The sequence below is a fragment of the Sorex fumeus genome, unplaced genomic scaffold (assembly GCF_029834395.1).
Source record: "Sorex fumeus unplaced genomic scaffold, SorFum_2.1 ptg000019l, whole genome shotgun sequence".
NCBI classification, from domain to species: Eukaryota; Metazoa; Chordata; class Mammalia; order Eulipotyphla; family Soricidae; genus Sorex; species Sorex fumeus.
In genome coordinates this window covers 14,054,589-14,182,906 of record NW_026606076.1, presented here as the reverse complement: position 1 = coordinate 14,182,906, position 128,318 = coordinate 14,054,589, and the positions used below count along the sequence as shown (strand labels likewise).

General features: G+C 39.7%; 11 protein-coding genes across 11 annotated transcripts; 1 reads left to right on the top strand and 10 right to left on the bottom strand.

Moving 5' to 3' along the window:
• Positions 1-2,678: 2,678 nt before the first annotated feature.
• Positions 2,679-3,626, bottom strand: LOC130021970 (olfactory receptor 7A5-like). The gene has a single exon (XM_056112703.1). The coding sequence runs from the start codon at positions 3,624-3,626 to the stop codon at positions 2,679-2,681; it is 948 nt and encodes a 315-aa protein (XP_055968678.1).
• A 15,961-nt stretch (positions 3,627-19,587) lies between these two features.
• Positions 19,588-20,535, bottom strand: LOC130021969 (olfactory receptor 7A5-like). Its single transcript, XM_056112702.1, has one exon. It carries the CDS (start codon positions 20,533-20,535, stop codon positions 19,588-19,590), a length of 948 nt encoding a protein of 315 aa, XP_055968677.1.
• Positions 20,536-31,229: 10,694 nt separating this feature from the next.
• On the bottom strand, positions 31,230-32,177 carry LOC130021968 (olfactory receptor 7A5-like). Its single transcript, XM_056112701.1, has one exon. The coding sequence runs from the start codon at positions 32,175-32,177 to the stop codon at positions 31,230-31,232; it is 948 nt and encodes a 315-aa protein (XP_055968676.1).
• Positions 32,178-45,895: 13,718 nt separating this feature from the next.
• Positions 45,896-46,831, bottom strand: LOC130021967 (olfactory receptor 7A17-like). The gene has a single exon (XM_056112700.1). It carries the CDS (start codon positions 46,829-46,831, stop codon positions 45,896-45,898), a length of 936 nt encoding a protein of 311 aa, XP_055968675.1.
• A 10,062-nt stretch (positions 46,832-56,893) lies between these two features.
• On the bottom strand, positions 56,894-57,838 carry LOC130021966 (olfactory receptor 7A10-like). Its single transcript, XM_056112699.1, has one exon. It carries the CDS (start codon positions 57,740-57,742, stop codon positions 56,894-56,896), a length of 849 nt encoding a protein of 282 aa, XP_055968674.1. The 5' UTR covers positions 57,743-57,838.
• A 15,157-nt stretch (positions 57,839-72,995) lies between these two features.
• LOC130021965 (olfactory receptor 7A17-like) lies at positions 72,996-73,943 on the bottom strand. The gene has a single exon (XM_056112698.1). The coding sequence runs from the start codon at positions 73,941-73,943 to the stop codon at positions 72,996-72,998; it is 948 nt and encodes a 315-aa protein (XP_055968673.1).
• Positions 73,944-81,062: 7,119 nt separating this feature from the next.
• On the bottom strand, positions 81,063-82,001 carry LOC130021964 (olfactory receptor 7A10-like). The gene has a single exon (XM_056112697.1). The coding sequence runs from the start codon at positions 81,999-82,001 to the stop codon at positions 81,063-81,065; it is 939 nt and encodes a 312-aa protein (XP_055968672.1).
• Positions 82,002-89,502: 7,501 nt separating this feature from the next.
• Positions 89,503-90,441, bottom strand: LOC130021963 (olfactory receptor-like protein OLF4). Its single transcript, XM_056112696.1, has one exon. It carries the CDS (start codon positions 90,439-90,441, stop codon positions 89,503-89,505), a length of 939 nt encoding a protein of 312 aa, XP_055968671.1.
• A 7,785-nt stretch (positions 90,442-98,226) lies between these two features.
• On the bottom strand, positions 98,227-99,159 carry LOC130021962 (olfactory receptor 7A10-like). The gene has a single exon (XM_056112695.1). The coding sequence runs from the start codon at positions 99,064-99,066 to the stop codon at positions 98,227-98,229; it is 840 nt and encodes a 279-aa protein (XP_055968670.1). The 5' UTR covers positions 99,067-99,159.
• A 10,342-nt stretch (positions 99,160-109,501) lies between these two features.
• Positions 109,502-110,479, bottom strand: LOC130021959 (olfactory receptor 7A17-like). The gene has a single exon (XM_056112694.1). The coding sequence runs from the start codon at positions 110,477-110,479 to the stop codon at positions 109,502-109,504; it is 978 nt and encodes a 325-aa protein (XP_055968669.1).
• Positions 110,480-119,385: 8,906 nt separating this feature from the next.
• Positions 119,386-123,268, top strand: LOC130021958 (olfactory receptor 7A10-like). Its single transcript, XM_056112693.1, has 2 exons — positions 119,386-119,437; positions 122,376-123,268. Exons 1-2 carry the CDS (start codon positions 119,386-119,388, stop codon positions 123,266-123,268), a joined length of 945 nt encoding a protein of 314 aa, XP_055968668.1.
• The last annotated feature ends 5,050 nt before the right edge of the window (positions 123,269-128,318 follow it).

The following is a 128,318-nucleotide window of genomic DNA, read 5'->3' as shown; positions in this document are numbered from 1 at the left end:
AGAAGGGCATCAGGTGTCTTGAATCAATAGCATTAAGATAAGAAATTTTCCATGGCTGTCCAGAATTCACCTTGGTGTCTAATTGTCCAAGAGGGAAGCAAAAGCTTCCAGGTCAGTGGCAAATGTGGAATATTCTCCTGTGAGCGTGGAGATGAAGAATTTTGAGTTATGGGATGGAGGTGTCTGATACACAGTCCAGAAACAGAAAGGAAAGAATTTTTTCTCTGAACGTCCAAAGGACAAGCTCTGCAGTCTCTGCATGAAGCCAAGCCCGGGCACTTAAGACTAGAAGACCACCCGTGTGTGAGCTGAGCATTGTCTGTGAGAACCTCCTGCAGCAACTATAGGAATCAAATGTGCTACTTCTTTCACTGTCATGTGTTCAAGAGAAGCGAACTTCAGTCTCTCAAATCACTTCTTACCTTTCCTTGAGAAAAATCTGTTTTAGTTAAAATGAGTATGCATGGACTATAATGATAGTAGTTCAAGTGCTTCCCTTGTATGATGGTGATTTACTTTCAGGCTTTATTTTCAGCACCAGATACAGACCCCTGGTATCCTGGCTCCAGTGATCTCTGAGCACAGAGCCAGGAGGAAGTCTTGAGCAAGTCAGGGGTAAGTGAAAGGGAAGAAATCTTGGGGGAAATGGTGGGAGATTACTTGACCCTCTGGTGTTTGGGTGGTGTTGGTACTTTTTTTTGAAATTACATTGTCTTTACTTGAAGGTTTTGAAGGGAAGGAGGGAGAGAAAGTGGGAGAGAGTGGAGAGTAATGGGCTCAAGAGAGAACTTGGGCTTCTCCAAGGGCAGTGAGAGCCCCGACACACATCCCAGCATTAGACATGAAAGCATGAAAGTGCACATCTCAAGAGGGGAGATGAGGTAACACATGTGCTTGGGTGACACATGTGCTTGGCCACATGGGCTCAAGCAGCATATGAGCCGGTGTTGTTGCATTTCAAGTATAAATGATAACACAGATGCTGTTTTAAGATTACAATTTTAACCGAAATAACTGGAATAAAAGAAAAAACAATGTTCAACATTTATCCTTCTCATTTCTGTCACTTCCAGAATGGTATTATGTTTTCTTGTTGCATAAGATATGAAATTAAAATGATTCATTGGTCATTATTATGTCGTTAATTTTATTTGAAATGAAAATATATGACCAAAACATTTTGACACATACCAACTTTTACAGCAGAAGGTACATAATATTCACATACATGATATTTTTTTCTCACAATATTTTTCTGTTGATAGTTTTACTAGCTCATGTTATCCAAGAATCAAGTGGAAGTAAGAGATTAAAATTTTAATAATTACATTCAAAAATATGAACGTTTATTATGCTTTTTATGAATGATACTGAGATGGAAATAGAAGTAGCTACCATAAAAAGTGATAGGAGAAGATGATGGTTTTAAATACAGAAACAACAATAGAGACAGCAATGGGAGTTTCCAACATGAAATAATAGCACAGTGGTAGGGCGTTTGCCTTGCACGCAGCCAACATGGCCGACCCAAGTTCAATTCCTCTGCCCCTCTCGGAGAGCCGGGCAAGCTACTGAGAGTATCTCGCCCACACGGCAGAGCCTGGCAAGCCACCCGTGACGTATTCGATATGCCAGACAAAGTAACAACAAAATCTCCAATGGAGACGTTACTGGGCCTGCTCGAGCAAATAGATGAACAACAGGAGGGCCTTTACCTTTACCAATTAAAAAAATTGTTAGTATTTACCACATATGTCAAACACACAGACATTAGCACCTGCAAAGCACCACTGAGGACTTGTAGTAGTTGACCAAGAGGTGGTTTTCATAGTCAGAGGGTGGAGGGCATGAAATGGTACTTTGTCATATCACTTAGGCTATGGATGTATGTATGTGATAATTGCTTTGCACATGACTGAGTGGCACCATGGACAAACTGCTGAAAGAGAACAAATCCTACTGATGATAACAGAATCAAGAGACCATCATAAACACACTAACATGAAAATTGTATTTTAGGTAAATCCTACATGTATTATATAGTTTGTTCCCATTCAAGTAAGTAATACAGCTTATAATGATTATTGGTTGGGGGGACACATCAGATTTTGCTCAAGGCTGATTCCTAGCTATGCACTCAGGGACCATTTATTGCAGATTCAAGGACCATTTGGGTACCAGAAATCATACATATTTCTGCGTGCAAGGTAATTGCTTTGTCCTTCGTAATAACCCTCTAGCTACTATGATTATTATACAGTAAATTTTTTAAAATATGGAGCATATCTATGTTACATATCCCTTAACAAATATACTTATAAAAGTAGCAACATGTTAATAAAATGAAAGGGAGCTTGAAAATGCATCTGATTCATGGTTGTCAGTGAATTTGGAAATGCTAATCAAAAAAGTGGGGAAAAATTGTAGAGAATCACAAAAAGTAGAAAGCTTACGAGTATACTATAAAATGAGTTGAGCTGAGGGGTCCAAGAAACAGAAATCCAAGAAAGAGAAAGAGGAGGTTCCAAAGGTTAAAATGTAATCACAATTTTAATAACTAATATTAAAATGATTAAATAATAAGGCAAAATAGAAAGAGCATGTTCCAAAGGATAAAGCATAATCACAATTTTTCAACTAACTTTGACTTCAGGGAGGATTTAGACAATTTTTTCATGCTAGAACAAGTGCCCTTTTGTAGTTCCCTTCAACAAGAATGCTTTCAGGGCCCTCTTTATGTCTCTATTTCTCAGACTGTAGATGAAGGGGTTCAGCATGGGGGCGACCACAGTGTACATGGCAGAGGCTGTTGAACTGGACTGTGAGCTGTGGGTAGTAGCAGGGCTAAGGAACACTACAAGACACGAGCAGTAGAATAAAGAGACCACTGAGAGGTGAGATGCACAAGTAGAAAAGGCTTTCAACTTCCCCTGAACAGATGCAATTCTACCTACTGAGGAAACTATCTTAGAGTAAGAATAAAGGATCCCAGCCAGGGGCCCCCCAACCAGCAGAAGAACTGAAAAATACATCACCACATTATTAACAAAAGCGTCTGAACAGGCAACCTGGACTATCAGTTTGAGTTCACAAAAAAAGTTGGGTATTTCCAAATCTGTGCAGAAGGACAAGCGTAACACCAGCAAGTTTTGTAACAAACATGCCAGGCTACTCAGGAACCAAGATCCCAGAACCAGCAGTCCACAGAGGCCGGGGTTCATGATGACCGTGTAGTGCAGGGGGTGGCAGATGGCCACAAAGCGGTCATAGGCCATCACGGTCAGGAGAAAATTATCTAACACTGTAAAGACACTGACAAAATACATCTGAGTAATGCAGCCTTCGTAGCTTGTGGCTTTATTCTCTCTTTGTAGGTTCACCAGCATGTGGGGAATGGTGGTGGAGATGAAGCAGATGTCCACAAAGGACAGGTTGGACAGGAAGAAGTACATGGGCGTGTGGAGGTGGGGGTCTGAAATGACGGCCAGGATAATAAGCAGGTTCCCAAAGATAGTGATCATGTATATGGAGAGGAAAAGCCCAAATATGAGAGGCTGCAGTTCTGGTTCCTCTGAAAATCCCAGAAGAATAAATGTTGAAATATTTGCATCATTTTCTGCTTTCATGTGATATGCTTGCTTATGCTAAGAAAGAACAAGATGATAAATTAATATCTACATAAAATGACGTGATCCGTACATTTTATTGGCAATGATTTATTTTTGCATGAACATCTAAGTTTTATATGTTCTGGGAGTTCAAAAAATATCTAAAAATAAGAACTATCTTGATATATCCAGTATGTAAATTTTTCTCAGTAGCTTTTTTCTCTAGGAGAAATTGATTAGCAATCTTAATAGAAAAAGTTTATAATAAATTATTATAAATTGAGGGCTGTTCTCATTTTAGGAAAATTCTAGGCAGTGAGTCAAATAGGCTGGATGAACAAAATACCCAGGAGTTAATTTTGGAACACAACCAAACAGATCATTAAATGCTATCATTAAATATGTAGAGAGCGATTGTGTTATTAAGTAAAGGAATATATAAAAATGGTGAAGAGTCTATTTGGTATTTTGACAAAACCTTCAAATATCCAACACTCAGACAAAAATGATGAGGAAAAGAAAAAAGAGAAGGACGAAGAGTGTGTATTAAATGTTAGTGCATGTCTTAAGATAGGAAGAGTCAGTTCAAATGCCCTGGGCAAATTGTCTGCTTAATACATTCGAGGCAAAACAGGTGAAGCTGGTGATGGAAGTTGGCTGAGGAAGGAAGTTGGCTATGGAAGATGATGGGAGGTGTGAGGTGGATGAATGATGTGGTGTCTCTGCTACACAAAAACCTCATGACCCTTAGACCTCCATCCTAAGGCACTCCTGTACCCTATTAATCTTGAGCATAAGGGTAGAAACACAGTGCTACTTATTCCCTTCTCCTGCTGACTTCTGGACCCTGAATACAAGCTCAGGTACCCATAGCATGAGAACTTCTCTCATATATATATATATATATTTTGTAAAGTTGTTAACAGCATTTTATTACAGATAATATTCAAACACCAATTCCACTACCACGCACCTTCCCATCACCATAAGAGAAAAGTGCGTGAAGATTGTTGTATTTCATCCTGGAGCCATTTAAGCCCTTGTATGAGAGAATACAAGCATGCATGTTAAACCCCAACAAATGTGTGCTACTTTTGGTACATCAGTGAGTTAGGTTTTCTCTTTTTCATATCACACACAGAGAATAGAAGCATGGACATACATATAGGTGAATGCCGTAGGTGGCATAAGGTTTTTTATTTTTATTCATTTACCACAACCCCTGATCTATTTCCTTCAAATAAAAGATCCACAGTTTTAGAAAGTCTAAGAACTACTTTCATTGTTTACACCAGTATATATATATATATTTATTCAAATTCCACATCTGCATGAAACCACCCTCTATAAAATGTCATTTCTTTAGTCTTGTTGTGCCCAAGTTTCAGATCCCCAATTGCGGAGAGACCCAGTTCCACACATAATAATGCAAAAGCAAACAAACAAACAAAACAAACTCTGTCCTCCCGTTGTTCATCGAATTGCTCGAGCAGGCCCAGTAACATCTCCATTTTGAGACTTGTTACTGTGTTTGGCATATTGAATACGTCACAGTTAGCTTGCCAGGCTTTGCCGTGCAGGAGAGATACTCTCGATAGCTTGCCGGGCTCTTGAGAGAGGCGAAGGAATTGAACCCGGCTCAGCCGGGCTGGCTGCAGGTAAAGCAAAAGCCCTACCGCTGTGCTATTGCTCCAGGGAACTTTATTATTAGCCTGATCCAGTGCTAGTGCAAGCTAGGGTCCAAATTTCATCCAACACAGTGGAGTCTTGACAAGGACCCCGACTCCGACTCACAAGCAGTTTATATAGGGTACAGTCAAGAAGTGGTTTATATACTGGTCTATTTTTAGCATTGTCCTATTACAACAGTGGTCAGCAGTTAGACAGCATGTACCAGTAACAGTTTGGGGTTTTTTCCAAAGAAGGGTGCGGCGACCCTTCAGATCCAACTGCCCAGTTTCTTATCTAGGTGAATTACTCAATTGGGTGGTTACCAGAAACTGCAGTCTAGCTCTGGGGAAACAGAAACTGAGGCCTAGTTTGAGACTTAAAGTTAGCTGTAGCTTGTCATGGCTTCTGAGGATCTTGCTTTTGGGCCTCACAGTCTCTCCAGGAAAGATAGAATTTATACTCCATACAGAAAAAGACCATAGTCAGCCATGTCACTCAACAAATAATTAATTGTTTGTTGAGTAATAATTGATTACTGTTAATCAATAATAATTAATTAATGCACTGTAGAACTGTCCTGGCTCATGCACTCAGGAAATACTCCTGGCGGTGCTTGGGGACCATATGGGATACTGGGAATTGAACCCGGATCGGCCATGTTGGCTGCGTGCAAGGCAAATGCCCTACCCGCTGTGCTATCGCTCTAGCCCACAGCAGTGATATTTTTATGTCCATTGCTTTGTACATCCTAAAGAAAATATGTAGACGTAAACAGATCCAATCTACACTTCACAAAAGATAACACAGTTCTGCTGAGCTGGTGTTTTCTATGTCAAGTAGAAGGCGTATATTATGGGGCCTGGAGTGACCATACAGGAGTATGGCCCTTGCCTTGCAAGCAACAGACCCAGGTCCCTGGAGCACCACCAGGAGTGATCTGAGCACAGATCCAGAAGTAAGCACAGCACCACTGGGTGTAGCCCCCAAACAAAGACAGAAAGTAAAAGAAAAGGTAAAGGTAAAGGTAAAGGCCCTCCCGTTGATCGTCGATTTGCTCGAGCGGGCCCAGTAACGTCTCCATTGGAGACTTTGTTGTTACTGTGTCTGGCATATCGAATACTCTCGGTAGCTTGCCGGGCTCTCCGAGAGGGGCGGAGGAATCGAACTCGGGTCGGCCATGTTGGCCGCTTGTAAGGCGAACGCCCTACCCGCTGTGCTATCGCTCTCATTTTATTCCCTGACTGTAGGCCATAAATAATTGACCATAACATTGTAATATTGCTCCATTAGGGAACAGGCAAGCTTCTTCCTTTTTTTTTTTCATTACACCCGTCGATGCTCAGGGTGTAATGCAAAAATTCCTAGCTCTGCACTCAGGAATTACCCCTGGCGGTGCTCAAGGGACCATATGGGATGCTGAAGATCAAACCTGGGTCAGCTGCGTGCAAGGCAAATGCCCTGCCCTCTGTGCTATTGCTCCAGCCCCTTCCTTACTAATTTTTATGTAGCATCATTTAAAAAATATTTTTGGATATTGTAGATTGCTGTAAATATATTTTTAATTCCTTGGGAACACTCTAGTACTGACTTTGGCCTTTCCTCAACAGCAAAATTCTTCAGGCACCTATGCATGGTCAATACTGCCCACACCATAGCAATTGAACCTTTTAATACAAAATAATTTATTTCTGGTGATTAGACGTGAGGGCAGCACAGCATACTTACATCGATCTCACTGTCGTCTGTCTCTGCCATTCCAATGCATGATCCACACAGCAGGGACTTTCGGTTCTGTTTCTACTTTTGCATACTTTACAACAACCTGTCGTCCCAAATAGAAATAGGATGTGACAGAAAATGACATGAATGCAGAATAAGGAAGACAGCTGAAAGGATATAGTATCAAGGGAATGGATTTAAGGAAATTGAGCACTCTTTTGGGAAAGATGAAATAAATCTGTGCAATTCACTTCAGCCTGGTTGGCGATGTCAAGTTGCCCTCTGTCAGCCCAAAGAGCAAGGACAAATCCAGGACGATCTCACTGATCTGTAGTATACATAATAACTGGAAAAGATGCAACAAGATGGGGGTGACTATGTAAGCCTTGACCCTAAAGTACAAGGAGGAGAATGACAGAGAAGGAAATAAATCAAGGGGGTGGAAGGGAAAAAGATGAAAAAGGGAAGTCCTGTGAGAACTGGAGTCAAGGGCCGCGGTTACACAAGTAATATGGGAGAGTGATTTATATCCAAATAAAGCTCACTGTCAACAGTACTGAAAATGAGATCTAAGCTACAACCCCAAACTGAGATGTACTTGGCCAGGTGGCAGGGTTGGGGGGGGGGGCTGGGGAGGAAGCATGGGAACGCTGGGGGAGAGAAGTTGACATTGGTGCGGCAATGGGTGTTAAAGTTTTAACATGGGCTGGAGTGACAGTACAGCGGGTCAGCGGGTGACACATTTGCCCTGCACACAACCAATCTGGGTTCAAACCCCAGCATCCCACATGGTCCTCCGAGCAGCGCCAGGAGTAATTCCTGAGTGGAGAGACAAGAGTAACCCCTGAGCATCGCCGGGTATGACTGCCCCACCCCTCAAAAAAAAAAGTCTTTTAGCATGCTTGAAACTCAAATGTAGATCATTGTTTTTAACTAATTAAAAAATCTAGCTTCACTAAAATAAAGAAACTTTAACACTCATGGAAACAAGATAAAAAATAACAGTGATTTACTGATATCAGCCTGGGCTGGTATTTTGATTTTTCACAACTCAGATATTTTAAAGCAATTTTCTAAAATATTCATGCACAGGGATGATGCCAAGCATATAAAGTCATAAAAATTAGTCTCTCTCCACAAACCATAATGCCCTAAAGTAGAAAGAGAGTATAGGGGAAATTGTCTGCCAATGAGGAAGAGGGAAGATTGGGCTGGGAGGGGGATGCTGGGGACATTGGTAGTGGAAATGTGCACTGGTGGAGGAATGGGTGTTCAATCATTGTATTACTGAAACTCAGACATGAAAGCTTTGTAACTATCTAATGGTTATTCAATAAAAAAATAAATAAAAATAAATTTTAAAAAAAGAAGCAGATGGATATGTTAAAAAAATAGTCTGCTCCATATAAATGAACTTTACCATATGGCAAGGTTGCTGTTAAACTTAACTGGGAAAAGCCAACATTTTTAAACAGAATCTGGAAATGATGACTTCTGTCTGGGAAAACATCACATTGACCCCTGACCCTTGGAGACAATACACAAAATAAAGGTAATTATATTTTGTTATAATTGGAACACACCCAATTCACATCTTAGAAAACTACCTCCCCAGAAAGCTGGTATATAAAGACTGTCAAATAAATAAAGCAATAAACTCAGAAGCCAGAAGAGACACATATTTAAATAGAAACTTTAAACTTAATTTTGAATATTTTCCTCCAGAGATAGTTCAGGGATTCTTGCACTCCATCAAGTCTGGTTCAGTTCCTAGTTCTATACACAACCCCCTGAAAACCACCAAGAGTGATCACTAAGCACAGAATCAGAAATAACCCCTTAGCACTGATAAATGTGGCCCCAAACTCTCTCCAAAATAAAATATTTTCCTCCAAAATCAATTGAGAAATGAGTCTACAGAAATTACTGAAAAATCTTAACAATAGAAAAGAGAAAGATATATAGGGGAATAAAACAACTGAAAAGGTCAGAATTGTGAAAAATATTTAATTTTATGAAGAAATATTATTTAAGAAAAGAAAAGAATTTTTTTATTGAATCACCATGAGATACAGTTACAAAGCTTTCATGTTTGAGTTTCAGTCATACAATGATCAAACACCCATCCCTCCACCAGGGCACATTCTCCACCACCCCACATTTCCAGCCATCCCCCTGCCTCTATGGCAGACAATTTCCCCCATACTCTCTCTCCCTCTCTCTCTACTTTTGGCCATTATGGTTTGCAATACAGACACTGAGAGGCTATCACTCTTGGCCCTTTATTTTCAGTACACAGCTTCCATCCTGAACTATCCCTCCAACCATCACTGACTTAGTGATCCCTTCTCTATTCCAGATGGGAAAATGTCTTTTGACTCATCAGCCTGGAAACAGGAACATAGAGGACATAGGGACAGTTGGGGAGCATCATGAGCAAGAGGATGTGCTTTGTGGAGATCATAAACTTTAACACAATGGTTCCCTAAAGAGTGGAAATAAATAAATAAAATAAAAACAAGAAAATAAGAAATGAACTGTCAGTGGAATGAAGTTGAAAGTTTAAACTGATAGTCAAACAATACTCATTGATTAGGTTGATGGGGGAAAGAAATGTCACAAAATTGTAATAATGCACTCTTATAGACAGCTGTCACTACTTCAAAAATGTTTTTTTCTTATTTTGGTGTTGTTATTTAGTGCCAGTGACACTTGAACTTCTGTGATGGGGTCTGCCCCGTGCATGGGAGCAATTTTAGCACCCTGGCTACCATCCACCCCTCCCCACCCTGACATGGAGTATCTTTGGACATTAATTTTGACCCCTCCTTACAATTGGAAGCATTTTACTTTCACCTGTTTCTTTATTTGTTTGGGGGCCACAACCAGCCATAGTTCTAAGGACTTACTCCTGTCTCTGTTCTCGAAGATAACTCCTGGTTAGGGCGTTGGGAGACCGTATGGGGTTCTGGGGACCTAACGCGGGTCACCCATGTACATGGCAAGCACCTTTCCTGCAGTACTATCTCTCTGGCCCTTGTTTAATTTTGATTTTTAAAGGTTTTTTCCAGCATTGCATCATAGCATGTAATGGTTTATAATATCATTTGAAGTGGACCAGCAAAGTCACCAAAATATTACGCAGATGCTGAAATCAATACATGTATTCATTATCCAAGCAAATCTGCCTCTGAACTAAGGACAGTGAATGCTGTGACCACAGGTCATTGTTCTAGACTTCCGTTCTCTCTAACTCTCCATGCAGAGACCTGCTGGTGTTTGAACTCACCTGCATGCCTCCAGGCGCAGGTGTGAATTCCTCCTTAGGAGGTTGTTGATGGACAAGGAATGTGAGTCCTTCAGACAAGACAGCAGGAGGAATGGAGTCTCAAACCCCAGTCAGACCTGAGAATCAAAAGACACATAAAAAATACCAAAACTATCTATTCCATCCCAAGAGCACAAATGCAGAGACACAGAGATGAATTATATTTACAGCTCCCCCTGTCTGCTCATTAGGCACTTCTGTCTCTTGCTCCTCCAATCACTAAGCACAGTATTCCCCTCAGGAACACATCGATGGCCAGAAAAGACATTTTTTCCTAATGATTCACCTTTCCAAAATATTAGATAAAATTAATCTACTTTTTTTTAACTCTTTGACGACAACTTCCAAATCCCTTCCCAGTTGAAACCAAAGAGCACCTATTTTCTTGTGAGTTTACATTTTCCCATGATCATATTCCCAAACCCGTGCAATAAAATAGAGACACAACCGAAAGATGAGATGCACTAGTAGGAAATGCTTTCAACTTCCCCTGTGAGGATGCAATTCTACTTTCAGAGGAAATGATCATAAAGTAAGATAGTAAGGGATCCCAGCTAAGGGACCACCACTCAGAAGAAGAACTAAAAAGTACATCACCACACTATTATTAATAAGGTAAAGGTAAAGGCCCTCCCGTTGATCGTCGATTTGCTCGAGCGGGCCCAGTAATGTCTCCATTGGAGACTTTGTTGTTACTGTGTCTGGCATATCAAATACTCTCGGTAGCTTGCCAGGCTCTCCGAGAGGGGCGGAGGAATCGAACTCGGGTCGGCCATGTTGGCCGCTTGTAAGGCGAACGCCCTACCCGCTGTGCTATCGCGGGCAACCTATATAATCAATTTGAATTCAAAGAAAAAGTTTCCAAATCTATCCAGATGGACAATTGCAACACCAATAAGTTGTTAACCAACATGCCCAGCTACTCATGATCCAATATCTAAGGACCACCAGTCGACAGAGCCAGTGGTGCAGAGGGTGGCAGATGGGCACAGTGGTCATAGGGCATCACAGTCAGACGAAAGTCATCAACATTGGAAGAAATCGAACAAAATATATTTGTGTAGTGCAGCCATCAGGCTGCTGATGCACTCGTCTCACAAGTACAGATTGACCTGCTGGCGGCACCATACCCCCTATACAGGTGACTTTAATATGTCATCTTTAACTTGAGATCTTTCAAATTTCAGATTTCTAACATGTATTTTTCAAGTAAGGAACTTTTTCCTGATTTAGTGAAAGAGTTTTTCTTGAGAATGTCAAGATCTAATATTTCTTCTGTATATCTTATAATTGAATAACTTCCTTGTCTAATTCATTAAGAATGAATTTACTGGGGCTGAAGCAATAGCACAGAGGGTAGGGCATTTGCCTTGCACACGGCCGACCCAGGTTCAATTCCCATTATCCCATATGGTTCGCGAGCACCGCCAGGAGTGATTCCTGAGTACATGAACTAGGAGTAACTCGTGTGCATCACCGGGTGTGACCCCTCCCCCCCAAAAAAGAGAATGAATTTACTGATTGTCATTAGTGTTACCTGGGCTGGAGCAATAGAACAGCGGGTAGGGTGTTTGCCTTGCACATGACCAACCCGGGTTCAATTCCTCCATCCCTCTCGGAGAACCTGGCAAGCTACCGAGAGTATCCCATCCACATGGCAGAGCCTGGAAAACTCCCCATGGCGTATTTGATATGACAAAAACAGTAACAACAAGTCTCACAATGGAGACGTTACTGGTGCCTGCTCGAGCAAAATCCTTGAACAACAGGAGGACAGTGCTACAGTGCTACAGTGCAGACTTCATAAGAAAGCCTTCATTATCATAGGTTGAGTCTTTATTTTTCTCTCTCTGTATATTCACCAGCATATTGGTGACAGCGGTGGAGATGAAACCAATATCCAAACAGACAGGTAAGAGTTGCAGAGGTACATAGGGGTGTGGAAGTAGGATTTTGAGCTAATAATCAGGATCAAAAACAGGGCTGGAGTGATAGTACAGCAGGTAGGGTATTTGCCTTGCACGTGGACTACCTAGGTTCAATGCCCAGCATCCCATATGGTCCCCCAAGTACTGCCAGGAGTAATTTCAGAGTACAGAGCAAGGAGTAACCCCTGAGAATTACTGGGTTTAACCCAAAAAGAAAAAAAATTAGAATCAAAAAACCTAACACTGAGAAGTACACCTAGAGGAAATTCCCAAATATGAGGGTTTTTTTTTTTTGTTCTGGTTTCTCTGAAAATCCCAGGGGGAAAAATCCACAATAACTGTATTGTTTGGGGGTTTCATTTTTTATGACTAAGAAAAAAGGAAATGACAAATTAACAGGCTCACACCATGGCGTGTGACCTTCTGCTTGCTGTTCAGTCATTCGCCTCTAACTCACATTACTGCACCTATTCCTGAAGAGAGGGCAGAGCCCCTCTCTTCTGGCTAGGTCCTAGCAGCCTCCAGTACTGATCTGAACCATATTAGAGGAGCCACACCACAGGTCCTGCAGTTATTCAGCAAATTAACACAAAGCTCACAGAAAATTCTTTCTGTCATTTCGTGGAATAGAAAAAGGAAAGCAATTAAAAGAAGCATTAAAAAGTTTCTTTAAAACACAGGATATGATTGCCACTCAATGCCTCTCTGGCAAAACACAGTACCCAAAAGAAGAGAGAGAGAACAGGGAGGAATGCCCTGCCACAGCGGCAGGGTGGGACGGGGGGGGGGGGGATGGGGGGGTGGGAGGGATGCTAGGACCCGTGGTGGGGGAGGATGGGCACTGGTGGAGGGATGGGTACTTGATCATTGTATAACTGAAACCCAAGCACAAAAATTTATAAGTCTATAAGTGTACTTCATGGTGTTTCACTAATAAAAAAAATGATAAAAAAAAAAACAGGATAAAACTTCCCAACATGTTACATTGAGTCACTTTCACTAATGATGTATATGGCATATGGCTGTCCTTCTGACTGAGAAAGCCATGTTTACCCTTGTATTACTAAAGAATTTTATATATTTTCAATGATAAATTCAGGTCACATTTCTATAGATTGTTTTATGTCTAGTCATTTTGTTATTTATATCCAGAGATATTTATTGTAATTTTTTTCCTTATTAATGTATACATTTTGATATTGTATTATTTTTTGATACAAAACAATATTTCTTTCGTTAGGATACAGAATTTTGTAACTTTTTTAGGTCTATTCATATTTTCCCATTTAAATTTTCTTAGTTATCTTCACTCTTAATTATCTTCTAAATTTTGCATCTATTGGTCTTGCCTATGTGATGGAAACTCTAAAGTATATTAGCACAGAATTTTTAAAAAAGATTTTATCTGGGGCTGGAGAGATAGCACAGAGGGTAGTGCATATGCCTTGCAAGTGGCCTACCCGGGTTCAATTCCCAGCATCCCATATGGTCCCCTGAGCACCACCAGGAATAATTCCTGAGTGCAGAGCCAGGAGTGACCCCTGTTCATCACTGGGTGTGACCCAAAAAGCAATAAATAAACAAATAAATAAATAAATAAATAATATTTATCTATGCACTGCTCCTTCAGGGTCAGGGGAATGAGACCCATTGGAATCGAAAGCTATGCTTGGAGTATCACATTTCACTCAAATGAGAGAAAGAATCCAGAGTTCCGATCTCCATCAACGGTCAAGAATCAGGGACGCTGTCTCGTTTGCCAAGGCGTCGAAAATCAGATGGACTGGACCCGTAGTGAGATTTGGAGACGACCACTGGACTAGGGCCATTACCAACTGGATTCCACGGGACGTCAAAAGACCGCCTGGCCGCCCACCTATGAGATAGTCAGACTTCTTCGTCAAGACCCTGAACGATCAGTTTGAGGCTCTTCGTGTTGCTAGAACGAGCAGACACCATTGGGCTACACTAGCACAAGACAAGGATGGATGGAGATGTTACTGGCGCCCGCTTGAGCAAATCGATTAGTAACGGGATGTCAAGTGATCAAATGTTGCACTGCACTGTAGCACTGTCCTCCCACTCATCGATTTGCTCGAGTGGGCCCAGTAACGTCTCCATTGTGAGACTTCTTGTTACTGTGTTTGGCATATCAAATATGTCACGGGTAGCTGCCAGGCTTTGCCATATGGGTGAGATACTCTCTGTAGCTTGCCATGCTTTCTGAGAGGGGTGGAGGAATCGAACTCAGGTCAGCCTGGTCTGCTGCGTGCAAGGCAAATGCCCTACCCACTGTGTTCTGATTAATACCACAATAAAATGCAAGAACAAAATAAAATTTAGTGTACATAGTTTAGAAGGCAGAGTTAAAAAATTTAGTTATGTAAAATGAGAATGGGCAGTGTACTCTATTGTATTAAGTGATTTAAATTTTTTATTTACATCGGTTAAAATATAAGCAATTGCACATCAATTTATTTTCTGAGTTGCATTTTCCATGCCTTTAAGTTTGTTTGAGTGAGTAATATGAAATAATTTTTTTTTATATTTCTTCCAAGGAGTCAGGCTAGGGAGTATGAGGGCACCTGAAAACATTAGGGAAGGGAAAGGGACATTGGTGGTGAGAACGGTGTTTGAAGAATTGTATGCTTGAAATAACTGTCTGTAAATCACAGTGTCTTTTTTTGTAAATTATTTATTGAATCAACCTGGGTCAGCTGAGTGCAAGGCAAGTAGTTACAAAGCTTTCATGTTTGAGTCTCAGCTGTACAATAATCAAACACCCATCCCTTCACCAGTGCATGCTTTCCACCACCAAAAACCTCAGTATACCCCCCATCCCACCCCTGTGTGGCAGATAATTTCCACATTACTCTCCTTCTACTTCGATCACATTCAATATTTTGACACCAGTTCCACCATTATTATTTGGAATTTTCCCCCAACACTTAGGCCTGCCAAAAAGGCAGCATTAGGTAAATTGTTTTCTATTGCTGGTTATGAATAGCATGTAATAGCTGTTTGGTTCCAAGATTTGTTCGTGTGTCTCTGGGATAATGGTTGTTAAGGAGCTTAATACGTAGCGGGGCAGGGGGGAAGGGCCGTTCATGGGAGGCATCTCCAAATCACAGTGTCTTAATAAAAATTAAAAGAAAAATGAAATCACAAGATAATATTCATATAAAACTATTAATATATTTTATTTTAACTATTTATATACACGTACCTTTCACATGTAAATTTTTCTCAGTACCTTTTTCCTAAGGAATCAAGTACCAACTATTTTTATGGGAATGTTTACGTTTACAGATTGGCAGCTGTCCTCATTTTAAAGGCGATGAGTTTAGGGTACTGCAGGAACAAAGACTCACCTCTCTATCATGGAACACAAATCAACAAGCAGAGACTAAAATATTGCAAGATTTTAGAGAGCAGTTTCATTGTGAAATAGAGAAGAACATGTAAATGGAGAGAAGCCTGTTCTATTCTTCGGCAAGATCTTTCTATCCATGACAGTGAGTAAAAGATCAGATAGAGAGGAAGGAATGGAAAGATGTAGTTGGTCAGATGCTCTCAGAGACCTCGAGGATGAATACTCTTTGTTTCCGGTGTCTTTCCAACCATTTCAAGTGACCCTTGTCAAAAGACAAAAGTAAAATCCTTGTGCTCAAGACCTTGTACTCAAGGAAATAGATATAAACAAATTACACTTTACAAACAAAAATACAGAGTCCACCTAAATTGGCAATTTCTTTTTCTTTCTTTCTTTCTTTCTTTCTTTCTTTCTTTCTTTCTTTCTTTCTTTCTTTTTTTTTCGTTTTATTAATTGAATCACCCTGAGATACAGTTACAAAGTTGTTCGTGATTGGGTTTTCGGTCATACAATGTTCTATCGCCCATCCCTTCAACAGTGCACATTTCCCACCACCATAGTCTCCAGTTTCCATCCTGATCCCTAGCCTGCCTCTTGGCAGGCACTTTTCTTCTTTCTCTTTTGCTCTCTCTCCCCCTTTTTCCTTTTGGGCATTATGGTTCTATGTCATGTAGATGACTTATTTTTTCCAAGTCTGTACCATGACTAAGTGACCATTCTATCGCCCATCCCTTCAACAGTGCACATTTCCCACCACCATAGTCTCCAGTTTCCATCTGATCCCTAGCCTGCCTCTTGGCAGGCACTTTTCTTCTTTCTCTTTTGCTCTCTCTCCCCCTTTTTCCTTTTGGGCATTATGGTTCTATGTCATGTAGATGACTTATTTTTTCCAAGTCTGTACCATGACTAAGTGACCATTACACTCTTATTTGGCTCTATCTGGGATTGGGCAAGCTCCCTCCTCTCTATTCTTATGTGGCATCCTTTCTCTGATACTTTTGGATGTTGTGGTTTTGTCTCAAATTCTTTCAGTTCCTTGGGGACACTCTAGTCCAGGCTCTGAACTTTCTCCAACAGAAAATTTCTTAGTCTTCCAAGCTCTGTCGATCCTCCCCACATCATAACAATTGTACCTTTTAATATAAAATGATTTCTTTTAGTATGCCCGAGGGAATCACATCATACTTACATTGATCGTAAGGCCTTGTCTCTACCTTTACAATGCATGATCCACACAGCATGGAGTTCAACTCTGTGCTCATTTTAGCATCCTTCACTTGATATTAGCCAAAAGGCTAAGAAAAGATCACTATACCATTCTTTATGGAAACTAATATCTATGCATATCTCTCAAGTCCAATCTTAGCATGCCATAGAACTAAAAATAAAATAAATGCAGGATAAGAAAAATAGATAAAAAAATGTGTGTGGTGTTAAGACAATTTAAGTGCTAAGAAAATTCAACACAAAACAAAACAGATAAGTTTACTGAATTGAGATTTTGACTGCTAAGAACTCAGATCTAATATAGTTTTCTAGAATCAATACAACCAGGATTTACAGTTCTGATTTTCATAAAAAATGAAACCATATACATGAACTTTACCATATATCATTTAAATTTTTTTCAAGTTTAATTTTAATATGAAAAATGTTGCATTTTAAGGTAGAATCTGGAAACAGAGACTCTCTAACCAGGAAGATAAAACATATTTCCTGTCCCTTGGACATTATGTTTAAAAAATGAAGCTATTTCTTTTTTATTCTAGTAGTAACCCATGCATTTTGGAGAAACCTGCAGATAATTACACCCCCCAGTTGGCAGCTTGGCAAGAAGCATCAAATGTATAACATAATGAACTCAGAAGTGAGAAGAGACTTGCATTTAAATAAAATTTTTAATTTCATGCTAAGGATTATACTCCAAGTGCTGGAAAAGAAAGTGCAAGAACAAAAACACTTGACTGAACACAGTCAACTCTGGTTTGATACCTGATTCCATGGAGTCCCTGAGCACCACCAGAAGAGTAATTATGTCACGTCAACAAAACAATAATATGGATGCCATTGAAAATTATCTCAACAAATATAATAAAAAAGTCTAAAATTTATCCTTCTCATTTCTGTCACCTCTAAAGTAGAATTGTGTTTATTATCACAAAAGAAAGGAAATAAAAAATTATTCTGCACTTGTGTGCATATGTGTTTAAGAAATTTACTTGAAATAAAGATATATGCACAACACACTTTGACATATACCCATTTTTACATTAAAAGGTACATAATATTCCCATGCATTATGTATTTTCTAGTAATATTTTTCTGGTACTTTGTTTACTAGATCATGAATGAAAAGTAGATGAGGGAGATTAAAATTTTAACAATCACATAAAAATGACATAAAAGTTTGGGCCAGAGTGATAATATAGCAGGTAGGGTACTCGCCTGGCACATAGCCATCTCAGGGTTTGATTCTCAGAACCAAATTATCCACCATGAATGATCTCTGAGTGCAGAGCCAGGAGTAAGCCCTGAACACTTCTGGGTGTGGCTCCCCAAACTTTTTAAAAAGTTTGTCATGCTTTTCAAGAATTATTCACAAATGAAATTGAGAGCAGGCACCTTTTAATGTAATAGGAGATAATAATAGATTTGAATAAAGAAAGAACAACAGGGAATGAAATGGGATTTTCCAACAAAAGATTATTCAACAGGGGCTGAAACAATAGTACAGCAGGTTGTGCATTTGCCTTGCATGCTGCAGACCCGGGATCGATTCCTAGCATCCCATATGGTCCCCCAAGCACTGCCAGGGGTAATTCCTGAGTGTAGAGCCAGGAGTAACCCTTGTGCATCATCCAAAAAGTCAAAAAAATTATTCAACAAAAAAAAACCAAATATCAGTTTTCACCCACTATGTGAAAACCTTTGACACATAAACACTAACCCCTCAAGAGGTGTTTCGCATAGTCAGGCAGTGGAGGACATGAAAAGGTAAGGCATCAGATTATTGGCGTTTGGGGCTCACATTCAATCAGGCAATGAAGGCTTCTCTTGAAGACAATGACTTTGTATATATCTGAGATAGTCATCAGACAATCTGCTGAAAGAAAACATCCTACTGTGGATAATAATAAAATAGAGATCATCACACAGTGCAGTAAATTCCGCTTTAGTTCTGAGATCAGTGGGCATAAGAAATATGCCAAAGTGGAAGTGATCCCATATTTTTCTTTGCTTCCGGATCACATTCAGTGGCACTAAGGACTTACTCTTGGTTCACACTCACGAATAACCCTGAGGGGGCTCAGGGGACCATTTGAGATTTCAGAGATTGAAAACACATTGGCTACATGCAAAGCAATCCCCACATCTGTTGTACTGTTACTCTGGATCAATCCCATATATTATTTTCTTATATTAATAAGCATAGTCATGCATATAGATTGATAATAATGAAAGTCATGTAGCTTATGGTGATTATATTATTTACATCAAATTTTGCTCAAGACTTACTCCTGGCTCTGCACTCAGGGATCACTCCAAGGGACCATATTTAGTGCCAGAAATAGAACACAGGTTGACTATGTGCAGGATAAGTTCTTTATCCTTTATAATATCTCTCTAGCTACTGTGATTATTTAGTAAAATTTTAGATGTTTGTGGTATAAGTCCTTTAACAAAAATGTTTTATAAGTAGTAATATGCTCTTCTCAGAGAAGAGGTTATTAAAGATGTATCAGAACCATGGTAGGCACTAAATTTTGAAATGTTTGCGAAATAAAGTTGTGAAAACTGGAATGCAGAGACAGTAACTGGATATCAAATAAATTGAGCTATGTTCAGAAAAGTGGTAATCCAGGAAAGAGAAAGAGGAAGTGCTACTTCCAACACATGAAAAATAATCACAATTTTTCTTCTAAGAGCTTGTTGTCAACATGGATAGCCATTACTTTATGCTTAGGATAACTGTCCTTTTGTAGTTCCCTTCAATAAGAATGCACTCAGCGCCCTCTTTATGTCTCTATTTCTCAGACTGTAGATGAAAGGGTTCAACATAGGGGTGACCACACTATACATGGCAGAGGCTGTTGAACTAGACTTTGAGCTGAGGGTAGCAGCAGAACTTAGATACACTCCAAGACAAGAGAAGTAGAATAAAGAGACCACTGAGAGGTGAGATGCGCAAGTAGAAAAGGCTTTCAACTTCCCCTGAGCAGATGCGATTCTACCTACGGAGGAAACTATCTTAGAGTAAGAGTAAAGGATCCCAGCCAGGGGCCCCCCACCCAGCAGAACGGCTGAAAAATACATCACTAGATTATTAACAAAAGCATCTGAACATGCAAGCTGCACCATCATTTTGAGTTCACAGAAAAAGTTAGGAATTTCCACATCCATGCAGAAGGACAATCGCAACAATAATGTATTTTGTAACAAACATGCCAGGCTACCCAGGATCCAGGATCCCAGAGCCAGCAGTCCACAGACCCAGGGGTTCATAATGACTGTATAGTGAAGAGGGTGGCAGATGGCCACAAAGCGGTCATAGGCCATCACGGTCAGGAGAAAGTCATCTAATGTTGCAAAGACACAGACAAAAAACATCTGAGTGACGCAGCCTTCATAGCTGATGGCTCTATTCTCTCTTTGTATACTCACCAGCATGTGGGGGACGGTGGTGGAGGAGAAGCAGATGTCCACAAAGGACAGGTTGCACAAGAAGAAGTACATGGGTGTGTGGAGCCGTGGATCTGAGCTGATGGCCAGGATGATGAGGAGGTTCCCCAGCACGGTGATCAGGTACATGGAGAGAAAAAGTCCAAATAGGAGGGGCTGCAGTTTTGGATCCTCTGAAAATCCCAGAAGAATAAATTCTGAAACATTTCCATCATTGTCTGGCTTCATATGTTTGTGTTGATGATGCTAAAATAAATAAGATGAACATAATATTTATAGAAAGCTGTGTAAATATTTTATGGGCAATAATTCACTTTTGCATACATTACCACTGATTAAATATTTTGTATAAAAAGGTAAAAGGTAAAAGGCCCTCCCGTTGATCGTCGATTTGCTCAAGCGGGCCCAGTAACGTCTCCATTGGAGACTTTGTTGTTACTGTGTTTGGCATATCAAATACTCTCGGTAGCTTGCCAGGCTCTCCGAGAGGGGCGGAGGAATCGAACTCGGGTCGGCCATGTTGGCCGCTTGTAAGGCGAATGCACTACCCGCTGTGCTATCGCTCCAGCCATATTTTGTATAGATTTTTTAAAAAATATCCTTTTTAAGACATGCTCCCTTCCAATTGGAAATTTTCCTCAGAAACTTTTTCCCCAAAGAGTCAGGGAATTTTTTTCATATGCTGAATGAAATTAATTGGGGACCATCTCCATTTGAAGAGATTGCTGGGCTATGAGACTAAGGTGCTTGAATAAAATGATCTCTATCATTCCAGGATAGAGCACAAATAAACAAGCAGAAAATGAAACGTTGTAACATTTCCTACAGTGATTATTGGTATAAAATAGGAAGGCATGGAAATGGTGCATAGTCTGTTCTATGTTTTGGAAGAGCTTCAGACAGATAACATTCAGACAAAGATGAAGTAGAGAAGGAGGGAGAGTGGATTTGCGTTGGCATGTGTATCTTCAGAGATGGGAACAGACAATGAGAATTCCCCAGGGTAGGTACCTATTTCAGATATTAAAATCAAAACAAAGCTGGTGATGGGAATTGTGAGGTAGCTGGAAGATGGTGTCAGAAGCTTTGCTGAGAAAAGTTGTTTCTCAGTTACACAGAAACCTTATGGCCCATCAACCCATCCTCCATCCCTGGCGCTTTAGCAGTCTATTAATCTTGTTGCAAAGGTGATCCATGAATAGAAACACACTGTTCCTTTTTTTTCTATTTTGGGTCACACCTGATGCACAGGGGTTACTCCTGGCTCTACATTTAGGAATCACCCTGGCGGTACTCAGGGGACCATATGGGATGCTAGAAATCAAACCCGGTTTGACTACGTGCAAGGCAAATGCCCTACCCACTGTGCTATTGCTCCAACCCCAAAACGCAATGTTCCTTAGTCCCTTCTCCTGCTGATTTCTGGCCCCTGAAATTTGAGATTTACCTTGCACCATACAAACTCAGATATTCATTATCTAAGAAACTTTCTCTTCATAGAAAACACACATACACACACACACACGCACACAGACACTATACACATACATGAGTCTGCAGGATGCTATAAGTGTTGTAAGTTTTATTTGTATTCCTTTGCAGCAGGAAAATCTATATTTGTTGGTTTTACCAGCTCAGGTATTTATTCAAATTTTTTATGAGTGAAACCACCCTCTAAAATTTCATTTCTTAATTTTTTTACTTTATAATTAAAGAACTGTGATTTACAATGTTTTTGATAGTTGAGTTTTAGGAATAGAATATTTCAACACCAATCCAACCACCAGTGTCAACTTTCCCCCTTGTATTCCCAAACTCCCTCCCTACCTTAGCCCTGCACCATTCCTGCCTGTCAACTTGACAGGCACATTAGAACGTTCTCTTGGTTGCAGCTTAGATCTCATGTTTTCAGTTTTGTTGAATTTGTATTTTCTTGTATTTTCTTTGTATATTGTTGAATATGTATTTCAGATATATGTCTATCACTCACCCACATCACCAATATAACTGAAGGACCTGATGTCCATTCACCCATTACTCTCTGTTCTCTTCTTTCCCCTTGAATTCTTTTCTTTTTCTGTCCTTCTCTAAACTCTTATTTAAACACTAGGATCAAGGGTGATCTAAACATCCCCTTTTACTACAATGCCTTTCCTCAACTAGTATTTTATATCCCAGATAAGTGAGACCATCCTGTGTCTTTCTTCTGGCTTAATTCACTCAACATATCTTTTAGTTCCAAAAACGTTGCAGAAAATTTCATTATTGCACCGACCATTTTTTAAGCCGCTCCAAAAAAAAAAAAAAAAGATTTTGGACTCTATACTGGAGAAAAGTCATAGTCAGCCATGTCTCTTAACAAATACTTAGGACTGACTGTTTGATAAACAGACGGAATAAAGAAAATAAGAAAAATGATTGAGGAGGAAATGAGACATAGTAAGCTCTGAGGCTCTCTGAGAGATCTTGAGGAGGAAAATTCTTCTTTGGTTCTGGTTACATTACAACCTGCTAACATTGCCTTGTCAACCAACAAATAAAATTTATAAAAGGAACTTTTACAAAAGACAAAAATAAAATTTGTGTCCAAAACATTGCATTGTACCCCCCAAAAAGTAAGTAGACATAACCAAATCTGTGCTTTGCAAATGGAAATAAAAACAGTTCTTAGAAAACTAAGCACTTTCTATTTCAAGTAGAAGACTCATTTTTCCCGAGTAGTCTATTTCACAATTAATTGACCAATGCATTGCAATATGGTTCCGTCAGGGACCAGGGCAAGTTCCTTTCACACTATTCATATATGGCATCATTTGTGATTTTTTGAACATTGTTATGAAATTGACATTTTTCATTTCCTTGGGGGACATTTTCATCCTGGTTTTGGGCTTCATCTAATAGAAAAATTATTCATTTTTTCAAGTGCTGTGAATCCTGCCCACCTCGCATCAATTTTACCTTTTAATAGCACTGTAGCACTGTCCTTCCGTTGTTCATTGATTTGCTCGAGCAGGCACCAGTAACGTGTCCATTGTGAGACTTATTGTTACTGTTTTTGGCATATAGAATATGTCATGAGGAGCTTTCCAGGCTCTGCATGTGGGCAGGATACTGTCTGTAGCTTACTGGGTTTTCTGAGAGGAATGGAGGAATCAAACCCGGGTCGGCTGCATGCAAGGCAAATGCCCGACCTGCTGTGCTATTGCTCCAGCCTTTTAATAATTACCTTTTAATGATGAAAATAATTTTTTCATGTGCTTATGCCTAAAGGCAGCACACAATACATGTAACCCACTGTCCTCTGTCTCTGCCATCACAGTGCATGACCCATGCTGCCTCTGGGTTTCCTTCAGCATTCTTCACAGCCACTGAACAACATGTGCATGTCTGTCAAGTCAAATCGTAGCATGTGATGGAAATAAAATGAAATGAAAGCAGGATGAGGAAAACAGCTGAAAATGTGTAGTGTTAAGACAATTTCTTTACAAACATTAACACTCAATGAAACAAGATGACACACAAGAATGATTGACTAATACTTACCTACATTGGTACTTTGATTATTAAGGATTCAAATCTAAAATAATTTTCTAGAATCCTGCTTGGGAGATTCTAGAAAATCCACAGGGGAGACACACAGTTATTATTTCTATAGAACAATGAAACATTCTGTATAAATCCATATGAGCTTTAGCAAGTTTTAAACTTCACTGGAACAAAGGTTGTATTGTAAAGGGGAATCTAGAAACATTGACTTTATTCTGGAAAATAGAACGTTTCTTTCAAAAGCAATTGAGAAACATGGCAACAGAAATATAACAAAATATAACAAAAGCATACATACAAAAAATATATATTATATTGGTAATATATATGTGTGCCTAAAATCACTGAAGGAAATCAGTTATAAAGAAAACTTAGTTAATTGAAACTAAATGTATTACTATAAAAGGAGAAATGTCTTTCATACTTTGGACCAGAGGTTACATATGGACAATGTGGGGAGCATCACATACAGTGAAATGGCTTTGCACACAGCAAAAACATTAACACTATTGTAACCTTATCATTTAAATTAAAGTTTAATATATATAAATAAATGAAACAAAAAAGAATGGAAAATGTCAAATGAAATGGGGTTGGGAGTATTAACTGATACCCAAGGATACTCTATGTTTGGGCGGGGGTAGGGCCGAAAGATAAGGAGGTATATGTTGTAAGAATGTAAAATCAAACCATATATAGACAGTGGTCAATAGTATAAGTAATTATTTATTTTTATGTTGGGGATTGTCAACTAATACTATTGGCACTTGAACCAAACCCTTCTGTGACAGAGTTTGTCCCACACATGGGATTTCAGAGCATCCTGGCTGTCACCCACCCCTCTTCACTGGAACATCCATTGTAAAATGTCTCTAGACTACTCATATCTTGTGGTTGAAAATATTATTCTAGCTTGACAGCACTTTAAACTTAACTCTTTCAAAACATTTTTCCAGTACTGATAATAGAGTGTGTAATGAATTAGGAGAGAAAAGTTATCAAAAGTGAAGTATCAAAGTCATTCCAAAATCCCAGCAGGCTCTGATATCAGTGCAATTATTAATTGTCTAGGCAAACCAATGAGACACTGCCCTGCCTCTAGACTAAGGACATTGGATGCTAATGACAACTGGTCTAGACTTCTAATCATCTTGTTAAGCCCGGAATTCTGGGTTCCCAAGTGGCAAGACGAACAGAAAGTCGATAATACAAAAACATTAGTTTTATTCCAGTATACTGGGGTTAACTATCTCACCCATAGAGTGGTCTTAATAGTGACGCCAACTTCAGGCAGCAAGCAGTTTATGTAGGGTTTGATTACATAAGCAGTACATGCCTTATTATTTCAGAAAGAACTCTTAACTACCAAACTTGTTTTGGCAAGTGTCTAGGGTAACAGTAGTCAGGCAAAAGTTAAACAATAGTTTCCATTAGCAATTTATGGTTACATATGGTATTCATTCTTTTAAGGGTTAACAAAAGGCAATTTCTGGGACATTGTGAGAATTGATTAATTGAGCCCACTTGCTGAGCTCAGGAACTTTCCCAGGTGGGTTCAGGTTAGATAGTTACGGATTGTTTTATTGCTGGGAAACTGAATCTGTTTCAGTTCCAGGAACTAAACCTGAGGCCTACTTGATTTTTCTCATTTCTGCTGCCTGTCAAGGCATCAGTTTCACCCTTACAATCACTTACTCTGAGTGCAGAGATCTGTCACTGTTTGAACTCACCTGCATGCCTCCTGGGGCAGGTGTGAATCCCTCCTTAGGTGGTTGATGATAAAGGAAGGTCCATCCTTCAGACAAGACAGCAGGAAGAGTGAAGTCTCATACCCCAGTCAGACCTATGAATGGAAAGACAAAAATTCCCAAACTTCTTTCCCATCCCAGGATCACAACTGCAAAGACACAAGAGATGAGCAATATTTACAGCCCCGGCTGACTGCCCATTAGGCATGTTTACTTCTTGTTCCTCTGGCCCCCAAGCACATCACTCCCCTGAGGACAGAAAACAATTCTTCCTAATGATTTGTTTTTCCAAAGGCATTAGACTAAATGAATCTAGTTTTGTCAAAGACTTGAACCCTTTGAATTTCTTCCAGTTTTAGCTAGAATTACTGCCAAGTAGCATCACACCTGAGTTTGCATTTTCCCCATGATGACCACTTTGTAATCTCACCAGTTTAAGTCCCTTCTCAATTCAGAGCACTAAACTGGGGTAGAGGCACGATCCCCTAATGTGTAAACACACAAAAAATGACGGGCAAAGGGGATGGCAGTGGCCTATCTCTCCCGCCGCCCCCGTTCCGTAGTCTCAGGCCGTTTTCCTACTCCAGGGAGGTTGATGGCGATGGTCAGGCGAAGGAAGAAAACGAGGGCCAAGCTGGCTGGTCTTAGTAGCAGTTCATTACATGGAAGAAATGTATGTCATGGAGGCCTCAGGAGTTCTCAAGCACGTGCTCCCCCAGAGAGCCCTGAAAATCTCCTTATGTAGATCATGGTACCTCTAAAGGGGGCAATATAGTGATGTCATCAAAAGGAGTTACAGAAAGAACATTGAGGCAGCAAACCATACATTGTTTCTTTATATCCACATTGTTTCTTTACATCTGCAGGCCAGTAATCTTGGCCTCACCTTTCACAAATTACAGGCACTTGGATTAGCAGATCAAAGACCAGTCTGCTAGAGTTTGGAATCTACATCTCAAAGATCAGGCCTGGCTAGCACCTGAGATCTGCATATCTAAGACCAGCTAGATCTCTGTAAGATAAGGGAAGCTGCCTCTTATAGCAAGGGTTCTGTGAGGTAAGGGAAGCTGCCTCTTGCAGTATACTGAAATTATTTACTGAAGGCAGATGAAGGGGAGAAATGTTGAGTCTCATTCAAGCTAGTCAGGACACATGGGAAGGCTGCTTCTAGGACAGATTCTCATTTAGCAGATCAATCCACCCTAGAACAGATTTCCCTGGATGTGTTTCTCCTCTCCTTGTCCGACCAACATATAAGTATACATAATATAAATAGTTTTGTATGGACACAGTAAGAAATGCTTTAAGCTTATAGAATTGCTCTCCTAGAGCCACCTCCATCTCAGACTGCAGTACTCAGGCCAGATATCTTTCCCATTCTTAGCAGGGTCCTAGTCTCGTCGTTACTTTTGGATCATGACAGCAGTTGCCTATGATCAAACTCTTAACTTATAGTTACGAATCGTGGCACCTTGGCCTGGCCCATCGCGATGCCAGGGTAGCACATAACTTACCGGCATGTCCTGGTTCCATCCAGTCCCACGTCAGGACCCTGCTTTTGGGGTGCTAGGAAGTGAGGGCAACTGAGGCTTAAGTTGAGAAAGCAGATGCCCAGGAGTGAATAATATTTAAGGCCAATTAAACCCTAAATTATAAAGCATAATATTAATTGTCTTCCTGTATCTATACAAAAAGGACATTGTATTAAAGTAAACTATTCAAAAAAGGAGAGGAGAAAGGCAATATTAACTTGCAGTACAAGTTCAGTGTCCTAGAAGGATGAGACCTTACAAACTGGTTGGGGAAGAGAGAATAGAAGTGGTTACAGACAAATAACTTGGGGGCACTGTGATGGGTGCAACCTGATAAACCTAAGCTCCTTGTACTCCAACACCCTGATATCTGGAAAACCACTATTCTCCACCAGAGTTGAACTGAGTGGTTGGGAGGGTAATCCTGAGCTTTGTAAAGTCTTTTCCTGAGTGCTTAAAATTGTCTTTCAGTATGATCAAGTTAAATACGCTATTTGGTTAATAATATAAAACACTTTATATTAATAAAAATGTTTGGACACCTGAGTTTCTCCTTATTGGAGTTGCCTGAATAATTCCTATGATTATTCATTCCATGAGGAATTCTATGTATAACTCCTTTGCTGAATTTGAGCATTAGGGTGTTTTGTCATCTGGTGGAGGGATAGGTACTTAAATATTGTTAGACTGAAACGCAATCATGAAAGTCTGTAAGTCTGTTAAAAAAAGAAAAAGAAAATATTAAATACATATAAATGGTGAAAAAATTACATTTTAAGGCAGAATCTGGAAACAGAGACTCTAACCAGGAAGATACAACATTTTCCCTGTCCCTTGGACATTATGCTTAAAAAATGAAGCTATTCTTTTTTGTAACTCTGCAGCGAAATTCATTTATGCTTCTTTTAAAATCTCCTAATTAATACTATTGCTCGAGCGGGCCCAGTAACGTCTCCATTGGAGACTTTGTTGTTACTGTGTCTGGCATATCGAATACTCTCGGTAGCTTGCCGAGCTCTCCGAGAGGGGCGGAGGAATCGAACTCGGGTCGGCCATGTTGGCCGCTTGTAAGGCGAACGCCCTACCCGCTGTGCTACGTTAGAAACTTGTATTTAAATAAAATCTTTAATTTCACGCTGTGCTACGTTAGCACAGCGGGTAGGGCGTCTGCCTTGCACGCAGCCAACATGGCAGACCCGAGTTCGATTCCTCCACCCCTCTCGGAGAGCCCGGCAAGCTACCGAGACTATTCGATATGCCAGACACAATAACAACAAAGTCTCCAATGGAGACGTTACTGGGCCCGCTCGAGCAAATTGATGATCAACGGGAGGGCCTTTACTTTATTCTTTTTTAAATTCTAATAGCAACCCATGCATTTTGGAGAAACCTGCAGAAAACTATACCCCTAGCCCCCAGTTGGCAGTTTGGCAAGAAGCATCAAATGTATAACATAATGAACTCAGAAGTGAGAAGAAACTTGTATTTAAATAAAATCTTTAATTTCACGCTAAGGATTATACTGCAGGTGCTGAAGAGATAGTACACGAATGAAGACTCTTGTGCTGAACACGGTCAATTCTGGTTTGACCATAATGCCCAAAAGTAGAGAGAGAGTATGGGGAATATTGTCTACCATGGAGGCTGGGGGAGGGTGGAGAGGAGGTATACTGGAGAGATTGGTGGTAGGGTTTGTGCACTGGTGGAGGGATGGGTGTTTGATGATTGTGTGATTGTAACTCAAACATGAAAACTAGTTATTTTCTCACAGTGATTCAATAAAATTTTAAAAAAAGGAAAGAAATTCTGGTTTGATACCTGATTCCACAGAGTCCCTGGGGACTACCAGAAGAGTAATTTTGTCACTTCTATAAAACAATAATATGGATGCTATTGTAAACTATCTCAACATTTATAATAAAGGAAAAAATGTCTGACACTTGTCTTTCTCATTTCTTTCACTTCTAAAGCAGTACTGTTTTTATTACCACATAAAATAGGAAATTAAAATTTTTTCTGCAATTGTGTGCACATGTGTTTAAGAAATTTACTTGAAATAAAAATATATGTACAATACACTTTGACATATACTTATTTTACATTAGAAGGTACACATTAATAATATTCCCACACATTACGTATTTTCTTGCAATATTTTTCTGGTGCTATGAGCGATAGCACAATGGTAGGCCACTTGCCTTGCATGCAGCTGGCGTGGCTGACCCAGGTTTGATTCCTCCGCCCCTCTCGGAGAGCCTGACAAACTACCGAGAGTATCTCGCCCGCCCGGCAAAGCCTGGCAAGCTCCCCATGACGTATTCGATATGCCAAACACAGTAACAACACGTCTCACGATGAAGACGTTACTGGGCCCACTCGAGCAAAACGATGAGCAATGGGAGGACAGTGCTACAGTGCTACAGTGCTACTAGATCATGAATGAAATGTAGGTGAGGGAGATTAAAATTTTAACAATCACATAAAAAAAAAGACATGAAAGTTAAGACCACAGTGATAGTATAACTGGTACGTGGCCATCTCAGGGTTTGATTCTCAGAACCAAATTATCCACCATGAATGATCCCTGAGTGCAGACACAGGAGTAAGCCCTGAGCCCTTCTGGGTGTGGCCCCACAAAACGTTTTAAAAAGTCATAAGAGTTTGTCATGCTTTCCAGGAATTATTCACAAATGAAATTGAGAGTAGGAACCTTATAATGTAATAGGATATGATAATGGGTCTGAATATAGAAAGAACAACAGGGATTGCAATGGGATTTTCCAACAAAAGATTATTTAACAGGGGCTGGAGCAATAATACAGCAGGTAGGGCATTTGCCTTGCATGCGGCTGACCCAGGTTCGATTTCCAGCATTCCATATGGTCCCCCAAGCACTGCCAGGGGTAATTCCTGAGTGCAGAGCCAGGAATAACCCCTGTGCATCACTGGGTGTGAACCCAAAAGCCAAAAAAAATATTATTCAACAATTCAACAAAAAAAAACCAAGTGTCAGTTTTCACCCGCTATATGAAAACATCCTACACATAAACATTAACTCCTCAAACGCCACTGGGACTTGTACTAAATGAACAAGAGGTGTTTCACATAGTCAGGCAGTGGAGGACATGAAAATGTACGGCATCAGATTACAGGCATTTGGGGCTCACATTCAATCAGGCAATGAAGGCTTCTCTTGAAGATAATGACTTTGTATATATCTGAGATAGGCATACAACAATCTGCTGAAAGAAAACATCCTACTGTGGATAATAAAGCAGAGAGATCATCACAAACAAAGTGCAGTAAATTCCGCTTTAGTTCAGAGATCAGTGGACATAGGAAATGTGCCCCAAAAGAAAGTGATCCCATATTTTTCTTTGCTTCCGGGTAACATTTAGTGGCACTGAGGACTTACTCCTGATTCACACTTATGAATAACCCTGAGGGGTCTCAGGGGACCATCTGAAATTTGAGAGATTGAAACCACATTGGCTACATGCAAGGCAATCCCCCCATCTGTTGTACTGCTACTCTGGCTCAATCCCATATATTATTTTCTTATATTAATAAGCATAGTCATGAATATAGATTGATAAGAAAGGTAGCTTATGATGATTATAAAATTTACATCAAATTTTGCTCAAGACTTACTCCTGGTTCTCCACTCAGGGATCACTCTAGGGGACTATTTGGTGCCAGAAATAGAACACAGGTTGACTACGTGCAGGGTAAGTTCTTTATTCTTTGTAATATCTCTCTAGCTACTGTGATAATTATTTAGTAAAATTTTAAATGTTTGAGGCGAGTCCTTTAACATAAATATTTTATAAATAGCAATGTTCTCTTACTAGAGAAAAGTGTATTAAAAATGCATCAGAAAAATGGTAGGCAATGAATTTGGAAATGTTTACCAAATAAAATGTTGGAAATTGTGGAATGCAGAGACAGTAGCTGGATATCGAATAAATTGAGCTATGGTCAAAGAAATGGTAATCCAGAAAAGAGAAAGGGGAAGTGTTGTTTCCAACCCATGAAAAATAATCACAATTTTTCTTCTAAGAGCTTGTTGTCAACATGGATAGCCATTTCTTTATGCTTAGGATAACTGTCCTTTTGTAGTTCCCTTCAATAAGAATGCACTCAGGGCCCTCTTTATGTCTCTATTTCTCAGACTGTAGATGAAGGGGTTCAGCATGGGGGTAACCACACTATACATGGCGGAGGCTGTTGAACTGGACTGTGAGCTGTGGGTAGCAGCAGAACTTAGATACACTCCAAGACAAGAGCAGTAGAATAAAGAGACCACTGAGAGGTGAGATGCGCAAGTAGAAAAGGCTTTCAACTTCCCCTGAGCAGATGTGATTCTACCTATAGAGGAAACTATCTTAGAGTAAGAGTAAAGGATCCCAGCCAGGGGCCACCCACCCAGCAGAACAACTGAAAAATACATCACCACGTTATTAACAAAGGCATCTGAACAGGCAACTTGAACTATCAACTTGAGTTCACAAAAAAAGTTGGGAATTTCCAAATATGTACAGAACGACAAGCGTAACACCAATATGTTCTGTAACAAACATGCCAGGCTACTCATGATCCAAGATCCAAGAACCAGCAGTCCACAGAGGCGGGGGTTCATGATGACCATGTAGTGTAGGGGATGGCAGATGGCCACAAAGCGGTCATAGGCCATCACTGCCAGGAGAAAGTTATCTAACACTGCGAAGGTACCAACAAAATACATCTGAGTGAAGCAACCTTCATAGGTTGTTGCTTTACTTTCTCTGTGTATGCTCAACAACATGTGGGGGATGGTGGTGGAGGTGAAGCAGATGTCCACAAAAGACAGGTTGCACAGGAAGAAGTACATGGGTGTGTGGATGCGGGGGTCTGAGCTGACGGCCAGGATGATGAGCAGGTTCCCCAGCACGGTGATCAGGTACATGGAGAGAAAAAGTCCAAATATAAGGGGCTGCAGTTTTGGATCCTCTGAAAATCCCAAAAGAATAAATTCTGAAGCATTTCCATCATTGTCTGGCTTCATGTGACTATGTTGGTGATGCTAAAAAGAATAAAATGAACAAATAATCTTCATAGAAAGCTGTGTAAATATTTTATGGGCAATAATTCATTTTTTGCATTTGTTACCACTAATTTTTATATTTTGGAATTTTGGAAATATATATATATATATTTCCTTTTTGGATCACACCTTGCAGTGAACAGGGGTTACTTCTGGCTCTGCACTCAGGGATTCCTCCTGGCAGTGCTCGGGGGACCCTATGGGATACTGCGCATTGAACCCAGGTTGGCCGCGTGCAAGGCAAATGTCCTACCTGCTCTGCTATTGCTCCAGCACCCATATTTTGGATTTATTTTTTAAAAATATCCCTTTAAAGAATGCTTCCTCCCATATGAAAATTTTCCTCAGTAATTTGTTTCCAAAGAGCCAGAGAATTTCTTTCATATGCTGAATGAAATTAATTGGAGACCATCTCCATTTGAAGAGATTGCTGGGCTATGGGCCTAAGGTGCTTGAGTAAAATGGTCCTTACCATTCCGTAAAAGAACACAAAGAAACAAACGCAAAGTGAAATGTTGTCACATTTTCAAGGGTAAATGCTGGTATAAAATAGGAAGGCATAGAAATGGTGCATAATCTGTTCTATGTTTTGGAAGAGTTTCAGGTAGATAACACTCAGGCAAAGATGAAGTAGAGAAGGAGGGAGAGTGGATTGTATGTTGGCATGTATTTCTTGAGATGGGAATAGACAATGAGAATTCCCCAGGGTAGGTACCTGTTTCATATATTAAAATCAAAACAAAGCTGGTGATGGAAGTTGTGAGATAGTGGGGTATATGGAAGATGGTGTCAGAAGCGTTGCTGAGAAAAGTTATTTTTCAGAAATACTTTCTCAGAAATAACACAGAAACCTTATGGCCCATCAACCTGTCCTCCATACCTGGCCCTCTTGCACTCTATTAATCTTGCTGCAAAGGTGAACCATGAATAGAAATGCAGTGTTCCTTGGTCCCTTCTCCTGCTGATTTCTGGCCCCTGAATTTTGAGATTCACCTTGCACCATACAAACTCATATATCCATAACCTAAGAAACTGTCTTTTCATAGAACACACACACACACACACAGACTACACATATACATGAGTGTGCAGGATGCTATAAGTGTTGTAAGTTTTATTTGTATTCATTTGCAATAGGAAATCTACATTTGTTGGTTTTGCTAGCTCACATATCTATTTACTCAAATTCCTTATGAAACCACCCTCTAAAATTTCATTTATTTATTTTTTACTTTATAATTAAAGAACTGTGATTTACAACATTTTTTGTTTGTTTGTTTGTTTGTTTTGCTTTTTGGGTCACACCAGGTGCTGCACTAGGGTTAGTCCTGGATCATGCACTCAGGAAATACCCTTGGAGGTGTTCAGGGACCATATGGGATTCTGGGAATCGAACCTGGGTTGGCCTTGTGTAAGGCAAACGCTCTACCCCCTGTACTATCACTCCAGCCCTGATTTACAACATTTTTGATAGTTGAGTTTTAGGAATAGAATATTTTAACACCAATCCAACCACCAGTGTCAGTTTCCCCCTACAATTATTTCCACATTCCCTCACCACCCTAAGCCCACTCCATTCCTGCCTATCAATTTAACAGGCACATTACAAAATTCTCGTGGTTGCAGCTTAGATCTCACGTTTTCAGTGTTGAGTCTGTATTTTGGATATATGGCTATCACTCACCCACATCAAGAATATAACTGAAAGGACCTGATGCCCGTTCACCCATTACTCCCTGTTCTCTTCTTTCCCCTTGAGTTCTTTTCTCCTCTGTCCTTCTTCTCTAAACTCTTATTTAAACACTAGGAACAAGCGTGATCTAATCATCCCCCTTTACTACAGTACTTTTCCTCAACTAGTATATAACAGATAAGTGAGACAATCCTGTGTCTTTCTTCTTCTGGCTTACTTGACTCAGCATGATATCTTTCGGTTCCAAACAGGTTACAGAACCACAGAACCCAAAAGGAAAGAGAAAACAAAAGGGAATGCCCTGACACAGTGGTGGGTTGGGATGGGGGGATGGGGGTGGGTGGGAGGGATACTGGGAGCATTGGAAGTGGGAGAATGGGCACTGGTACTCAATCATTGTATAACTGAAACCCAGGCACAAAAATTTGTACATCTACAACTGTACCTCATGGTGTTTCACTAATAAAAATAAGAAAAAACAGGTTGCAGAAAATTGCATTATTTCACCGTTCATATTTTAAGCTGCTTCAAAAAAGAAAAACTTTGGATTCCATATTGGTCACAGAAAGGTCATAGTCAGCCATAACACTCAACAAATACTTAGGACTGACTGTTTTATAAACAAATGGAATAAAGGAAAGAAGAAAAATGATTGAGGAGGAAATGAGACATAGTAAGCTCTGAGGTTCTCTGAGAGATTTTGAGGAGAAAAATTCTTCATTGATTCTGGTTACATTACAACCTGATAACATTGCCTTGTCAACCAACAAATAAAATTTATAAAAGGAACTTCTACAAAAGACAGAAATAAAATTTGTGTCCAAAACATTGTATATCGTGTACCCCCCAAAAAGTAAGTAGACATAACCAAATCTGTGCTTTGCAAATGGAAATAAAAACAGTTCTTAGAAAACTAAGCACTTTCTATTTCAAGTAGAAGACTCATTTTTCCCGAGTAGTCTATTTCACAATTAATTGACCAATGCATTGCAATATGGTTCCGTCAGGGACCAGGGCAAGTTCCTTTCACACTATTCATATATGGCATCATTTGTGATTTTTTGGACATTGTTATGAAACTGACATTTTTTATTTCCTTGGGGGACATTCTAGTCCTGGCTCTGAGCTTTATCCAATAGGCAAATTATTCATTTTTTCAAGTACTATCAATCCTGCCCACCCCATAACAATTCCACCTTTTAATACTGAAAATAATTTTTCCATGTGCTTATACTTGTAGACAGCACATCATACTTACATTTTGCCCACTACCCTCTGACTCTGCCATCATAGTGAGTGACCCATGCTGCCTCTGGGTTTCCTCCAGCATTCTTCACAGCCACTGAACAACATGTGCATGTCTGTCAAGTCAAATCGTAGCATGTGATGGAAATAAAATGAAATGAAAGCAGGATGAGGAAAACAGCTGAAAATGTGTAGTGTTAAGACAAGTTCTTTACAAACATTAACACTCAATGAAATAAGATGACACACAACAATGATTGCCTAATACCTGCCTACATTGGTACTTTGATTATTAAGGATTCAAATCTAAAATAATTCTCTAGAATCCTGCACGGGGGATTCTAGAAAATCCACAGAGGAGACACACAATTATTATTTCTATAAAATAATGAAACATTCTGTATAAATCCATATGAGCTTTAGCAAGTTAGATTTTAAACTTAACTGGAACAAAGGGTGTATTGTAAAGGGGAATCTAGAAAATTGACTGTTATTCTGGAAAATGGAACATTTCCTTCAAAAGTAATTGAGAAACATGGCAACAGAAATGTTTTTAAATGTTAATATAACAAAGGGTTAATGTGTTTTATTGGTAATAAATATGTGCCTAAAATCACTGAAAGAAATAAGTCATAAAGAAAACTTAATTATACATGGAAAGTATCATGCTAAGCGAAATTAGTCAGAAAGAGAGGGACAGACATAGAAAGATTGCATTTATCTGGGGAACATAAAGTAACAAAATAGGAGACTAACACCCAAGAATAGCAGAGTATCAGGTTTTAAGCACCAGGAGGTTTACTCCATGGCTTGGAGGCCAGCCGCACACGCTGGGGGAAAAGGCAGCTCAGATAGAGAAGGGAGAACCAAATAAAGGGTGTTGGGAGGATCCTCCCAGAATGGGAGATTCGTGCTGAGAGTAGACTCTAGGCTGAAAATGATTGCCACTCAATGCCTCTTTTGCAAACCACAGCACCCAAAAGGAGAGAGAGAACAAGAGGGAATGCCCTGCCACAAAGGCAGGGTGGGATGGGGGGGGTGGAGGGATACTGGGATCAGTGGTGGTGAATGGGCACTGGTGGAGGGATGGGTATTCGATCATTGTATAACTGAAACCCAAGCACAAAAATTTGTAAATCTACAACTGTACCTCATGGTGTTCCACTAATAAAAATCTAAATTAAAAAAAAGAAAAAAAAGAAAAAGAAAGAAAACAATTAAATTGAAGCTAAATGTATTATTTTAGAAAGGAGAAATGTCTTTCATTCCTTGGACCAGAGGTTATATATGGACAATGTGGAAAGCATCTTGGGAGCTCTGATTGTGGTGGGGTGCAGTGGCTTTGTACACAGCATAAACATTAACACTATTGCAACCTGATCATTTAAATTAAAGTTTAAAATATATATATATATATATATATATTTACTCAACAGAAAGTAAAAGTATATAAATAAATGAAACAAAAAAAAGAAAGGAAACTGTCACATGAAATAAGGTTGGGAGTATTAAACTGATACCCAAGGATAGTCTATGCTTATTGAGGTGGGAGGGGAAGATAAGGAAGTATATGTTACAAGGATGTAAAATAAAACCATATAAATATAGAGTCCAATAGTATAAATGATGATTTATTTTTATGTTGGGAATTGTCAGCTAGTATTATTTGCAGTTGAACCAAACCCTTCTGTGATAAAGTTTTTCCCGCGCATGGAATTTCAGTGCATCCTGGATGTCACTCATTGGAACATCCATTGTGAAATGTCTGTGGTCTACTCATGTCTTGTGGTTGAAAATACTATTCTTGGGACTGGAGCAATAGCCCAGAGGGTAGGGTGTTTGCCTTGCAAGCGGCTGACCTGGGTTCGATTCCCAGCATCCCCCTAGACACCGCCAGGAGTAATTCCTGAGTGCAAAGCCAGGAGTAAACACCTGTGCATCACCGGGTGTGACCCAAAAAGAAAAAAAAAGAAAATATTATTCTTACTTGAAAGCACTTTAAACTTAACACTCTCAAAACATTCTTTCCAACACTGATAATATAGTGTGTAATGAATTAGAAGATAAAAATCATCAAAAATGAAGTATCAAAGTCATGCCAAAATCGCAGCAGCCTCTGATATCAATACAATCATTAATTATCTAGGCAAACCAATGAGACACTCCCTGCCTCTAGAGTAAGGACAATGGATGCTAGTGACCACTGGTCTAGACTTCCATTCTCTCTCTCTCTCTCTCTCTCTCTCTCTCTCTCTCTCTCTCTGGACAGAGACCTGTTGGTGTTTGAACTCACCTGCATGCCTCCAGGGGCAAGTATGAATTCCTCCTTAGGTGGTTGATGTTGAAGGAAGGTTCATCCTTCAGACAAGACAGCAGGAAGAGTGAAGTCTCATACCCCAGTCAGACCTATGAATGGAAAGACAGAAATACCCAAACTTCTTTCCCATCCCAGGATCACAACTGCAAAGACACAAGAGATGAGCAATATTTACAGCCCCGGCTGACTGCCCATTAGGCATGTTTACTTCTTGTTCCTTTGGTCCCCAAACACATCACTCCCCTGAGGACAGAAAACAATTCTTCCTAATGATTTGCTTTTCCAAAGGCATTAGACTAAATGAATCTAGTTTTGTCAAAGACTTGAACCCTTTGAATTTCTTCCAATTTTAGCTAGAATTTGTGCCACATCTTTCTCCAAGCAGCATCTCATTTACACTTGAGTTTATATTTTCCCCATGAGAACCACTTTGTAATCTCTTTAGATCAAGCCCTTCTCAATTCAGCTGATTTGGGGTGGTGGCATGGCCCCCTGATATTTGGAAATATTCTTCTCCACAGAAGTTGAACTAAAGGGTTCTGAGGGTAATCCTGAGTATTGTGAAGTCTTTTCCAGAATGCTTAAAATTGTCTTTCAGTATGATAAGTTAAATAATGATGCTTGGTTAATAATATACAACATTTTATATTAATAAAGATGCTTGGACACCTGAGTTTCTCTTTATAGGAATTTCCTGAACTCCATGAGGAATTCTATGTATAACTCCATTGCTGAATTTGAGCATTGGGGTGTTTTATCATCTGCCCACAGATGTACCCATTGAGAAGCACTGTTAAGATCCTGGGTTAGACACTAAAGAAGGTAGTAATACCTGCTCTAAGCAAAGTATATTTGTGTGTAAACACTTAAAGAAATTTTGTTACTTATTTACTAGGATCCTGGGGTGATATATTACATGACAGAAAATGATTTTGTAGGATGCAGATCAAGAGTCTGTAAAATATGTCCACATCCAGATTCTTGATGGTGGCTTCTGAATACAGAAAATTGAATAGAGAGGTCTGAAGGTCATCAGTAATATAATCAGGTGACATTAAGGTAAGAAAATTATTCATGGTTATACAGTAATCAATAAGTGTCCAAGAGGGAGAGAAAAACTTCCAGGTCAGCAGCAAAGGTGAAATGCTATTTTTGACTTTTAGATGAAGAGAGAACTTTGAGTTATGAGATGTAGGTGACTCATGCAATCCAGAAATGACAAGTATTCTTCCCTGAATGTCTGAAGGACAATATCTGTAGGACTGGAGCAATAGCACAGGGCATTTGCCTTGCACACGGCTGACCAGGGTTCAATTTCTTCGTCCCTCTCAGAGAGCCCGGCAAGCTACCGAGAGTATCTAGCCCACACGGCGGAGCCTGGAAACTTCCCCACGGTGTATTTGATATTCCAAAAACAGTAACAACAAGTCTCACAATGGAGACGTTACTGGTGCCCGCTCGAGCAAATCAATGGATAACGGGGCAGGACAGTGCTACAAGGGATACAATGCTACAAGGGATACTCATACGAAGCCTCAAATTGAGGACTATAAGAACATATTTGTATGGGTTTAGCAATCAGTGTGAGAATATTCTACCGTGGATACATGAATCAAATATGCTCATTTGTTCACAATTAATTGAGTGATCAAGAGAAGCGAATTCCAGTGTCTCAAGTCATTACCGTCTTTCCTTGAGAAAAACATGACTTAGTTTAAATAAATGTTATTCACATCAGAGAGATACTACGGGGGTTAAGGTGCTTGCATTGTGCGAGGCTGACCCAAGCTTGATCCCTAACACTACTTATGGTCCCTCCCACCCACAAGCCCTACTTGGACTTACCTCTGAGGACAGAATCAGGAGAAAGTCTTGAGTATCGCTGGATGTGCCCTCCCTCAACAAAAATTTTATATTACAAGGACACTCAATGAGCTACAAAAAACCCCTCAGATTTACAGCGACCTCAGAAATGAAATTATTGAATGTGTGTAATACATTAGCAAATAATTTAAGTATACCTGGAGTAAAACTTAAAAAATAGTTAAATTTTTTTCTTTTTTTGAATTTTAATTTTCTAAAAATTTATTATTTAGTTTTTTCTTAATTTTTTATTAGAGAAACACCATGAGGTACAGTTGTAGACTTACAAATTTTTGTGCTTGGGTTTCAGTTATACAATGATCGAATACCCATCCCTCCACCAGTGCCCATTCTCCACCACCACCAGTCCCAGTATCCCTCCCACCCCCCATTCCCCCATCCCACCCTACCTCTGTGATAGGGCATTCCCTTTTGTCATCTCTCTCCTTTTGAGTGCTGTGGTTTGCAAAAGAGACATCGAGTGGCAATCTTGTTCGGTCTATAGTCTACTCTCATCATACATTTCCCATCCTGAGAGTAACCTCCCAACACCCTTTATTTGGTGCTCCCTTCTCTATCTCAGCTGCCTTTTCCCCTAGCATGTGCAGCTGTCCCCAAAGCCATGGGGTAATCCTCCTGGTACTTATCTTGGCTATTCTTGGGTGTTAGTCTCCTATTTTGTTACTTTATGTTCCCCAGATAAATGCAATCTTTCTATGTCTGTCCCTCTCTTTCTGACTCATTTCACTTAGCATGATTCTTTCCATGTAGTACCTCTTGTATATGAATTTCATGACTTCATCTTTTCTAACAGCTGCATAGTATTCCATTGTGTAGATGTACCAAAGTTTCTTTAACCAGTCATCTGTTCTCGGGCACTCAGGTTTTTTCCAGATTCCAGCTATTGTAAAGAGTGCTGCAATGAACAAACAAGTGCAGATGTCACTTCGACTATACTTTTTTACCTCTCTGGGATATATTCTCAGAGTGGTATTGCTGGGTCAAATGGGAGCTTAATTTCTAATTTTTTGAGGATCATTTTCCAAAAGGGCTGAACCAGTCGGCATTCCCACCAGCAGTGAAAGAGAGTCCCTTTCTCGCCACATGCGTGCCAACACTGATTGCTTTTGTTCTTTTGGATGTGGGCCAGTCTCTGTGTTGTGAAATGATATCTCATTGTTGTTTTGATCTGCATCTCCCTGCTGATTAATGATGTAGAGCATTTTCTCATGTGCCTTTTAGCCATTCGGGTTTCTTTTTTGAGAAAGTTTATGTTCATTTAGTCTCCCCATTTTTTTATGGGGTTGGTTGTTTTCTTCTTGTGGAGTTCAACCAGTACTTTGTATATCCTTGATATCAACACCTTGTTGGATGTGTATTCGGAGAATATCCTTTCCCATTCTGTAGACTGTCTTTGTATTTTGGTCACTGTTTCTTTGGAGGTGCAGAAGCTTCTTAGTTTAAGATAGTCCCATTTGTCTATCTCTATTTTCACTTGCTTAGCCAGTGGCGTGACATCTTTGAAGATACCATTAGCTTCAATGTCATGGAGGGTTTTGCCAACTTTGTCTTCAATGTACCTTATGGATTCCGGTCTGATGTTGAGGATGTTGAGGTCTTTAATTCATTTTGATCTTACTTTTGTACTTGGTGTTAGGGAAAGATCTGAGCCCACTTTTTTGCATGTAGCTGTTCAGTTTTGCCAGCAAAATTTGTTAAAGATGCTTTCCTTGCTCCACTTCACATTTCTTGCCCCCTTATCAAAGATTAGATGATCATATGCTTGGGGGGAGATGTCAGTATATTCGACCCTGTTCCATTGGTCTGCAGCTCTGCCTTTGTTCCAGTACCATGCTGTTTTAATTATTACTGCTTTGTAGTAGAGTTTGAAGTTAGGGAGGTTGATTCCTCCCATTTTCTTTTTTCCCAGAATTACTTTAGCTATTCGTGGGTGCTTATTGTTCCATATAAATTTCAGGAGTGTTTGCTCTAAAAAATAGTTGAAATTTTATTATAAATCATTGAAGAGATAGATAAAATGAAAGATTGCACAACATAATCTTGAGAATTTAGAAAATATCAGAAGATAAAACTAAAATTTCCAATGTAAAGAAACCATGTGAGAACAATCAGACTACCAGAGAAATATCATAAACATAAAAATATTTAAAGAGAAGAGTAGGAAAGAGAAACATAATTATTATTTAAAGAAATAGGGGGCTGGAGTAATAGTATAACAGATAAGGCATTTGACTTTCACACGGCCAACCCAAATTCAATCGCCAGCATCCCATAAGGTTCCCCAAGACCCCCAGGAGTAATGCCTGAGCCCAGAGTCAAGAGTAATTCTGGAACATCACTGTGACCCCAAAACAAACAAAAATAACAGAAATAAATAATGTCAGAATTTTGCAAATGTTAAGAAGGAAGTAGACATAAATGTTCATGATGTTAACCAAAATACCTAATTGTTAGAATGCAAGATTACCGTCAGGACAAATGGCAGGCACATTTTGCATCATTGGTTTGAGACTATATCAGTAAAAATATTGCAACAAAGTGACACGAATATTTTCACTTCCCAGCACATAAAAATATTCTGCTTATACTATGTCTATTAAATTTGTGATAGTAATATGTGACAAATTTATCATGAAATCTTGACATTAACACTGTCCTCCTGTTGTTCATCAATTTGCTCAAGCAGGCCCAGTAACATTTTGAGACTTGTTGTTACTGTCTTTGCCATATTGAATATGTCACAGATAGCTTGCAAGGCTTTGCTGTGTGAGTGAGATGCTCTCTGTAGCTTGTAGGGCTCTCTGAGAGGAGTGGAGGAATCAAACTCGGGTTGGCTGGGTCGGCCGCATGCAAGGCAAACGCCCTACTTTCTGTGCTAGATCATATTTCCCAAATAAAATAGAACAAAAATGAAAATTAAATAAATAGAAATAATATGTATACCTTAATAAATTTAAATACTTCACTGTCAAAAATGATCTGATCCTTCAGCAAATCATAGACTTTTGTATGCAGAAGAGGTTATGAAAATAATCATGTATTTTATTTCTTAATTGAAATTATCTGACATTATGTTTACTAGTTCCTGTTACATACACCAGAATTAAATGTGGTGGAAGGAGATTATATTTTTAAAAACGGTTTTAAAAAGACAGAGCTGGAGCGATAGCACAGCAGTAGGGTGTTTGTCTTGCATGCAGCCGACCCAGCCGACCCGAGTTCAATTCCTCAGCCCCTCTCAGAGAGCCCGGCAAGTTACCGAGAGTATCTCACCCACACAGCAAAGCCTGCAAGCTACTCACGACATATTTGATATGCCGAACACAGTAACAAGTCTCACAATGGAGACGTTACTGTGCCCACTAGAGCAATTGATGAACAACGGGAGGACAGTGCTACAGTGCAGTTTTAAGAATAAATAGAAGGTGTTGTACAAAGAAAACTACAAAACGCTACTTCAGGAAATAAAAGAGGACATGAGGAAATGGAAAGATATCCCCTGCTCATGGGTCGGGAGACTTAACATTGTCAAAATGGCAATACTACCGAAAGCATTGTATAAATTCAATGCAATCCCTATAAGGATACCCATGACATTCTTCAAAGAAATGGAGCAAACACTCCTGAAATTTATATGGAACAATAAGCACCCACGAATAGCTAAAGCAATTCTTGGGAAAAAGAAAATGGGAGGAATCAACCTCCCTAACTTCAAACTGTACTACAAAGCAGTAATAATTAAAACAGCATGGTACTGGAACAAAGGCAGAACTGCAGACCAATGGAACAGGGTTGAATACACTTACATCTCCCCTCAATCATATGATCATCTAATCTTTGATAAAGGTGCAAGTAATGTGAAGTGGAGTAAGGAAAGCCTCTTTAATAAATTATGTTGGCATCATTGGATGGCTACATGCAAAAAAATAGGCTCAGAACTCTGCCTAACACCATGTACAAAAGTTAAGATCAAAATGGATTAAAGACCTCAACATCAGACCAGAAACCATAAGGTACATTGAAGACAAAGTTGGCAAAACCCTCCATGACATTGAAGCTAATGGTATCTTCAAAGATGCCACGCCACTGGCCAAGCAAGTGAAAACAGAGATAGATAAATGGGACTATCTTAAACTAAGAAGCATCTGCACCTCCAAAGAAACAGTGACCAAAATACAAAGACAGTCTACAGAATGGGAAAGGATATTCGCTGAATACACATCTGACAAGGGGTTGATATCCAGGATATACAAAATACTGGTTAAACTCCACAAGAAGAAAACATCCAACCCCATCCAAAAATGGGGCAATGAAATGAACAGAAACTTTCTCAAAGAAGAAATCCGAATGGCAAAAAAGCACATGAGAAAATGCTCTACATCATTAATCATCAGAGAGATGCAGATCAAAACCACAATGAGATACCATCTCACACCTCAGAGACTGGCCCACATTCAAAAGAACAAAAGCAACCAATGCTGGCGTGGATGTGGCGAGAAAGGGACACTCCTTCACTGTTGGTGGGAATGTCCACTGGTTCAGCCCTTCTGGACAACAGTATGGACGATTCTCAAAAAATTAGAAATTGAGCTCCCATTTGACCCAGCAATACCACTCCTGGGAATATATCCCAGAGAAGCAAAAATGTATAGTTGAAGTTACATCTGCACTTGTTTGTTCATTGCAGCACTCTTTACAGTAGCCAGAAACTGGAAGAAACCTGAATGCCCAAGAACAGATGACTGGTTAAAGAAACTTTGGTACATCTACACAATGGAGTACTATGTAGCTGTTAGAAAAGATGAAGTCATGAAATTTACATACAAGTGGTACAATATGGAAAGTATCATGCTAAGCGAAATGAGTCAGAAAGAGAGGGATAGACATAGAAAGATTGCATTCATCTGGGGGATATAAAGTAACAAAGTATGAGATTAATACCCAAGAATAGCTGAGATCAGCACCAGGAGGATTACTCCATAACTTAGAGGCCAGCCGGGTATCCTAGAGGAAAGGGCAGTTCAGATAGAGAAGGGAGCACCAAATAAAGGATGTTTGGAGGATCCTCCCAGGAGGGGAGATGCATGTCGAAAGTAGACTATGGACTGAACATGTTTGCCACTCAATGCATCTTTTGCAGACCACAACACCCAAACGGAGAGAGAGAACACAGGGGATTGCCCTGCCACAGAGGCAGGGGGGGATGGGGGGATGGGGGTGGGAGGGATATTATCCATGGTGGTGAAAAACGGGCACTGGTGGAGGGATGGGTATCTGATCATTGTATAATTGAAACCCAAGCACAAAAAAAATTGTAAATCTACAACTGTAAAAAAAAAAAAAGAATAAATAGAAGGTGATGACATTGAATTTTAATTGACAAATGAGTCATAACCAAGACAGCAACGGATATTTCCAAACCAAACAAAATTATTCTATAAAAATAGCCCCCTACATGCCAACCTGCTTACAAATAGGCATTCATCCTCCCTAATCCTCTGAGTATATGTACTCCATGAACAAGAGATAATTTGCATAGTCAGACAATGTAAAGCTTGAAAATGGACTTCATATTTTAGGTCACTGAGGTGGATATTCACTCCATCTGTTTATAATTTTATGTCTGGCAATGAAGACTGCTCTTGAGGACAAAACTCTTGATAATCATTTTGTAAGTGACCTAAAACTAGCACTGTGTACAATATTATAAAAGAAAACAATCCTACAGAAGATAATTAACCCAGGAATCAGTAAAAAACAAACTTCTAAGTTTCAGTCTACCTTATTGAAAAGATCAAACATACTCAGAAGTTTAACTCTAAAAGTACAAGTGATCCCAGATTTTCTCTATTATAAATTATGTAAATCAATGTGCTCATCAATATAGTTTGTTCACGATTAGAGTAGTAAAGTTTGAGATGATCATTTAACAAGCAAAAGAAAATATTTGGTATGAGATACATATTTTACATATTTTTATTTTATTTTTCCCTAAAAAAACTGCCATCTATTAGGTATAAAGATATTCACAAACATATACATATATGTAGATATATATATGAGATATATATATATACAAACACACATATATATATGATCAAATATATAATCCCTGGCAGAAAATAAATTTGAAAATATTGGTTAAAAAATTGGAAAATTGGGGCTGGAGCCATAGCACCGCAGATAGGGCATTTGCCTTGCAAGCAGCTGACCCGGGTTTGATTCCCAGCATCCCATATGGTCCCCCATGCATCACCAGGAGTGATTTCTGAGTGCCGAGCAAGGAGTAACCCCTGAGCATCGCCAGGTATGACCCAAAAAGCAAAAATAAGATAATAAAATAAAATAAATTGGAAAATTGTTGGATATCAGAGAGTATGGAAAGATTGACCAGTAAAATTACATCAAGTAAATAGAAGTGAGGTCAAGAGGTCAAAAATCCAGTGAACAGAAAGCAAGTTTTACATATGAACTAGGATATATAATTACAGTCTCTTCTCTAAAAGCTTCTTCTCAGCAATTAAGGACACCTCCTCCATCCTAGGTGAACTGTCCCTTCAGCAAGAAAGCTTTCAGGGCCCTCTTTATGTCGTTATTCCTCAAACTATAGATGAAAGGGTTCAGCATGGGGGTGACCACAGAGTACATCATGGAGGCGATTGAATTGGACTGTGAGCCGTGGGGGGCAGCAGAGCTAAGATACACGCCCAGACTAGTGCAATAAAATAAGGAGACAACGGCGAGATGAGAAGCACAAGTGGAGAAGGCTTTATATTTCCCTTGGGCCGATGAGATTTTACTTATGGAGGAGACAATCTTAGAATAAGAGTAAAGGATCCCAGCCAGAGGACCGCCACCCAGCAGCACAGTTGACAGATAAATCCCCACATTATTAAGTAAGGTGTCAGAACAGGCAAGCTGGACCATCTGTTTGAGGTCACAGAAAAAGTTGGGGATTTCCAAATCTGTGCAAAAGGACAACCTTAGAGTGAGTAAGCTATGCAAAAGTGAAACAAGGGAACTCACGGTCCAAGATCCCACAGCCAAAAGTCCACAGATTCGGGGGCTCATGATGACCGTGTAGTGCAGGGGGTGGCAGATGGCCACAAAACGATCATAGGCCATCACGGTGAGAAGTAAATCATCTAACACTGCAAACACGTTGACGAAATACATCTGAGTGATGCAACTTTCATAGGTTGCAACTTTACACTCTTTCTGTATGTTCACCAGTAACTTAGGGACTGTGGTGGAGGTGAAACAGATGTCCACAAAGGACAGGTTGGACAGGAAGAAGTACATAGGCGTGTGGAGGTGGGGGTCTGAGATGACGGCCAGGATGAGGAGCAGGTTCCCAAAGATGGTGATCAGGTACATGGACAGGAAAAGCACAAATATGATGGAGTGCAGTTCTGGTTCCTCTAAAAATCCCAAAAGAATAAATTCTGAAATGTGTGAATCATTTTCTGGTTTCATGTTACTGGTTTTCATCTAAGAAATAAGAATAAACACCATTAATGATCATATTAGCCTGCATTACTCACATATTTGAAATGCAACAAGTAATGATTGAAAACAAGAAATTACTTTTATTATTTCTGGTGTGGATCTCTTACTCTTTGTAACAGTTGGACACTGTTACAAATAACTTTTTAATCAGACTCATGCATCCTGCAATTTAATGTGAGTTTCCTTATGTATTGAAGAGATCAATTGTAAGTTCTCTCTATGTATTAGTCTCTAAGCAATGGGTCTGGATCCTGGAAATCAAAGTCTCCACTACTCAGGGATGAAGAACAAAGACACAAGCAGAGAATAAAATGTTTTAAAATTGCAGAGGGTCAGAGGTAACTTTTTAAAAGACAAAGTAGGGCCAGAGCAATAGACAGTGAGTCAACCATTTGGACTTGCACATGGCCTATCCAGTTCAACCTCGGGCAACCCATAGGGTTTCCTGAGCCTTACCAAGAGTAATCTCTGAATTTAGAATCAAGAGTAAGCCCTGGGCACCCTTGGGTATGGCCAAAAAATAAGAAGAAGAAAAATAAGAAAAGCAGGGATATGGTGAAGAGCATAGTTTTGGCAAAACCTACACACAAGTGTCATTCATACAATGAATAGGTAAGACTGGGAGAATGATGATGAGTTATGCAGAGGAAATGCATCTGGAAAGGGAACGGGTGATACAAGTGCCTTATGGAAGGTGCTTGTTTAAAATGTTCAAGTAAAAACAGTGAAGGCAAGACTGGAAGTTGACTGAAGAATGGGGAGATGTAGGAGATGGTTTTAGACATGTAATTTAGCCTGTGGTCTCTCTGCCAGCCTGAAAATTTCTAACATCTATAACTCTTCATCCAGCCTATGGCAATCTTGCACTGTCTGTTTTTTGCGGGGAGGATGGAAGGGTCACACCCAGCAATGCAGAGGGGTTACTCTTGGCTTTGCACTCAGGAAATACTCCTGGCAGTGCTCAGGAGACCATATGGGATGCTGGGAATCGAACCCAGGTTGGCCGTGTGCAAGGCAAACAACCTACCCACTGTGCTATTGCTCCAGCCCCAAATCTTGCACTGTCTTAATTTTGTTGCACATGTCATTCATTGATTTCTCATAGTCCTTTCTGACGATGAATTCTGGTCCCTGTAGTATGAGATCCATCTTTTACCATCTATAACATTTATAACATCTCAGACACACTTACCTTGAGGATTCTCTCCCTTCACACACACATTCACACACACACACACACATGTACACACACACACACACACGCACGCTCATGCACTCACATGCAAGACATGTACCCTGTGGGTTTGCTGATTCTTATTCAATTAAAACCACCATTTCCTTTCTCCTCCATGTCCACTATAGTTTTTAAAAATTCTAAGAATCATTTTTATTAGTGTTTAGGTTTTTTTTTGGTTTTGGGTTTTTTTGCCAGTTTATTAATTTAACTATTAAAATTTGGGCTCCATATTGGAGTGGTTATAGTTATCCATGGCATTCAATAAATATAAAATGTTAATAAGCAGAAAGAGAAGAAAGGGAACAGAATGGGTGAGGCCCAAATTTTAAGATCTAGTCAGCACAGTTGTTCTCTGGAGATACCTCAAGAAAAAAATTCTTGGAGCCAGAGCGATAGCACTGTGGGTAGGGCGTTTGCCTTGCACGTGGCCGACCTGGGTTCGATCCCCGGCATCCCATATGGTCCCCCAAGCACCGCCAGGAGTAATTCCTGAGTGCAGAGCCAGGAGTAACCCCTGAGCATTGCTGGGTGTGACCCCAAAAAAGAATTCTTTGTTGATTCTACCTGTTTTGGTACTCCGATTATAGAGACTTTTGCATGCAGCAAATATAATTTTCACCAAACTTTTTACAAAGACAAGTGCAGCCCAATGCTTATGTGACAAACACTTTGCATATTGTTCGTAACAGAAAATAAGTCAGAGATAAACCCACACATCACATATTGAAAAGCACACAGTTCAACAAAGTTGGATATTTGTTTTTTTTTTTATAGCTATTTTGGGCTGGAGTGATAGCACAGCAGGTAGGGCATTTGCCTTGCACTCATCCATTCCTCCATCCCTCTCGGAGAGCCCAGCAAGCTACTGAGAGTATTCCATCCGCACGGCAGAGCCTGGCAAGCTCCCCATGGCATATTCGATATGCCAAAAACAGTAACAAGCCTCACAATGGAGACGTTACTGGTGCCTGCTCGAGCAAATCGATGAACAGGACAACAGTGTTACAGTGCATTTGGGGCTTGGAATTTTAGACCACACCGGATGGTGCTCAGGGCTTACTCTTAGCTCTTCACTCAGAGATTACTTTGGGCAAGTTCCAGGGCCCCTATGTGGTGCTAGGGATCAAACCCCAGTCTGTAGCATACATGGCAGGTGTTTTTCCCAGCTGGATTACCTCTCTAGCCCCCAAATTGGATATTTTAAAGAGAGTGGGAAAAAGGGCTTCCAAAATGATGATCCCGGGGCTTGTAGCAGTTCCAAGGGATTCTCAGCTAACCACACAACTGTCTCCATGTGATGGCCTGAGAAGAGTGTTGCTAAAACCCTAAAGTGTTTGGGAACACAAAGGCCACCATAGTATCCTCAGGGTTTGTTATGGCCAGATTTAATGGTGCTTGGGTTGCTCAGAGGGAACCATGTGGGGCCAGGAAGATACCTGGGGTCTGGCCTGGTCATCTTTAGAGCACCATAACCTCCCTGGACTCTTTCTTTGGCCCATTTGGCCTTAGATCAAGTCAAAGAAATATTTTCTTGAATCTAATCCTCAGATCATTGTGATGTGGTCTGGCCAGAAGGATCAAACAGGGGATAAGGCACTTGACTTGTGTGCTGCTGACACAGGTTACATCCTCAGAACCCCACTGGGACCCCTGGATACCGCCAGGAGTGATTTCTGAGCACAGAAACCAGGAGTAAGTCCTGAGTACTACTGAGTATCACCTCTAAACCAGACCAAACAAAACAATTGTAATGGTCTTATCAGGAATGAGGCAAACTCTTTCCTCCCTTTTAGGATAGGAAATATATATATATATAGTATTTTGGGGGCCACACCTGGCTCTGGACTCAGAAATCACTCCTAAAAGTTCTCAGGGGTATATATGCGATGCCAGGGATCGAACCCAGTTTGGCTGCATGCAAGGCAAGTGCCTTACCCGCTGTACTGTATCTCCAGCCACAATGGGACATTATTTTTCTTCATTAAACCTGGACTTGATGTTTTGGTCTCTTTTATTGGCAATTCCTTGGGGACATCCTAGTCCTATGAATTTTATTCCACATCAAATTTCTGTGTAAAATCATCAACCCTGCTTGGACCCTGACCCTTCCATCATTTTATACTGAAGGCTTCCTTTATGACTGTGCTTTCTAGGGCTGCCTCATACTTACACTCATCTCACTATCCTCTGTCTCTTCCATTGAAATGCATGACCCAGAAAGCAGGAACTTCCATTTCTGTGTTTACTTTTACATTCTTTACAATATTAGTAAATGCACACATCTGTCAATGCAAATCTTAACATTGAAATAAATGAAATAAAATGAATGCAAGATAATAAACCCAAGTCAAAGGTCTTTGAGCACAGAGCCAGGAATAAGCCCTGAGCACCACTGGATGTAACCTCCAAAAAGGAAGATTACAGAAAAAAATTTTAGTCATAGAAAAAAAATTCTAGTCATAGAAAAAAATTACAGGCAACTACAAATACTACGAATGGTAATTTCTTTCATGTCAGGGGTTTGTCAGTCTAGTACTACTGACATTTGAGCCTATTTTTTTCCCATACTGGTCTGTCCTGGGCATGGAAGGACATTCAGGACATCCTGGTTACAACCTACCCACTCCACCTCCACTCTGACTCATGGAAATGTCTCTAAATTTTTTGGTGGCTTGTGGTTAATAATAACACTTTAGAAGTAAAATTTGGGGACCTGAGAGATAGGACAGTAGGTAGGGTGTCTACCTTGCATAGAGAAGACCCAGGTTTAATCTTCAGCATTCCATTTGGCTCACTGATCTTCCCCGAAGTGATTCCTGTGTGCAAAACTAGGAGTAAACCTTGAGTACAGCTGCATCTGCCACCAAAAAAAAAAGAAAGAAACAAGATTTTGGTACATTTTCTGGCACTGATATGTCATTTATAATTTAGACTATAACCGATCATCAGCAATGAAGCAGCAAAGTGACACCAACGTACTATGCAGTTGCCAAAAGGAATCATTCATTTAGCAAACATGCTATTACAGCACAGAACTCTGCTACCTCAGGCTAAGGAGAATTGGCTCTGAGCTGGTCAGAGGACAGGGTTGCAGCTTTCTCTCTCTTTCTCTCCCACTCTTGTTCTATCCATCTTTCCCTCCTCTCTTTCTCGCTCATGCTCATACACACACAGACACACACAACTTTCTCTATTCCTCTCTCCCATACACAATCTATCTCTGTCTCTCAGTATCACATTCTTTCTTCTTCTTCTTCTTCTTCTTCTTCTTCTTCTTCTTCTTCTTCTTCTTCTTCTTCTTCTTCTTCTTCTTCTTCTTCTTCTTCTTCTTCTTCTTCTTCTTCTTCTTCTTCTCCTCCTCCTCCTCCTTCTCCTTCTTCTCCTTCTTCTCTTTCTTCTTTCTTCTTCTTTCTTCTTCTGTCTCTCTGTCTCTCTCTGTCTCTGTCTCTCCCCACACTTCCCCTCCTTGGACTCACCTAACTGGGAACTGAGAGGGTTTTCTCTGGATTCAAGTCCGTTTTCCTTATTGGATTGTGGATGACGTGGAGTGTAGGTCTTTCCCCAACAGGACAACAAAAAGAAACGCAGTGTTGGTCTCCCAGTCTGAAATATGGCTAAAATACCACCAACAAAAGCCAACAAAAAAGCCTCTTCCATTCGGGCACACACAGGTGTGGGGATGTGGAGATCTTTACCGCCCTTCTATTCTCCTGAGATGCTTCTCCTCAGTGTTTCTTTTATCTCTAAGGACACAAGTCCCCTGTGCAAACCTGATCTTGATTGTAAAGAAAAATGTTCCTAATTACTCTTCCCCCCATGCACACATTTGAACTCAGGTGAATCCAGTTTTAATCATTTATTTGTACATAAACTGCCTCTTTTCCAAATCTCTAAGCCAATTAGCCTCTTATTTCCATCTAAGTTCACATTTTCTCTGTATCAACTACTGAAGATCTTGTCTGGGTCAGGTCTCCTGGGTCTTCTGAGCACTGACTTGGGATGGGCACAACACTGCTGACACACTGACACCTTAGAAAAATCTCTTTTCTCCAGAATCCAGAAACAGGACCATATAAGCCATATGATTTTGAAAGGAGTGCCTGAACTAGAATAAAAAGGATAATTGGTAAACAACCATTCTGTAAATGGAGATCCACATAAAATTCCAAATTATAGAGATAAACAACCTACAGTGGGCTGGTGCCCTGTATATAAATGCTAAGAAATACACTTCTAATAAAACTTGGGATTTATTATTCATGCCAATGGTAAGGAAACAAGTTTTACAAATGACATCAAAAGCAAGTAAAACAAAAGTGCAGATAAGTCACTTCTTCAAAATGAACACTTTTTTGTGGATCAAACAGGAATATAAAGAAAGTGGTAAAATAGCTTACAGAATCAAAGAAGAATGTTTGCAGATGATTAATGCCTACCATCTCGTACATGTGAAAAGCAAAATGAAATAACAAGTAAACAAAAACAACTTCAGATGGGGCAAAACAATGATAGACTTTTATTCAATGAAGTTATTTATAACAAAAACACAAAAAATTTCTCATTGCACTCATTGTGAGTGATCAGAGATGTGAAACTCAAACTCAAACTTGCAATGAGTACTACTTAAAATCCACCACAATTTATATATATATATATATATATATATATATATATTATATATATATCTACTCTCTCTCTCTCTCTATATATATATATATTAGAAGACTAATATCCATGGCCAGGGAAAATAGGGGCTAGGAGGACTGGCCAATGGTTGGATATAACCACAAGTGTGTGGGGGGCTGAGGGCAGGTAAGATAGAGAGAGACCAGTATGAGAATAATAGCCTGGAATGATCATGCTGGACAAGATCTGAGGGTTAAAAGTGGGTAAGGGATATTCTTGATAACCTTTCAGTATCAATGTTGCAAACCACAATGCCCAAAAGTGGGGGGAGGGAGATAGAGAGAAAGAGAGAGAGAGAGAGAGAGAGAGAGAGAGAGAGAGAGAGAAGAAAAGCAAAAAGCTCTTGCCATAGAGGCAGGTAGGGGGTGGAAGATGGGAGGTGATGGGAGGGAACCTGGGGACACTGGTACTAGGAAGTGTACACTTCCAAGAAAAGCTAAGACCTGCAAGAAGGATGGGTGTTAGAACACTGTATGACTGAAATCCAATCACGAACAGCTTTGTAATCTCACAGTGATTCAATAAAAAAAAGTTTTAAAAATCAAATTTTTTTAAAAATCCACCACGATAATACAATATTAAAAATAAATTCAAAAGCACTTGAAATTATGACCAGAAATTGTAACTGTCACTCATATGTAATGTACTTAACGTGAAATAATGAGCTTGATGGCCTCGTTGTGAGATGAGGTCATGGGAAAAACTGATTCCTTATTCCATAGAAAGCTAAATAACAAAGAACAAGAAATCCAGGCTATCAGCTTGATCAGAGGTTGATGTTGCTTGGTAGTAATTATATAATTAGGCTCAGATGATTAGGTTGACCTTTGATTCATTCTGATCCTTTCTTGAAATCCCTACCTAGGTTTGCTCTAAACTCTTTTGAATAGAAATTCTGAAAAGAAGATATACAAAAAGGATGGAAATCTTTATGCTTAGTTGGTGCTGAATACTTAAGCATTGTCAAAGACAAGGAAGCAGAAGTAGTCTGGTCCTGGTCTTCTTGCTAGATTTAAGGTAAGGTAAAGGTAAAGGCCCTCCCGTTGATCGTCGATTTGCTTGAGCGGGGCCAGTAACGTCTCCATTGGAGACTTTGTTGTTACTGTGTTTGGCATATCGAATACTCTCGGTAGCTTGCCGGGCTCTCCGAGAGGAGCGGAGGAATCGAACTCGGGTCAGCCATGTTGGCCGCTTGTAAGGCGAACACCCTACCTGCTGTGCTATCGCTCCAGCCCCCTTGCTTGCTAGATTTAGGTGCAATAAAATTATAGCTCTCTAGGCTCAAGAGATAATACAAGAGTTAAAGTGTTTGCTTTGCGTGTAGCCTGCCAGGTCTGAATTGCAGGCACCACATAGAGTGCCCTGAGAACCACCAAGACTGGTCCCTGAGCACAAACCCCTAAGTGCCACTGAGTATGACACCAAAACCCAAAAAAATACCCCTAGAAAAGAATAAGAGGGACTGAAGCAGAAGATATTTTTGGGAGAAGAAATGAACAAAAACTTTCTCAAAGAAGGAATACGAATGGCTAAAAGGCACATGAAGAAATGCTCTACAGTGCTAATTCTTAGGGAGATGCAAATCAAAACAACAATGTCATATTACTTCACACCACAGAGTCTGACACACATCAAAAAGGACAAGAGCAACCAATACTGGTGTGGATGTGGGGAGGAAGGAACTCTTCATTGTTTGTGGGAATGCTGACCATTCCAGCCTTTTTGGAAAATTATATGGGCATTTTAAAAAAATCTAGAAATTGAACTTCCATATGACCCAGCTACATACTTCTGAGAATATATTCTGGGGCCCCAAAAAGACACACAGCAGAAATTCTATCTGAACTTCTATGTTCACAGCAGCACTATACACAATAGTCAGAATCTGGAAACAACAAGAATGCCCAAGGACAGATGACTGGTTAAAGAAGCTATTATATATCTACACAATTTAATACCATGCAGCTGTTAGGGAAAATGAAGTTATGAAATTTGCTTACAAATGGATGGACATGGAGAATATGGTGCTGAGTGAAATGAGTTAGAAGGAGCAGGATAGACATAGAATGATTGGACTTATTTGTGGAATACATAAAAAATAAATAATACGAGAACTGTAGAAATAAGGGGCTAGAGTATTGGCCCATGGCTGTAAGCCAACTCAAATGCTTGGGGAACAGGCAGTTGAGCTAGAGAAGGCACCACCATGACAAAGATAGTTGGGAATTATCACTTTGGATAAGAACTGTGTGCTGAAAGGAGGTAAAGAAACAAACATGATAACCTCTCATTACAAATATTGCAAATCATAATGCCCTATAAAGGGGGGAGAGAGAGACAGTGACAGAAAGAGAGACAGAGAGAGAGAGGGAGGAAAAGTGCCTGCTATAGAGGCAGACTAGCAGAGAATGGTGGTGGGAGGGGAACTGGGGATACTGGTGGTGGGAAATGGACACAGGTGAAGTGATGGATGTTGGAACACTGTATGACTGAAACCCAACCATGATCAGCTTTGTACCTCTTGGTGATTCAATAAAAAAGAAAAAAAACAAGAGATTTTTGTATTATGTCTGGTCTGTAGATACATTTCTCTGTTATTTCAACCCCTCATCACATGACTTTCTTTCAGAAAATCAAATTGATAACAGGACAAAAGAATCTTTCAGATTCAGTGCTCCCAAAGATCAAATGAATCAAAGTGTGACATCAGTTCTTCCTCATCAGTCTTTGGCCTCCAGTGTTACAACTGGCTGACAGGTATGCTAAGCCTGATCTGAGATTTCTTCCAGAACTTAAGAATGCGAGAACTCATTCTGATTCGATTCCTTGACTCTTTATTGACCAAGAGGCATTGTTGCAACAGAAAATAAATAACATCCAATTCTCAAACAGGAGCAAATTGAGTCCCATTGGTCACTAACAACCTGACTCCATGATACATGAACCTCAACAATTAGGAGTTGCATACCGAGGGTAGAATTAAAGAGTCCATTCTCATTCACTTAGTTCATCGTTATGACCAATTTGTTACATATAAGGAATATATTTTCATTTTCTACATTACAATATTACCTTAGTTCAAGAGAAAAAAATAATTTTTTTTCTGTTACCTCCAGATAAAACATATGCCTGAACACATCTTAATTATATAGACCTTGAGATCCATTTCAGTCTTTGATCTCAGATTCAGTCTGAGATCCAATTCAATCTTCAGTCAATATTGTAAGAGCATCAGTATTTTCTTTAAAGAACTTTAACATGAGTAATGGAATAAGGGAAGTTTTCCAGTAGTGTTTTGTTAAGGGGGAAAGAAGCTTCTCCATTCGTTTCGCTTTTGTTGGAAAAGCATTTTCTATTGAAATTTTAATTCTGGTGAAGAGGAATATAAAATCATCTTGGAGATCTGCATTCTCAATTGATAGAGAATACCATTGCAGAAATATTGATGGAATGTGTATTTTAGCTCCATCTATACAGGAAGAGCTATTCATCATTTAAATGTGTACATATCCTTCCTTGAAATATTTGGGTTTACATTCATTTATATGTTACTTGAAAAATTATTTTTTTCATTCCTTTCATCTCCATTTTTGTACTAAATTTTTTCTGAACATAAAATATGAGACTTAAAATTATTTGCTCTTGGGTATATTTAATTTTATTTGAAATGCAAAAGATTTGCTCAAAACTCTCAAATGTACAAATGCCACCTTTGCATGGTACTCAACATAGTATCCTCATACATTTCAGATCTTGCTTCCAACATTTTCCTGAAGTCTTCCTTGCAATTTGATATTACTTTACACAATAATAAAATGTAGGTGCATAATATTACATCTTTAATAATCACATTAAAATTAGTTGAATATTCAACATATGTTTTTGAAATCAGAGGATAAATCAAAGAAAACATGTAATAGTTGAATGACTTAATTTTTTAAATAAATTAAAATCCATAAAACATAGAAAGAGTAAGTTCTGCTTCCAAAGTAAAGTAATTTTTATTCTAAATAAATTCCAGCTGCCAGCAATACACAGAATGATTCATCTTCATGTTTTTCTTCTCTAACGGTTTGACCTTAGAAGTTATTGGCACTTCCTCATCCTTATATCAACTGTCCTTTTGCAGTTCCCTTCAAGAAGAACGCTTTCAGAGCCCTCTTTATGTCCTTGTTTCTCAGACTGTAGATGAAGGGGTTCAGCATGGGGGTGACCACCATGTACATCACAGAGGCTATTGAAGTTATCTTTGAGCTGTGAGTAGCAGCAGAGCTTAGATACATTCCTAGAGTGGTACAGTAAAATAAAGAGACAACAGACAGGTGAGATGCACAGGTGGAGAAGGCTTTATATTTACCCTGTGACGATGTGATTCTACGTATAGAGGAAACAATCTTAGAGTAAGAGTAAAGGATCCCAGCCAAGGGACCACCACCCAGCAGAACAACTGAAAAATACATCACCACATTAGTTGTAAAGGTGTCGGAACAGGCAAGCTGGACCATCTCCTTGAGCTCACACAGAAAGTTAGGGATTTCCAAGTCTTGGCAGAAGGACAATTGCAACACCATTAAACTTTGTAATAAGGATGTCAGGATACTTATGATCCAGGATTCCAGAACCAAGAGTCCACAGAGTCGGGGATTCATGATGACAGTATAATGCAGTGGATGACAGATGGCCACAAAGCGGTCATATGCCATCACAGTCAGGAGAATATCGTCCAACAAGACAAAAATTATGACAAAATACATCTGAGTGATGCATCCTTCATAGGTAATGACTTTACACTCTTTCTGGATATTCACCAGCATCTTGAGGACAGTGGTGGAGGTGAAGCAGATGTCCACAAAGGACAGGTTGGACAGGAAGAAGTACATGGGTGTGTGGAGGTGGGGGTCTGAGATGACGGCCAGGATGATAAGCAGGTTCCCAAACACAGTGATCAGGTACATGGAGAGAAAAATCACAAAGATGAGGGGCTGCAGTTCTGGATCTTCTGAAAATCCCAGAAGAATAAATTCTAAAATTTGTGAATCATTTTCTGCTTTCACATGGTGGAGGGTACTCTATAAAATTAGGAAATAACATAAGCTGTCATCAAGTAGCCTTACCATCCTCACATATTTGGGATGCAAAACTTTGTTTCACTTGCTGTTAATTTTACTATTTTATATTTAAGTTTATTCTTTTAATTAGATCTATCATGCCACCTCTAATATGGAAAAAGAAAGTCCCCACCAGCATTTTTATGCATCCTCCATTTTAAATTCTGAAAGGAGAATCTTGGTGTATTGAGTGAATTTAATGATTTCCAGGGTTTCAGCCAGAGGCAGTGATTTTAGATGGCTGAAGAACTAAGAACCATCCCTTCCCATTTGATTAAAGAGAGGGAAGATGATGAGAATAAATGAAAGCGGAGTAATCAACTCAGAAAATAAAATGACACAGTTGAGTAAAGGATGAGAGTGGTACAAAGAAAAATGAAGCTGGTACCAGCGACGCCCACTTCTGATTTTTAGTGAGACCATGAAACAAGTGACAGAGAAAGATTAAGTAAAAAGAGAGGGGGGATGGAGGTGATGGGAGAGATATTGGTAACATTGGTGGTGGAGAGTGGGCACTGGCGGAGGGTTGGGTACTGGATCATTGTATGACTGAAACGTAAGCGCAAAAGTTGTAAGTCTGTAACTGTATCTCATGGAGATTCAGTAAAAAAAAAATTTTTAATGGGAAGAGAAGGGGCTGGAGAGATAGTACAGGGAGTCAGGTGCTTGCCTTGCACACACCTGGCCCAGGTTCAATCCCTGGTACCCAAATGGTCCTCCAAGAACTTCCTGTTGTGATTCCTGAGTGTAGAGCTGAGAGTGACCCCTGAGCACTGCTGGGTATGACCACAAAAACTTAAAAATAAAAGTGTACACAGAAAAAAAAAGATTAAGTCAAAGAGGGAGGGAGACAATCTGAGACACAGGGAGGCTTGTGCCTCACAAGGGAACAATTAATGCAAGTTTCCTGATCAATATGCTTGCTTAAAAGGGTCAAGTCAAAATAGGTGAAGCCAATGTTGGAGGATGATTGGGGAAGGGGGATAATAAAAGGGACATTCCACAGCGGGAGGAATGATGGGCCTGGCCTCTTGGCTACCCTGATACCTGGCCATCCATCCTGTGTCACTCTGTACTGTACTAATTGGTGCAAAGGAGACCCATGAAGTAAAACAGATTCTGCATTAGTTCCATCCCCTGAGGTTTATCTTGCACCACATAAGGTCAAGGGAAGGAGACACTTGCATTCTTTTCCTTAACAGAAAAGATACATATACACATACATAAACACCAACACACAGACATATGCACACACAGACACACACAGACATCATGTATTATGCAGTTTCTTAATCTTATTTATTTACCACAATCTCCTCTCTTTGCCTTCCCATAACTACAGTTTCCAATAAGTTTAATAATCACTTGTATATTTTGCTTTCTCTACTTCTTAGGTTTAGTACGAATGAAACTACCAGTGAAATTTTGCTTCTGGAGTCTCTCCCTGAAAACATTAACTTTGAACACCCTGTTGAGGAGGCCATAATCAGCCATGTCATTCAACAATTTTTCAAAAATTAAAAAGTCTATTCAGACTTTTAAAGAGAGGAAAAGGAGAAAAGAAAAAGGAATAAGGAGAAAATTACATCAAGGGTCTAATAAACTCAGGTGTTCTTTGTGAGACCTCAAGGAAGACAGTTCTTTTCAATCTTGATTACATTCCCTTGGAAATATACTTGGAAAATATAACTGAAAAATTTAACTTTAAAAGGCAAAGTTAATTGCATGTTTATGTGGTAAGCACATTATCTATTGTATACCCAAGAGAATAAACAAAGAAATAAGCCTACAATTCCTAAAGTGAAAAGAAGCTTTACAAAATAGTTAGATTTTTCTCAATATCAAGTAAAATAAATTTTTGTGAGTCCCTTCCATGACCATTAGACAAATTGTTATGTGTTCTCTTAGGGATAAGAAAAATCTTTATTATTAGCTTGGGTGGCCACAGTTAGCAGAATCCAGGGCTTACTCCTGGTTCAGTGCCCAAGGATCATTCCTTGCAGGACTCAGGAGACTATATGGGGTGTCAGGTATTGAACTTGGTTCAGCCACATGCAAGGCAAGTGCCTTACCCTCTGTACCATTGCTCAAGCCTTGGAAACCTTATCCCTGTCTTTGAATAGCGATATTCTTGGTCTTTTGTGGAGTCTCTTTTTGACAATGGCTTTGGAACACTCTAGCCTAGTTCTGGACATTATCCAACAGGCAAATACCTTCACAGATCTTGCAATATCAATAAGATCTACACATAAAGTTTCTATCCTTTCATTCAGAAAATGTTCTTGGCATGATTGGACCCAAGGGCACTGCATCATACTCACGTTAATCTCACTGTTCTCTAGCTCTGCCATCTCACACATGATCCAGACCACAGGATTTCAACGCTCTGCTCTGCTTTGCATTCTTTCCAACAGTGTGAATAGACACTTTCAACCCCTATTGAGACATGTCATGACATTAAGACAAATGAGATAAATGCAGAATAAATAACGCTAAGTTAAAAAATAAGTAGTTGCTTTCAATCTGTTTTTGCTTTTTGCTGCTTTTTATTTTTTGACCTCCAAAGTGGTGTTCAGGAGGCTTAGGGCAATTCTCAACAAACTTGTCAGGTGGTTCAGTGTAGGAGTTGGAAGATTTGTTGCTGCTCCAGCTGTGAGATGATGGTGGCCTCCACAGCAACACACTGTAGTGTTTGGGGCCTCCAGGGATGCAAAACAATACTTGGTTCAATGTGCTGCCAAACACCGAACCCAGTTAACCTAGCCACTATTTAATGTCCCAATCCCCACCTGCCAAACACAAAATGCATAGTCAAACACTAGGTGAAAAAAGAGAGGTGAACAAAAAACAAGAAAGCAATGATAGCAAAATGAATTAATTTCCTGATTCTCAGATCTAGACATCCTATAAATCAACAATTTTCTAGGGTTTTGTGATGGTCTATAGAAAATGCTCTGTTCTTATTTGCTTTTAGAAAAATCAAACATTTGGTAACAGAGTTTATTTTCTTTTATTACCAAGCAGATTGGATTTTTAAATTAGTCAGGGAAAGAATTGGTTGTCAATGGATTCTGGGAACAAATAATCTTGTGCCTGGGAAAAATGCATTGATCACCTTAGAAAGGGCAGGGACATCTTAGAAATATGAAGTGCGTGAAGAGCTGAGGGTAACTGTCTCCCATACATTAGAGTGAACATTTCAAAAACTATATGCACAGGGGTCGGAGTGATGGTAAGTGGAGGGGGTAGTGTTTGCCTTGCACTCGGCCAACCTGGGTTCAATCTCCAGCATCCCATAAGGTTCCCCAAGCACCATCAGGAGTAATTCCTGAGTGCAGAGCCAGGAGTAACCCCTGAGCATCGCTGGGCATGACCCAAAAAGCAAAAATAAAAAAAAACAAAACAAAACAAAACCTATAAGCACATATGCAGTTGGGCAAAAGCTGCCAAATAAATGAAACAAGGTACTCAAAAAGATAAAAGAGATATTTCAAAACAAAAGTAGCCATTCGACTAACATTTGTCTGTGGATATCGTTTTTATATGTTAAAATGAAGAGAAAAACGGGCTGAGACTAGAGAGTTCAGGTTCCTAACCCTGGCTCCAGCCCCAATACACAGAGTCTTCCAAGAGCTACCAGAACTGATCCCTGAGCACAGGGCTAGGAGAATGCCCTGAGCTCTACTTGGTGTGTACCAACCCCCCACACCACCCCAAAAATGAAAGAAAAATGAAGAAAAGTATGTGTACATATGATGCTATGTAAATGTTATACAGGGTCTCAGAATAAGGAAGAGGGGCCATTCTTGTGACACAAAAGCAAGGAATTTTATTGCTAACTAAAGCTAGGATCCAAGTTCACACCAACACAGTGACTTTAAGACAAGAACCCCGACTCTAGCTTCATAGGGCATTGTATAGCATATGGCTACATAAGCGACTCATTCTTTGCCATTAACAAAAGACTGGCACTAGCATTGCTGAAATGGCACATGGTAATTGGTTGAGCCCATTTGCTGGGCCCAGGTTTTGCAAACTGGGGTCTTGGTTGGCTAGTTTTGCATTGTTTCATTTCTGGAAAACCAAAACTGTTTCAGTCAGTTCCAGGAATTGAACCTGAGGTCTAGCTGATTTTTCTCATTTCTGCCGCCTGTCATGGCGTTGTCATTGCTATTGTGTAGCTCATCTCTTCAATGATAACGGGCAAATCAAAATATTGAGCAAACTCTTAAATATCCTGACACTGAACAGGATAAAGGATAAATATCCTGACACTTAACAGGATAACAGGATTACAGAGAAAAGAGTAATCTTTGAGAAAATGAGGAATCTTTGACTGCCACATTTTGGGGACAATTAAAAGAACCTTCAGACTGATGGGGTTACAGATGTTAAGCTTATAGAAAAAGGGATGATTTCTAACAATGCTGGCAAAAAAAATACTGCTACCATTTTATAATTCAAAAAACCAGAAGAGAGCTATAATGATCTCGAATAATGTATATTTTTCCTTTTGGATTAATAGTCAAGATCAACTGAAATTGGAACCAGATCCTATAAGGTAAATGCTCAGAGCAGAGCATCTTGGCTCACATCCACCCTTGCCCATGGAATAGCCTAGAGAAACATCTTCAGCTTTTGTTAGTGCGCCTGTCTGACAAAACTAGCCATTGTCTGCAAACACAGTTTAAGTTTAACAGTTTCAATGCATTAGATGTTACTGAGAAAAGAGTAACTGGAAGATTATGAAAAGAAAAGATCATTAAAAATGTGAGCAAGAAGTCACACTAAAAAAAAATTTTGTTTTTGCTTTTTTGGGTCACACTCAGCGGTGCTCAGGGCTGACTCCTGATTCTGTGCTCAGGAATCACACCTTATGGGTTGCTGGTTATTGAACCTGGGTTGGTCACGTACAAGGCAAACGCTCTCCCTGCTATACTATCCCTCTGGCCCCCACACTGAAATAATGTGTAGTGTCTGATTTAAGTAGCCAGTAAGGTATCCCCTGTCATCAGGTGAAAGGGCTAAAGTTGAATTGTCTCTCAGGTAAAGGTGAATGAGCTCTCACAGACCACAAGGTGCTATTCGGGGATTACCTTCTCTCTGGGACTCTGCATGGGATCACTGGGGTACCTGACCTCACCTGGATGGGAGCTCTGAGCTGAAGACATCGCCGAGGAAGTCTGAACGGATCATTGTGCTGATGGAGGTGTGAGGTCTGTTCCAGAAAAGACAGCAGAAAGGAATGTAGCCTAAGCCTCCAGCGCCTGAATAGGGACCAAAACTCAGAAAACAAGAAATAAATAGTCTGTCCCTTTCAGAAAGGGGGGTATCAAGGGGGGGTACCTTGTCTAAGACAAGGAAGATGCAGAGACACTTACAGCTCCTTTTACCTCCCTCATTAGCGTTTTTCAGTTCTTCCCGTTTCTAAGCACAAAATTCCCTTGTGAAAAAGTCATTTGGACAGAATGCATCCCCACCCCGCCCCCCTTAATGATCTTGTATTCCCAAGACTCTAAAAAAAGAAATCCACTTTTCTTGTACTTCCCCCATGAATTGCCTCACTTCCAATTCTCTAGACCAATTTTATTTGTGTCTGACTTAAAGTTTTACTTTTGACCTGCATCGAGGAATCTTCCTGGATCAAATCCTTTGTCTCTAGGGATCATGAAGAGAGGAGGGAAGAGAGATATCCTGGATCTCTAGAGAAGTACCATGAATTAGGCATTGTGGCAATGAAATAAGGTTTCTTTTTTTTTTTTTTTTTTTTTTTTTTTTTTTTTTTTGCTTTTTGGGTCACACCGGGCAATGCACAGGGGTTACTCCTGGCTCTTGCACTCAGGAATTACTTCTGGTGGTGCTCCGGGGGACCATATGGGATGCTGGGAATCAAACCTGGGTCAGCCGCGTGCAAGGCAAACACCCTACCTGCTGTGCTCTCGCTCCAGCCCCAAAATTAGGTTTCTTTGACACCATTGCAGGAAAACTTTAATCATGGGTACTTACATGCAGGAAGTATACAGTACTTGATCTGATATAAAGTGTTTAAATTTTTTTTAATGTTTCATATTTTTATAAAGAATAGCCTAAGCTTTCCTTATGTTCATTATTAGACTTACATTTTTTTAAATGTATTTGGTTTTGGGGCCACACCCTGAGATTCTCAGGGGTTACTCCTGGCTCTGTGCCAATAAATTATTCCTGGCAGTGCTTGGGAAAGCATATGAAATGTTGAGAATTGAACCCGAGTTGCCAAATGCAAGGCAAGCATCCTATCTACTGTACCATAGCTCCTGCCCCTAGACTTACATTTTATAGATATCCTTTCTATGAGAAATTCCATTCATAACTGCTTTCTCCCTTGTAACAATAGAGTTTGGGAGTGTTTCATCATATTTCCACAATTAAATTCCACTAAGTGAAGAATCAACATTTGATTCATCACTAGAAGTCCAACTCTCCTCTTAACCACAAAAAGGGTCCCTTTTATGTGATCTATCTACACTGCTTCCTTCTTCTTGCTGGCCACTACTAATTGGTATTATAAAGTTCACGTTTGTTCTTATTTAGTTCATTTGAATGCTGATTCTAATGATTCTAATTTGGATAAGTTATTCTTCAGTCTCAAACTCTGGTATTGACCTTGAGATATTTCTCAAAATCTGAGTAAAAGGCTGCTAATCTCCTGTCATCCTTATGACAACAATGAGAATGTGTGAAACTCTAGGGGATACAGACCAGCCCTTTTCCACATAAAATATAATTTTGAATGAATCTGCTACAAATGCAAACTCTATGATTCAGCAGTAATTGGAGAACTCAGAGCTGCTAATTTTTTTTTCTTTTTGAGTCACACCCATAGATGCTCCGGGGTTACTTCTGGCTCTGCACTCAGGAATTACTCCTGGCAGTGCTTGGGAGACCATATGGGATGTTTGGGATCAAACATGGGTTGGCCTTGTGCAAGGCAAATGCCCTACCAGCTGTTCTATCGTTCTAGTTCTTGTGATACCGATGATGCAGGTTCTGAGTGAGGACCATACTTTATCACAGTCAGTTAACTGAGATACTGTAGAGTTGAACCATTTATAAATTAGATTAGATAGTCCTGCAGGTTAGGTACTTGTGTTGCATTGTGGCCATGCTGATTTGATTGCCAGTACCATATAGCTGACCCCACACACCATTATAATTGAGTCCATGAGCTCAGAATCAGAAGCATGCCCTGAGCATTGATGGGTGTGGTCCAACAGCCCCTCCCTCAAAAAAGAATTTATTACAGTACATTGAAAATCGAGCATATCAAATGGAAGAGACAATAAACAATTGAAGAACCTAGAAAGTGCCAGGTAGCATAAAGAAAAAAATTAGGATGCTTATAAAAGAAAGAGGATAAAAAATCAGACTCAATGAGAAAGGACAAATAAGAATAAAGGGTAAACCAGAAGACAAAAGTAGAAAAGAGAAGCAGATAGAAGATTTCAAGAAATAATAGAATTCTCCAGATGTTGGAAGGAAATGGATAGAAAAATCCATGATGATAATAAAAACACCTAGTTATTTCCAGGCAGGTCACTGTCACTGTCCTCCCATTGTTCATCGATTTGCTCAAGCGGGCCCAGTAACATTGTGAGACTTGTTACTGTGTTTGGCATATCGAATACATCATGGGTAGCTTGCCAGGCTTTGCCGTGCAGGCGAGATACTCTTGGTAGCTTGCCGGCTCTCTGAGAGGGGCGGAGGAATCAGCCCTGTTGGCCATGTGCAAGGCAAACGCTGTGCTAAGTTAAAAACACCAAACAGCATAACAAATACCATCTGGGTGATGCAGCCTTCTTAATGACTGTTGTGTGCCTGGATCTTCCTCTGTAGCTTCTTTAGGTTGATGGTGGAGGTAAAGCAGATGTCCATTAAGGACAAGTTGGACATGAAGAAGTACATGAGCATGTGGAGGTGAAATTCTGAGCTCATGGCCCATATGAGGAGCAGGTTTCCAAACACAGTGATCAGGTACATGGACAAAAATATCCAGAAAACAGTGGACTAAAGTTCTGATTCTGTTAAAAAAAATCCATGAAGTAGAAATTACAAAGCTTGTGTATCATTTTCTGATTTGAGACCATGGAGTTACTCTAAAAATTAAGGAATACTGATATAAACATGCATGCTTTTATACATATTTGAAAAGCTAATATTATAATTTTTTCAAAATAGGAATAATTTGAATATTTTTGTGTTGGTCTTTTCCTCTTTATAATATTGATTTTGCCCCCTCTACCCTAAAATTTTTTCTTGTAGCTTTATTTTAATGGTACCCTTCATTCTTCTTTTTGTTTGTTTTGGGACCACACCTGGCAGTGCTCAGAGCTCATTCCTGCCTCTGCACTCAGGGGTCACTACTGGGAAGCTCTGGAGACCTTATGGGGAACTGGGATCAAACCCAGGATAGCAGTTTGCAAGGCAATCACGTGCTCACTTTGCTATCACTTCAGATTCTCATTTTGCTATTTCATATGACTTACTTTCTGTAATTAACTTCTATAAGTTTATCCATGTTTCAGACAATTCATAGGTGATGAGTCTAGGGTTTAAACCAAGAGGTCTACATTTCAATGATGGAGGGGAAGACACAAGCAGATATATTTTTAAGATATATATTTTTAAGGGCTGGAGTGATAGCACAGCGGGTAGGGTGTTTACCTTGCATGTGACCGACCCAGAGTTCAATTCCTCTGCCCCTATTGAAGAGCCCAGCAAGCTACCAAGAGTATCTCACTCTCAAGGCAAAGCCTGGCAAGCTACTAGTGCGTACTGGATATGCCAAACACAGTAACAAGTCTCACAATGGAGACATTACTGGGCCCGCTGGAGCAAATTAATTAACAATGGGAGGTCAGTGCTACAGTACATATATTTTTAAGAGTTTGATTGTGAAGAAAAGGAAATCAGGAATAGGGAGAGTAGTGAATAGCCTGTCCAGTTTTCTGCAATATGTGTCAACAGATTTCATTTAGACAAAGACTAAGCTGAGAAGGACGGGTAGGATGGGTAACGCATGATAGTACATGGCAAAGGGAAGTGCTGATTTGAATATTCTGGAGAAAAATGTTTTCAGGATGGGCTGGAGTGATAGCACAGTGGTAGGGTATTTGCCTTGCACACATCCAACTTGTCCAACTTGGCTGACCTGAGTTCGATTCCTCCGCCCCTCTCGGAGAGCCCGGCAAGCTTCTGAGAGTATCTCACTCCTATGGCAAAGCCTGGCAAGCTCTCCATGACTGTTCGATATGCCAAACACAGTAACAACAAGTCTCACAGTGGAGACATTACTGAGCCAGCTCAAGCAAATCGATGAACAACGGGAGGACAGCGCTACCGTGCTACAAGTCAAAACATTCAAAGCTGTTGTTGGATGCTGATTGAGAGAGGGGATTTTTCCATGATGCCAGAAGGCTAACTGCATGGGGTAAGCTCTGTGCTACCTAGAATCTCATGACACACACACACACACAGGAGATCTGGTCCTCCATTCTGCATCCTTCTTCTTCTGTCTTGGTTGTCTTCTGACTCATGAAAACAAAAAGATCCCTCCTTAGCTCCTTCTCCAGATTATTCTGTCCAGGCCCTTCTCCACAGTATGGTATCTAGTGGACGAGCAAAGATGTTCAGAACAATACACCCCCTCCAGTCTGCCATTGACACATGTCTCTGATCTTTGGTGATGTCTCTGGTTGACTATATGAGTGCTGTTTTGAAACACGATTTAAATGAAACTACCTCAATGCATTTTCAGCCATTGATATAACAATCATTTCATGAATTAACATACAATAGCTCATCAAAATGGTACAGCAACCATTACCCCAATATATCATGCAGCCCCTGAAGTAATTGCATTCATTCATTCATTCATTCATTCAGTAAACAAGTAATTACAGCTGTCTTCTGCTTACAAGCTAAGAATTCTCTCTCTCTCTTTTTCTCTCTCTGCTTGAAATAGGACTAAAAGGTCAGCAAATTGTCAAACAAAACACTGTCCTCACATTGTTCATTGGTTTTGCTCAAGCGGGCCCAGTAACATCTCCATTTTGAGACTTGTTTCTGTGTTTGGCGTATTGAATACGTCACACGTAGCTTGCCAGGCTTTGCCGTGTGGGCGAGATACTCTTGGTAGCTTGCAGGGCTCCCCGAGAGGGGCGAAGGAATCAAACTCAGCTTAGTAGGGCTGGCTGTGTGCAAGGCAAATGCCCTACCGCTGTGCTGTCCCTTTAGCCCCAATCAACAAAAATGCCTCTTCCATGCATCATGCATACAAATGAGACAGGGCAATTGAAGAGAACTTTACAGCTCACTCTATTCTCCTGAGACCCTTTTCCTTTGTGCTCCTAATTTATTCTCTATGTATAGGATAACTTTGGTTTGCTCTTTCTTCCTTGCTGCAGGGAGTTTAGGTTTACTGGGTTACACCCATCACAGTGCTCCTGAGGCAATCCCATTCTTCTGTGTTTATCTTTAACCTCTCCTTTGTGCTCTGCTTCCCTACCTGTTAATCACTCATTTTCCCTAATCAAACCCTGTGACCTAATGTCAGATCCTTCTAAGGACTCTGGATTTGTAAGTGAAACATAGCTTTTCTCTTTGCCTTATATGCTTTGCATAGCTTACTTTAGAGCAATATCCTTTTTTTATGAACACAGAAAGACAGTGAATACTATGCTTTTGGAACTTGGGAGTTAATTAACTCCGAATAATATTTATCCCTGAGCAGCTGCCATATTTACTTGACTTAAGCCTCAATTGCCCTTAGTTCCTACCACTGCAAAAGCAGAGTCCCAATGAAGGGACTGCATGGACCAAGGGCAAGGTGTAAGCTACCCTGGCATCCAACGGGTCAGGCCAAGCACCATAAAAGTTATAATAAGTTAAGAGCACGGTCATGGAAAAACTGTCACGAGCCAAGAAGAAACAATTGAATAAGGACCTTGGTGGGACTAAGGTTAGGAAGTACTAATCTGGCCTGAGACCTATAGTCTGGGATCTATATATCTTCTTTTCTTCAAGAACAGTTTTATTTTATTTTTTTATTTTTATTAGTGAGACATCATGAGGTACAGTTGTAGACTTACAAATTTTTGTGCTTGGGTTTCAATTATACAGTGATCAAATACCCATCCCTCCACCAGTGCCCATTTCCCCCCACCATGGATCCCAGTATCCCTCCAACCCCCCAGCTCCCCATCCCATCCTGCCTCTGTGGCAGGGCATTCCCTTTTGTTCTCTCTCTCTTATTGGGTGTTGTGGTTTGCAAAAAAGGAAATGGGTGACAATCATGTTCGGTCTATAGTCTACTTTCAGCATGCTTCTCCCATCCTGGGAGGATCCTCCCAACACCCTTTATTTGGTGCTCCCTTCTCTATCTGAGCTCCTTTTTCCCCTAGCATGTGTGGTTGGCCTCCAAGCCATGGAGTAAAATTCCTGGTACTAATCTTGGCCATTCTTGGGTGTTAGTCTCCTATTTTGTTACTTTATGTTCCCCAGATGAATATATCTCTTACTGTGTCCATACAAACGACTAGAAAGATTATTAAGAAGTAATATTTATGGTGACTATTTAAAATTAAGGGTGAAAGAAAGGATAAATACAGTCTTAGATGAAATTCTGCCCTTGAGCAGATCTCCTGCAGAGGAGCTCTCAGTGAGATTGGAATAGGCCCGCGGGGAGAATGGAATAAAGGTGGGATGGAGATTGGAATAAAGGATAACTGATCACCAACCAGCTTGGGGGGCCCTGTTCCCTCCTTCATGTACCTGTTGGAGGCGGCAGCTGGTCGGAGTGGGAAAGCGGCTCCTAGTCACCGAAGGCATGTGTGTGGCGAGAGCTTCCAACACACACTTTTTGAACACACACATCTAAGGATTGAACTTGACTGCAAATAAAATTTTTTCTTCTGGGCCAAATCTATGTAGTACCCAGGCCTCACTTATGGTTCTGAGCTCTGGGATCACTTTTGGCAGGGCTCAAAAGACAATATGGGGTGTCAGGGATCGAACCCAGGTCGGCTGCATGAAAGACAAGCGCCCTCCATGCTGTTCTATATTTCCAGCCCTGAGCAGAAGAGATATTTACAGCTGCCCCTCCTAATGCCTTCTCAGTAAACACAACTCCTCATGATATGATTTCCGTGTAGAAGATTAACTGCAGAATTGTTCATAAAATAACACAGAGTCAGTGCCCCCAATAGACCAATGGCTAAATCAAATTAATTCAGTTTTTCACCAATTCTTTCATCATTTTCTATCATTATAACCTCCCTGCACGATATCCTGGTCCTGATTGAAATGGCCACCAAAGCCTAGGAATTAAGAACTGATTTCAATGATTCTTGTTTTGGGGGATTGGGGGTAAAGAGAGGAAGCACAAATGGTGATTCTCAGGGGTTACTCCTGGCTTTGCCCCGAGGAATTAATCCTGGCAACACTTAAGGGACCATATGGGATGCGGGATATCCAACTCAGGTCCTACATGCAAGGCAAGCATCCTATCTGCTGTACTATCACTCAGGCCCCTTGATTAGATTCTTAATCATTAAATTGTTAATTTTACTGATTCTCAAGCCCCTTCTCACTAAAGATAATGAATAACTCCAATACTCACACAAAGGGGTAACCTGAGTCTCTTTATTCAACTTTTTTAATTAATTTTTTTCTTTTTGGGCCACACCCAGCGAAGTTCAGGGGTTACTCCTGGCTCTGCATTCATAAACCACTCCTGGTAGTGCTTGGGGGATTATATGGGATGCCGGGGATCAAACCCGGGTTGGCCATATGGCCTTGGACAAGGAAACCCAGACAATTCTCCAACGAACAGATGAAATCTATCCCACTAAATATCTTGATTATAGTCCATGAGATACATTTCAGTCACTGATATCCAAAATTTTAATGGAAATCACACATTTCTTTTAATTATAAGAAGGTCATTGTGATGAATGGGTTTATTTCCAATAGTGTTATGTTGAGGAAATTCAGATAGCGTCTCCATTAATTTAGCAATTTCTGGGAAAGGCATTGGGGATTGAAATATTATCTCTAGTGAGGAGGAATTTAGAGTCAAAGAGCTGAAAAATAGTACAACAGGTAAAACACTAATATTGCATGTGATTGACCTGGGTTTAATCCCAGTCACCCTATCTGGTTCCCCCAAACCTCAACAGGAGTGATCCCTGATCAGAACTTAAGTCCTGAGCATAGCTGGGCGTGGCACAAAAACCAAAATAGCAAAATTAAATTGAATGCACACAGCTTCTTATCAGATAAAGAATCTCAGTGTAGGAATGTGAACATAATTCATATTTCAACTCATCTGAGGAATTAAAATAGAAAAACTTATTAATCATTTAGATGTTTGTGTATCCTTTAAATATTTGGATCCATATTTCCATACTAATTTCATTTAGACTGAAGCATTATTCTCTCATTTCTGCCAACTCCCACATAATCTTAAATGCTTCTCAACATAAAATACAACACTTAAAATGATTTTGTTTATGGACAAATGCATATATATAGTTCTATTCAAAGTGAAAAACATATGCCCCCAAACACACATATATTGTGTTGTACTCAATACAATATTTCAGTTCTTGCTGCAATGTTTGTTTAATGTTTCCTGTTGCCTAATATCGATTACTTTATACAATAATTAAATACGGGATAGGGATATTACATCCTTAACACATTACAGTGCCCTGGTGAACATTTATCAGGTGTATCTTGAATGTTACACAAGTACATATGTGTAGTAGGTGTTATCATTTGATTTCAGTGCATTGGTAAAGATGCAGAAATTGCATTTCTGCAAATTGCAACCCTAGTTCAGTTGTTTTAAGCTCACAGTCATTCTCTATATAAGTCCATATCTGTCAATTGAGTCCTCTTGAAGACATAACTTGATAATAACTTTTTAAATGAGTGAAAAAGACACTGTATGATCTGCAAAAAGATAACAAACCCTGTTGAGGGCAATAAAACCAGGATCCAACTCTACCGAGCAAGGGTGTGTTAGAGTCTATTTTGTTGAAAAGTCAATTAACACAGTGCAGCCTCAGCTTGAAAGTGAAAGTGATCCCAAATGTCTTCTATTACAATCTTTATAAACAAAATGGGTCATCAATTTTGCATGTTAACCTCTGGAGTCATTCAACAAACAATTCCTTAGAACAAAAGAAAAATATCTGGTATGAGATAATTTGACAGCTCTATTCTAAAAGAGTCTTTGTTTCTGGGAGCTGGAGAGATAGTATAGTGGGCAGGGTGCTTGCATTGCACGCAACCCACCTGAGCTGAATTCCCAGCACCCCAAAATTTCTCTGAGAACTTCCAGGAATAATGCCTGAGCACAGAGTCAGGAGTCACTTCTGAACATCTCTGGGTGTGGCAAAAATCAATCAATTAATTAATTAATTAAATCCCTGATTCTTGGAGATTTATTTTAATCCCCTGATTCTTGGGGATTTAATTTAATCCCCAAGGATCAAGAATCAGGGATGCTGTTTCATTTGCCAAGGCGTCGAAAATCAGATGTGCTGGATACGTAATGAGATTTGGAGACGACTGCTGGACTAGAGCCATTACCGACTAGATTCCAGGGGACATCAAAAAATTGCGTGACTTCCCACCTATGAGATGGTCAGATTTCTTTGTCAAGACCCTGAATGATCAGTTTGAGGATCTTCGTGTTCCTAGAATGAGCAAACGTCAATGGGCTACACTGGCGCGACAGGGACGAATGGAGACATTACTGGCGCCCGCTCGAGCAAATCCATGAGTAACGGGATGTCAAGTGATCAAATTAAATCCCTATATTCTCCTTAACTCCACATGGACTTACAAGTACTCAGTTCTGAGCTGTAAATGATTTGTAAAGGTTGACAAACAACAGGGAGAAAACTATTCAGGTAAACAATGATTTGCTAGGAATATTATATACAACGGCTAGAGCTGAGGTGAAAGAAATGAAAACCCAGGAAACAGGAAGACTAAATTTCACTGCTGAAGTCTGATCATCCCAATCTCTAACAAGTGATGGTCCTTTTCATTCCTAAGACAATTGCCCTTTTGCTGTTCCCTTCAACAAGAATGCTTTCAGGGCCCTCTTGATGTCCTTGTTTCTCAGACTGTAGATGAAGGGATTCAGCATGGGCGAGACAACCGTGTACATCACGGAGGCTGTTGAACTGGACTCTGAGCTGTGAGCACCAGCAGAGCTCAGGTACACGGCCAAGAGAGTGCAATAAAATAAGGAGACTACTGCGATGTGTGACACACATGTAGAAAAAGCCTTATACTTGCCTTGAACTGTTGATATTCTACTTATGGAAGAAGCGATCTTAGAATAAGAGTAAAGGATTCCTACCAGAGGACCACAAACCAGAAGAATCGCTGAAAAATACATCCCCACATCATTAAGAAAGGTGTCCGAGCAGGCAAGTTGAACCATCAACTTCAATTCACAGAAGAAGTTGGGGATTTCCAAGTCTGTGCAGAAGGACAATCGCAAAACCATCAAGCTGTGAAACAAGGATGTCAGGCTACAAGTGATCCAGGACATTAGAACCATCAGCCCACAGAGACGGGGGTTCATGATAGCTGTGTAGTTCAGGGGGTGACAGATGGCTACAAAGCGATCATAGGCCATCACAGTGAGAAGTAGGTCATCTACTCCACCAAAGATCATGACAAAACACATCTGAGTGATGCAACCTCCGTAGGTTATACCTTTAAACTCCTGCTTTATATTCACCAGCATCTTGGGGATGGTAGTGGAGATGAAGCAGATGTCCGCAAAGGACAGGTTGGACAGGAAGAAGTACATGGGCGTGTGAAGGTGGGGGTCTGAGCTGATGGCCAGGATGAGGAGCAGGTTCCCAAGCATAGTGATCAGGTACATGGAGAGAAAAATCACAAAGATGAGGGACTGCATATCCGATTTCTCTGAAAATCCCAGGAGAATAAATTCTGAAACATGTGAATCATTTTCTGGTTTCATGTTATGGGAAGGAGGGTTCTCTAGGAAGGAAGAAAATAGGCACATAGATCTGCATTACTTATTTGAAATGCAGCCACTTATGTTGGCATACCAGAAATTCATTGAAATATTTTATGTGTTTATATCTTCCTCTTTTTATTATCTATCTTGGCCCCTCCTGAATTATTTTCCTATCATGATTCTCTCCTCCCCACATTGGAGTTAAGCATTCTGCTTATTTTATGTGACATTCTTTTTCTATTGAATGAATATAAATTGAGCACTCTAAATGGTTTTGAAAATATCTAAGGAACAAGTCTAGGGTGCAATAAAACCAAAGTCTTTGAATTTCACCAATGAAAAGTAAAGACACAGGAAGAGAATAAAATGTCAGAATATTTGAGAGACCAAGGTTGGTATGAAGAAATGGAAAGCAGAGAGAAAGGAACTAGTGAGTAACCTGAATTTTCATCAATACTTGCAAACAGATGACTTTTAGAAAAAGATTGAGAGGAAAGGGTTGCAAGGACAGGTTATGTGGGGATGTGTGTATTCGCTAAAGTGACTAGTCAGTCAAAACTTCCAATACTTAAATCTGTGTTGGAAGTTGAAGAAGAAAGGAGGAGAGATGGGTATAGATTCAAATGTAAGAAATACTCCTTCTGTACTGAAGCCTCACAACCCCTTACTCCAACCTCCATCCCTCTGTACTATCTTAACCTTGTTGCAAGGTGATCCATGCATCCATACAGATTCCATCTTCATCCCTTTTTCCAATGGGACCTGGCTTCTGTTTTGTTGTGAGGGCAAAACTGATGCCATTACAAGTTGCAGCTAACATTAAGTCTCAACTAGGCCTCGGTTTGTTTCCCTGAAGCAGAACTTGCAGTTTCTGGTAGACTCCCAGTTGAGTAATTTGCCTAGATAAGGAATTGGGCAGTTAGGCCTGGCCGGTCATAAGAAGGTCACTGTACCCTCCTTAGAAACTGTTACTAGCCATTGTCTAATTGCTGACCACTGCTATAATAGGGCTGATACTAAAAATAGACCAGTGTATAAATTTCTTCTTAATTCTGAACCCTATAAAAACTGTTTGTGATTTGGAGTCGGGGTCCTTTTCAAGACTCCACTGCATTGGATGAGACTTGGACCCTAGCTCGAGCTAGGATGACTCGGATTAGCAATAAAATTCCTTTGCTTTTGTCATTATTTGTGTGGAACTAGGTCTCTCTGCAACTGAGGATCTGAAAGTGAGCCACCTTGGACACCTCAGGTCAGGTCCACCTGCCCTAGAGACTTCTCTCCCTCCACAGAACAGACTCATAACCACAGATACAAACACCTACAAGGACAAATGCACTGACCAACACAAACTCAACCCAAACTGAAGTAAACTGAAACATTAGGTTTCCATGTATATAGACTTTCTACTATATGGCAAGAGGGATATGAAATTTAGTTTAAAAAAAAAAAGGTTGGGTTTTGTGTGATCTCCAGTGAGGATGATGCCATGTATGTGATTCCCAGGGATCCTACCTCCGAGGATATGCATCCTAATGCCATCTCAGACATCATCCTTAGAAAGGGCCATGAGAAAAAGCCACGGTCTCAATGGCAGAAGATGCTGCAGAAATAAAGACTGGAGAGATACTACTACAGTGGAGAGGGCACTTACTTGCATGCAGCCGACCGGGGTTTGATCCTAGGCATCCCGTATGATCCCCTGAGCACCCACCAAGTATGGCCTCTGAGTGCAGAGACAAGAGTAATATCTGAGCATCACCAGGTGTAGCCCCAAAACAAAAACAAAACAGGCCACACTGGCAAAGAGAAACTAGAGGACAGGCAACATTCACTCTATACTTGAAATTTCCTCCAAAAGTCATCTGTGAAAATATTCTGGAGCTGGAACGATAGCACAGCGGGTAGTACATTTGCCTTGCACACGTCCGACCTGGTTTTAATTCCTGGCATCCCATATAGTCCCCTGAGCACTGCCAGGAGTAATTCCTGAATACAGAGCCAGAGCCAGGAGTAATCCCTATGCATTGCCGGGTGTGACCCAAAAAGAAAAAACAAACTAAAATAAAATATTCTGCAGAAGTTTTTTTTTTCTGGAGTTTATAGTACTAAAGTGCATGAAGGATATATGTGCATATAATAGCAGACAAAACAGAACTGTGAATAATACTCCAGTTTATTGAATCTATGGGAAGGAGAGCTAGTACAGAGATTAAGGTGATAGCTTTGCATGGAGGCCAGCCCAGTTCATCCTTCAGCATCTTATGATCCAGGAGTGACTTCTAAGCACAGAGCTATATGAAGCCCCTGAGGACCTCTGCGTTTGAGTCAAAAAAAAAAGAAGAAGAAATGAGAAATATTCAGAAATGAGAAATAGAGGGCTATAAAGAGTACAGGGGTCAAGGCACTTACCTTGCATGTGGTATTATTCTGTCTTCCAAGTACCCCTGGGAACACCATTGAGTGAGGAGTCATCTACAGGATGTGGCCCAAACCCCTCCCCCAAAATGAAAGGAAAAATATATTGTACACCCATCAGCCTAGGAACAATTTAAAGAACTGTCCAAGTCATGAGGTATAAGTTTAAATTGATAGCAGAAGGGCCAGAAAGATAGGACAGGAAGTAAAGTGCTTGCCTTGAATGTGGTCAAACTGGGTTCAATCACATGGTCCTGATCCCAACTAGGAGTGATACCTGAGTGCAGAACCATGACTAAGCCCTGGCCACCACCAGTAGTGTCCCCAAACCTAAAATTAAGTGAATAAATTGATAGAAGAAAAGATAGCTTCTCCTTTGTTTTTTCCTGGCAGAAAAGAAAAATATTACAAGGCTACAAAAGATAGGGAAAAAAATAGGAAACAGCTATTCATATCTCCACTAACAATTTTTTTTATATTGGGGATATATAGTCCAGCAGTACTGATATTTGAGCCAGATCTTTGTGCGTGTTGAAATCTGTCTTGTGCACACGAGGGTGTCCAGATAATCCTGGCTGAGCACCCACCCACCCCTCTCCATGAGACACCCAGAAGTGTCTCTATATGTTCCTTAAATCGCCACCGTTTAGAAACATTTCGACCATGATCACCTCAACTCACTTAATCAAAAGCAAAGTTTGAAGTCACACCAAAATATCCACACCAGAAATTCTTACAGCATTAAATAGATGTATTCACTCATTAGGCCAGGGAACCAACACAGCCATCTCCTTCCCATGAACTAAGGAGAATTAGGGAGGATCGCTCCACTCCACAGCTTGGAAGCCGGCCTCACATGCTGGGGGAAAAGGCAGCTGGGATGGAGAAGGGACCACTAAGTAAATGTTGCTTGGAGGGCTCGCCTGGGATGGGAGATGCGTGCTGAAAGTAGACTATGGACCAAACATGATGGCCACTTACTACCTGTATTGCAAACCATAAGACCCGAGAGAGAGAGAGAGAGAGAGAGAGAGAGAGAGAGAGAGAGAGAGAGAGAGAGTGTAAAAGGGAATGCACCTGTCACAGAGGCGAGGCCACCCTCTGTGGGGTGGGAAGGATACTGGGATCATTGGTGGTGGAGAATGGGCACTGGTAGAGGGATGGGTACTTGATCATTGTATGACTGAAACATAATAATGAAAGTTTGTAAGTCTGTAACTGTACCTCTCGGTGATTCATTAAAAAAAAAGAAAAATAAATTACATTTTAAAAAGAAAAAACAGAAAAAAGAAACAAAACAAAAAGGAGAATTGGGCCTCAGGTGAGCGTGAGAGCTTGGTTTATACTCTCTGCAGGATTGGGTGGGTAGTGGAACTCACCTGGATTGGAACTCAGAGAGGGAGGTCTCCAGCTGGAAGTGTGAAGGGTCACTAAGATGATAAATGAGGAAGAAAAGAAAGTTTTCCCACACAAGATGGAAGGAATGAAGAGTTAGCACCCCAGCCAGGATTCGAAACACAAACCACGAAACAAACAAAATACCTCTTCTGAGTCCAGGTTTCACATATGAGACATAAGAGACTCAGGTTTTTTACAGCTCCCAGATTGGCTCATTAGGGCACTTTTACCTCTTGTTCTTCCTCCAATCTCTGAGCACAGGTTTCCCTGTGGAAAATCGCCAGGACAGAAAGGGAATTTTTCCTAATGAGTCTCTGTTCCCAGGATATTACAACTCAAGTGAATCTATTTCTACATAAACTGCTTCACATCCAAATCTCTAAACCAATTTTAACTGATTAAAAGTTTTCTCCAAAGCTGAGTGGTCTGAGTTGGTTCCTTTGTCTCTTCAGAGCACTGAGTTGGAGCAAGGATGCCAGCCTCCATCACCATGAAATTGTTCTTCTCTACAACTAGAGATGAACTGGGGCATTTTGATAATGAGTCTAGGCTTCATAACACCTTCTCTGGGAAACTTTTTGTGACACTCATAATGGAAATTAAAGGTTTAATTTAGCACCTACCTTCAAATGTTCATGATAGATGAAAACGTTTGAATTGTTTCATGAAGCATAATCTGTATTTCTTATTATAGACACTGACTCATTTTTTTAATAGAGATTCATTCCATGACAAATTTCGTTTATAATTCTGTTCTCCAATGTCAAAATGCAGCTTTGGAGTGTCCCATGTTAAGTCCCATCAAGTGAAAGGACTTGATTTCAAATCTGATGAGATGCTCCTCATTCTCAAATTCAGGGGTCATTGCTAGGGTCCTCAGCGGCAATAGATGGTACTAAGGGCCAAGCATCAAACTAAGTTTTTCTGCATGAAAGGGAAATGACTTAACCCCTTAGGTACTATTTTTTTCTTTTTGGGTCATACCTGGCATTTCACAGGGGTTACTCCTGGTTCATGCACTCAGGAATTACTCCTGACAGTGCTCGGGGGACCATATGGGATGCTGCGAATCAAACCTGGGTCAGCCCTGTGCTATCGCTCCAACCCCAAAGGGTCATTCTTGTGATGCAAAAGCAAGGAATTTTATTGCTAACTCTAGCTAGGGTCCAAGTCTACATGGGTCGGCCTTGTGCAAGGCAAACGCCCTACCCACTGTGCTTTCGCTCCATCCCCTACTCTCTATTTCTAATCCCAGTAAAATCATGTTTGAAGGGTTAAGCTGAATCACATTCACATTTCTACAGTGAGATTCTCTAACAGGAGAAGGAGGCTGAATAGCTCCAAATGATTTTAAATACTACTTCACTTAATGTGAGACTATACGTTTTTAAAAATTACCCAATATTTTAAATCACCATGCCTCAATAAAAATGAAAAAATAATTTAAATTTATTAAAAGAATAAATTTAAAATATGCTAGTGTTATTGGCCCTAAAGTATTGATTTATTTTTCTCTTTGGAGAAGTGGAACCCCTGGTGATATTTTGAGAGAAAAAAACTATTTCTGGGCACCAGAGATTTAATAGCATAATAAGGTGTTTGCCTTGCATGTAGCCTACCTGGATTTGATCTCCAGCATCATATATATTCCCCCAAGCTCTGCCAGGAGTGACCTCTGAGTACAGAGCCAAGAGAAAGCCTTGAGTACAGGTTGTCCCAGAAATGCCAAAAAATATTTCTTACAACATATACCACTTGAGAAAACACTCTTGAATTACACACATATTGTTTTGTAGGCATGTCCAAATTCTGATTCATGGTTGAAAATGAATAAAGCAGAAAAACAAGAATTTTTTTAGGGAGATATTAGAAAGTTTAATACACAATTCACATCAACTGAATAAAGAAGTTGATAGCAAAGAAGTAGAAATTTCAGGAAATAGCAAGAAAAACCAAGATCTACTTCCAGAGTTTGATCAAATAATATGTATGACTCTGGGGTTTCATTTCTACAGTCCTGGGAACTTTGTAATTCTTGGGACAACTGTCGTTTTCGATTTTGGGTCACACCCAGTGATGCTCAGGGGTAACTCCTGACTCAGCACTCAGGAATCACTCCTAGTTGTGCTCAGGGGACCATATGGGGTACCAGGGAATAAACCAGCCGCAGCCACAAGCAAGCAAGAACCCTCCCCACTGTATCATTGCTTCATTTGTTATGTTATCTCTTTTTATCTCTTTCACAAAGATTATCCTTAAATCTTCTGTAATGTCCTTATTCCTCAGGCTATAAATAAAGAGACTCAGAAGAGGGTGACCATAGTGTGCATTGCTGAGACTGTTATTTATTTATTTATTTATTTATTTATTTATTTAAGGCTGTTAATTTTGATTGTGAGCTGGGGGTAGCAGCAAGCTAAAGAATACTCCTAGACTTATATAATAAAAGAAGGATACAATGGAGAGGGGTGATGCACAGAAGGAAAATTCTTTATGTATTTTGTTTTATGTAGGGCTGAAGCAATAGCACAGTGGTAGGGCGTTTGCCTTGCATGTGGCCAGCCCAGCCAACCCGAGTTCTATTCCTCCGCCTCTTTCCGAGAGCCCAGCAAGCTACCCAGAGTATCTCACCCACATGGCAAAGCCTGGCAAGCTCCCCGTGACGTATTCGATATGTCAAACAGTTACAAGTCTCACAATGGAGACGTTACTGGGCCCGCTCGAGCAAATTGATGAACAACGGGAGGACAATGCTACAGTGCTACAATAGTTGTCTTGAGCTGAAGAAAATACATGTACGAAGGAAATTATTTTAGAGTAAGAGTAAAGGCTGCAGGTAGGGGACCACCAGACATCAAGACAACTGTAATATACATCAACACCTGATTAAGAAAGGTGTCCAAACAGATAATTTGAACCAACTTATAGAGCTCACCGAAAAAAAGGGGGATTGCCACATCTGTACAAAAGGACATATACATTATGATAAAATTATTCTAGAACATCAAAAGTGTCTCATTAGGCATCCAGAAATTTCCAATTACTAAGAATCTATGATTGAAAATTAATTTTGGAATGTAGAAAAACAAAATGAGAAAAATGCTTGACGGTAGAACCAGCACAAAATTCAACCAGGTGAAGAATTAGGTAAAGTGAACAGAGACAAGATCAAAGAAATGGAAATTCAGAAAACAAATATATAAGAGAGCAAATTCTATCTGTCCAACATTAGACTGATCATCACAATTTTACTCTAACACTCTGACTTCACTAATAACGTCCATTTCTTTCCTCCTGGGGCAATCAACCTTTCGTAGTTCCCACCGTAAGTAACGCTCCCAACGCCCTCTTGATGTCTTTGTTCCTGAGACTGTAGATGAACGGGTTCAGCATGGGGGTGACCACCGTGTACATCACCGAGGCGATGGCATTGGAATGAGAGCTGTGGGTAGTTGCAGAGCTCAAGTAGATGCTAAAGCATGTACAATAGAATAAGGAGACCACGGAGAGGTGAGACGCACAGGTGGAAAACGCTTTATACCTGCCCTGAGCTGACGCGATTCGACGTACAGAGGAAAATATCTTGGAGTAAGAGTAAAGGATCCCCAGCAGGGAACTACCACCCAGGAGAAGAGACGCAAAGTACATCGCCACATTATTATATAAGTTGTCGGAGCAGGCGAGTTGCAGCAACTGTTTGAGATCACAGAAGAAGTTGGGGATTTCCAAGTCTGTGCAGAAGGACAATCTCAGCATCATTAAGCTGTGTAACAGTGAAGCCAGGTTGCTTAGGGTCCAAGACCCCAGAACCATCTGCACACAGAGCCGGGGGTTCATGGTGGTTACGTAATGCAGGGGGTGGCAGATGGCCACAAAGCGATCATAGGCCATTGCAGTTAAGAGTAAGGCATCCAAGGTTGTAAAGTCTACAAAAAAATACATCTGGGCTATGCAGCCTAAATAGGTGATGGCTTTGTTGTGTGTCTGGATGTTCACTAGCACCTTGGGGACCGTGGTGGAGGTGAAGCAGATGTCCACAAAGGACAAGTTGGACAGGAAGAAGTACATGGGTGTGTGGAGGTGGGGGTTTGAGATGACGGCCAGGATGATGAGCAGGTTCCCCAAGACAGTGGTGAGGTACATAAAAAGAAAAATCACAAATAGGAGCAGCTGCATTTCTGGCTCTGCTGAGAATTCACGAAGAATAAATTCCAAAGCTTGTGAATTGTTTTTTTGTTCCATGCAGTTGATTTGACTTGGAGGATAGAGAGGGAGGGAAAGGATTATTTTCCAAAAGTCCATACTTAAGGTAAAGTATTAAAAATGCTGGTTTTATTTTGCAGTGATATTAGTATTGATATTTTTCTATCTGTGTTGGCTTCCCATGGCATTAGTGAGACATAAGTTTTTCATTACCTTTATCATGCATTCCATAGCTTTATGGGGGAGGAGAATTAGTTGACAACTGGTAGTGCTCAGGGCTGACTCCTGGCTCTGTGCTCAGCATGACCCAGACTGAACTAGGGTTGGCTGCTTATAAGCTAAGTGCCTTAACTGCTATTCTATCTCTTCAGCCTTTTATCCTATAATTTTAATGAGAAATTCCTTGTATATTTCAGAAATATATTTAGTACTAAATTTATTTAAGGAACATCTAGGTAATGAATCTGGGATTTGAAAAAATAAGTCTCCACAATTCTCTCATGAAGAAAGAACCTGAAAGCAAATAAATTAATTTTACATGGTTACTGTTGGAATTAAAAATGGAAATCAGATATAAAGAAAGAGAGAACTGAGCATTCTATATTTGAGAATCACAGGGATATCATGCATTCTATTTCTCCTTTAGTAATCTTATTGCAAAGATGATCCATAATTTGGAAGACATCCTTCAGTAATTCAAATCATGATGAGTTCAGGACACTGTATTGTAAATATCACCTTAGAACATAAGAATACTTACAGCCCTTTTCTGAGGACTACCCCACCATCACACACACATGCAGATAGAGACACAGACAGATAGACAGAGAGAGAAACATACAAACATACACAATGCCTGGCTATGGTGGGGGTGGGTTTGGTCATTTTCATCTCTTTTATTCTCAACTGTATGCATTATTGACAAATGGGGGGGGGGAGTTAGACAGGTGAACAATATTTCTCCCATTTCATGGAAAATTGGTTCCTAAAATTTCATCACATATTTTTTGACTTCTTATTTTCATTGGTTATTATTGGTTCAAGATATCATGGGATCTCAGGGGCTAAGTGTACATATAAATCCAGGCCTGGATGTAGATACACAGCGATTCCAGCACCAAAATTCCTGTTTTATTGCACCATAAAATCAACCCCTCTATTCATTCCTACAGCGCTCATGACCATTTCTTAGTAATAACTATAGTGACAGACAAGTCTATATATCAGTTGTGTTGTTTTGCCAATTAGCTTGCTTTAGTATTCATAATCTGCATAAGAGTGAAACTGCCTTAAATAAAATTGAATTTCTGAAATGTTTCTTGAACTATTTATCTTATTATTTACTCTGTTTGGAGTGGTTATATGCCACCAGGATATATAGAAAACTTTTTAAATTCTATTCGATGAGTTAAGGGAAAAGGGGACAGGGAAAAATTAGGTAATGGGGGAAGAGATCTAGTGAACTGATATCATCTCTGAGAGACCTGGAGGAAAATGTGTCTTCATTGGTTGCATTCCAACTCTAATTATATTCCCCTGACGCCCAATAAGGATAATGAGAGAAAAAATTAAGCATCTTCAAAGACAAAAATCAGTTATATGCCTATAATACCCAAAATCTTGCATATTGTACACCCGAGAAAAATGAGTCATGAGATAAAATAACTCTTTATACTATGAAATACAGAGATCAACAGACAGTTGCTTATTTTCAAGATCAAATAGAAGATTTATTTATCCTGTGATAGCACAGTGGGTAGGGTGTTTGCCTTGAATGAGGGAGACCTGGCCGGCCCGAGTTCGATTCTTCCACCCCTCTCGGAGAGCCCGGTAAGCTACCGAGAGTATCTTGCCCACACAGCAAAGCCTGGCAAGCTACCCATGACATATTTGATATGCCAAACACAGTAACAAGTCACACAATGGAGAAGTTACTGGGCCCGCTCAAGCAAATCAATGAACAACAGGAGGACAGTGCTATACAGTCATACAGTTAATAATTATAAATAATAAATAGTAATATAATAATAGCACTGTAGCACTGTCCTCCCATTTTTCATCAATTTGCTCGATTGGGCACCAATAACATCTCCATTGTGAGGCTTGTTGTTACTGTTTTTGGCATATTGAATACGTCATGGGGAGCTTTCCAGGCTCTGCCATGCGGTTGGGATACTCTCGGTAGCTTGCCAGGCTCTCCAAGAGGGATGGAGGAATCAAACCTGTGTCAGCCACACACAAGGCAAGAGCCCTACCCATTCTTGCACCTCTAGATATGGCACAAAAAAATAGAAATACTTTTTTTTGTCACACCCAACAATGCTCAGGACTCCTGACTCTGTACCCAGGGATCATTGGCAGTCCTCTGGCAGTGCTCAGAGGACCTTATGGGATGCCAGGGGCCAAACCCAAGTCACCCACTGGCTGTACTACCTCTACAGTCCCTACTAGCCTCATTTAAATGCTCATTTTGTAACTGAGAAAATAAAACCAAGAAGCCAGTGATTAATTTAAGATCACAGCTACCGGTTAGATGTTGAGGCAGAACTCAAAGTCACCAACCCCTAGGTGTTTTCACTAATCTATAAATAATATGTGATAAATAATAATACACTGATAATTAACCAATGAGTAATTATGTGTTCCCAGCAATAAAAAGTAAACCCCTTCCTCCCTTTTCTTTGCTTTTCTTGGACAATGGCTTGAACTCTGTGTGTAAACCCCAGTGACTATGCTCTAGTCTTCATTTTGAACTTCATCTAACACTCAATGGCTAACCAGGTCAGGTTCTATTGAACTTGCCCAAATCATTCACTTTTCATAGTGAATGCCTCACAGAATTCTGTGATTTGGTGATTTCACTACCTTGTCTTAACTTTAAAGTGCATGATTCAAGACAGCAGACTTTATTTAACTCAAAATTTTGTCTTCTTTTTCACTGTTGCAGTGCTACAACATAATATGAGTATATGTACTCACCTATGGAAACAAAACAAAACATATGGGACAAATCGTATCAAAACATATGAAATGTAATAAAATGAGATAAACTCAGGAGAAAGAGTCATGTCAAAATGTGTAGTTTCAAGCAATGTTCATAAATATGATTGAATGGAGAATCAAACGCTGACCTTAAGGAGTTTATAAGAACCAATCATTCACTGAAGTCACATGAGTTAATGATTACACATTCAGAGGTCTAGACATAAAATAATAAATTATCCCTAGAATCTTCTGGCCCTTAGGAGATTCTCTCTTCTTATTGATATACTAAATCAAACATTATGTCTTAGTTTACTATATGGCAAGTTGTATTTCAATCAAGCTGAAAAAGGACTGAGCTGTAAAATGGTATCTGGCCTAAATAATTTTTGTGAAGATAATAAGCAATATATTTTATGTGAACTTCTAATTACAGATATAATTTTCATGTGGGCAAAATCTGTCAAATTAAACAAGAAACTCAGACTTAGAGAAGTGTACACTTTTAATCTTTTAAATTATGCTTAAATTTTCTCAAAATGTCAACAATAAAGAATTATTTGAAATTTTTATTTCATTTTAGATAAAAAGATCAGTGATTTACAACTATATCACAACAGACCAATCAAAATGGCAATTAATCACTTCACATTTATCGATCATAAATAGGCTAAGCCACTGAACTCACCTGGACGAGAACTCTGAGTGGAAGCTCCCCAAGTAAGAACCTGAAAGTATGCCTTGGATCCGTGATGAAAGAAACTTCGGAACTTTCCCCAAAGAGGAGAGCATGTGAGAACAAAGAATAAGTCACTGAGAAAGAATTAGGATGCCACACTTATGAAGGAGAAGCCAAAATAAACCTTCCTTTGGACCCAGGTGCATACACACTGAAACACAGAAGAATCAGAGCTATTTGCAGCTCCCTCTACTGCTCATTAGGAGCTTCTGTCTGGGTCAGCCAGTCTCTAAGCACAGAATTCCCCTTTGGGAAGCTTCTCTAGACAAAAGGAAATATTTCCTAATGATTCCTTTTCCCTGGGGCTGGAGCAATAGCACAGCGGGTAGGGCATTTGCTTTGCACGCGGCCAACCCTGCTGACCCAGGTTCGATTCCTCAGCCCCTCTAGGAGAGCCCGGCAAGCTACTGATTGTATCTCGAACACAGTAACAAGTGTCACAATGGAGAGCCGATAGATGAACAATGGGAGGACCTTGACCGTGACCAGTGACGTTCCTCTTCCCAAGACATTAGAGGTCATGTGAATCCATTATAATAATTACATAATCCAAAATTGCAGGGTACAGAGTCAATGCACACAAAAATATACATCTATATGTTGAAAATCAGAGAATAAAATAAAAAAATCTTCTGTATGAACTGCCTACATTCCAGGTCAATAAACCAACTACTGCTTTATCTCCATATGAGTTAAAAGTTTTCTCTATATCTAAAATGGACATTCTGGGTGGTGGAAAGATGTAATGGTGGTGGTATTGGTGTTGAAGTATTGAATGTAATCAATTAATGTGAACAACCTAATGAAAATAAAATTTTTAAAATTTAAAAAATAAAAATAAAATGCACATACTGTCTGAATTAGGTCCCTAGTCTCTTAAAAAAAATGAAGAGAAGTCCTCCAAATAGCTTCTATGAGGCCAACATTAATTTAACATTTTTTAAAAGTCTGCAGAGACATCACAAAAAGGAAGTTATGAATTAATATTCCTAATTATCAAAAATCCAATCAAATATTAGCAAATCAGTTCAATAATGTTTTACAGAAAATCACAATATTACCAAGTGATAATTTAAGGGATGCTAAGATGGTCCAACATATGTAAATCAGTTAATCTAATTACCACATTATCATTATCAAAAGAAAATATTAAAAATAGAAGATCATCAGTGATGCAGAAGTTTTTATAAGGCCCAATAGTATTTTTTTATGATTATAACTCTCAACAAAAGGATATAGAAGTAAAGTACATCAACACACTCCATAGTTTAAAAACATAACCATAAAGGGCTGAAAACGTTTCCTCAAAAAGGAAAGGAGGAGGTGGGCTCTCAACATTATTACTTAATGAAGAATCGGTGTTCTACCCAGAATAATTGGTAAGAAAGGAAATAAGAGCTATTCAAATTGGAAATGAAGTAAAACAGTAACTATACATTGATGAACAACAATATACCTAGAAAACCTTAAAGATGCCACCAAAAAAACATATTGGCAATGAACCAAAGCAGAAAAATTGCAGGGTACAGAGTCAATGCACACAAATATATACATCTATATGTTGAAAATCAGAGAATGAAATAAAAATAAATACAATTTATGAAGAGAAGTCCTTGTACAGAAATTGTACAGAAAAATCAAATACCTGGCAATCAGCTTGACAAGAGTGGAAAGACTGGTACATCAAAAACTGCAAGTCAAAACGAAGGAAAGAGATAAAAAACACAAGAAAATGGAAAAATATCCTATGGTCATGTGCTAAAAAATAAATAATTGTATTATATAGATGCAACTTAATCCTTTCCACAATCTCACTAGCATTTTTCAAGGACACAAAACAACTAGAGTTTATGGAACCACAACCCCCCAATAATTTCAAGAGCACAAAACACTAATTCAAAAAGATATATGCATACTATGTCTAAGATTAGGACACAAAAGGGACAATGGTAATGAGTAGATTAGAAAAACTATATACATAATGGGATACCATGTACACTACCTGCCTGCCTGCCTGTGTGTGTGTATGAGTGTGTGTATGTGTATGTGTGTGAAAAGTGAAGCTTTGCCTTTTGCTCCCATATGTATGAATGCAGAGTGTCATAGTAATCAAAATAAGTCAGAAAGTAAAATGAATCATAGTAAACAAAGGAAATATTCAGAAAATAGATACTGTCCAAAGAAACCCTTAGATCATAACAAAATCCATGAGTTAAAATTAGTAAGGTTGAGTGTCAAAGGGAAAGGTTTCATGGATGGTGGTGCAGGGATATTAGGCCTTTGGTGGAGGATGTGGAGTAATAATCTTGCATGCCTAAAATTTATACAACTTCCTCTTTTAAGTCAATAATATCTCTATAAAATATTTGAGAAGAAATGAACAAAATCTTAATGATAATAAAACCCAATGACTAGTTATAAACACAATTATATTAAATATCTATTTTGGAAAAGATTAGTTAAATTATCACATATTCAGAAGTTGAGTCACAAAAGTGAACATGATGCAAAGTTGTATTCTGTAGGATAACAGTGGTTTGTCCTTTCTGTCTTGCCACAGGGAGCTTAGGTTTTTGGCTTACTCCCATCACAGTGCTCCCATTCCTGTGTTTATTTGTTGCTACCCTGGCATCAAAATGGGCCAGGCCAAAGCGCCATAATACTTAACTCTAAATTAAGAGCATGGTCACGGACAAATTCTGTCATGATCCGAAAAGTAACAACTGGATTAGAACCCTGCTAGGGTTAGGAAAGGTTAATCTGGCCTGAGCACTGTAGTCAGAAATCTATAGTGAGATGTCCCCAGGAGAGCCACCCTACAAGCTTAATGTATCTTTTACTGTGTCCATATAAAATAACTAATATTAAGAAGTAGAATTAAGATGTTAATTTTGTTAATTTTTTTGTTAATTTTTTAATTTTAATTAAATTAAATTAATGTTTAATTAAAATTTTAATTAAAATTTTAATTAAATTAATTAAATTAAATAAATTAATTTTAATTTGTTAATTTTTGTTAATTTTAAGTTATTGGTCTAAGGAGAGAAGAAACACCCCTAAATGGTATTTTGCCCTTGAGCAGTGGAAGAAGGGCTTTCATATGTTGATTTTGCTACAGACAGGGTGTGGTAGCTACCCCCAATGCTGGGAAGTTGGGGAGAGACAAGAGAGAGACCAAGATGATGAGACTGGAATGGGTGTGTGGGGAGAATGGAATAAACGGCAACTGATCAGCAACCAGCCTGGCCATTGTTTTCTCCTTCCTCTGCCCATGGCATTGGCCGTCCTGGGTGGGGAAGTGGCCCAAGACCACCCAACACAGGCAGCAAGAGAGAGAGCCGCCGGATTTCCCTAACCACCTCGTGAATACACAGTAATCTATTGCAAAATATACAAATAAGGTTTATCACCAAGTATAGTCTTGTTCCTAATGAGTCTAAGAAAGAAAAAATTATTTGGTGTTACATATATCTTTAGGTTAATAGTATTTCTAAAACATTAAACTATAAAACATTCATTCTAAAACATTCACGTCCTGAGGCATATAGGAATTTCAAAGAACTCAAAATCTATATTGAAAAATAAATTTAGGAATGTAGAAAAACAAAACTATTTAAATGCTAAACAAATGCACCAATGAAAAGCTTAACCAGATGGGAATTAGATAGTTATTGAAGATGAGCTCAAAGAGATGGAAATTCAGGAAACTAAAATTGAAATAGAGAAAATTGTATGTGCAACACATGATAAATAATCACAATTTTACACTAAAACTTAGACCTTACTAATAGTGGGGACCTTTTTCCCATTCTAAGACAATCAACCTTTTGTAGTGCCCATCTTAAAGAATGTTTCCAAAGCCCTCTTGATGTCCTTGTTCCGGAGACTGTAGATGAAGGGGTTCAGCATGGGGGTGACCACCGTGTACATCACCGAGGCGATGGCACTGGAGTGAGAGCTTGGGGGGGCAGCAGAACTCAAGTACACACCTATGCTTGTACAATAGAATAAGGAAACCACGGAGATGTGAGACACACAGGTGGAAAACGCCTTATACTTCCCCTGGGTTGATGAGACCCCACGTATGGAAGAAACGATCTTAGAGTAAGAGTAAAGGATGCCAGTCATAGAACCACCACCCAGCACAACTGCACCAATATATATAAAAAAATTATTTAAAAAGGTGTTAGAGCAGGCAAGTTGGACCATCTGTTTGAGTTCACAGAAGAAGCTGGGGATTTCCAAGTCTGTGCAGAAGGACAATCGTAGCACCAGTGAGCTGTGTAACAAAGATATCAAGTTGCTTGGAATCCAAGACCCTAGAACCAGCAGCCCACACACCTGAGGGTTCATGATGACCGTGTAGTGCAGGGGGTGGCAGATGGCCACAAAGCGGTCATAGGCCATCACCGTCAGGAGGAAGATGTCCAATGTTACAAAGACTATGAAGAAATACAACTGAGTCATACAGCTTTCATAGGTGATGGTTTTGCTGTGTGTCTGTGTATTCACCAGCATCTTGGGCAGGGTGGTGGTTGTGGAACAGATGTCCACAAAGGACAGGTTGCAGAGGAAGAAGTACATGGGGGTGTGGAGGTGGGGGTCTGAGATCACAGCAACGATGATGAGCAAGTTCCCAAAGAAGGTGATCAGGTACATGGACAAGAAAATCACGAAGATGATGGGCTGCAGTTCTGGTTCTGAAGAGAATCCACGAAGAAGAAATTCTAAAACTTGTGAATTGTTTTCCCCTTCCATGCAGTTAATCTGAGTTTCAGGATAAATAGAATATTTTTCACAAAACCATGCACACCTTAAATATTCACATGCCACAGTTTTATTTTGCAGTGATGCTAACATCAATATTTTCTATATGTATGTGGCTCCTTTGAAGGGTTCTCCCATGACATGTGTGATACAAAAATTTTGTTTCCATAATCTCTGGCTTTACTGACCATACACCCCACAATTTTAATGGGGTTTTCTTCCACTAGTTCAAGATTTTTTTAATTAATAATCCCTAGTCCACCCAGAAATAATACCCTAAGAAATCATTTGAAGTTTTCATTTCCTTTGTAGTAGAAAATGATCAATGACTTATGTACATCTACCAATGGGCAAATCAAAATAGTGATCTACTACCTCAAAGTTATTGATGCTGAGTAAAGTTGCTATGAAAGAATGACAAGATATCTCTTTCACACACTTTAGCTTGAGGAAAAAAAAAGTATGAAAACTCCCTAATGGGTTGGGAGGTTTTTTTCGTTTGTTCGTTTGTTTGGTTTTTTGTTTTGCATTTTGGATCATACCTGGCGATGTTCAGGGGTTACTCCTGGTTCTGCACTCAGGAATTACTCCTGGTAGTGCTTGGGGGACCATATGGTTATATGGGATGCTGGAAATCGAACCCGGGTTAATTGAGTGCAAGGAAAACACCCTCTCCACTGTGCTATCACTCCAGCCCCAGGATGGGAGCTTCTAAACATGTAGCAAATGGAAACCCTAGCTTTATGACAGGAAAGTAACACAATGGATAAAAGATATTAGATGTCTACATAAATAACAAAAGCAATGACTTCATTTAAGGTGTGGTTCACTAGTCAAACGCTCCTGACATTCTAGTCAGAATCATTCGCTGTGGTGGAGTTGGCCAAGTGTATGGTAAGATATTTAGCCCATCCTTGGTCACCACCCTTGTGTGCCTACTGCAAACACCCAGAAAAGTCTCTGAATATTGCATTGCAGTCTGGCTTGTCAGGATCACCACACATCAAACTTCACTGTCTCAACATAATTTTCTAGCTCTGGTATATATATAGCAACTTCGCGATAGAGAAAAGAAAGTTCACCAAAAGTTTGAAGAGAGGACAGGAGAGGTGGCACAGCACAAAGGGCATTTGCCTTACAGGAGGCCAACCTGGGTTCCCAGGCACCATCTATATTCCCATAAGCACTGCCAGGAGTCATCCCTGAGCACAGAAACATAGAGCTAAGAGTAATCCCTGAACACAGCTGGGGGTGGGAGGCAGAAAACAGAGTGAGTAGATAATCATATTGATGTATTCTGTAGCCACTGAATTAAACACATCCATTAATCAAGCAGCTAACACAGTAATATCCTGCTTCTGGGTGAAGTAGAATTGACGCTTATTTTAGTCTTGGTTTGTCTCTCTTTCTCGCCATCTCCTCCCCATCTCTCTCTCCTTCCACTCTCTTTCTCCCTCCCTCTCTCCTTCTCCCTTATCTCTCTCTCTCCCTCCCTCTCTCTAACTCTCTCCTTCTCTATCCTACCCTCTCTCTCCTATCCTCTCTCCCTCCCTCTCTACAACTCTCCCTCTCTCTCTCTACTACCCCCTCACTCTCCTACCCACTCTATCTCCCTCCCTTTCTTTCTCCCTCCCTCTCTTTCTCTCTCCTCCCTCTCTCCTACTCCCCTTTCTCTCCCTCTCTCCTCCCTTTCTCTTTCTCCCTCTCTCTCTCTCTCTCTCTCTCTCTCTCTCTCTCTCACACACACACACACACCCTTTTGAACTCACATGTATAAGGTCTCTGAGAGAGAAGTCTCCAGGTAGAGGCTAAAGTGCTCTCGAAAATGGTGGAGACCAAGGTTCTTTCTCTGAACAAAAGAGCAAGAAGGAATAAGTCACCGAGATAGAGTTAGGATTCCACACTGTTAACAAAAGACAAATGAAAATGCAGAAATGTCCTTCTGGGCTCAGTTGCACTCAGGGTGAGACACAGAAGAAGCAGAGATCTTTACAGCTCTCTCTGTCTGCTCATTAGGCGCTTTTATCTCTGCTTCCTCCCATCCTGAAGCACATAATTTCCCTGTGGAAAATTCCTGGCCAGAAAAAAACAAACACTTTCTAATGATTTCTTGTCCCAAGACATTAGAGGTCAAGTGAATCCCCTTTTTTCAAAAATTATTCTCCATGTGGGGCTGGAACAGTAGCACAGCGGGCAGGGCTTTTGGCCAACCCAGATTTGATTCCCAGCATCCCATATGGTCCCACGGGCACTGCCTGGAGTGATTTCTGAGTGCATGAATCAGGAGTAACTCCTGTGAATCACCAGGTGTGACCCAAAAAAGCAAAATAAATAAATAAATAAACAAATAAATATATAATTCTCCATGCATTGCCACCATTTCTGAACTCTAAACCAAAGATCACATTATCTTCATCTGAATTAAAGCTTTCCCCTCCATATCTATAATTAATAGCCTGTCGGAATTAGGTCCAGGTCTCTTCAAAGAACTGAGTTGATATGGGGACATCCCGTGTCATCTTTCAGAAATTTGCTTTCTTTTTTTAAAAATTTTTATTAGTGAGACACTATGAGGTACAGTTGTAGACTTACAAATTTTGTGCTTGGGTTTCTTTTTTTTAAATGTCAATATTTATTTATTTTTTTATTTTTTAAGGAATCACCATGAGATACAGTTACAGACTTACAAACTTTCATGATTACATTTCAGCAATGCAATGATCGAGTACACATCCCTCCACCAGTGCCCATTGTCCACCACCAATGTTCCCAGTATCCCTCTCACCACCCCCATCCCCCACCCCCCACCCCCTGCCTCTGTGGCAGGCACAGAAATTTCCTTTCTCCTCAACAACAAGGAGGTGAAACTAATTCCTACAATAATTCCTGGCAGCATGACACTTTTAACAAAACCATTACAAATCTCCTACATATTCCACAAGTTCTGTTTAGTTCTTAAATATTCCATAGATACGGAATGTGCTTAGATTACCTTCTGCACAAAAATAGTTAACTCTGCATTAACTATTTTTGGAAGTTTTCTCATTGAAAAACCTATAGGTATTCATTCTATGAAATGAATTATTCTATGAAACATAATTTTTCAGAGGATTTATAATTCGATCATTTTTGAGTAAGTTTTGTAATTTTTTTCTATTGCAGAAACATAGGATTGAAAGAATTTGGTGATTTCCCTGGGGTAATATCTTACTGAGTATGGGATCTCCATTATAATAACTGGCATGCTTCTAGTTCTAAACTCTGAGACAGGGTCCCAACCCGAAATTCTATTTCCCCTAAAGATCTTGGAAAGTGGCTGACAGGCAATGAAGAAACAGGTATGATCCATAAGAAATATTTTCACTTTTATACCTATCCCAAGAAAATATTGAGAAGGTATGAAAACCTTTTGTAGGCCAGCCCATCTCCAGTATTAATGTGGCCAAGTATTAACTGTGTTCTTAAACACTCTGAGTTAGTAGGACCTGGAAAGATCAAGGATTTCTCATGTTTGTTTTTGTTTGTTTGTTTGTTTGCTTTTTGAGTCACATCCAGCAATGTTCGGGGGTTTACTCCTGCCTCTGCACTCAGTAATTAGTCCTGGTGGTGCTCGGGGAACCATATGGGATGCTAGGGATCAAACCCAGGTTGACTGCATGCAAGGCAAATGCCCTACCCACTGTACTATTGCTCCACCCCCAAGATCAGGGATTTCTAACACATTACTGAGATGCTTGACCTGCAGGTTATGGATTGAGAATCAAAATTTGAGTAACGAGATTGTGCTTCTGGATCAGGCACTGGTTGGTAGTTGTAAGACCTGTGCACAGAAAATCATGTTTGCAGATACTTCTAAAAGTATAGTAGTTCCATGCAAATCTTTTCCATACAAATGGTAGAGTTTGTTCTTGGTCTTTAAAGAATGTCATCATAATTTTAATGAGATTGCATGTAATCTGTTTAATGCTTTGAGTAAGATGGTCACTTGGACAATTATTAGTTCTTCCAATCCATGAACATGTCATGTTTTGTTTTTCATTTTCTGATATCCTCTTATACTTCTTCCAGAGCAACCTTAGTTTCCAATGTATAAGTTTTTCCATTGAACATCCTTTATTCAATTGATTCCTAGGTAGAATATGGAAAGTGCCCAATTGTGCAATAGAAGATGGATGAAGATAAAACCGGACACTGACATATACACAGTGACTACCGTATAACCTTAAGAAAAGATGAAATTTTTGATTTTGCTGCAACTTGAATAGAACTGGAGAGAACTGTGTCAAATGAAATTAAGTCAGAGGTAGAAGAATAACATGCACCAGATGATCTCACTCATCTTGGTATAGAGAGAAACAAAATAAGGGAATAGATGATATCTAGTGTTGGAAAATTCTTGACCTTGGGTTTTAAAAAAAAACAGATTAACAAGCTGGGGGTGAGAAATAGGGTGTGCCCGTGAGAGATGGACTAGAAGCAATGTAAGACAGTGGTGGAGGATATTTGGTATTTTTTGTGGTGCCGGGCATGATAACTACACTGTGGCACTGTAGCACTATCCTCCCATTGTTCATTGATTTGCTCGAGCGGGCCCAGTAATGTGTCCATTGTGAGACTTGTGGTTACTGTGTTTGGCATATCGAATAGGTCATGGGTAGATTGCCAGGCTTTGCCATGCGGGCGAGATACTCTCTGTAGCTTGCCAGGCTTTCCAAGAGGGACAGCCATCAAGACCATAAACATGAACACTATTATAAAGATATTACACATCCCACTGTTCTTTGGCCTATGAACCAAAATTACCCCATCCAAGTAGCAACTGTAACAGTTGTTTCCAACCTTTGCTCCATAGACCAGTGCTTATCCTTGGGTGCACAAAGGTTGAAAACCACAGGCCCAGAACTGTGTTTATTAGGCGGTCAGTCATCTGACCAGTGCAGGATTTTGGCAGTTAGCAGGTATAAATAACAATAACGACAACAACAACAAAATTGTTTAAAGGAATAGTGCACTGACTCATCCCAAATTCTGTCATTCATTCTGTTTTTCTTGTCCCCGAAGGGAGTTTGCAGTAAAACCAGATAACAGACTTCAGAAGCAGAATTTATAGGAGGCAGAATAAGATACTTCAAAATCACTACACATTCCTTCCACCATCATATTTTTATAACCATTAAGGGATAAGGTAGTAAGTTGCTAATCAGATATTAAGGTTCAAGATTGGCCTTGACTCTTCAGAAACCACGATGGTCTGTAAATGTTGGAGAAAAAGAGTGCAGATCAGAGAGATAATTGAAAATTCAACACTGACAGCTTGGAGAAAGGGCTCTGAGCCATTAAAACGGGTGTTTGGTCCACAAAAGACAAAGACAACTGGGAAATATTCTCCTCTGATTCTTGAAAAGACCCACTCCTGAGGCATCAACCCAAGGAGACAAACTTCAGACTTCCAGAAATGTCAGTACACTGGTTTCTTTTCATCACTGAGTCTGGGAATTTCACAGTAGCAATAGAACCTAGCATACAAATTTACTCATTAACACAAGATTTATAAAAACTGATTGTAGTCTTCAATCCATTATTTGGCTGTTCATATATATTTCATGTTGAAACTTTATATTATGCAAAGAATGAGTTTTCATTTGATTTCTAGATAATCTGACCCATTAACGGCAACTGTGAATATCTCCATGTATATATATGAATATGATTCCATCTCTTTTGTGGCATGAGAAGAGTAAAGCAATTTATCATCAAAAATGTGGTAGGCCATTCTTTCAGTTTTTTTGTCTATATTTACTTTCTTCATTTTAATCCAAATATTCATTATACTCTTTTGTATTCCTTCGAGTTTAACTGATTTTTATCTCCATAAATTATTACAAATATCTATAGATAGAGATGTTTATGATTCTTAAATCAGATTCAGATTCTTAAGTCAGAAACATCTCTATCTGTAAATATTTGCAAATGGGTGGAACTGTTTTAAGATAATTTTTTAAACACCCATAGACACAGACAAAAATTTTACTCAGTTTTTGTGTTTCTTGAACTAAAATTTAATTTCTATTCACATTGTTCTTTCTCATACCCTCTGTCATAGATATATTAGGGGCCTTGAATTCAATAGAAACAGATACATTAGTATATATTTATAGAATTTGTATTTCTCCCTATTTATTGTTATGGAATTATAATGATTTTTCAGATACTTTCTCTGCATCTACTTACAATATCGTAAAATTTTTGGCTTTTTGGGTCACACCTGGCAATGCTCAGGGGTTACTCCTGACTCTATACTCAGGAATTATTCCTGGCATTGCTCGGGGGACCATATGGGATGCAAGGAAAATGCCTTCCTGGCTGTACTATCATAAATTTTATCATCAATTCCATTAATGTGCCATGTGCTATTCATTTTTTTGTTAATAGAAAACCTTCCTTGTAATGTGGGAATAATTACCACTATCTGATGTTATATGAAATTTTCAGGCTTAAAAAACAAGGTATTGGGGACCGAACATGGGAACAGCCACTTGCAAGGCAAGCACCTACCCACCATTCTATCACTCCGGCGGGGCTGGAGCGATAGCACAGAGGTAGGGTGTTTGCCTTGCAAGCAGCCAACATGGCCGACCCGAGTTCGATTCCTCCACCCCTCTTTGAGAGCCAGGCAGGCTACCGAGAGTATCTCACCCGCACGGCAGAGCCTGGCAAGCTACCCATGATGTATTCGATATGCCAAACACAGTAACAATGAAGTCTCCAACGGAGATGTTACTGGGCCCGCTCGAGCAAATCGATGAACAACGGGAGGACAGTGACAGTGACAGTGAAAAAACAAGGTAGTGTACTCTCAAAATAATCAACATAACATTGAAAGTTTCTTTTTAGATAAATGGTATTTGCAAATATTAGAATATATGATGGTAAATTAATTTAGGAAGATAGAATAACAAAATGGGGGGAATGCTATATAGGATCACCAGTAGAAAAGTTAGAGGTAAGAATTAGATGATATGAATTGAATTAGAAATTCAGAAAGCAAATACTAAACAAAGAACATTCTATGCTCATCCTGTGGTAAACACAATTTTATGCTAACACTTTAACCTCATTAAAAATGGGCATTTCCAATGAGTAACTCATCCAAATATCATAAAGTGGAAACTGTCAGTGCCAGATTATTGGGATCAAAATCAAGACCTAGCTCAGGGGCAGAGGCTACTAAACTCTATTCTTTCTGTCTGAGTTGAGAAGCCAGACCAACAAAGGAGACATAAAACTGGGGTTTCAAACTCCCATTATCTCTATATCATTCTCAGATCAGCCTGATTTGAGTAAAGTATTATTGTTAATATTGCAAACTTGTTTGGAATGTAATAAATAATCGATTTTTTCCATCTTCAAAAAAATAAAAAATATAAAAATGGGCATTTCTTTTTTATTTTCTTTCTTTTTCTTTTTTTGAAGTAAAACAGACTTTAGTTGGAGCTTTTAAAGGGAAAGAGGGAGAGAAAGTGGGAGAGAATGGAGAGTAATATGCTCAAGAGAGAACTTGGGCTTCTCCAAGGGCGGACAGAGCCCTACACACATCCCAGCATTAGATAGGAAAGCATGAAAGTCCACATCTCAAGAGGGAGATGTGGGCGACACGTGTGCTTGAGCACCACATGTGCTTGGACACCACATGTGCTTGGCCACATGGGTGAAAGCAGCACATGAGCTCAGGGAGGATATGCACCAAAAATGGGCATTTCTTAAAACCTAAGACAATCAACCTTTTGTAGGTCCCCTCGTAAAGAATGCTTCCAAAGTTCTCTTTAAGTCTTTGTTCCGGAGACTGTAGATGAAGGGGTTTAGCATGGGGGTGACCACCGTGTACATCACCGAGGCGAAGGCACTAGAATATGAGTTGTGTGGACTGGCAGAGCTCAGGTATACGCCAAGGCTTGTACAGTAAAATAAAGAGACCACGGAGAGATGAGACACACAGGTGGAAAATGCTTTATACTTCCCTTGGGCTGAAGAGATTCCACGTAAGGAGGAAATGATCTTAGAGTAAGAGTATAGGATTCCAGTGAGAGGACAAATGCCCACCAAAACAGCACCAAAATATATGAACAAGTCATTCAGAAATGTATCAGAGCAGGCAAGTGGGACTATCTGTTTGAGTTCACAGAAGAAGCTGGGGATTTCCAAATCTGTGCAGAAGGACAGTCGCAGTATCATTAAGCTTTGCAACAGTGATATCAGATTGCTTGGAACCCATGATCCTAGAACCAGGAGTCCACAAACCTGAGGGTTCATGATAACTACATAGTGCAGGGGATGGCAAATGGCCACGAAACGGTCATAGGCCATCACGGTCAGGAGTAAGATGTCCAATGTTACAAAGACTATGAAGAAATACAACTGTGTGATGCAGCCTTCATAGGTGATGGCTTTGTTGTGTGTCTGTATATTCACCAGCATCTTGGGCACAGTGGTGGAGGTGTAACAGATGTCCACGAACGACAGGTTACAGAGGAAGAAGTACATGGGCGTGTGGAGGTGGGGGTCTGAGATCACAGCCAGGATGAGGAGCAGGTTCCCAAAGACAGTGATTAGGTACATGGACAGGAAAATCGCAAATATGAGGGGCTGCAGTTCTGGTTCGTCTGAAAACCCACGAAGAAGAAATTCCAAAACTTGTGAGTCATTTTCTCGCTCCACGAAATCCATTTCACTTCCAAGAGAGGGAGAAATAACATGGTTACAAATCAAAACCACAATGAGATATCTAAGGCCACAAAGACTGACACACATCAAAATGAACAAAAACAACCGGTGCTGGTACAGATGCAAGGAAAAAGGAACTGCCATTCATTGTTGTGGGCATGAATGACTAGTCCAACCTTTTGGGAAAATAATATTTGCATCCCTCACAAAACTAGAAATTGAGCTTCCATATGACCCAGCAATACTGCTCCTGGGAATATACCCCAGGGACCCAAAACTGTAATGCATAAAAGTCATCTGCACTTTTATATTCATTGCGGCACTGTTCAAGATAGCCAGAATCTGGAAACAATCAGAGCTCTTACAGGTGACTAAAGACAAACAGCTGAGTAAACAAACTTGGGTACATCTACATGATGGAATACTATGCAGCCACTAAGGAAAATGAAATCATGAAATTTGCTTATGCCTGGATGGACATAGAGAGTTTCATGTTAAATTAAATGAGTCAGAGGGAGAGGGACAAAGAAGAATTGCACTCATTTGTGGGATATAAAAAATGATATGAAACTATCATATCATTTAGATATCATATCTGATATGGTATCATATCAGTTAGAATAAATAGAAAAATATCAGCTGACTATTGATAACTACCAGAAGAGAGCTAAAAATCCAAATTCAATGATGGAGGAAGAATCCTAAACCAAATAGTAAACTATGGTCACATGGTAGATGACAATGTGACTAATTTTGGGACTAATAATTGAATGCAAATGTACAGAAACAAGCGAGTAGAACATTTTCTATTTTATTATTTTTTGTTTTGTTTGGGGGCTACACCCCACTGTGCTTTTCTGGATCTCCATTCAGGGATTAGTCCTGGCAGGCTGAGGGAATAATATGAAGTTCCCAGGATCGAATCTGAGTCAGTCATGGGCAAGGCAAATGTCTGGCCTGCTTACTATCTCTCCATCCCTACAATCTCTCTTTAAAAGGTGTAATGACAAATAAGAAGCCATATGTAATGAGAATTATGAAACTATAATGAAAATAAAGAAAATGTGATGGGCCTTGGGAAACTGAAACTGACCCCCTAAATTAAATAAGAGAAGGAAGGGAGAAACATTTCTGTTATGACCCAATCAACCTAGTTAAGGGCCTACCAGATTGATGGGAGTGCACTGGGTCCAACAGATTGATGCGAGTGCTTGGGAGATGGTACCCAAGGCCATAACAAAAATGGGCAGGAGACACTGACACTGTTTTCCTTTTGAGCATCTGAAGGCCATACCATGTGGGAATGATGCATTGATTGTTTTTCCTATGTATCTTTTTTCCTGTGTATCTCCTGTTTCACTGATAAGAATGTACAAAGATTGTAGCCCACCTTTAGAGGATAAAAGAGAGACCCTCTCAGCAAACGGGGTCCCAAGTCTCTTTCTCTTCTGACTTGTGGTCCTCAGCAGTGAATCTCTAATAAACTCACTTTTCTATCTTGAGCTGTCTATTCTCTGCTCATTTGCAGCTCATGCGAGCACATCAGGGATAAAGGAACTTTGTCTATTCTATGTCTCCTCATCCTTTATTAATCTAGTTGCAAAGATGACCCATAATTTGAAACACACCCCTCCTTAGTATCTTGATGAATTCTGGATGCTGTATTGTCAGGGTCACCTTGGAGCATAAGAACACATGTGTTTCTTCTCTAAGAATAGTCTCACACCGCCATCACATACACACAAACACAAATGCAAACACATATATTCATAGATGTTCTCACGGACATGACACCTTGGCTTTCTGGGTTTTCCATGCCCTTTCTACTCAAACACAGTATTCAAAAATATTTACAAAGAAACTCAGGTTTGTCTGATCAATTACGTTTCTCCTGTTTCATGCAGAAAATGAATTTTTTTGTTAATTCTATTTTTATAGATTAGCATCAATTCCCAATAGCAAGGAATTTCGGGGTCTAGTATTACCACCTCTGTCTGTGTATAATCCCACCCCCACCACCAAATGCCCCGTACTATTCCAGCACCAAAGAGAATTCTCTTTTCAAATCCCTCCCCCTTTCTGCAATAACCACCATAGTTGCAGATATGTCTAAGCGTTATTGCTCACTTTGTAAATTTTACAGATGAGTGAAACCACCTGATATAAAATTGAACTTCTGAAATATTCTTGAAAAAATATTGTGGACTCCTGTCAAGGTAGCTATATTGCATCACATAATTTAGCTTACATCTTTTTACTTGTTTTTTAAGTAATTTATTTTTTTAATTGAATCACAGTGAGTTACACAGTTGCAAAGTTGTTTATTATTGGGTTTCAGTTGTATAATACATATAATGTATAATTTAATATATATAATTTAACTCACATATTAAAAATTCTGTTCAATAAACACAGGAAAAGAGGGACTAGAAAAATGATGAGTTTTCCTATGTAGTTTCTGAAAGACATTTAAGTAGACATATCTTTGCTGCTTTTGGCTGCATGCCAGACTCATATGTTCCCTTGACACCCAGCCAAAATCAGAAGGAAATAAAAGTTAGCTTCTCCAAAAGACAAAGCCATTGACATGCTTGTAGTGGCGAATGTCTTGCCTTAGATAAAATGGACCTGAGATGAAATCATGAAACACACAGTTCAAAAATTGGTAACTATTCATTGGTAACTTTCAGTAGAGCGCTTGTTTTTTTTTTAATCCTGAGTTCAATCCACAACTAATTGACCAATTATTGAGTAAGTGGTCCCATCAGGGATGGAGACAGCTCCTGCCTCCCTTTTTAGGTGACATATTTTCTTTGTTTTTCCCAGGCTAGGTTTGAATTATTTTGTGACAAACACAATGGCCACACTCTAGCCCTGCTCCCGGTCTTCACCCTAATTAAGAGATCATCCTCCTCAGACCGAAGTTCTGTTAATATTCCCCATACCCATAGAGCAAATAACTGCATCATCTACTGATGTCAAAGGGAACTATTGATTTCATGCACACATTGATTTCTCTCTCCTGTCTTTACATTAAAATTTATAATTTGAGACAGCAGGAACTTTGACTTATTTTTCAACTCTTTCGGTGCTACTCCAGCACCGAGTGTGAATGTATGTGCCCACAATGAGTCAAATCTAAGTATATGAAAAATAACAAAAGTAATAAATGAAAAATAATAAAATTAATAAATTAAAATGAATTCAGAGGGGCTGGAGCGATAGCACAGCAGGTAGGGCATTTGCCTTGCAAGCTGGGTTTGATCCCCAGCATCCCAGATGGTTTTCCAGCACCACTAGGAGTAATTCCTCAGTGCAAAGCCAGGAGTAACCCCTGTGCATCGCCAGGTGTGACCAAAAAAGAAGAAGAATTCAGAGTTACTGTCAAAAATGAGTAATTTCCATAAAAAGAATTGAATGAAAAAATCAAATGCTGGCCTCCATAAGCTAATAAAGAGCCATTCTTTACAGATATGAGGATGGATCAACTATTTCAACATCACAAATATAAAGAATAATGTAATTTAAAACATTACTAGAAATCTTCTGATCCCTAGGAAGTGCTCACTTCTCATTTACTGAGTCAAAAACTAGCTTCAACTATATGGGCATTATGACAAGTTGTATTTCAATTGAATCAAAAATGTTTGGATTATGGGACCAGAGAGATAGCAGGTGATGTACTCACTTGCATGTAGCAGACTTGGGTTTTAGCCCCAGCATTGCCTATGATCCACTGACTATCACCAGTTATGATACCATAATGCCTGAGCACTGAGCCAGAGCACTGCTATGTATGGCCTCAGAAACAAGCCAAAAGGGGGACAGAGAAATAGTACAGCAGGTAAGACATTTCCATTCATCATTATCCCATATGGTTACCAGGTACTGCTGGGACTGATTCCTGGGTGCAGAACCAGAGTAACCTCTGAGCATCGCTGGGTGTGACCCACAAAGCAAAAAAGAAGCCCCCCAAAAGTTGGAGTTGCAAAATTACATCTGGAAAAGATAATCACATACCTGAGTAAAAAATAACAGAGTTCTCTTCCCATAGACATCTTCAAAATATAGCGTTATTACTGTGTGCGTTCCCTCATCACATGCTTTCCATGGCCAGAGCGCTTACCTATCCCCTCCTGCCGCTGCCAACAGACGTGTGAAGGAGAGAACAGGGTCGCCACATTGGTTGATGATCAGTCACTGCTTATTCCAATCTCCATCCCGCCATTTATTCCATTCTCCCCGCGTGCCTATCCCAATCTCACTGAGTGCACCGATCCCGGTCTCACACTGTCCCTCATTCCTATCTCCTACTTTCCCCCATGCTCATCTCCCTGCGCCCAGTGTAGCTGCCTTAGTCATTGACCCAATCTAATCTGACTCTTTCCCCTACTCCAGTCTCCGAGCCTTTGTTAAGAGCCCAACCTCTTCCTTGGGGCTGGAGATAGTACAATGGGTAGGGCGTTGCCGTGCCCGCAGACTCTGGTTCCATTCCCAGCATCCCATGTGGTCCCCCAAGCACCGCCAGGAGTAATTGCTGAGTGCAAAGCCTGGAGGAACCCTTGTGCAAAGCCGGGTTTGACCCAAAAAGCAAAAAAAAAAAAAATAAAGAACCCCAACCTCCAAGGTTATGAGTAGCAACTACACCATCAACATATGAAAGCCCTTTTTTCCAGGGAAGCTTTTTTAAGACAAGACCTCATGCTTCTAAGAGATGTGCTCAAGGGCAGAATCTCAACTAAGGCTGAATTTCTCTTTTCTTTCATCCATAACTATTTAAACAGCTCCCTTAAATTTGTTTCTTAATAATCTTTCTGGTCATTTTATATGGACCCAGTAAGAGATATAATAAGCTAAGAATTCATCCACGGCGATGTTCTTATAAGTTTTAGGGCTCTTGCCTGTCCCATTTCGATGCCTGGGTAGCGTATGGCTTGCCCTGGGTCCATTCAGTCTCTTTGTCGGGACCCTGCTTTGGGGGTGGTAGAAACTAAGGGCAACTGAGGCTTAAGTTGAGTAAATATGACAGATGCTCAGGAGTAAAGTTTATTTAAGGTAAGGTAAAGGCCCTCCCGTTGATCGTCGATTTGCTCGAGCGGGCCCAGTAACGTCTCCATTGGAGACTTTGTTGTTACTGTGTCTGGCATATCGAATACTCTCGATAGCTTGCCGGGCTCTCCGAGAGGGGCAGAGGAATCGAACTCGGGTCGGCCATGTTGGCCGCTTGTAAGGCGAACGCCCTATTTGGAGTCATTTAACTCCCAAGTTACAAAAGCATACCAGTAACTGTCTTTCTGTGTCTATATGAAAAGGACATTGCTCGAAAGACTTACAAATATAAAATCCAGTGTCTTTAGAAGGATCTGACCTTACAAATCATGGGTTTGATTTGGGGAAATGAGTGATTAATGGATAATCAAGCGGGCACAAAAGAGAACTTAGAGATGAATTCCGAGGAAATGGGAGAGCTTCAGAAGTATTGTGATGGGTGTTACTCAGTAATCCTACGCTCCTTGGGGCAGAGGAGAAGAGACAAATCAATGTTATTCTACAATTACAACTTCAGGGTCACAGTAGCCAAACAGTTTAGATAAGCATCTAGATAACTACTGGAAAAATTTGCAGGTGGGATAATCTGTTAACAGAATAGAGTGAGAAACTCCTGTGCAAGAAAATAGACTTCTTTTTAATTGCAAAGTTACACTTAGAATTTTCTTCAAATGTCAACACAGAAATAGTAGCCTGAGAAAATGTTTGAAAGTTTTACCTCACCTTTAATACAGGAAAGGTCAGTGATTTACACACATATCCTAAATGGGAAGTCAAATTGGTGATCAAGTATCTGAAGTTTTCTGAAACTGAGTAATATTGTAATAAGGAAGCAAGAAATCTCTTCACATCCATCAGCCTCAGGAAAAAAATGTAAGAGCTATCTCTCCAATGAGGTTGGAGATTTTAAATTGGTAGCAAACAGAAAACTCTAAAATTTTGCTGAAAAGTGAAGTACTAAAGTGGTTAAAGAAATAAAAAGAGGCTATAAACACTGAAAATAACTATCCCCTTTAAGTTGGGATTTACTAGTCAAGTACTAGTAAATCAGAAGCCAGTCTCGTGCATGAAAGGGAGACTGTTTAGAGCATACCTAGATACCACCTACCTCCATCCACTGTGACACTCAGAAATGTCTCTCTGGACATTACTCATGCAGTCTGACTGACAAAATCTCCAGTTAGAACTACAGACAGAATATTAAAATATCAACGTGCTTCCTAGCACAGTATACTAACACCTTCATGGTGAAGAACAGAAACACCCGTCAAAAGTGTGATATATATGGGGCCGGAGTGATAGTACAGCAGTAGGACATTTGCCTTGCACATAGCTGACCGGGTTTCGATTCCCACCATCCCATATGGTCCCCTGAGCACCGCCAGGAGTAATTCCTGAGTTTAAAGCTAGGAGAATCCCTGTGCATCGGCGGGTGTGACCCAAAAAGCCAAAATAAATAAATAAAGAAAGGTGTGATGTATTCAGGGAGGGTATTCTGTAGCCTCTAAAGTAAGTGCATCATTCATGAATCAAGTAACCAACACACCTCCTCCTTCCTCGTGGATGTTCTCAAACATTCATCACAGTTTGATAATATTCTGGGCTCCCCTTCTCTCTACTCTCTGGGCTGAGTCAGCTGGCTTGTTGAACTCACCTGGATGAGAAATCCAAGAGGGAAGTCTCCAGGTGGAAGTCTCAATCGCTCCTGGGATGGGGGATGATGGAGACTTTGTCTTTTCCCAGAAAAGAGAGCAGGAAGGAATAATGCATAAGTTCCCCAGAAAGATTTGAATTGCCAACAAAGGAAGAAGAAACTAACACAAATGTCCCCTTAATCCCAGGGACATACAGTGTGAGAATGAAGATGAGGAGATATTTATATCAACCACCCACTCACTGCTTGTTAAGTTCATTCACCTCTTGTTCTTCCATCCATAAACACAAGATTCCCCCATGGGAAGCTGATCTGGACAGAGAGGAGTTTTTACCTAATGAGCCTCTTTTCTCTAGATATTATAAGTCAAATGACTATTTTTTAATTGAATCTCCACGAGATGCACAGTTACAAGGTTGATCACGATTGGTTTTCAATCATACAATGTTCCAACATCTTCACCAGTGTACATTTCCCTGGTTTCCCTCCTGCCCTCCCCAACATTAGTTTTATAACTAATAATTTATTATTTAAGAACAAATTATTATACATATCAGGAAAGATATGTGATCCTGGATTGGATTTGGGTTAGTAGATTTAAATCCTCTGCACCAAATATTATTTTTGAAGGCCCTTTTGAAGGAATAACGTATTTATTCATGTCAGAGACTGTGATTAGTTCTACAAGCTAATTTTACACACTTCCTTTTAAATAGGTGCCCTAAAATAATAGGAGAGAATATATTTTATCATGGCAGAATTCTAATATATGTGGACCTTCTCATCAAACCCACTGTCATTCAGTATTTTATTTTCAGAGAATTCAAAGAGTCAGATAGCCAGCTATCAATTCAGCTGATGTTTATTTACATGACGTTTATGTATATGATGTGTATAATGATTTGCTATGATCAAATACAGGGTCCTATAAATGTTGAAGAGAAAGACAAAGGCATCTAAGCAGAGGTAGATTTGAAAATATTAAAGGGCCTGAACTGAGAGATGAAGGTGTCCAACAACATGAGCTGGAAGGGAAAGAAACAGATTCTTCTTTGAACTTCAGAATTACTGGGTCCGCCCACATCTTGGTATTCATCCAATGAGAGTCATTTCAAACTATAATTTCCAAGACTGTAACAGCATGTATTTTTGTGCTTTAAGCAATGCGAATGGAATTAATTTGAAGTGGCTCTAGGAATATAGTAAGCACATTTTATTCATTAAGTGTTTATGTGGAGGCCAGAGCGATAGCACAATGGGTAGGGCATTTGTGTTGCACATGGCCGACCCAGGTTTGATTCCCAGCATCCCATATGGTCCCCCTGAGCACCGCCAGGAGTAATTCCTGAGTGCAGAGACAGGAGTAACCCCTGAGCATCACTGGATATGACCCAAAAAGCAAAAAAAAAAATGTTTATGTGTATCCAGTTTAAGCCCTCAGTCCATTGTTGATTTGCTCTGGGTAAGGGTATTTCAAGTATAATATTTTTTTTTTGTAGATTGTCTGCCCCATTAACTTATACAGTGAATTAATGTAACTGTGATTCTAACTATAGTGGTTTCCTGGAATTAAAATATGTAAAATAATTTATTATCAGAATTAAGGTTTTGCAGTACCTTTCAATTTTTTTCCATATTTTAATTTATGTTAATACAAATGTATATTATTTTTATTTTTGTGCTCTGCAACCAACTTTCTCTGATTTTCCTCAACATAATACATGAAACCATAAATATCTCAGAGCATACAAATAAATATCTCAGTGCATGCATATTTTTGTATGAGTATTCACATAGAAATAAAAACACATACACTTATAGGGACATAAACTTTATCTATGCATGTTTTCAATGAACTAAAACTTTAATTTCTGCATATGTGATTCTTTCTCATACCATCCAAAGGAAGTACCCCATTATCTCTTAAATTATACAAATTGATCCAAGGACTATGTACACTTGAACTTTGTATGAACTTTTCTGTTTAGCCAATGCTACATTTCAGCTGTGCACCTTATTGCAGGTCTTTAGAAGCATTAATTTACTCTCAAAATGGGAAAATACAATGATGTAAAAAGTATAGTAACTTGAGCACACATACCTGACTCACTTTAATGGTCACTGTCACTGTCACTGTCCTCCCATTGTTCATTGATTTGCTTGAGCGGGCCCAGTAACGTCACCATTGTGAGACTTCTTACTGTGTCTGGCATATTGAATACATCACGGATAGCATGCCAGGCTTTGCCATGTGGGTGAAATACTCTCGCTAGCTTGTCGGGCTCTCCAAGAGGGGCGGAGGAATCGAACCCGGGTAGGCCGGGTCAGCCGCCTGCAAGGCAAATGCCCTACTGCAGTGGATAGAAATCTTCCAACATTTTAGAAAGCAAAGTGCCATATATGCATATAGAAAACAGTAGAATAGGGTGATTCAACTTGAAAAAAATTATTTTTTCTAAACTAAAATTTTCAGTTGCATATATAAACAGAGCAAACACATGTAAACTATGTATATAAATACCTACATATATAAACACAGCCAACAAGATACTGCTTCAGTTAAGACATGAACTAGCCCACACACAAGATCTTGGACGAGTTATCAACACAGTTGGAAAACTCACAGGTGACTCAAATTTCATGAGTATCCAATTAGAGGTTAGAAAACTCCACCAACATAGATTACCTTAGTGTGCAAAAGGTACTTAAATCAGATGATTTTTATGCAGAATTGCTAGGCAGCAATATATAACTGCTAAAACAACTAAGAGCATAAAACTTAGGTTATTTATAATAATTATTGGGTTTTTAGAGTATATTCTTATATCTGGAGACAGTACTCAGAATTACTCTAGACTCCCAAGTTTAATTCTGAACATTGTATTAATCAGTCTTTCTTATGAGGTTCCATTCCAGATAATTAGCGGAGCACTTGTACAGGAAAAACTGACCTTAAATGTCACAAATAAGTAGAAATTTTAGTCCCTTGAGAATAATCATTTCATCAAAAATAGTAAACAAGATCCTGAGCAGATAGGCTCTAATATACAATTAATAATATATTTATTGATAATTTAACATTCTATTTAAAGAATAAAATTTTTGACAAAAATATCTAAGCAATGGAATATTAATATTTGTAGGCAGACTTGGAGGTTTCAAGGAAATTAATTAATCCTGTCGAAAGACAATATAGTAACCAATATCTACACCTCAGTGAACAAAAGACATCCTATATGATAACAAAACTTTACAGAGTATTTTTCCCATGAAAAAGAACTATTTTGCATAATAAGAAAAATTATCAATTTAAGCTTTTGCAAATTATACTTAAGGTCAATTCTAGATCTTAGACCCTGCGAAGCAAATAGATTTACTTTACCATAAGCAAATAATCTTATGAAGGAAGGATCCATTGAGAATTATATTTGAATAATCAGTTCGGGACACTATTAAGTCAATAGATTTACTATTTCTTCTTTCCAGTGAAGGATTATTAAGAATTGTATTTTGATAATCAATTTTTAGAAGTGAAGTGAAGTCAATAGATTTGCCAATTCTTTTATGATGAAGCCTTCATGGAGAAACATATCTGGCAAATCACTTTATAAAAAGAAGGCACACAATCTATTTACCAAATGAGCACTTCTTTAGTCCTAAGAAAGTCGACACTTTCAAAGCTTCCATCCCAATGAATCTCTTCAGAGCGCTCTTGATGTCTTTGTTCCGGAGACTGTAGATGAAGGGGTTCAGCATGGGGGTGACTACCGTGTACATCACGGAGGCGGTGGCACTCGAGTGTGAGTTGTGGGTAGCAGCTGAGCTAAGGTACACTCCCAGGATTGTAAAATAAAATAAAGAAACAACAGACAGGTGAGACACACAAGTAGAGAAAGCTTTGTATTTTCCCTGAGCAGATGAGATTTTGCGGATGGAGGAAACAATCTTTGAGTAAGAGTAAAGGATTCCAGCCAGAGGACAGCCAGCCAGTATCCCAGTTGCCAAATACAGCACAACATTATTGACAAATGTGTCTGAACAGGCAAGCTGGACCATCTGATTGAGTTCACAGAAAAAGTGAGGAATTTCCAAGTCTGGGCAGAAGGACAATCTCAACACCATTAAACTCTGTAACACAGAATACAGGGCACTTATGATCCAGGACAGCAGAACCACCAACCCACACAGCCGGGGGTTCATGATGACTGTGTAGTGCAGTGGGTGGCAGATGGCCACAAAGCGGTCATAGGCCATTGCAGACAGTATAAAGTCATCCAAAACACCGAAGAATAGGAAGAAATACATCTGTGTGATGCAGCCTTCATAGGTGATGGCTTTGCTCTCTGTCTGTATATTCACCAGCATCTTTGGGATGGTGGTGGAGATGAAACAGATGTCTGCAAATGACAGATTGGACAGGAAGAAGTACATGGGCGTGTGGAGATGGGGGTCTGAGATGGTGGCCAAGATGATGAGCAGGTTTCCAAACACAGTGACCAAATACATGGAGAGGAAAACTCTAAATATGAGGGTTTGTAGTTTGGGTTCCTTTGATAATCCCTGAAGAATAAATTCAGTAATCTGTGTATAATTGTCTGGTACCATGAGGTGGTGATTGATTACTAGAATTGAAAATAAATACAATATCAATTTCCATACTATGGATATCATGAACATATTAAAATGCTAGTTTAGTCAAGAATTAACCATATATCATAGCTGCTCTTTTCACAGTAGTCAATTTTTAAAAACAACCCAACATCTGGGGAACATAAGGTAACAAAATAGGAGACTAACACCCAAGAATAGCAGAGTACCAGGTTTTAAGTACCAGGAGGTTTACTCCATGGCTTGGAGGCCAGCCGCACACGCTGGGGGAAAAGGCAGCTCGGATAGAGAAGGGAGGACCAAATAAAGGGTGTTGGGAGGATCCTCCCAGGATGGGAGATGCATGCTGAGAGTAGACTCTAGACTGAAAATGATTGCCACTCAATGCCTCTTTTGCAAACCACAGCACCCAAAAGGAAAGAAACAAGGGGGAACAAAGGGGAATGCCCTGCCACAGAGGTAGGGTGGGATGGGGGGATGGGGCGTGGGAGGGATATTGGGATTAGTGGTGGTGGAGAATGGGCACTGGTGGAGGGATGGGTACTTGATCATTGTATAACTGAAACCCAAGCACAAAAATTTGTAAATCTACAACTATACCTCATGGTGTTTCACTAATAAAAATCTAAAAAAAAAAAAAACTCAACAACTCAAGAACAGATGAGTAGATAAAGAAACTGAGGTCTAGAGATGCAATAGCATATTTCTCAACTAAAAGAATAAAATCATATAATTTGCCACAATGTGGATAGAATTAGAGGGTATCACTCCGAATGAAGTCAGTCAGAAGGAGAGGGATGATGGAGAATCACCTTTCTCATGGTGGGATAGAAAAAAGAATAGTAAGGAATGACTCTCTAACTAATGGTATTAGACCCAGAGTTTTCCAAAACAGGGTGATGGAGAGAACCTTAAGACAATGGTGTTGGAAAGAACCTTAAGACAATGGTGGAGAGAATCTAACACTCTGGTTGTAGGTTTGGGGTTGAAATGTTGTAATTCTGAAAAGCTATTATGAACAATATTATAAGGCATGGTGACTAAATAAAAATTGAGGGGGGGGAAGAATGAAAAATAAGCATTTTCATATGAACCTAGTTTTTTGTTTTGTTTTCTTCTGTGCCACAACTGGCAGTGCTCCAGGATTACTCCTGGCTCTGGGCCCAAGCATCTCTCCCGGTGGAGCTCAAGGGACCAGATAAGGTGGCAGGGATCAATCCCAGGTCAGTTATGTGAAAGACAGGCACCCTAATTACTATACTATCTGTCTGGCCTTATGAACCTGTTTCATTGCGCGTTTTTTTAAGAGATCTTGCTCTATAAGGGCCTAAGAAAATCCTGCCCCCTTTTGTCTTTTACCCAATATGTCATCATCTTGCAAAATTAATAAATTATTTCTTCCACTTTAGGAATATCTGATGAAATCTGACCATTTTTCTAATCAAATACTATGAAGTGCTGAGAAATCAAAGTCCCTGCAGTTCTATAATAAAAGAGATAAATTAATATTCAAAGAAGATCATGTCAGATGAGGCCACGTACCTGGTATGTGTGAAACTTTATTACTAACCATTTTATAAATCATTGTTCCTAAATAAAATTTTCTTTATATAAGGATCATAAGGAGCGATAGCACAGCGGTAGGGCGTTCGCCTTACAAGCGGCCAACATGGCCGACCCGAGTTCGATTCCTCCGCCCCTCTCGGAGAGCCCGGCAAGCTACGGAGAGTATTCGATATGCCAGACACAGTAACAACAAAGTCTCCAATGGAGATGTTACTGGGCCCGCTCAAGTAAATCGACGATCAACGGAAGGACCTTTACCTTTACCTTTACCTATTCTGAAGTATATGAGATACTTACCACTGCCCTATGTTATTTATGTCCCAGAAAACAGGGGGCCAGAGAGAAAGCACAGTGGGTAGGGCAGTGAGTGGCCTTGCACATAGCCATCCCGAATTTGATCCCCAGCACCACATATAGTCCCCTGAGCCACACCAGGAGTGATCCCTCATCATAACCAGGAGTAAGCCCTGAGCACTGCCAAGTGCTTCCCCAACCAAAAATAACAAACACACATACACTCAAACACATGCATGCATAAACACTATAGCCTCCTGCTGCATCCATAACATAGCAGGATCTGTTAACTTCTGCTAAAATAACTGTGAATGGAATAACACAGGGGAAATTTTTCATATCATACTACCATTTAAAAAAATTGGGTGGCCACACCCAGCGAGGTTCAGGGGTTATTCCTGGCTCTGCACTTAGGAATTACTTCTGGCAGTGCTCAGGGGACTGTATACGATATCAGGGATCTAATCCAAGTCAGCAGCATGTAAGGCAAATGCCTGATTCGCTGTACTGTCACTCCTGCCCATCATATCATATTATCTTTATAGTAAAAATTATGGAAATAGTTTCCAATTTAAAGTGGGGAGCAACCCATGAGCAAATGATTCAAAGCCTTTGCAGAATAAAATGTTCACAACATACAAAACTCTCAGAGACTATGAAAAGAAATGGACACAGAAAATATAAAATCTATTAAGTTCAGATGCTTCCTTGTTCCTGGAATTGTTTCAACAAAACTTATATCCCCCTTGTTGACCAGAATAGCTAATAAAAAGCAGGAAACTATCTTCATGAGAAATAAGTGGCATTTTTGTCACACTTTATGTTAAGGAAAGTGATGGGTCTCACTTTCCTAAATAGCCTTGAATATAATCTCAGGGCTAGGATGAAAGAGACGTTACTGGGGCCTGCTCGAGGCAATCGACGAATAACAGGATGATGAAATGAATGAAATGAAATTTATGTTAAGACCTCTAAAGATTAAACAACACTGAAGGACGAAGTATGATAACAAGCATCAGGATATAAACCCAACATATGGAACAGAAAATATTCAAATAAAATATAGTGGGGTGGATATGAAATATGTAATTTTGTAAGACTCTCCTAAGTTATATAAAATGAAAACATTTGGCATCATAGTTTTGATCTTGGATCTACCACTTATTCAATGCTTGGACTTGAATGTAATTCAATTCGCTCTAAATGTTAATACCATACATTCAACTAATACCAGCAGTGGCATCCATGCTTTCCATGGTGAGAAACTATAATATTTTTTAAAAATATTTTGTAATGAATCACCGTGAGATACAGTTACAGACTTACAAACTTTTGTGATTATGTTTCAGTTATGACGAGTACCCATCCCTCCTCCAGTGCCCATTCTCCACTACCAATGTTCTCAGTATCCCTCCCATCACCCCTTTCATCCACCCCCCACTCCATCCCTGCTGCTTCTGTGACAGGCACATTCCCTTTTACTCTCTCTCTCCTTTTGGATGTTATGGTTTGCAATACAGGTAGTAAGTGGCCATCATGTTTGGTCCATAGTCTACTTTCAGCACGCATCTCCGATCCCAAGTGAGCCCTCCAAGCATCATTCACTTAGTGGCCCCTTCTCTATCCCAGTTAAAACTGTAATATTTTTAACACCAAACCTGGTACAAAATGTGTGACAATGTCTCAGCCTTCGGGAAGGCCAAGTAAGACTCTGAGATGACCTCAGAGAAAAGTTCTTTCCTTTTATGCTCCCTCAATCTTTCTTAAAGTACCTATGTATGAGGTTCTCAGACTCACCAGACAGGGTCTCCAAGAGGAAGCAAACAGCCTGCAGTTACAAAATCGAGCAAGTCTGGGTTATAATGAAGGTCAAAACTCTTTTCTCAGAAATCACAGCAGCAGGCAGGCAGAAAGAAGTCTTGGATACCTAAGGAGTCCCAGGAATTCATGGGTAAAACCATGCCTTTTCCAGGTCAGGGTATAATCTGATGGAGATGCTACCACAGAGGGAATATTTACATCTCCCTGTGTCAGCTCATTAGCGGGATTTCCGTTGTTACTCTCACCTCTGGGCATGCTGCTTCCTGGGGGACATTGGTCTGGAGACAAGAGAAATGTTGGTTGCTGATTCTGTTCTCCGTAGACCAGAACAAACATCAGAATGCATTCCTCCTCTAGGATTTGCACCTTATTTGCATTTCTCACCTCCTATGTTTAAGACTTGACAATGTCTCATAGACAAAGAATGAGTTGTGGTAGGGCAAAACTCTAGATTTATCGCTAAAGAAAGAATTCTCGGGGCTGGAGTGATAGCACAGCCAGAAGGGTGTTTGCTTTGCACGCGGCTGACGGGGTTTGATTCCCAGCATCCCATATGGCCCCCCTGAGCACCGCCAGGAGTAATTTCTGAGTGCATGAGACAGGAGTAAACCCTGTGCATTGGCAGGTGTGACCCAAAAAGAAAAAAAAAAAGAATTCTCTATCTGTGCAGAGAAGTATGCAATATTTTTATAAAACTTTTGTCTTCATGATGCCTTTGATAAATCAATCATCAAATAAATGAGATACTGAAATCATTTTACGTACCATGGACTGAGTTAAAATATTGATGAGAATTATTAGCCCTCTACTTTTTGAACTGTAAAACACTAAGGTAAAAGCAGGTCTATATTGAAATTTCAAATGTGTTAGTTCTGTGCTGTATTAAACACTTATTTTCTATATTAAATGACAAAACAGAAGAATACAAAAATAACAGTGGCTTTAATGATGATGGATACAAAATTGGAAGCAAATTCTTTTCTCAGCCCTTTTCAGTCTCATTTCACTGCTTCGTTGACAATATCTCAGATTGTTTCCACTGGGAACTGTCTAGCCCCTACCTTTTCTTTTTATTTTCTATATGAGTAAGATCCTCTATCCTCTGATCATTTATCTTCTGGTCAATTATCATAATTATCACAGATGTTTGTGTTTTTCCTTCGGACTGTGTTTCACTTGGTTTGAAAACCTCCAATTCCACTCAGGTGATGGCAAACTGCATGTCTCTATCTTTCTCGTGGCTGCATAGTATTTCACTCTGTGTGTGTGTGTGTGTGTGTGTGTGTGTGTGTGTGTGTGTTTGTAACATGAAAAGGAAATGCTGTGCATGATATAGCAGGAAACAAGGATTACCTTTATCAACAATTATATGCAAGATAAATTCCAGGAAAAAGACAACCTGCAAAGACTGACAGACAGTAAGGGGAAATATCACTTATTGCTTTAATCAAATGCACATGTGACCTTAAACTCTTAGATGTAGTGAGAAGGAATCAAGGGATTAGAAATTTCCTTGGACTCACAGCTACACATCTGCAGGGCTGGGTCCCTCAGAATCTCGGGGAATAATCAGATTCCTTCTCCTTTGAGATTATTTTGAGGACACCATCATCTTTTACTCAAGACCCTTCATCTCAAAACTGTAAGTGTAACAGTTTCAAATTTCTCAGTCAAGACTCTCTCCAACAGGGCACTTTGGCTTTTAGAGACTCAGGGAGGATCTTCTGTCATCAAAGTCCTCTCTTTAGCAAACCTACAAAATGAGGTCACAATCCATTTCTATAAAGCTAAAGTATTCACAGGCACTGGGACTGGGACAAATACATACTTTTGAGAAGGTTGTGCTGCCCGTACAGTTTCAGAAGTGTGTTATCTTGTGTCACTTCTGGATGAAGAATTTATCACAGCTTCTCTGTTGAGTCAATGCACACTTCCTTCAAGACCACCTGCAATATTGAGAATTTTAATGCAGAATGATTAAAACTCTTGAAAACTTGGCAATCAAGAACACAGCCATGCTTCTCAAGGAGTGGTTCTCAGAGCATCAGAGTATGGCCTGCAGCATTGCCACCACAGGAATTTGCTAGAAATGCATAATCTCAAGTCGTGGAGCATCCTACTGACCCTTATCTCTACTATCCTTGGAAAGTCGGTTTCACATGCTGGGGGAAAATGCAGCTGGGATAGAGAATAGACCACTAAGTAAATGATGCTTGTAGCACTCGCTCAGGATGGGAGATGTGTGCTGAAAGTAGACTATGGACCAAACATGATGGTCCACTTACTACCTGTATTGCAAACCAGAACACCCAAAAGTAGAAAGAGAGTAAAAGGGAATGTTCCTGCCACAGAGTGGGGGAAGGGCCTGGGGGATGGAGGAGTGGCAGGAGGGATACTGGGAGCATTGATGGTAGAGAATGAGCACTGGTGGAGGGACGGGTACTCTATCATTGCATGACTGAAACGTAATCATGAAAGTTTGTAAGTCTGTAACTGTATCTCACGGTGATTCATTTTTTAAAAATGGATGGAAAAATAGTTAAAAAAGAAAGAAGGAAATGCAGAATCTCTGGGTTCTCTGGAACTAGCTGGATCAGTTATGCATTTGCAATCAACATCATGTTGCTTTCTAGACATGGTAGCACCGCACCGTAGCACTGTCCTTCCATTGTTCATCGATTTGCTCAAGCAGGCACCAGTAATGTCTCCATTGTGAGACTTTTAAAATTAGAAAAATTTGTTTAGAATGAATTTTCACCATCTCTTTGTTGGGTGAAGAGGCAGGTAATTGGTGGTTCTAGCTGGGAATGATCACGCTGGGCAAGAACTTAAAAGTAGGTAAGGGATATTCTGGATAACATTTTAGTACCAATATTACAAACCACAGTGCCCAAAAGGAGAGAAAGAGAAGAAGAAGGAGGAGGAGGAGGAGGAGGAGAAGGAGAAGAGGAGGAGGAGGAGGAGGAGGAGGAGGAGGAGGAGAAGGAGAGGAGGAGGAGGAGGAGGAGGAGGAGGAGGAGGAAGAGGAGAAGGAGAAGGAGAAGGAGAAGAAGAAGAAGAAGAAGAAGAAGAAGAAGAAGAAGAAGAAGAAGAAGAAGAAGAAGAAGAAGAAGAAGAAGAAGAAGAGCGCCTGCCATAGAGACAGGCAGGGGGTGGGGAGTTGGGCGTGATGGGAGGGAACCTGGAAACACTGGTGCTGGGAAATGTACACTGGTGTAGGGATGGGTATTGGAACACTGTATGGCTGAAATCCAATCATAAACAGCTTTGCAAAAGATAAAATAAAATACAAATTTAAAAAGTAACAAAACTGAAAGATAAAAAAGTTTAAAAAACAAATTTTTAAAAAGAAAAATATTCAAAGATTTTTAAAAAATGATAGTTCTAACTTGTGGGTTGTAGGTATTTAGAAGCATCCAATATCATTGTGGTTATTCCAGAGGAAACCCTATTTTGGGCTGGGAGCCAGTGCCCCATGTTTGAGAATTAGAAGCATCCTGAAAAAATTACAATCAAGACCTGCCATTTAAAAAAAATTTTTTGATCAGGATTCTGTGATTTATAATTCTATCAATAATGTTTTTTCATGCACATAATTCCAACATCACACACATTACCAGCATACCTACCTCCTTCTCCCAACACTATTCCCCTTCAAGCCCCCTGCCTAATTCAGCCGATGCATCGGTTCTCCTATGATCTATCCTTTTCTTTCTGAGTGGCTGCACTCAGCAAGCACTATCATTTTGATCAAATGTTAGGAAGAACACAAACACCTCAGGTTTGGCAAAGGAGAACGAGTTATAAAAGGGCTCTGTCATGACTGCATTCATTTCTGGAATATAAAGTAACATAATATGAGACTAACATCTAAGGACAGTAGAGATAAGGGCCAGGAGGATCACTTCACGGTTTGGAAGCTGGCCTTATGTGCCAGGGAAAAGCAATTGGAATGAAGAAAGGACCACTAAGTTAATGATAGTTGCAGGGATCACTCGGGATGGGAGATGTATGCTGAGAGTAGACTAAGGATCGAACATGATGGCCTCTCAGTATCTGTATTGCAAATCATAATGCCCAAAAGTAGAGGGAGAGTGAAAAGGAAGGTGCTTGCCACAGAGGCAGGGAGTGGGGTGGGGTGGGGGTAGCGGGAGGGATACTGGGAACATTGGTGGTGGAAAATGCGCACTGGTGGAGAGATGGGTGCTTCATCATTGTGTGACTGAAACTTAATCATAAAAGTCTGTAACTATATCTCACAGTAATTCAGTTGAAAAAACAAAACAAAATGGGCTCTGACATGGAGCAGCTGTTTATTTAAGTTAAACCAGTTCATTCTCATAAAGTGAAATTCAGACTATAGAAAACACCTCAAGCATATTTTTGTCAAACACTGTCAAACACTGTCCTCCCGTTGTTCATCGATTTGCTCGAGTGGGCCCAGTAACATCTCCATTTTGAGACTTGTTACTGTGTTTGGCATATTGAATACATCATGGGTAGCTTGCCAGGCTTTGCCATGCAGGCGAGATACTCTCAGTAGCTTGCCGGGCTCTCCGAGAGGGGCGGAGGAAATTTTGTCAATGATGCATAAAGATATGGATAGGGATAGAATGAGAGCCTGCACTTGTGATAGAAGTGCGAATTAGCCTAACTTTCTGGGAGATCATCATGAAGCCAAGGTTGATTATCAAAACAACTCAGCTCTTTCTTGTTGTGTAGATGATTCCAGTTTTTCTGAAGCTCATGCTTTGAAAAGACAAGGGGCTGAATCCAGACAGATCCCCATTCTGATAGGTAGAGAAAATTCCAACTCTGAAGATTAAGGACTAATTGATTGGCAGTTGGAGGGCAGACTTTCCATGGCTAAGGAAGATGAACTCAAACAAAATTGGACTCACTTGAGTTCTAATGTCTTGGGAAACGAGTCTTATTAGGGGAAACAATATTCCTTTCTGTCCAAACCCATTTTCCACTGGGGAATTCTATTTTTAGAGGTTGAAGAAACAAGACACAAAGGTGCCAAATGAACAGACAGAGGGAGCAGTAAATAACTCTGTCTCTCCTGAGTCTCAGCCTGCGTGAACCTGGGCTGCAAGGGACATATCCTGTGTTTTTAATTTCTTCTGTTTTATTCCTAATGCTGGCTGGGGCACAGAGGCTGCATTCCTTCTTCCCATCTTTCCAGGGAAAGTCCTCCAGTGTCCTTTCCCCACCTTTCGATGAGGAAGTCAGGGTTCTACACGAAGTCTCTTTTTCCCGGGGTCCAGTCAGGTGAGTTAAGCAACTCAGACAACCCTTTGGAAAATCTCAGAGACTCAGTAGTGCCAGACTAATAAAACCAACTTAGGGGAAGTCAATATATGTAATATTTAGAATAGCACATGTAACATCTGTTACTGTCACTGTCACTGTCCTCCCATTGTTCATCAATTTGCTCGAGCAGGCCCAGTAGCATCTTCATTGTGACACTTGTTACTGTGTTTGGCATGTAGGGCGAGGTACTCTCGGTAGCTTGCCAGGCTCTCTGATGGGGCTGAGGGGTCGGCCGGGTCGGCCGCATGCAAGGAAAACACCCTACATCCTATAATCCGTGTAATACAGAGACAGCTATTTATTTCCATGTTGTTTTACCACCTTGTAACTTTGGATTTCTTCCAGCTAAATTAGCTCCTATTCCCTTTGCTTCCAGTTTACAATTTTCAACACAACTGAGTAGAGACAGCTCTGGAATTTGCCCCCAACTGATGGGTATCAAAGATCTATATTATATTTTTAAACAATAATATGTTTGGGGTCAAAGAGATAGTACAGTGGGTAGGGCATTTGCCTTGCACGTGGCTGGTGGGAGTAAAATTTCTGGCATACCATATGGTTTCCTGAGTCTTATCAGAACAAATTACTGAGTGTAAATCCTGGAGTAACCCCTGAGCTTTGATGAGTGTGGCCCAAAAATAAAGCAAAAATTAATTTGTGGTACATTGCCAAACCATAGAACCATTGGTATTTTTTGATGGTGGAAATATACAGTGTTCCCACACCACATTAAAAAAAAATTTTGTGCTAAGGAGACAGACTAGGGGTGGGGGTGGGTAGGAGAGATACGAGGACAATGGTGGAGGAATTGGTGTCGGACCACTTTATGCCTGAAACTCTATTGTGGACACATCTGTAAATCATGCTCTCCCAAAATTACTGGGGAATGAGAGTTAAGGGTGAAGGTTCATGGGCACATCGATCATACTAAATGCAGTGATTTTGTACATCAATACCATATAACTTTGAATCTACTGTCTCAAAGATATAACACTAAATATTATACAAAAATAAATGCAAAAATATAATACTAAAAGTTAAGCAGAAAAAATAAACATTGTTTATCAATAAAATTGAATATATTCCCAATCCCTCTTGCCCAAAATTAATTTTTTCATGTGATAATTATGAAAGGAAATTACTCATTTGTGAGAATATGAATCACTAGAGCAAAAATACCCAGGGAAAAAAACAAGGAAACTAACTTTATCACTTGGTGTAAACTATGGTGGTTACTGCAGGTATTCAAGGAGCTGGAGTAGTGGATTCAAGAGGTGGAGGGTCTTTTGGGGGATGGATAACACTAGGACTTCAATGATGGGAGTTTGATATACATGAGCCTGTGATGGTAAGCACAACTACTCCACAATATTAGCAAGGTAAATTGAAAAAAACAAGGTCTAAACAAAAAGAACATAATATGAAAGTGCAGGTATCTATTTCTGTGTTGAATAGTAAGGTGACTGATCAGCGCAAACTGGGACTCGGTTGTTCCTGGATTAATGAGAACTGTTAGGAATGAGTAAACAGCCACAGAAATAGAGACATGGTGTCTTGTGAAGGGCTGTGCACTGTGTGTGTCTGTGTGTGCACATGTGTGTATATGTGTGCATGCATGCTCATGTGCTTGTGGGTTGTGAGCAGTCCTAAGGGTAGGGGTGCTTTATGAGTATGTTCCAAAGTGAGTCCCACCATACAGATATGAAGTAACCCAGTGAATGTACCAAAAGGGATGGGTTTCCATTCAAGGCTCACTTGGCAACAAGATTAATAAAGGATGAGGAGATGTGGATTGGATGACAAAGTCCCTGAGCCTTGAGGCGTCAGTGTAACTAAGAGAACGTTTACCTCCCCACATTGGACACCATCTCCCAGCTCTGCCTTTTTCTCAGATCCCTTGCAATTCTGCTTTTGCTTTCTTTAGTTAACCCCCTCAAGAAGAATATCCCGTTGGTGTTTCTATTGACAATTCCCTTCTTGGGAAAACATTTCTGACTCATTATCTCATTCTCTCTCTCTCTCTCTCTCTCTCTCTCTCTCTCTCTCTCTCTCTCTCTCTCTCTCATGTTGCCTGTTTGTGTTATTATCAACAAAGCATTTAAAAAAGAAGCTCTTCACTTGAATTTCTCCTTTAATCTGCTTTCTATGTTTTGGTAATAACAATACCACTGAAAGGTAAACATGGTTTTGTGTTTCACTTTGTGTTCTTTCTCCATCATTGAATTGTGGGGACTTTTGTTCTCTCCCATCTATATAATGCCTAGAAAACGGTCAGCACTTAATCCATACTTCTGGTGATGTAGTTCTCGTCAGATGATGTATAAGAAGCTATAGAATTCATGATGCTATAAAGAAAGTGGGACAGAACTCCCACATAATAAGAAGCTTGATAAATCTTTGCAAAGAGAGCTGGTACATATGGATATATTAACTTTATGTTAATATTATTAATATAAGCGGATGCATATGGAGGTATGATATAAATTTGCTTTAAATATATTACTTTTCATTGTATTATCATTGGTTCAAACTGATATGGGATTTCGGGTGTATGGCTTTATAACTGTCTATGTGGGTAGTTCTCATCACACTCATCACCAATGATGAGAACTACTCATCACCAATGTTCCAGAAACATCTTACCACCAAAATGACCCTCTAATCATTCTTCCCACTAAACTCCACTTTCCTTCTCGTAGTCACCATAGATTCCACTGAATAATAATTTAGTCCTAGAAAAAAAATACTGAACTGTGTCCTTCATAGATATGAGTAACACAGGTTTATGTGAAATTTCACCTTTTCATTTCCTCCTTTCTGGAAACTCACATTCAACTTCACCTGGGAAAAGAAAATGATTCTGGAATTTCAGAATTTCTCCTTCATGGACTTTCAGAAGACCCAGAATTGAAGTCCATCATCTTTGTGACTTTTCTGTTCATGTACCTGATCACTGTGCTTGGAAACCTGCTCATCATCCTGGCCGTCATCTCAGACACTCATCTCCATGTACCCATGTACTTCTTCCTCTCTAACTTGTCCTTTGTGGACCTCTGCTTCACTTCCACTACCATCCCCAAGATGCTGGTGAACATCCAGACACACAGCAAAGCCATCACCTATGCGGGCTGCATCACCCAGATGCACTTTTATCTGCTGTTTGGTTGTTTGGAAGTCAGTCTCCTCTCTGTGATGGCCTATGACCGTTTCGTGGCCATCTGCCACCCCTTGCACTACATGGTCATCATGAACCCCCGGCTGTGTGGGCAGCTGGTTCTAGTTGGTTCTTGGTTTCCAAGCACCGTGAATTCTTTAATACAGACCTTCATGACATTGCAGCTGCTCTTCTGCACAGATGTGGAAATCCCCAACTTTTACTGTGAACTCAAACAGATCATCCCTCTGGCCTGCTCTGACACATTTCTCAATAATGTGGTGATGTACTTTGCATCCGTTCTGCTGGGTAGTTGCCTAGGTGGGATCCTTTATTCCTACTCTAAGATCTTTTCCTCCATCCGTGGAATCTCTTCAGCTCAGGGAAAACTTAAGGCATTTTCTACCTGTGCATCTCACCTCTCAGTTGTCTCTTTATTTTTTTGTACAAGCCTAACAATGTACTTTAGCTCTGCTACTACTCACAGCTCACAGTCAAGTTCAGTTGCCTCAGTGATGTATGCTGTGGTCACGCCCATGCTGAACCCCTTCATCTACAGCCTAAGAAACAAAGACATAAAAACGGCCCTCCAGGCATTCTTCATGAAGGGGACCATCCAAAGACACTTGTCCTAGGATCAAGGAAATGCTCATCATTGTTGAGTTTAATTGTTAGGGAAGAAACTGTCATTATTACACCTGGAAATAGAAATTTTAATTTCTCTGTTCATTGGATATAATTCTCACATGGTTAAGATTTCTGACCTCTCTTTTCTTCTATTGATTTTTCTTGTTTGTCTTTCAACTATGCTTCAAAATTTGTTTCTAATCGTACATAGTCATGGTCACGGTCCTCCTGTTGTTCATCGATTTTGCTCAAGCAGGCCCAGTAACGTCTCCATCATGAGACTTGCTGTTACTGTGTTTGGCATATCGAGTACGTCACAGGTAGCTTGCCAGGCTCTGCCGATCGTAGATAGTAAACATTTACAAATCTACAGTTGCTTAAATATACAATATATTTAAAAATAATTTTTATCAAATGACATATATCATGGGCTGGAGCGATAGCACAGCGGGTAGGACATTTGCCTTGCATGTGGCTGACCCAGGTTCCATTCCTCCATCCCTCTCAGAGAAACCAGCAAGTTACCAAGAGTATCCTGCCCACACGGCAGAGCCTGGAAAGTTCCCCATGGCATATTCGATGTCAAAAACAGTAGCAAGTCTCACAATGAAGATGTTACTGGTGCCTGCTCAAGCAAATTGATGAACAGCAGGATGACAGTGCTACAGTGCTCTCTCTCTCTCTCTCTCTCTCTCTCTCTCTCTCTATATATATATATATATATATATATATATATATTACCAACTTTTAAATTTTGCTAAGGAATCATGGGTTTGTTTATTTTCAAACAAACTTCATTTGTTCTTCTTTTTTTTTCTTTCTTATTTTTTTGCTTTTGGGGGGTTACACCCAGTGATGCTCAGGCATTACTCCTGGCTCTGCACTCAGGAATCACTCCTGGCTGAGCTTGGGGGAATCATATGAAGTGCCAGGGATTAAGGTCAGGTAAGCCGTGTGCAAGGCAAATGCCCTACTTGCCTACTTGCCTACTTGCTCTAGCTCTGAGTTTAAACTACTTGAAGAGAAAAAGAAAACTCTACTTTATGACCAATTCTATATTGTTTCACAAAATAATATAGAAAACAGGAACATTTTTTGTTCGAAAATTTGGATTTGAAAGGCATGTCTGTACCTTAGTACATCTTCCTGATGAAGTATATGTTACCACACCACTGTTTCCTTTCTAGTCCCTAGGTCTTATTCTCCTTAAGGAGGGATTTTTTCTCTTTCAACTCCCGTCCACAATGCTTACCATATTTTCTTGCATTATGATTATCAAGTTCCTGTCTTTAAGAGGTGTTTCCATTGCAAGACAAAATTTTATAAAGAGATTCATCCAATCCCAAGGCTGGAGTGATAGCACAGTGGGGGCGGCGGGGAGGGTGGGGGCGTTTGCCTTGCATGCAGCAGACCTGGGTCGATTCCCCAAATCCTATATGGTCCTCTGAGCACTTCCAGGAGTAATTCCTAAGTGCAGAGCCAGGAGTAATCCCTGTGCATCAGCGGTTAGGCCAAAAATAAAAAAGAGAGAGAGAGATTCATCCCATCAGAATGCAAATGACAGGAAATACAGCAAATTTATATCATACATGGTACAATTATGCAAACTATTTGTTATTCAGGAAGCACATCTATCTGCTCTGTGGTGGATAGATTGAGATTTAATGATGTGAATTTTACATATGGGTGAAAGATTAATGAACAATTTGCATTTTTTAAGTTAAAACCATTTTTTAAGGTTAAGTTAACCTTCCTTTTTCTCTGCTGGGAATCTCCAGGGCAATCTGTATTATGAAAGGCAGTGCTTCCCCTTTTGTGGTCATCACTGGAATTTTGTGAATGTACATTATCAATTTTTTCCGTTGTGGATCCTTCATTCAAAAATGTTTTTATTTTCATATCAAATAGTGAGTGGAGATAAGTGGAAAGCCTATGTATTCTTTTTTTCTTTTTTTGCTTTGCTTTTTGGGTCACAAGCAGCAATGCACGGGGATTACTCCTGGCTCTGCACTCAGGAATTACTCCTGGTGGTGCTTAGGGGGCCATATGGGATGCTGGGAACCTAACCCAGGTCTGCCAGGTGCAAGGCAAACACCCTACCCGCTGTACTATTGCTCCAGCCCCGGCCTATGTATTCTTATGAAGCAACCATTTGAAGACACAAAAATTCCTGGTCCATCAGGCTGTCCCAAGCTCCTGGAAAGAACCTTCAGTAGACACTTGTTATTTAGAATAATCTGAAATAACAGAGTAATTTTGAGTGTTCTCTTGAAATAACAAAAATACTGAGGAGTAGCTAATTAACATCACCTTCACTCTATTCACTGTGAATATTATGTCAATGATCCTAGCCACATAACAAGCAACTACTCTCAAGCAAGTCATCCTAATAGCACATTGTTTAATGCAATGCCATTATTAGCAAAGGCTACTGCTTAGTCAGAGTGTATTGAGCATTCTGGTCTACTGTGTATCTAAACTCATTTGCTAGTCTTTATAGAGAGTCTATGTTCGTTCATGACATATTTGCCATGGTGCTCTTCTTTCCAGATATATGCTATGGATATGTTAACTCCAATTACTCATGCATTTTATGTTCATGAAGAACATTTCTTCATGCATTTTATGTTGTATTTTGTTTTAATATATAAATGAATAGAAATGACTTGAATTTACTTGGACTGTTCCTGTAATCATTCTTGGCACTTTTACTCCTCCCATTTTAGTATTATGCCCTTCAATTACCCAGTGTGACTCAACTACCTTGGGCCTAGATCTAACCTCTGATCTATGTATCATTAGATTTATTTTCTCTAAGTATAAACTAATGCAGTCAGAGGATTAATGAAGAAATATTGAAAGAAAAGGTGAGAGCTTTTGTAAGTTATGAAATATCCTTAACCAAAGCAAGCTATGTATTACTGGAGTGATGACAAATTAATTCCATGGGAATCAATAAGATTAATTATTATTTAATACTTAATGAATAATTAATTCCATTAACAATTAATTTGATAATTTGTGGATTTGTGAATATGCGTTATCAATATTGTCCATTGTGGATCTTTCTCTTATTCAAGAATGTTTCTTTTTTCATGTCAAATAGTTAGTGTAGATAGGTGAAAAGCCTGTGTCATCTGATGAGGAGAAAGACCACTCTTCAGTATTTGGGCGAATATTATGTACCCTATTCACATCAGTGTCTTATATGGTATATTTCATATTTCAGATAACATATTAAAATGTATTTTTAAAAACATATTGTCAGAATAAGCATTTGTTTTCTCAACTCTGTTCATTGAACAGATATTGGGATTCCTCTAGGATGTTGCTAAAATAAAAAATAAAGAATAAGAGGCTGGACAAGTGCATCCATATAAAGAAAAAGAACCACTAGACTCTAAGACCATAAAATGTGTTTAATAGTGGAGAATTATAATTGAGTGGGAAGAATAGGTAGAAGAATCTCTTTGATGTGGTTAAAGCCATTTGGTGATATAGGGTGATGCACACACATATAGAGTATTAGTATCTTGTATAACAACAAACTATACATAACTTTGTAAAATGAAACCATCATTGATTTCATTTTACAATCAATGATGTAAATTTGAAATCATCATCAGTTCTCATCATCACTGAGAGTTCATCATTGTTGCATTAAGAAAAACAGTACACACATTTAAGGGATTATCAGTGGGATTATCATTGGCTTCTCACAGAGACCTGAAGAGTAAGGAGACAATGCTTCACCCAGAGTAAGTGCTGAAAGTGAAGCCCCTTACCAAGCATGCAATGTATGAGGAGAGTTGTTTTTCAGGAATAAAGGAAAAATACTTTTCCAATCAAGCAAATGATGAAAGAAAGTAAGACCTCTTGACAAGCTTTACAGGAAAATTCTAAAAGGACTTTCGCAAACTAAAATAAAAGAATGTGATTTAGAAACATCAAAAGTTACCAAAGTTGGGACTTGAGTGATAGGACAGTGGATACTATGCTTGCCTTGCATGTGGAAGATCCCCAGCACTGCAGATAGTACCTTAACCCTGCCAGGAATGATCCCTAAGAACAGAGCCAGAAGTAAACCCAGAGCACTGCCAGATGTGACCACCCCCCTCACAGACACACAACACACACAGAGACAGACAGAGAGAGAGTCCCAAAAACCTTATAAAATCTAAATACCATAGGTGAATGTGGATATATAATTAAATTGAGAACATATGTGTGCTTTATGTATGGTGTCAGTGACCTGATTTTAGTTTTGATAAAAACAACCGTAGTATTCTTAACTTCTTGTAAAAGTTCACGGATTGCAAGTTCACTTCATGGATTGGAAGATTCAGCATCGTTAAAATGACTATCCTACCCAAAGTCATTTTGACATGTAATGTGATACCCATGAAAATTCCTATGGCCATATTTAAAGACATGGAACATATTTCCATTTAAGTACCAAGGAATTCACCGTGCTAATTAATGGGGCATTATCAACAAACCAATACAAATTTGTGTGATTAATAACAGGTTGAAAGTTGAAATTTCCTTGCCCATCAGAAATCAATGATGGAGACTTAATTACTGTCTTTTAAACAAATCTTGTTGAATTATTGCGTTTATTAAATTCCTATACTTGCAGTAAAATATATTATACTCGTTTACTAAAGCAAAATCAGAAAACAAACCCAGAGCTATAACAATGCTGGATATCAGAGATGGAAATGACTCTCATTGGATTACTGCAAGATGTTTGCATGGATGAATGTCTGAGGTGCAGAGAACTTATTCCATTCCAGGTAGTTTGACTTTGCATTGGTTGATAGTGGGGGTGGAAGAAGGAGCCTGACCCAAGGAATGCACCATAATTTACAAAGTTATTCATATTTTTGTGTTAGACTTACTGTGTTCCAGCACTAATCCCATGACAAGTGTCTTCATTCCTTCATGAAGATTCCCAAGTTCCCTCTCACCGTCCACCCCCCATCCCCATTCCTAGCCTGACGTATTAACAGGCACATTTTTAATATTGGTTGTTGAAGTGGGTATCTCTTAGTCTTA

Excerpts from the sequence above, each read along its gene's own strand:
- LOC130021970 (XM_056112703.1), bottom strand. The coding sequence starts at position 3,626 with ATGAAAGCAGAAAATGATGCAAATATTTCAACATTTATTCTTCTGGGA.
- LOC130021969 (XM_056112702.1), bottom strand. The coding sequence starts at position 20,535 with ATGAAGCCAGACAATGATGGAAATGTTTCAGAATTTATTCTTCTGGGA.
- LOC130021968 (XM_056112701.1), bottom strand. The coding sequence starts at position 32,177 with ATGAAGCCAGACAATGATGGAAATGCTTCAGAATTTATTCTTTTGGGA.
- LOC130021967 (XM_056112700.1), bottom strand. The coding sequence starts at position 46,831 with ATGAAACCAGAAAATGATTCACACATTTCAGAATTTATTCTTTTGGGA.
- LOC130021966 (XM_056112699.1), bottom strand. The coding sequence starts at position 57,742 with ATGTACCTGATCACTGTGTTTGGGAACCTGCTTATCATCCTGGCCGTC.
- LOC130021965 (XM_056112698.1), bottom strand. The coding sequence starts at position 73,943 with ATGAAACCAGAAAATGATTCACATGTTTCAGAATTTATTCTCCTGGGA.
- LOC130021964 (XM_056112697.1), bottom strand. The coding sequence starts at position 82,001 with ATGGAACAAAAAAACAATTCACAAGCTTTGGAATTTATTCTTCGTGAA.
- LOC130021963 (XM_056112696.1), bottom strand. The coding sequence starts at position 90,441 with ATGGAAGGGGAAAACAATTCACAAGTTTTAGAATTTCTTCTTCGTGGA.
- LOC130021962 (XM_056112695.1), bottom strand. The coding sequence starts at position 99,066 with ATGTACCTAATCACTGTCTTTGGGAACCTGCTCCTCATCCTGGCTGTG.
- LOC130021959 (XM_056112694.1), bottom strand. The coding sequence starts at position 110,479 with ATGGTACCAGACAATTATACACAGATTACTGAATTTATTCTTCAGGGA.
- LOC130021958 (XM_056112693.1), top strand. The coding sequence starts at position 119,386 with ATGAGGAAGTCAGGGTTCTACACGAAGTCTCTTTTTCCCGGGGTCCAG. Across the intron at positions 119,438-122,375 it reads TTTTCCCGGGGTCCAGTCAG|AAGACCCAGAATTGAAGTCC; the intron begins GTGAGTTAAGCA and ends ATGGACTTTCAG.